General features: G+C 50.8%; 6 protein-coding genes and 2 long non-coding RNA genes across 21 annotated transcripts in view; 5 read left to right on the top strand and 3 right to left on the bottom strand.

Moving 5' to 3' along the window:
• Nucleotides 1–2,149: 2,149 nt before the first annotated feature.
• LOC144379164 (uncharacterized) lies at nt 2,150–2,774 on the top strand. Its single transcript, XR_013441524.1, has 3 exons — nt 2,150–2,244; nt 2,325–2,409; nt 2,645–2,774. It is a non-coding gene; the product is annotated as an uncharacterized LOC144379164 (long non-coding RNA).
• Nucleotides 2,775–2,852: 78 nt separating this feature from the next.
• Nucleotides 2,853–15,024, top strand: LOC144379282 (fer-1-like protein 4). Its single transcript, XM_078057138.1, has 10 exons — nt 2,853–3,116; nt 5,225–5,345; nt 5,800–5,900; nt 11,971–12,123; nt 12,930–13,086; nt 13,227–13,344; nt 13,770–13,904; nt 14,030–14,204; nt 14,655–14,762; nt 14,868–15,024. Exons 7-10 carry the CDS (start codon nt 13,882–13,884, stop codon nt 14,952–14,954), a joined length of 393 nt encoding a protein of 130 aa, XP_077913264.1. The 5' UTR covers nt 2,853–3,116; nt 5,225–5,345; nt 5,800–5,900; nt 11,971–12,123; nt 12,930–13,086; nt 13,227–13,344; nt 13,770–13,881; the 3' UTR covers nt 14,955–15,024.
• Nucleotides 15,025–19,938: 4,914 nt separating this feature from the next.
• On the top strand, nt 19,939–30,850 carry LOC118530755 (fer-1-like protein 4). The gene is made up of 12 exons (XM_078057136.1): nt 19,939–20,069; nt 20,829–20,935; nt 21,012–21,149; nt 21,245–21,360; nt 25,475–25,602; nt 25,801–25,971; nt 26,376–26,529; nt 27,807–27,892; nt 29,034–29,132; nt 29,326–29,449; nt 29,959–30,258; nt 30,538–30,850. Exons 3-12 carry the CDS (start codon nt 21,128–21,130, stop codon nt 30,718–30,720), a joined length of 1,383 nt encoding a protein of 460 aa, XP_077913262.1. The 5' UTR covers nt 19,939–20,069; nt 20,829–20,935; nt 21,012–21,127; the 3' UTR covers nt 30,721–30,850.
• Nucleotides 27,834–30,003, bottom strand: LOC144379283 (uncharacterized). Its single transcript, XR_013442021.1, has 2 exons — nt 29,937–30,003; nt 27,834–28,237 (listed from the first exon to the last, which is right to left on the bottom strand). It is a non-coding gene; the product is annotated as an uncharacterized LOC144379283 (long non-coding RNA).
• Nucleotides 30,851–32,472: 1,622 nt separating the features above from the next.
• Nucleotides 32,473–47,201, bottom strand: ERGIC3 (ERGIC and golgi 3). 4 transcript variants are annotated; one of them, XM_036084399.2, is made up of 14 exons: nt 47,036–47,198; nt 46,827–46,897; nt 46,634–46,721; nt 46,301–46,420; nt 40,458–40,551; nt 39,491–39,656; nt 39,306–39,363; nt 35,872–35,886; nt 35,230–35,261; nt 33,943–34,039; nt 33,801–33,865; nt 33,030–33,166; nt 32,895–32,950; nt 32,473–32,691 (listed from the first exon to the last, which is right to left on the bottom strand). In XM_036084399.2, the coding sequence occupies exons 1-14, from the start codon at nt 47,121–47,123 to the stop codon at nt 32,612–32,614; spliced, it is 1,167 nt and encodes a 388-aa protein (XP_035940292.1). In that variant the 5' UTR covers nt 47,124–47,198; the 3' UTR covers nt 32,473–32,611. The 4 variants fall into 4 exon arrangements, 3 of the variants coding, with proteins under 3 accessions (XP_035940292.1, XP_035940293.1, XP_077913263.1); XM_036084400.2 differs by lacking the exon at nt 35,872–35,886 and having other exon boundaries at nt 47,036–47,197; XM_078057137.1 differs by lacking the exons at nt 32,473–32,691; nt 32,895–32,950 and adding an exon at nt 33,351–33,487 and having other exon boundaries at nt 33,033–33,166; nt 47,036–47,201.
• An 8,427-nt stretch (nt 47,202–55,628) lies between these two features.
• C10H20orf173 (chromosome 10 C20orf173 homolog) lies at nt 55,629–57,701 on the top strand. 2 transcript variants are annotated; one of them, XM_036084403.2, is made up of 4 exons: nt 55,629–55,948; nt 56,159–56,337; nt 56,418–56,583; nt 57,449–57,701. In XM_036084403.2, the coding sequence occupies exons 1-4, from the start codon at nt 55,631–55,633 to the stop codon at nt 57,482–57,484; spliced, it is 699 nt and encodes a 232-aa protein (XP_035940296.2). In that variant the 5' UTR covers nt 55,629–55,630; the 3' UTR covers nt 57,485–57,701. The 2 variants fall into 2 exon arrangements, with proteins under 2 accessions (XP_035940296.2, XP_035940298.2); XM_036084405.2 differs by lacking the exon at nt 57,449–57,701 and adding an exon at nt 56,751–56,802.
• Nucleotides 57,702–58,193: 492 nt separating this feature from the next.
• On the bottom strand, nt 58,194–110,696 carry CEP250 (centrosomal protein 250). Of its 10 annotated transcripts, XR_013442020.1 has the most exons (34): nt 110,323–110,450; nt 101,830–102,119; nt 101,056–101,160; nt 100,057–100,139; nt 99,661–99,826; nt 98,836–98,942; nt 98,349–98,600; nt 96,279–96,375; nt 94,420–94,527; nt 93,731–93,892; nt 92,993–93,171; nt 92,456–92,638; nt 90,392–90,536; nt 89,403–89,549; nt 88,472–88,702; nt 87,394–87,587; nt 87,044–87,171; nt 86,676–86,845; nt 83,185–83,352; nt 82,656–82,790; nt 81,205–81,348; nt 80,018–80,151; nt 78,281–78,419; nt 76,747–77,086; nt 75,993–76,114; nt 74,910–75,030; nt 73,747–73,868; nt 70,688–73,303; nt 68,131–68,223; nt 67,773–67,928; nt 67,205–67,306; nt 66,134–66,196; nt 61,662–64,741; nt 58,194–60,408 (listed from the first exon to the last, which is right to left on the bottom strand). XR_013442020.1 is itself a non-coding variant. In XM_036084429.2 (33 exons), exons 2-33 carry the CDS (start codon nt 102,013–102,015, stop codon nt 64,478–64,480), a joined length of 7,362 nt encoding a protein of 2,453 aa, XP_035940322.2. In that variant the 5' UTR covers nt 102,016–102,119; nt 110,554–110,696; the 3' UTR covers nt 62,549–64,477. The 10 variants fall into 10 exon arrangements, 9 of the variants coding, with proteins under 9 accessions (XP_035940322.2, XP_035940324.2, XP_035940323.2 ...); XM_036084429.2 differs by lacking the exons at nt 58,194–60,408; nt 110,323–110,450 and adding an exon at nt 110,554–110,696 and having other exon boundaries at nt 62,549–64,741; XM_036084431.2 differs by lacking the exon at nt 58,194–60,408 and having other exon boundaries at nt 62,549–64,741; nt 86,700–86,845.
• A 10,998-nt stretch (nt 110,697–121,694) lies between these two features.
• Nucleotides 121,695–123,042, top strand: part of GDF5 (growth differentiation factor 5) — a 4,439-nt gene continuing 3,091 nt past the window's right edge. The window contains exon 1 of the mRNA XM_036084407.2: nt 121,695–122,574. Within this exon, the coding sequence (XP_035940300.1) occupies nt 121,950–122,574 (625 nt within the window). The 5' untranslated portion in view covers nt 121,695–121,949. The remainder of the gene's footprint in view (nt 122,575–123,042) is intronic.

Here is a 123,042-nt window from a genome sequence, read left to right as displayed (position 1 = left end):
CTAACTCCCAGTGCTCTGAGAGAGCATAACTGGGGTGCAGGGCAGGAGCAGACCTCATATGAGACAGGACTGGAAAGGTTGGCAGGGGCCAGACCATGCAGAACAGTGAAGCCCACAGTCATGAATTTCCAAGAGCAACAAGAGAATTCTGTAGTCGTGTTTGGCCCCTTCAAGAGGTAACTAGCACATGCTAAGTTCTTAATAAGTTGTCAATATTATTAATGACCAGAGAGGAACCACAAACTAATCACAGATGCAGGCCAAGAAAAGGCATTGTCTTTGGACTTCTTTTAGCCCCAGGCAGTTTGAGGGGCGCTGGGGCACACTGTGTGTTTGGTTTCAGATACAGGTGGAGCTTGACCTGAAGTATCAGCCCCCAGAGGATGCAACTGGAGCCTGGGCAGAGGAGGATTTTGGAGCATCCATCCGGGACAGGTACCCTCCCCAACCTCCTGCCATCTAAGCAAGACCAGATTGTCCCAGCCCAGGCAGGTCGTGGAAGGGAGAAGTGGGACCTAATTCCTCTCTGGATCTGCTGGATGTGGTGACCCTCGGACTGTGCTGCCCAGGCTGCAGCTCTGTGGTCACGCACAGCCCCTCACTCCTTTCATTTATCCTCCTTCCAGCTCAGAACTGATCATCCCCAATGTGGGCTTCCAGGAGCTGGAATAAGTATGTGGGGATGATCTCGGATCACCAAGTCAGTCTTGGGATTAGGAGTCAGTGGCACAGGGTCAGTCCCAGGGTCTGTGATCAGTATTTAATCAATTTTAGGGTGAGAAGTCAGTCCTAGAATCAGGAGTCAATTCTGGAATTAGGGGTCCCAGGTTAGGGGTCAGTCTAATGGTCAGAAGTCAGTACTAGGGTCAGGGAAGTCAAGGGGTGCCCAGACATGTCCCTTGAAGGCCTTTCCTATCAGGCCCGGGGAGGCCTGGCTGGAGAGGCGGGCAGTGGCATTGGGCCACAGGCTAGCTCGAGGCCTAGCTCAGCAGGATGATGAAGACAATGAGCTGGAGCTGGAGCTGGAGGACGAGCCTGATGTGGAGCTTTCTGGTGTTGTGTTCAGCCACCTCAAGAGGTAACTTGTACCCACTGCACACCTGCTCCCACACCCACCAGTGTGTCAACCTCACACGCTTATACATGTAGGCCCGTGCTCATCCACACTCACAATCACATGATCCCAAGGTGTGGGTGAGGAGTGGATATCCTGGGGCCAAGGGTCACTTACTCCTAGACATACCCCCTGCCCCATTCACACACACAGTTACACTGGCACACGTGGGGCTTCTGGAGCCCACTTAGGGGATGAAAGCTTGATGAGGGTAAGGAATTTTGTCTCTTTTGTTCACTGCAGTGTCCCAGGGCCTAGAATAGGGTTGGCACATAGTAGGTGTTCAACAAATCTCTGTTGAATGAATGAATGGTCTCAGGGCTCCAGGAATGAGTCAAATTCTGGGTATATGGTTGAGATGGATGCCAGACAGACTGAAAGGACTCAGAATCCCGAAGTTCAGAGGGAGAGGAGGTCTTATCCATATCGCTGAGCAAGAGTGTGTAGGAGGTCCGGGAGAGGAAGTGAAGTGAGAGCTGACCTTGTCCTTCCCGCAGGCAGCCGAGCTCGGGCCCTGGCCCAAGGGGATCCTTTCCAGGTGTCCAGAGCTCGGGACTTGCAGGTACCGTTCTCCCTCTGGGCCCGAACCCTTGGGGAATACCACCCACTCTCCACACACTTGGGTTTCCCCCCTACTTTGGCAGGGATGGCTTCCTTTTCTCTTGCTCCTGCCCCCTTCAGGTGGGGGTCACAGTGCTCGAGGCCCAGAAGCTGGTAGGAGTCAACATTAACCCCTATGTGGCAGTGCGTGTTGGGGAGCAGCGCCGAGTGACCGCCACGCAGTGCGGGACTAACTGCCCCTTCTACAACGAGGTGCGTGCGACTAAGGAAGAGTGGGGCCTGAGAGAACCGGTGGGACCCAGGATTTACCCTGTCTGCGGAGGGGGCGTGGCCTAGGTGGAACTGAGCAAGTGCCTGAGGTTAAGAGGGGCTCCGTGAGGGAAAGGGTGCCAAGGGGCGCCGGGACGGGGAGGGGGGCGTTCTCTTTGCAAGAGGCAGGGGCCAGCTGGCGTAAACCCTTCACATATACCTTCTCTCACCTCTCTTGTTACCCCACTTCAACCTAGTACTTCTTGTTCGAATTTCATGAGACCCGGCTTCACCTCCAAGACTTGCTGCTGGAGATCACGGTGAGGCGGGTAGGAATAAGAGGTATCCGCCAGAGAAAGGGGGATGCCGAAGTTCCAGAACTAACCCCACCTTCCCCCAGGCTTTCCATTCGCAGACCATCCCCTTCATGGCCTCCCAGATAGGCACCTTCAGGATGGACTTGGGCATTATCTTCGACCAGCCAGGTACCGAACCCTCCCCTCCTTTAGACTCATCTGCACCGACAGGGGAAATTGACCCTCTGGGCCCTGATCCCTAGATACTAACTTCGGAGACAGAAGCCTCTTCCTAAGGCTGACCTCCAGGCACTCCCGCTCCTCCCTACCGAGTCGGACATGAACCCGGGTCAGCGCAGCCCCACGACTGCCCCGTGCAGCCCGCGGGTCTCCCCTGACCCGTGGCTCGCCCCTCCGCCCCCAGATGACCACTTCTACCAGAAATGGGCTCCGCTGCACGATCCCCGGGACACCCGTGCCGGGACCAAAGGCTTCGTCAAGGTCACTTTGTCCGTGCGGGCGCGCGGGGACCTGCCCACTCCGCTGCCAGCCCCGGGCCCCGGGCACAGTTCGGACATCGAGAAGTGAGCTGGGGTGAGGGCGGGTGGGGAGGGGGAGGGGGGAAAGGAGGACCGGGCGTGGCCTCCGGGAGGCAGAGAGGGGGAGGGGCCGAGACGGCGGCACCGCCCGGCCTCAGCGTCCGGCTCCCCTAGAACCTGCTCCTGCCGCGCCGGGTGCCGGCCCAGAGGCCGTGGGCGCGGCTGCGCGTGCGCGTGGAGCGCGCAGAGGGGCTGCGGGCGCTGCGCCCGGGGCTGCTGCGGAGTCCGGCCCGCGCCCTGCAGGACCAGCGCGTCCTCATGGACCCCTACGTGCGCGTGTCTTTCGTGGGGCAGCAGGTAAGTCCCTCCCGTCGGGCCCTGGTCCCGCGCTGACCCCTCTCCGCCGGCCTTCGCCGCGGCCCTCAGGGCGAGACGTCCGTGCGCGGCGAGGCGGCGGCGCCCGAGTGGAACGAGCAGCTGAGTTTCGTGGAGCTCTTCCCGCCGCCGACGCGCGGACTCCGTCTGCAGCTGAGGGACGACGCGCCCCTGGTCGATGCGGCCGTCGCCACGCGCGTGCTGGACCTGAGGCAGATCTCACACCCGGGCCGCGCGGGTGAGCGCATTTAGCCAGCGCCTGCTGCCTCCGCCTGGCCCGGCCTGCCCTGGGTCCCGCGCCCGACGGCAAACGCCACCCCGGAGACCCCGCTCCGCTTAGAGTTCGGGCCACGCCCGGTAACCTGTGCTCCAAGCCGGCCCCTCCCTTCGGAGCCTCACCTGTTGCCCCCAGACTACAAACCCCGCCCTCGGGTTGCCTCTGGTGACAAAAGCCTTAGGAAAGCTGCCTCTCCAGTCACCACGCCAGCTGTGCTCTCCCTACAGAAGTACACGTACAGGAGCAATCCCAGTCACATACATCATCGGTTTACCCAGACCCTCAAGGGATCACCCGCGGCTCCGGCCCAATCGTGACTCCACCCCCACGGCGCTGGCTCCGGCCCCAGAGCCACAGCTCCTTTGTCCCTAGTGCCTTTGGGAGCTGGACTGGTTTAGAAGTGGCTCTCGGGTCTTGGTCCGAGCTGTCGGTCCGCAGCTGTTCGCAAACTTCCCTCTGGGAGCCGCCAAGGCCCAATGCGACTCCCCGCCCCCTTGGATTTGCAGGAGATAAGGGTGTGCTGCATAGACTGACCTGGTACCCGTCTGCCCCATGCTCCCCTCCAAAACGCTGTTCTTGTCCCCCACAGCGGGGTTTAACCCCACCTTCGGCCCAGCATGGGTGCCTCTCTGTGGATCTCCCCCCAGCGGGGGGCTCCGGGATGGTCTTCAAAGTCTCAATGAAGGCCTTGGCCAAGGCATTTGGTTCCGTGGCCGCCTGCTGGTGGCCGTGTCCATGGAAGTGTCCGAAGGGAGAGCTGAACCTGAGCCTCCCCAGGCCCCACAGGGACCCAGATTGTCCCGGCTCATGAAAAAGAAGAAGAAAGCCATGTGGGGGCCAGACCCCAGCGGGGATCCCACAGCACCTGGATGCCAGCTCCAGTGGAGATGGTCCTGAGATTCCTAGTGCCATGGAGGTGGAGGTGGAGGAGTTGCTGCCTCTGCCAGAGGTGGGGGCTGGGCTTTAGCAAAGCCACAGGGTCACTCTCAGCTCTGGGGTGTGTAACTGGCCCCCAGGCATTTAATGCAGGAAGTGGAGTCTGAATTTTGGGGTCTGGATAAAGTGTGTGTATACATGTGCTCTTGTGAATATACATATGTGGGGAGGGGGCTGACCAGTCAGCGGATACTTGTAGTGACCTATCTAGGCCTTGGTTGCCATATCTTTCGGTGGGCATTGTGGCCAAGCAAAGTCCAGGGCGCAACCTGGGTAGGTGGGGACTGATTGCAGACTGACCCTCCTTCCTCAGAATGCCCTGGCGCCCTTGCAAGATTTCCTGCTCTTCGGTGTGCTTTTCGAGGCCACCATGATTGACCTTGCCTTGGCTTCCCAGCCCATCAGCTTCGAGATCTCCATTGGCGTGTGCCCTAGCTGGACCCCTGAGGGTCACGGGTTTGAGGATGGTGACTCTTGTTCCGGACTTAGGCCCCTGGAAGGGACAGTTGGCCCTCAGTAAGGGGTGGGTTCTGAATTTTTTTGAGGCAGAGGAGGTGTGAAGGAGGGGTCAGCCCCTCAGCCTGGTGCCCTCTGACCCTTGCTGCTCTGGCAGGCCCCGCAGGCCGCTGGGAGGAGCAACTGGGCCGAGGGTCCAGGGCCGGGGAGGGAGCGGAGGGCGTGGAAGCACAGCCTCTGCTGGAGACAGACGTGGGAGTCGGGCCAGTGGAGGAGGAGGAGCTAGGGACCCCTGCCCAGCGGCCTGAGCCCATGGACGGCAACGGGTGAGTGTTCCTGGTGGCTGGAAGGAGGGCGTTGGGAGGTCCCCAGCGGCCCACGACTGCCCCTCGCCCCCTCTGCTCTCCTCTGCCCCGCGCAGGCCCTACTTGTGCGTGCCCCTGCGTCACCGCAAGCCGTGCGTGCGCGTGTGGAGCCGCTGGGAGGATCACACGGGGCGCCCGCAGAGCACTAACTGCGTGCGGAAAGTGGCCGAGAGGCTGGTGAGGGCGAGGCGGGCGCCCACAGGGAGAGGCCAGCACGTAGGGGTGTCGGGAAGACGGCGGCCTTTGAAGGGAGCTCTGGGGCGAGGCTAATAGGTAGAGCACGGGGGAGCCAGCACCTCGCAGGTGCAAGGCTGGAGAGCCAAAGAGGACAGCTCTGGGCGAACTGAGAAGGCCACAAATTGTGGGAAGACAGGGCTTCAGGGCTGCTACACCCAGGAAGGGGCCGGGCGAAGGACGTGGGTAAAGCTACTGGGGGTCCAGCCCCCCAGACGTGGAGCCAGCAGAAGCTAGAAAAAAGGAACCACGAACAGGGTGAGGCTAAAGAAGCAAAGGGCCCAGAGGTGCGGCCGTGAGTGGGCCGGGCTCTGGGGGGGGTGGGGGGTGGGGGTGGGGGGGGTGTTCTAAAAGAGGTCGGACTCGTGACTCTGACCCTCGGCCCTGTTGCGCGCAGGACCAGGGGCTGCAGGAGGTTGAGATTCTGCAGCGCAGGCCGGGGCCTGGCGCCTACGCACGGCTGAAACAGGCGCTGGAAGAGCTGGTAGCGGGGAGCAGGTGAGCTGGGGGCCTCCGCCTCACTGCGGCGGGTCACCGCGCCAAATACCAGGGTCAGGGAGGCTCGCGGTGGCTGTTTGGAGCCAAGGGCGGCTGGAAGCTGCGTTTGCTCAGCACTTTTACAGAAGAATGAGAAGGAGATGATTATCTATATCAAGGGAACTTGATGGAAATTATTGGGGGTTAGGCCACTGCCCTCCAGTAGGCTCCCTTTCTCCCTCTCCTAGAGACCTAAGCTCCCTTACCCGCCCTCCCCTCAGAATCTCCCTTGCTTCTTTTCTCCACACTTGTTCCAGCTACTGACTTCCCCTCCTTCTTCATGGAGAAAATAGGAGCCTCGTCTTCCTCCATCCAGTCTACTGCCTTGCCAGCTCTGCATCCATCTGCTCACTCTCCCTCCTGCTACAGCAGAGGAAGGGTCCCTGCTCCCATAGCCATGGCTGTGATCTTGATTTCATCTCTCACCTACTGGAGGAATTAGCTCTGCAGTTGTCCACTTTCTCTCCTGCAGCATCAACTGGTCCCCAGTTACCAGGTCATTACTGTAACCACATGTACTTGTTCTAGTGACTTCCATCTTTGACCTTCACTGCCTTGAATTCTATAACCTGCTCCAGGTACTTGAGTGTTTTTCTGATCCTCTTCTCAAAAGATTTATTAATCCATTTATTCAATAAATATTTATGGCACTTACCATGCCAGACACTGTTTTAGGTACAGGAATAACAGTGAAAAAGCATTCTTGCCGACAAAAAATCCTGAAATTTATATTCTGGTGGGGGATAGGGTGGGAGTTGGATGCAAACAGATAAGAAACATGTAAACAGCAAGGAAGACATATAAGAATTATGATAAGGATAGTGTTAGGGAGAAAACAAAGCTAGGAAATATTAGAGAGAGGTGTTGCAATTTTAGAAAGGGTGGCGAGGAGAGGCCATTGTGAAGTTGACATGAAGAAACTGAAGGCGCAAGCTGTATCTGTAAGGGTGTTCCAGGCAGAAGGGACAGCATGAGCAAAGGCACTGTGGTGAAACATGCTGGGTGTGTTTGAGGAGAAGGAAGGGAACAGTGTGACTGCAGCAGAGTGAGCAGAGTAGATGAGGCTGCAGGGTGTGTGGGGGGGAAAGGAAGATGATGGTGGGGAGAGGCATGTGGAAGCCTCATTGGCCATTGTAATGACCTTGGCTTCTCTGAGTTAGATCAGGAGCCACTGACGGTTTTGAAAAGAGAAGGGATATGCTCTAACTTATCCTTAAAAAGCGTCGGTGGCAGAGGGATGATATAAGAGAGGAAGCAAAGAGATTACTAAAGAGGGCATTGTGATAATCCAGGTGACCAATAATGATGAATCTAGGGTGGTTGCAGTGGACATAAAGTGACATGAATGGATTCAAGAGCAATTTGAACTTTGGACACCTCAGGACTTGTGAATGGAAAGTATAGGGGATGAGGAAAATGTGCAGAGTCATGAATGACTCTCAAGATCTTGGCTTGCACAACTATATAGATGGTGCTATTTACTGAGTGATGGAAAACAAGAGGGAGAAAGTCTGATGGGAACAAAGGGAATATCAGAAGCTCATTTTGGGGTATGTTAACTTTGAGATGTCTATTAGGCTTAGAAGCAGACATGTCTGCTAGGCAGCGAGCTGTATGAGTTGAGTTCTGGGGAGACTTTCAACACATAGATGGAACTGGATAAGATTACCTAGGGAGCAGAGAAAAAAGAGATCTGAGGACCTGGAGAGCTCCAGCATGCAGAGGTAGGGTGAAAGGAGGACTCAGTCAAGGGCCTGGTTGTAGGTGGGTTGTAGGTGGACACTTTTCTGCTCAGTGTCAGTGGACGCAGTTGACCCCACCCTCCTCTTGAAAGACTCTGCTGTTGGCTTCCATGCCCCTGGTTTTCCTTCTGCTTCCCTTGCCATTCCTTCTCTTTTGCTGGCTCCCTCTCTCTTCTTGTACTGTACATATTGCAAATGTTTGTGTGATTATGTCCCAGGGCTTCACTGTATCTTTTCTCTGTCTACATTCTTTACATCTCCCAAAGAGTAACCACCCTTAATCCAGTTTAATTCCTTGCTTGATTTTCTATACAGTGCGATTACACTGTTTCTATTTTCACTTTACTAAAATTATTTTATTACTGAAATTATTCTTTGGCAAGGAAATTTCAATGAAAGATTTGTCCATATCATATTTCACTATTTATAGCTTTGGCCAGTGTGGTTTTCTTTTGTGGCTATTATTTCTATCAGATCCAATTTCCATGAATCCAATCTTACGGATCTAAATCTTATCAAGAAGATTTGACTCAGGGTGCCTGGGTGGCTCAGTTGGTTAAGCTACTGCCTTCGGCTCAGGTCTTGATCCTGGAGTCCCGGGATCGAGTCCCACATCGGGCTCCCTACTCAGCGGGGGTCAGCTTCTCCCTCTGACCCTCTTCCCTCTCGTGCTCTCTGTCTCTCATTCTCTCTCTCTCAAATAAATAAATAAAATCTTTAAAAAAAAAAGGTAAGATTTGACTCAAGGTTTATTTTGTTGATTATTTCTACCAATGGAAGTCTTGGGAGCAAAGAGCATTAGTAAGCTAAAAGTGTAAGCTCTGGGAGCAGTATTAGGTGAAAAATCCTTGGAGTTATTTATTTTATATATTTTTGAAAATTTCCATAATAAAAACTTAAGAAATCATCATGGGTCATAAAGGGCCCCAAATATTATGTCTCAAAAATCATTTGGGGTGCCTGGGTGGCTCAGTCCATTAAGTGTCTGCCTTTGACTCAGGTCATGATCCCGGGGTCCTGAGATCGAGCCCCATATCGGGTTCCCTGCTCCACAGGGAGTCAGTTTCTCCCTCTCCCTCTGCCCCTCCCCTCTACTTGTGCTCTCTCCCTCTCAAATAAATAAATAAAATCTTTAAAAAAATCATTTTACTGGCCAACAGACACATGAAAAAGTGTTCAATATCGCTCGGCATCAGGGAAATCCAAATCAAAACCTCAATGAGATACCACCTCACACCAGTCAGAATGGCTAAAATTAACAAGTCAGGAAATGACAGATGTTGGCGGGGATGCGGAGAAAGGGGAACCCTCCTACACTGTTGGTGGGAATGCAAGCTGGTGCAGCCACTCTGGAAAACAGTATGGAGGTTCCTCAAAAAGTTGAAAATAGAGCTACCATATGATCCAGCAATTGCACTACTGGGTATTTACCCCAAAGATACAAAAGTAGGGACCCGAAAGGCTACGTGCACCCCGATGTTTATAGCAGCAATGTCCACAATAGCCAAACTGTGGAAAGAGCCAAGATGTCCATCAACAGATGAATGGATAAAGAAGATGTGGTATATATATACAATGGAATATTATGCAGCCATCAAAAGGAATAAGATCTTACCATTTGCAACGACGTGGATGGAACTGGAGGGTATTATGCTGAGCGAAATAAGTCAAACAGAGAAAGACATGTATCATATGACCTCACTGATATGAGGAATTCTTAATCTCAGGAAACAAACTGAGGGTTGCTGGAGTGGGGGGTGGGGTGGGAGGGATGGGGTGACTGGGTGATGGACACTGGGGAGGGTATGTGTTCTGGTAAGCGCTGTGAATTGTGCAAGACTGTTGAATCTCAGATCTGTACCTCTGAAACAAATAATGCAATATATGTTAAGAAAGAAAAAAAGAAGAAGAAGAATGTAGCAGGAGGGGAAGAATGAAGGGGGGGAAATCGGAGGGGGAGAAGAACCATGAGAGACGATGGACTCTGAAAAACAAACTGAGGGTTCTAGAGGGGAGGGGGTTGGGAGGATGGGTTAGCCTGGTGATGGGTATTGAGGAGGGCACGTTCTGCATGGAGCACTGGGTGTTATGCACAAACAATGAATCATGGAACACTAAATCTAAAACTAATGATGTAATGTATGGGGATTAACATAACAATAAAAAAATTAAAAAAAATCATTTTACTTTACCCAGGAAATATTTTTTCAGCATCAATTAGGTGCCAGGGCCTGAGGGTCCAGTGGTAATCAGAATGAAGTCCCTGCCCTAGGGACTTTCTATTACCTTTTATTTGGAGAGACAAATAAAGCAGACTATGAGGATAGAGAAAGTGGCCGGGGCTGTTTATTTATTTATTTATTTTTAAAGATTTTATTTATTTATTTGAGAGAGAGAGAATGAGAGACAGAGAGCATGAGAGGGGTTAGGGTCAGAGGGAGAAGCAGACTCCCCGCCGAGCAGGGAGCCCGATGCGGGACTCGATCCAGGGACTCCAGGATCATGACCTGAGCCGAAGGCAGTCGCTTTACCAACTGAGCCACCCAGGCGCCCCGGCCGGGGCTGTTTAGATGGGATGATCAGGAACGGTCTAAGAGGAGGTAACATTTGAGGAGAGGCCTGAATGGAGACAGGAAGTGAGCCATGCAAAGATCCAGGGGCCAAACATTCTAGCAGAGGGAGCAGCTAATACAAAGGCCTGGAGGTGGTGATGGGCTGGGTGTATTCCTGGAGGAGCAGAACAGCCTGTGTGACGGTTGGGTTGTGTATGAGGGGAGAGTAGTATTTGATGAGGACAGGGAGGTCAAGGGAGCCTGATTATGTAGGGCCTTTTGAAGAATTCTGTTGTTTACTCTGAGATGAGAAACCTCTGCAGAGGAGTGAAATAGTCTGGAAAAGTGTTGACAAGATCACTCTGGATGCTGTATTGAGACTATTCGGGCGTGGGGGCGGGGGGAAGAGTGGCCAGCAGACATGGGAAGAACAGCTAGGAGGCTGTTGCAGTAGTCCTAGGTGGGAAATGATGGTGGCTTGGACTTGGGCGGTGCTAGGAAAGGAGAAAAGTGGTCAGATGCTGAACATATTTTGAAGGTAGAGCCTAAATAATATGCCAGTGGATTGATGTGGAATGTGAGTGAAAGAAAGCAGTGAAGGGTTTCTCTGAAGTTTTGAAGTAAAACAGGGTTTTTGGGGGGGGGTAATTGGAAATCGTGCACTTGGTTTGAGCTACCACTGGTCAATTTGGGGACTGTCAGGCACAGCCCATCTGAGCCTTTAGTGTGCGTTGGAATCCGCCAGGGAGTAAGCATGCAGGTTCTAGCAGCAGGTCTGGGTGGGGCTGGTGCTGTGTTTCTAACCAGGTGGTTGTAATGCTGTTGGTCCTGGGCCAGCCTTGAGTAGCCAGGCAGTAGATAGTTACCTACTAGTGCATTCTGGGGCTCCAAGGGGAGGCTGGCCTCTGAACTGGGGAGTGGTCCACATACAGAAGCCATGGTTGGCTTAGGAATGTGAGAGAGAGGGGCTGTGAGGAAGTCTGTGGGTGGGAGGCCTGCTCTGAGGGAGGTGGCCCCCAAGGGTCCGCGTTCCCTCCTTTGACTCCCACCTGCCATGCCTGCCCCTGCTCGCTGCAAACAGTTCTGCCACAGTGCTGAGCGCAGGACAATGACCTGGCCCAACGCCCTGGAGCGCTGCCGAGGGAAACTGCTGGTGCATAGCCTGGTATGGTCTGGGGAAGGGGGACCTGGGGCACCTAGCTGGGGCCCGCCACTCATGTTTTCTTCATGCCCTTCCAGAACCTGTTGGCAAAGCAAGGACTGAGGCTTCTACGGGGTCTGAGACAGGGCAATGTGTAAGAGAAGGTGGCACTGGCCAAGAAGCTCTTGGCAAAACTGTGCTTCCTGGGCCAGGAGGTAACACCGGGCCACCATTTCCCTACCCTGAATACCCTGGTGGTGATGGTTGCCCAACAGTGATTGATGCACAACAATTACTACTGAACTGTACACTTAAAAATGGTTCCAGTGGTAAATTTTATGCTACCCATATTTTATCACACACACACACACACACACACACAGACACACACACACACACACAAAGAAGTCAGGTTGGACTTTGAGGTTGCCTGTGGGGCATCCAGGGGAGAGATGTCTAGGAGGCAGATGGCCACATGGATCTGGGGTTTACGGGTCTGTGTCAGGGCTATGTTGGGTATTTTGTCCATCTGTCCAGTGGAAGCTATGGGAGCAGGTGGTCTCAGCTCTCTCCATGACCCCGTTCTCTGCCCGCAGCCCCAGCCACCTTTCCCAGATGTGCTGGTCTGGATGCTCAGTGGGCGGCGCCTCGTGGCCTGGGCCCGGATCCCTGCCCAGGATGTGCTGTTCTCTGTGGTTGAGGAGGAACGGGGCCGGGACTGTGGGAAGATCCAGAGTCTACTGCTCACAGTGAGGGGGTGTGGGTTGCTGGAGACTGGAGTGGGGTGAGGCTCTGAGGGTGGAAGTGAGGGGCACAGGGTAGAGGCCTGTGGTTCCCAACAAGGGGTCCCCAAAGTCTTTTTTTAGTGAAAAAACTTTATTTAAAATTTTTTTCAATTAAAAGAACTTTTTTAAAGTTAAAAAATGTTTTATTTTAATTTTTAAAAGTATACCTTTTCAGTTATCCCAAAAGCCAAAAGAGGTTGTGCCTTTACCTAGGTCCACTTTGATGTGAGATAAACACCAAGTTTTGAGAGCTCTGAGCCTACACTGGCCATTTGGCTGCCTGGGCTCCGACAGATGGGCAGGTAGTGAAGATGGGAGAGTGACTAGTCAGTTCCTTATAAGTACAGCTGGTTTGGGGCAAAATGTTTCTAATTGAGGTGTCCCTGGAATAGATGCCAACAGGGGTCCCTAGTGCTGAGGAGCTGTGACGACTGTTGGGGTAGGGGACAGGGAATCTAAATGTATTGGGACGGAGGGGACCGAGGAGGTAAGTGTGGGGTGTGGGAGTGCACAGTTTGGGGGTGTGGGGTTTGGTATAGGAAGTGACGGTGTTGGAGCAGGAAGACTAGGGAATGGGAGTGTTCAGGGTAATGGGGTACTGGATGGAGGGCAGGAAGTGGGATGAAAGAGTAGGGTACAGGGAGTACTCTTTGGATTTGGCATCGGGGAATGATCTATCGATACAGAGAGTATGGGCATGGCCTGGGGGAGCAGGGGCTGGTCTAGCTGGGGTAATAAGAGGCAGACGCTAACATGCCACCTCCCTACAGTAGGCACCTGGGGCAGCTCCTGGTGAGGTCTGTGCCAAGCTGGAGCTCCTTCTGTGGCTGGGGCTGGGTAAGCAAGCCAAGGCTGCACCTCAGAGCTCCCCCGGGGACCTGCTGCCCGAGCCCTCCGAGGGGCTGCCACACCACCTGTACCGGGATGGTGAGTACAGGGCCCAGCTCGATATTTGCCCGAGGTGTGAGGCTAGATGCCCAGCTGGGGGCAGTGGGGAGGGGTCTGGGGTCAGGGACTCCAGTGGTCCCCTGAGCAAACATCTTTGTCTTTTCCCCACCCGACTTCAGCTACTTCCAGCTCCGAGCTCACTTGTACCAGGCCCGAGGGGTGTTGGCAGCAGATGACAGTCGGCTTTCAGACCCCTTTGCTCGAGTCCTCATCTCTACCCAGTGCCAGACCACACGGGTGAGGGCTGAACTGGGATGTGGGTTGGGGGGGCTCCGGGAGACAATGTGGGGTAAAGGCTGAGCATTTCCTCAGGCCCTAAGTCTCTCTTCCTGCCCTGGATTTTCAGGACAGGATACTGGTTTGGACTGCCCTGATTTAGGGGGTCGTATAAAACTGGAGGGCCTTCAGGGTGAGGAATTGTTTTCTGGGGTTGACTGTAGAACTCGCCCCAAGGGCGGCAGATTACAGTTAGGGGGACCAGGCTGGGAGGGCAGGCTCTAACCCCAGTCTGAAGGGCACTCTCATCTTTATCACACTTTCCCTCCTTTTGTGATAAACAGCTGCTTAAAGTATTACTTCAGGGCAAGAATGCTCACCTGGGATGTATGTTGGGAGATTCTTTGGATGCCTGCCTTTGACTCACTCTCTGCATGGCCCCCAAGGTCCTGGAGCAGACGCTGAGCCCCCTGCGGGATGAGCTCTTGGTGTTTGATCAGTTGATCATAGATGGGAGGAGGGAGCATCTGCGGGAGGAGCCTCCGTTAGTGCTCGTCAATGTCTTTGACCACAATAAGTTTGTGAGTGTGGCCTGGGCCCCACCTGTGTTTCCACCCCTGAGTGCCCCCACTCCTCATCTTGATGCCCCCCTCCCCCGGCTCCTGAGTGTCTTCTACTTTTGTCTTCACTGTCCTGCTCTCCACAGGGCCCCCCCTGTGTTCCTGGGCAGGTCACTGGCTGCCCCAAGGGTAAAGCTGATGGAGGACCCTTACCAACGCCCTGAGCTGCAGTTCTTCCCCCTAAGGAAGGGGCCCAGGGCAGCCGGAGAGCTCATCGCCACCTTTGAACTCATTGAACTGGACTACAGCGGCCGGCTCGAGGTCAGAGTACCCTGCCTTAGCCGGCACAGGCTGTGGACTCCTCTTGTTATTCTTTCAGGTGGTCCAGCTCCAGAGACTATGGAACATATCCTGGGGTTACCCCTCCAAGTACTTTGCCCCTAGAGAATGCAGGCTGCAAATCTGTCCTGGGGTCACCTCACTGGACCTCCTGACTTCAGGGAACATTAGAAGCAGACACACTGTAGGTTCACCTTGCCAGGTTTCCAGCCCTAGAGACCCGAGACTGCAGGTGGATCCTTGTGCCTCAGATGCCCACCCTCCCTTCCTGTACCTGGCTGTTTCCTGGGATGCTCCCTTCCTGCCCATCCAGCCTTGCCCAGTTCCTCTGGATTGAGATTTCACTGGCAGCTCTCAATGTCCCCTCCCTGAGCCCAGATCTCCCTCCTTTGGCTGCTTCCTCCTTGATCTCTGATCTCTTGCCCCCTGCAGCCCTCAGTGCTAAGTGATGTAGACCTGACACCACTGGTTGAGCACCTGTCTGGACGCCTGTCCCTGCCACCTGATGTGCGTCCAGTGCTCAGGGAGTTCCGTGTTGAGGTATTGCTGGGCACACTCACTTTTCCCCCCCCACCCCCGCCACACGCACATCTGGGTGCCCTCTGTCAGATGCAGGCTGCTGAATTTCTCGCTTCCTGACCCCAGGTGCTGTTCTGGGGTCTGAGAGGCCTTGGCCGTGTGCATCTGTTTGAGGTGGAGCAGCCCCAGGTTGCGCCGGAGGTGGCTGGGTGACGTGTGGAGTCAGAGGTCCTGGCCAGTTACCACGAGAACCCCAATTTCACTGAACTCGTCAGGCATCTGACCGTGGTGAGGACGTGGGCTGGGAGCAGGAAATGCTGGACTAAGAAGTGAAAGGGCAGTGGGATGGTGAATTCCCAGCCAGTTATCTTAGATTAATCAAGGGATCAACAAACTTTCTATAAAAAGCCAGATAGTAAATATTTTAGGCCATACAGTCGCAGTTGCAATTACTCACCTCTGACTTAGTAGCATGAAAACAGACACAGACAGCAAGTAAATGAATAAGTATGACTGTGTTCCAATAAAACTTTATTTACAAAAACAGGCAGTGGGCCAGATTTGGCTTGCAGGCTATAGTTTGCTAATCTCTGGATTAATCCATGAACTGGTGGTGCTCTCTTGGCTCTGTTGAATGAGTGGGTTAGGTAAGTGTCATGAAGTATAAGTCAAAAGGAATCTATCTAGTCTCTGAGACACCAGGGGCTAAGAAGAAAAATTCATGCTTTGTGTATTTTGTAATTCTTATAGTGTGGACTTTGGACTCAAATTCTGACAATGCCATGTCGGAGCTTGTCAGATCACTTGTCTTAGTTGAGTTTTAGTGTTGTTTGTTTGTTTGTTTAAAGGAGTAACAGGTACAAAAGAAAGAAAGATTGAAGGTGATACACCAAATGCCTCCTTACAGGAGTGCTATGAGGAGCCAGTGAGGGAAAGGATCTCGGTGAAAGGGTTTGTACACTGAAGAATGCTGTGCCTGGGGGACAGGGACAAAGTGTTGTCCAGACTGCAATGGGGTAAAACCCCACAAGAACAAACAAACAAAGAACAAAAACAACAAAAACCTTAACAGTTTCTTGACTCTGTTTCACATGCAGGAGTTTTCAGTTTGAAAACTTGATTGTGCTTGTAAGCGGGTGAAGCTGAAAGCAGTTTGCTCACTGAACTTCTAGGGAGTGTTTCATTTCCCATCTCGTCATGCAAAGGGAGGAATATCCCTCTCTCCGTTTGTGCACTTGAAAAGAATGCCTGAGCATTCTTCCGTTGTTGGGTAGAGTGCTCTACAGATGTCCGGTCAAGCTGGGTTGATAACATTATGTAAGCCTTAAAGAAAGCCTTCCTGGGGATTTTCTGACTAGTTCCGTCCATTGTTGAGAATATGCTATTGAAATCTCCAACTATTATTGTTAACTTGTTTTCCCTCCCTTTAATTTTGTTGCAGTTTACTTCTTATATTTTGAGGTTCTGTTGTTAGGTGCATATATGCTTACAATTGTTATAACTTCCTATGAATTGATGTTTATCATTATAAAATGTCCCTTTTTGCCTCCAGTAAATTTTGTGTCTTAAAAGTCTATTTTGCCTGATAGTATAGCCACTCCAGCTCGCTATGGTTACTGTTTGCATCACATATCTTTCCTCATTCTTTTCCTTTCAACCTATATTATGTGTCTTTCTAAAGAGTGTCTCTTAGACATTAGGTAGTTGCATCTTTTTTTTAAAGATTTATTTATTTGAGAGAGAGAAAGCGTGGCAGGCAGAGGGAGAGAGAGAATCTCAGGCAGACTCAGCACTGAGCATGGAGTCTGATGTTGGGCTTGATCCCACGACCCTGAGATCATGACCTGAGCCGAAATGAAATCAAGAGTCAGATACTTAACAGGCTGAGCTACCCAGGTGTTCCAGTAGTTGCGTCTTTTTTTAAATAAAGATTTTATTTATTTATTTGACAGAGAGACAGCGAGAGAGGGAATACAGGCAGGGGGAGTGGGAGAGGGAGAAGCAGGCCTTCCGCTGAGCAGGGAGCCCGATGTAGGGCTCGATCCCAGGACCCTGGAATCATGACCCAAGCTGAAGGCAGACGCTTAACGACTGAGCCACCTAGGCGCCCCTAGTTGCATCTATTTAAAAAAATAATCTGGGGCACCTGGATGGCTCAGTCGGCTAAGCGTCTGCCTTGGGGTCAGATCATGATCCCAGGGTCCTGGGATTGAGCAGTGTCTGGCTCACTGCTCAGCAGGGAGTCTGTTTCCTCCCTCTCCCTCTGCCCCTCCCCTGAACTCATACTCTCTCTCTTGCTCTCTCTCTCTTGCTCTCTCAAATAAGTAAAATCTTTTTTTAAAAAATCCAGTTGACAATCTCTGCCTTTTAAAAAAAAAAAATTATTTGAGAGAAAGAGAGTGTGCAGGCATGCCCAAGAGGGGTGAGGGGGGAAGGGCAGAGGAGAGGGAGGGAATCTCAGACAAACTTCACACTGAGCGAAGAGCCCCTCGCGGATCTCACAACCCTGAGATGATCTGACCTGAAAACAAGAGTCAGACACCTAACTGACTGAGCGACCCAGGTACCCCAACAATCTCTCCCTTTTGAGTGCAGTGTTTAATAAAGTTGATGTGAAATGTTGGGGTCCTGGAGTGAACAGTCAAGAAAGAATTCTTGAGACGTCATCAGTGTGAAAAGGGTGGTTTTATTAAAGCGTGGGGACAGGACCTGTGGGCAGGAAGAGCTGCAATGGGGCACGAGGAGTGGCCCATTATAGACTTTCCTTTTTTTTAAAGATTTTATCTATCTATTTGACAGAAAGAGATAGTGAGAGTGGGAACACAAGCAGGGGGAGTGGGAGAGGGAGAAGCAGGCTTCCCGCGGAGCAGGGAGCCTGATGCGGGGCTGGATCCCAGGACCCTGGGATCATGACCTGAGCCGAAGGCAGACGCTTAATGACTGAGCCACCCAGCGCCCCCATTATAGACTTTCAAGTTGGGAGGGGGTTAGGGATAGCATAAATCTCGAAGGAATTCGGAAGCAAGGTTTCCAGGATTTGAAGGTCTAGTTGTTGTAGGAAAAGGGCATTTATTACTGTTTAATAACAACCTCAGTCATGGGGCGCCTGGGTGGCTCAGTCGGTTAAGCGTCTGCCTTCGGCTCAGGTCATGGTCCCAGGGTCCTGGGATCAAGCCCCGCATCAGGCTCCCTGCTCCGCGGGAAGCCTGCTTCTCCCTCTCCCACTCTCCCTGCTTTTGTTCCCTCTCTCTCTGTCTCTCTCTGTCAAAAAAAAAAATCTTAAAAAAAACCCAACAACTTCAGTCATGAGATCCTTCAGGTGTGTATCAGTGGGCTATATGCTTGATGATGGCTAACATATATCTTGGGAGGTAGAGATAAAGGACGTTTCCCGAGGGATTTTTATATGTTAAAGAAGATTTACAGGATCCTGGAGGTCAGGCTAATGTCAGTCTAAGGTTGCCTTTTGCCTCTAGCAAAGGATTAGCAACCAGGCAGTTAGTTGAGTGTGGAGGAAGGTCACTCTGCTTGTCTTAAGTAGTTGTTAATGGGCTGCAAAGGAAACTTCATTTATTTCTACATTTCTTTAGCCTTTGTTTTCACATCAAAGTCACGTTTGACGTTATTATTGACATGGTTGGATTTACATCTGCCATTTTGCTGTTTGTTTTCTATGTGTCTCATGTATATTTTTGTTCCTCCTTTACCACCTTCTTTTGTATTAAATAGATATTTATTAGTGTACTGCTTTAATTCCTTTGTTGATTTTCACTTAGTAGTTGCTCTAGGGATTGCAGTATACAGATTGATTTTTCACAATCTACTTCAGATTAATACTAATTTCGTTCCAGTAAAACTTTTCTCCATCATAGCGCCATTCTTTCCTTCCTCCTTTGTGAGATAATTGTCACACATATATAAAATAAATCTAACAATACAGTATTTTAATTATTGTCCCTCCCACTTAGGATCCACTTATAGATATAGAATTCCTGTATTAAAGGACATACACAGGGGCGCCTGGGTGGCTCAGTCGTTAAGCGTCTGCCTTCAGCTAAGGTCATGATCCCAGGGTCCTGGGATCGAGCCCTGTGTGGGGCTCCCTGCTCGGCGGGAAGCCTGCTTCTCCCTCTCCCACTCCCCCTGCTTGTGTTCCCTCTCTCGCTGTGTCTCTCTCTGTCAAATAAATAAATAAAATCTTTAAAAAAAAAAAAAAAAGGACATACACAAGATGCCTGGGTGGCTCACTTGGTTAAGTGACTGCCTTTGGCTCAGGTCATGATCCTGGAGTCCCAGCACTGAGTCCCGCATGGGGCTCCCTGCTCAGCGGGGAGTCTGCTTCTCCCTCTGACCCTCCCCCCTCTCATGCTCTCTCTCTCTCAAATAAATAATAATAATAAATCTTAAAAAAATAAATAAAGGACATACATATTTTTATGGCTCTAAACCTATATTACCAAACTAAACATTGGTCCTTTATATAATAGCAACCGCCACCACCACATGTTTTTGCTAGCGCTTTGTAGGCTCCAAAGTAGTTTTATATCTATTATGTCATTTGATATTTACACCAGTCTTTTGAGTCCAGGATTGTGTCCCTTTTTGCCAGGAAAACAGGCCCCGTCATTGCCAGATATGACACGATGAGGCTATGGCAGAGCTGAGCTGAGAAGGCAGACCCTGCTGCTGCCTCTCCTCCTCTCCAGGCCTTCAGAGACCCAGTTCCTCTCTCCCCACCCCAGGACTTGCCCAAGCAGCCTTACCTGCAGCCCCCGCTCAGCATCCTGGTGATTGAGCGCCGGGCCTTTGGCCGCACCGTGCTTGTCGGTTCCCATATTGTCTCCCACATGGTGCGATTCATACTCCGGGGTCATGAGGATCCCCCTGAGGAGGAAGGAGAAGAGGAGGAGACAGGGGACCTAGTGCTCAAGGGACCACAAGGTAAGGGGCCACCAGACAGAAGCCCCTCTGGTTCCTGGTTGAGATGGCTCCAGGGAGTCTGACTTCTACTCACGTGACCTCCTCCTGGTATCATTTCCCCTCTCCCAGGACAGAAGTCCCTGGATCCCTTCTTGGCTGAAGTGGGGATGTCCAGACGGCTTCTGAAGGTGATGGGGTTTGGGAGATGGGTGGAGAAGGGGCTGGCGGGGCTTAGGGTGGTGCTGGGTTAGGGGCACTGAGTTCTCTCTCCCTTAGGCTCCTCTGAAGAAGCTCCCCTTGGGGAGCCTCCTGAACCAAGGCCCTGAGCTGGAGGAGGACATCCCAGATCCTGAAGAGCTTGACTGGTGGTCCAAGTACTACGCCTCGCTGCAGGAGCTCCAGGGGCAGGTGGGGGCAGGGGCGGGTCCCGGGCTGCAGCTGGAGGTTGAGGAGGATAAATGGCAAGAAGAAGGATCTCGTGAAATGTGGCGTGAGATGCTCCACAGCTTTTCAGAGCTCTTCATTAGATACCTCTTCTCATCTTCGTAACAGTTCTGGAAGCTGAAAATTACTAACTCTATTATCTACAGCTGTGCTGTCAGAACTATGTGAGCCACATATGTCATTTTAACTTCTTAGGTAGACAGATTTTTTAAAAAGTAAAAGGAAAGAGGTAAAATTGATCTTAATATATTTTGTTTAACCTAACATATCTAAAATACCATTTCAACAAGGAACCATTATACAAAATTAATAATGAGATATTTGACATTCTTATTTTATACTAAGTCTTTAAAATCTGGTGTGTATTTTACACTTACGGCACATCTCAATTCAAGTGCTCACTAGACACACGTAGCTGGGGGTTACTGTCTGGGGCAGCGCAGGACTAGACAAACTGAAGCTTTGAAAATGCAAGTGGTTCGCACAGCTGGACCTTGAACTGAAGTTTCCCAACTCCCTGTCCTGGAAAAGGGGTAGATTAAGGAGGTGAGGGGAAGGGAAGAACCTCTGACTTGCCCTTTGATTTCAGACCAACTTTGAGGAGGATGAAATGGATGGTCCCGGGCAGTCAGGTAGGAGATTTGGCTTTCTTGCTCCTGCTCTCTGTCTCCCTCCTTCCTCTGACACCAGTATTTTTAACTGTGGCATTTCTGCTATTCCCAGACGGGGTCAACCTCATTTCTGTGGATGGGGAGGCCCAAGACCAGGGTCAGGGTGAGGCTGAAGTCAAAGGCTCCATATCCCAGAAGAAAGCAGTAGCCACCCTGAAGGTGAGTGGGTATCTGGGAGAGAGAATTGTGCTAGGATTCTGGCCATCGGCCTGTCACTGAGGCCCTTGCCTTTCAGATCTACAATGGCATCCTGGAGGAAGAGTTTAACCACTTTGAAGACTGGCTGAATGTGTTTCCCCTGTACCGAGGGCAAGGGGGCCAGGATGGAGATGGAGAAGAAGAAGGGTCTGGATGTCCTGTAGGCAAGTTCAAGGTATGTTTGGGGAAAGAAGAGAGGCAAGGAGTACAGGTGGGGATGTAGGAGGAAGACTCTCTTCCCAGGGATTTTTCTGTCTCCCCCAAATCCAGGGATCCTTCCTTATTTACCTGAATCAGAGGCAGTGTCATTCTCTGAGCCCCAGATCTCCCGGGGAGTCCCACAGAACCGGCCCATCAAGCTCCTGGTCAGAGTACATGTGGTAAAGGTGAGCATCCCATCACCCCAGCCCACCTCAGACTCCAGCTAAGGTAATATACAGAAAAGCTACAGACTGAAGGATTTGGAAGGAACCTCAGAGTCTACCTCCTTCATTTTTCAGGTGGGGAATCTTAGGCACAAGTGAAGAGACTCCCCAGGGTTACAGAGCTTGCTCATGGCACAATCCGGATTTAGAGCTTAGGTCTTCTGACTCCTTTTTCATAGTTCTAGACCCTTAGTTCGTAGCATGGCGAGTATAACTCCAAGAAGAGTGCAGCTCTGAATCTCAAGTTTCACAATCGCTTGTCGTTCAATACCTTCATACAGGTCCTTGCCTTGCTGTGGTTTGCATACAGCACTCAGCGGGGCCCTGAAGTTTCCTGAAAGGCATCTCAGGGAATTGAGAGGAATGAGTGGGTTGCTCTGTTCCCTTCGATCCCAGCCCCAGAATAGATACTGTGCTTTTATCTGGTTTAAATATAAGGATTCTGAGCAAGACAGAAATTAAAGAAATGTTCTGTGGCATATCCTAGTGCATAATTCGATGGTAGGAGTCGTTTTGATCTTCTGCTTCTAGCAGTATCACAGACTAGATGGTCTGAAATAACTTCCCGATGTAATACATCTAGAACTGCTGGATAAACAACCTTAAATGAATGCTAAGCTTATAAGAATGGGCAATGGAATGGAAAAATAAGAATTCCCAATGGGCATAGGATGAAGAGGCAGCAGGAATCCCAGTCCCTGAAGTGCAGGTTGTCTTGAGAGGTTTGTCCACACCTGGACCCTGAGCCTTGGTTCCTAATAACCTATTGAAGATGGGAGCCACAACCAAGACCCTTGTGTGAAGCAGCGTCCAGGAAGGGCTCTGCTCATAGTGAAAGGTGGGCCAGAGGAAGTCTACCCACTGGGAAAGGAACCTTTTAGGGAAATGGTCTGTTTCAGCTTCTGCTTCAACTGGGGGAAATAGAAAACAATGTCTTCCCCAAGAAATGTATTATCTTATAGTTCCGAAGGGCAGAAATCCGAAATACGTTCTACTGGACTATATCAAGTTGTTGGCAGGGCTGCATTCCTTCTAGAGACTCTTGGGGAGAATCATTCCCTTGCCTTTTCGAGTTCCTGGGGGCTGCCTGTGTATCTTGGCTCACGGCCTCTTCTTCCATCTTCAGAGCCAGCAGGGTAGCAATTTCAAATCTCTCTCGGACTCTCCTGTCTCCCCTCCACTTATAAGGACATTTGTGGTTACGTTGGGTTACCTGGATAAACTAGAATAATCTCATGATTCTTTTTTTTCACATTCAGTATTTCTATTTACTTGTTTAGCAGACAGTTTACATATCTCCCCACCCTTTCCTTTAAGTTAGTGTGACAGTTTTCCATAATAAACTATTTAAAGAGAAGCTTTGGTTGAGAATGGAATGTCAATCTCGTGATTCTTAACCACATCTGCAGAGTTCCCATTGCCGTGTCAGGGGATTCGAAGGTGGACATCCTTGGTGGTGGGGGCGCACTATTCTGCCTGCCACAGAATGTAAATTGCTATAACAGCTTGAGAGAACAATTTGACATATTTAGGAAAATAGAAGATTTTCATTATCAATACCTAATAATTATACTTCTAGATATGATCCCAGGCAAATTCTTACATATGTATACAAGGAAACATAAGAATTGCTCATCCTAGCATTATTTGTAACAAAAAAAAATGTTTTTAAAAAATTTTATTTATTTATTTGAGAGAGAGACACACACACAGCATGAGCAGGGGGAGGGGCAGAGGGAGAAGCTGACTCTCCGCTGAGCAGGGAGCCCGATGCGGGACTCCATCCCAGGACCCGGGGATCATGACCTGAGCCAAAGGTAGCCTAACCGACTGAGCCACCCAGGCGCCCCTCCCAACACAAATTAGGATGAATTCATGGGTGGAGCTAGAGAGTATAATGTTAAGTGAAATACGTCAGTCAGAGAAAGACAAATGCCATGATTTCACTCATATGTGGAATTTAAGAAACAAAACAAATGAGCAAAGGGAAACAAACAGACTCGACTATAGAGAACAAACTGATGGTTACGGGGGGCAAGGGGGTTGGGGAATGGGTGAGACAGGTGAAGGGGATTAAGGAGGGCACTTGTCGTGATGAGCACCGGGTGATGTATGGAAGTGTTGAATCACTATATTGTACACCTGAAACTAACAGAACGTTGTATATTAACTAACTGGAATTAAAATAAAAACTTAAAAAAATTAAATTTGGGTGAAGTAAGCAAATTGGATGATTCCCAGTTTGTGGAAGTTGGCACCAACAGGGCATTTCCCCTTTCTCTTCCTGAAAATCATCCAAAACCAAAGGGAACAACAAAAATCCAGCTTCTGCTTATGGTGAAATCAGGAAAGAATTACAGCTGCAAACCAGCAGGAAGCCTGGAAGAGCTATCAAGAGTCAAGTGGTTGAAGTGTGTGTGTGTGTGTGTGTGTGTAAGGGGGTGAGGACATCACTCAGTGGAGCTCAGTGTCAGCAGCGTCTGTGTCTCAAAGGCGAAGGGCACACCTGAAGGGTTAAAGCCTGCATTGCTCACTGAAAGCTAAAAATACTGGAGAAAATGTAAAAACCTCTTTAAATGTAGTCCTGAGCTTCCCAAGAAAATACGTGGTTTTAGAGGAAAAAAATTAAAAGCAGGAACTGTTTTAAAATCATGTACCCAGGATTTTGTTATTATCCATGTATGGCAAGGCCAACAGATCAGGAGATGATTGCCTTTGAAAGATAGTCTGGGGACACCTGGGTGGCTCAATCGGTTGGGTGTCTGCCTTGGGCTCGGGTCGTGATCCCAGGGTCCTGGGATGGAGTCCCGCATCGGGTTCCCTGCTCAGCGGGGAGTCTGCTTCTCCTCCTCCCTCTGCCTGCCACTCCCCCTGCTTGTGTGCTCACTCACTGTCTCTCTCTGACAAATAAATAAAATATTAAAAAAAAGAAGAAGAAAGATAGTCTGTTGTTTGTTTCAGTCCTCAAGAGGAGGGGGTGGGCTGGGCGGTACAGGGCCACACAGGGAAGTCCAAAGGAGAATGCAAGGGCCAGAGCCTCTGTTGTGGTTTCTGCAGGAAAAGCAAGGCAAGGCAGGGTAAGCAGACTTAGGATTGGTTAGTGTGAATAATTCCAGCAGGCTCTTGGGTACAGGGGCTGTCTCGCTGTCTCTTGTCTGGTACCTGGCTCTGGAGTGATTAGGACAGAGGAACTTACTTCCTGGAGTAGAAGAGCCAGATGGAGGAGATGGTTCAGAGCATGGGCTCTGGATTGGTTGGTTTCCATATGAAAGGTGCCCTGGGCAGTGAGTTATCATACACAAAGTGAATAAGCACATGCAAAGATGCTCAACATGGCTCGTCATCAGAGAAATGCAAATTAAACCACAGTGAGCTACCACTCTGCATACACTAGAATGGTTAAAATAAAAAAGACTGACAATACCAAGTGTTGCTAAAGATTTGGAGCAACTGGAATGCTCATACCACTGCAGATAGGAGTGTAAACACTAAAAATATATTGCTGTATATAAATTATACTTCAGTAATTTGTTATGTATTTATTAAATGATGTAGTTATCAAACCAGAGAAGTAAGTGTAATACATAAAAAACACGCAAAATGGTGCTGTATATTGCTTAGGGATGTGTGTACATGTAGTAAAACTATTTTCACTTTTTTTGTGTGAGTCCTAAACCTCAAGTAAAGGGTTCTGGCTACTTCAGGGATGAAGAGGGAATTAAATCAGGTAAGGGGATTCCATTTGTTGGTAGTGTTTTCTTTATTAAGCCGGGCACACATGTCATTGATTTATTTTTATATTAGTTAAAATATCTTTATCATTGTAAAAAAGAAAAGTGAATAATAAAGTTATGATTTGAATATTAAAGCCCTATACATCTTTCCACATTAAACATTTCATAATTAATTTAAAAGAAAATAAAAGTCATGTCGAACCTCTCAGTTAATTCCTCATGGTGGGAGATCTCTCCTTGGTAACTTGCTGCTTACACTTAACTCTGAGATTTGGTCCAGCAAGGGTAACCTTGGGTTACAACCATGACAATTCTCTCAGCCCCACCTCCTGTCCCCCTAGGTCACCAATCTGGCTCCTGTGGACCTCAACGGCAAGGCAGACCCTTATGTGGTGGTGAGTGCTGGCCGAGAGCTGCGGGACACCAAGGAATGCTACATCCCCAAGCAGCTGAATCCCGTCTTTGGAGAGTGAGGCTGGGCCCTGGGCTTGGGAATGGGAGCGCCTTTACCCTCTGACCCCGGGGGCCCCAGGGCTCCCACTCAGGCAGCTGGCGTGGTGATGGTGCGGGAATGGACAGAGGCTGCTGAGACCCCTGGAGCCCCTGCCCCCACAAGACCACCTCGTAGGGCATGGGGGTGTCCTCAGCCATTCTCCCTCCTGGCCAGGGTCCTGGAGCTCGATGTCTCTTTCCCTGCCGAGCCAGAGCTGACTGTGGCTGTGTTTGATCATGACCTCGTGGGTTTTAATGACCTCATCGGGGAGACCCACATTGACCTGGAAAACCGATTCTATGGCCACCACAGGGTGAACTGTGGGCTGGCCTCCCAGTATGACGTGTGAGTCCTACAGACCCTCAGGAGCCATTCTGAGTCTGACCAACGACATTCAAGTTTACATTCCCATTGGTGTGTCCAGATCCTTTGATTTCATAGAAGGGGAACTCCCCATGACCAAGACCATATAGCATAGTGGGTCAAAACCTGGGCTTAGGATTTGGGGTCTTATAATAAGTCACTTGATCTCTCTGAGCCTCCGTTTCCTCAGCTGCAAAACTGGAGGTAACACCAGTATTTCCTCCATTGGAGTATGTGGCATACATCTTCGGTTTTCATGGTTACCATAAGGGAGGACTAATCTGCTTCCTGGATCCCATGTCTTCAGGGGTCCCCATCCCTGCCCCTGTGCCCACTGTGTCCATATGCTGACCCCAACTGAGGCATTTTTCTCTTTCTGCCCACAGGGATGGGTACAATGCCTGGCGGGATGCATTCCGGCCTCCGCAGATCCTGGCGGGGCTGTGCCAACGCTGTGGCCTCTCCGGCCCCGAGTGCCGAGCCGGGGCTGTCAAGGTGGGCAGCAAAGTCCTTCCGACACCGCCGAGACCCTGCCCCCAGGTACCAGCCCCTCTCTGATGGACAACCCCGAGGGAGCAAGATGGTTAAACAAGGTACAGGGGGCCCCTGGGGCCTACTCTAGTGTGTCCCCAGAAAAGCCTGTCTCCTTTGGCAAGCAGAGGAAGGGAGTTTGGCTGAGTAAGGACGAGGTTCTTGGATGGAGGGGAGAAAATGGTCTTTGTAGGTGAGCATGATCCTCAAAAAGTCAAAGCAGACCTCTCAGAGGCATAGCTAATCAAGCTTCCAGAACATAGGGTGGCCCATAGGGGGTCCCATATGACAAGACATGGCTGCAGACTTGAGCTCATGCCTCATAAATGGCTGGTGGTCTGTCCCTAAACAAGAGTCTTCGCAAAGCCGTGGCCCCTCCAATCCCACTGTCCCTCGACTGCTGGCTTTTCACTGGGAAAAGTTGTTAGAGAAGCATCTCCCCACTTTCTGTGCCTTGTGGACTTGCCCTCCCAGCCCATGGGCTTCGTCCCAACCAGCAGCTCCCTCAGCTATGCACTTCGGTTGAGCGGTGGGGGAGGAAGGCAGGCGAGCTGGGAAGTGTGCAGAAGCCAAGCTTGCGCACCTCTTGTTGCAGGTGGGGGGGCCCCCGGGGGCCAGGGAGGTCCCCGAGGAGGCGCACGCGCTGCTGGTGCTGCAAGAGAGGCCGGAGCTTGGGATCCAGCTGGTGCCTGAGCACGTGGAAACTCGGCCCCTCTACCCTCCCCGCAGCCCAGGGCTGCTGCAGGCGAGGGAGGGCTCAGCACCCAACCCCAGAACCCCAGGACTCCCACCTGCTCCTGGACCCTGGGCCCTCGGGATGCCCTTTCCCCAAGACCTCTACTGACCACTTCCGATTCTGGCTCCTGATCCTGGTCCCCAGCATTCCCACTCCAGTCTTAGACCCCCATCCTGGACTCCATACCTCCACCCCTGACTTTGTCCCTGCAGGATCCCCCACCCCGGGGCCACCAAGGCTCAGACCTGGCACTCCCAATCTGACCTCAACACCAGGTCCCTAGGATCTGGACCTTGGGAACACCAGATCTTACTTTTGACCTCAACCTTCCACTCCAGGGCCTGATCCTTAACCTCAGCACTGGAACCCCCACTTCAGACTCTACCTTCATTTCCCGCCCGCACCCCCCACCTGCCACCCCGGGATCTCCCCGACTGTGCCCTCTTGACCCCAGCTCTTGCCTCCGTCAGGACAACAGCCTCTAGCCACAAGGCTATCAGGGGAGGTGGGGTCCTCAGTGGGACCCTTCAGCCTGGTCCTGTGTTCCCAGGGATCCCTTCACATGTGGATCGATATCTTCCCCCGCCATGTGCCTGCCCCACCCCCAGTTGACATCAAGCCTCGACAGCCAATCAGGTGAGCGCTCTGACCCTTCCTCCCCTGGGACAGGCACAGGCTGGTGACCCAGGCTTTTCAGTTAGGTGAGCCATTAATTTCCCTTCCTTCTCATAAGCCATTGTGAGGAGGGGCTCTGTCACTTGTAACCAAAAGAGCTTAAATACCAATAAACCCCCTTCGGACTTGAGCTCGTCGGAGTGGAGTTGTGCGTAGGGGATTCATACTTCAGATGTTGTCCGCAATCTGTCACTTTCTCCCTCTGGGCTCCGCTTTCCTTGCTGTCACTCTCAGGGCGGCTTCTGCAGTCTGGGGGCAGGGTGGCTGCGCTAACAGTGCCAGGCTTACATCTCACCAGCTAGACTCCTTGAGCAGAAAAATAAACACGTCTTTACTGGCAAGAGCAAAAGTCTCGGGGCTGACTCTCCTCGGATCAGCTTGCATCGAATGCTGATCCCTTAACCAATCCTTGTGCTTGGGGGGCTGGGATACGCTGATTGGCCAGTCCTGGGTGATGGCCTAGGGGGTGTCGCCACCTCTGGAGCCAGGGGGAGGTGGGTCTTCCCCACTAGAATCACACAGACTGCCAGTGTGGGGGTCGGAGGGGGGGGCTCACCAACAGGAAATCACGGTGCTATCAACAAATGAGGGGAAATTGCTGGTGGGCAAGAGAAAACGAGATAGCCCGGAAAACCCATGACAGCCAAGGACAGGGCTATTTGGGGTAGCACAGGAAAGCTGGAGCCCCTCCTTCTGCCCCTCAGGGACTGCTCGCTCTCATCCCCACTTTGTCTCCCTCCCCTCCCACATGTCGCTGCAGACTGGCTTTCTCTCCCCTGTACCCTAGAACTGCAGCTTGCATGTCACCCTGGCTGGTGGCGGCTCCAACTCTGTGTCTGATGTTACTCAACCTTTCAGGCTCCGGATTCCAAATTTATGGGAGAAACTAGTTAGCCCAGCTTTGGTCAACAGACCATTCCTGGTACCATCTGCTGTGGTGGGGGTGATCCCCTTAAGTCCCACAAACATCCTGATCACCCAGCTGGGCACATGGAGGTGCTCAGTGAACATGATGGCCATGGCCTAGGTCCTTCCTGCTTCCTGCAGCCCCTGTCAGGACCCCCTCAAGAGTCTGCAAACTCTTTTCCACTACATCCCCCAGCTATGAGCTCAGAGTCATCATCTGGAACACGGAGGACGTGGTTTTGGATGATGTGAACCCACTCACTGAAGAGCTGTCCAGTGACATCTATGTGACAAGGTGAGCCTGTGGGCCGCCCACGCAGATGGCTGTGGACTAAGGTGAGATCACAGGCGCTGGGGCCTTGGGCTGAGCCAGAGCCCTGTCTCCTAGGCCCAGGATGGGTGCTGGGAGCTGGGGGAGAGCTGGGTTCTGGGTTGGGTCCTTGTGCCCCGGGCCCAGCGCTCCGCCTGCCCCTCTCCCCTGGTTGCAGCCAGGTGAAGGGCCTGGAGCATGACAAGCAGGAGACAGACGTTCACTTCAACTCTCTGACTGGGGAGGGGAATTTCAACTGGCGCTTCGTGTTACACTTCGAGTACCTGCCCACGGAGCGGGAGGTGAGCGTCCGCCGCAGGCCCGGACCCTTCGCCCTGGAGGAGGCCGAGGTCCGGCAGCCCGCGGTGCTGGTCCTGCAGGTCTGGGACTATGACCGCGTCTCCGCCAACGACTTTCTTGGTACGGCTTGGCCTTCCTCCTGCCTCATCCCCGGGCCCCAATTTCTGCCCTCGTTGCCCCTGACCCTCTGGCCCATGGTTCCCTACTCTAACCCAGCCCTGAATCCTGGGTTTCAGACCCTAGGTCGCTAATCTTGGCTTTCTGGCCTCATTACTGAACTTAGCCCAGAGCAGTGACCTCCATTCCCACCCAAAGTCCCCGATCCAAGGTCACTTTGGACTCTGACACCGTGGTCCCTGCTTTGGCATTCTGGCCCCATCCTTGGCCGTTTCGCCAGGCTCTGATAAGCTGCTGACGCGTGGGCTGTGCTTCTGATGCCCCGAGGCACAGTCCTGCTGTGCGGCCTCCTCCCCCGGGGCCCAGACACACCTTAATCTCTCGCCTAACCCAGGGGGCTCTGGACTTGCAGGATCCCTGGAGCTGCAGCTGCCAGACATGGTGCGGGGGGGCCCAGGGCCCCGAGCTCTGCTCCGTGCGGCTGGCCCGCGACGGGGCCGGGCCCAGGTGCAACCTCTTTCGCTGCCGCCGCTTGCGGGGCTGGTGGCCTGTGGTGAAGCTGCGGGAGCCAGAGGCTGAGCCCAGGGAGCAGCGGGAGGCTCCAGCGGGCAAGAAGAGGCGGAGGAAGAGGAGGAAGGACCGGCCGGAGGACTTGGCGTTCACAGACCCCGGAGGCAACGTCCACATCCTCACGGTGGGTGCGGCGGGGGCGGGGGTCGGGCCTGAGCCCACCTCCGAGCGCCGCCTCTGTTCCCCCTTTCTCTAGGGGAAGGTGGAGGCAGAGTTTGAGCTGCTGACCGCGGAGGAGGCGGAGAAGCGGCCGGGGGGGAAGGGGCGGCAGGAGCCCGAGCCCTTGGACAAGCCCAAGTGAGGGGGCGGCACGGGAGGCGGGGCTCGAGCCGGGGCGGCCCAGGGGCTTCCTCGGAGTTCCAACGCCCCCCTCTCCCCCCTCTCCCCCCGCGGCCGCCCGAAGACCTCCTTCAGCTGGTTTGTGAACCCGCTGAAGACCTTCCTCTTCCTCATCTGGCGCCGGTGCTGGTGCATCCTGGGGCCGCTGCTGCTGCTGGCCCTGCTCACCGTCTTCCTCCTCCTGGTCGGCTACACCATGCCCGGCCAGATCAGCCAGGTCATCTCCCGCCCCCTCCACCGGCCCTGACCCTAACCGACCCTGGACCCTCCTCCCGGAACCCCAGCCCCTCAAATCCCGCTCCTGGGGAGTCCGTCTCACCGGCACGAGCTGTTTGAGTTCACTGCTTTCCTTGAATAAACCTGTGCCTCCCCTCTGACGCCTGGACGTAGCTGTACGTGGTAATACAGGGGGCGGAAAACCGAAATGTTCCTGGGTGACAGGTGCTGGGGAGTCACCCGGGGGTGGGAGGCTGCCCCGAGGAAGAACGGGACCTGGCAGGAAGTTCAAGGAAGAGGAGTCCTGGCCACTGAGCTGTCATGCCCTCTGAGCAGCCCACCTGTTGCGCCTGCTCCTGACAATGACTGGGTCCCTTTCACTTAACCTGCTATGGCTTCTGCCATCCATTCCGTGACAGCTAAGCACTTTGCGCACGTCATTAGCTTGTTTATTCTTCAACGCTGAGAGTAAGCACATCAGCACACTTTTGGTTGCAAAGAGAAATCCCAACCCAAGCTGGCTTAAGCAAAAAGGGATTCTGGGGAGCCGGCATAGCTGCAATTCCCGGGGTTTAGCTGGCAGCTTGTCACAGGGTTCAGACGATGTCACTAGGACTGGTTCTCCGCCTCTGGGCTCAGCTCTGCTGCCCTCTGGGGGCTAGCTCATTTGTAGACAGGATCCCCCCTCAGAACTGCAGGATGGCAGCACCAACCTCACGTCTGCCCACATTCACATCCAGGAGAAAGTTTTCCTAGTCCTGAAGGAGCCTGGCCCACACTGGGTCACTGGGGGTGGGAGGGTGGGGTGGGGGGTGGGCTATGCTGATTGGGGCCTCCCTGGAGCTTAGGGTGGGAGATCAAACCTCCTCCCGAACACAGAGGCTGAGAAGGTAGACAGGGAGGTTCCTAGAGGAAATTCAGGACACTCTTGACAAGTAGGAATGGTTTCTGGCTGACCAAAAAAACAAGGCTCACTATAACTGGCAATCTGATCTGCAACTTACAGAGGAGACCTGGCCAAGGTCACACAACTCGTGAGGGATCCCATCAGAGCTCAAGCTCAGGTCTTTCTGCCTCTAGATATTTTGCTCTCATCGTCCTACTTCGCTTCCTGTCCTACTTCCCTCCCTACTACTGTCTTACCCAGACACTCCCTGAGAAACGATCGGATGAACCGACCAGCCGTAACGTCCCTGCTTCTCCGGGCTGCCGCGGTGGGGTCCTGGGCCTAGCTCTGTGCACATATTAAGGGCTGTGATGGGAAGCCCTGATGAGCTCCAGAGCTGGGGGTCTGGCGCCAGCCCTGCTCCAGAATGGCCACTGCTGCCCTCCTTCCATTTTCCAGTTCTGCCTCCACCTAGGAGATTGCACACGACCTGGTTGGACCCCTCTCAGTAGACTGAGCCCAGGGTGGCAGGGAGAAGCCCCAGAAGAGGTGGCAAGCCCCAGCCTGCACCCAGGGCTAGCACCCCTGGGGTCAGACCATCATGAGCCTGAGGGCCATGGTGGCTCCAGGAAGCTCATACGGGAAAGGTCCATCTCAGCCCTGGTGCTGAACCCAAAAGGCCCGAAGACCACCGCAGAAGAGGGACTGAGGACAGGGCTGTGGGATGGACATCTGTCTGGTTTGAATAAAGCCCTATGAGCCAGGGGATGTCCACGTGGGGCTCCCAGAGGGCATCTGGCCCGATCTGTCAGTCCTGACTGCCTTCAGTAAGTAGCTGTGATGAGGGGTTGTTTCTAGGCTCTGGCCAGACGCAAGAAGCACATGGAGACCAGCAAGTACTATCACAATCAACAGATTTATCAACCTGCACTGAGACTGGCGCTGAGTGGGGGTGGGGTGGGGAAGAGGCTGGGAATGACCACAGGGCCAAAGAGAAACAGGAGAAGAAGAGAATAACAGAGGGGGAAGGAGACAACTACGTTGTCTTCCCGAGATCAATTTTCTTCTGGATGGCTCGAGCCGAGTGGTAGATGAGTGAATCGATGAGTCCAGCCACTGGGGAGAGATACAAGGGCTGGCACTGGCCCCGCTGGGCCCTTGGCTGGACCCCAGAGCCTTGTCCCCTAACCGGCTAGGCCAGCATCTGCCCTTGGCCGTTGAGGTGCCCCTCCGTCCCCAACTAAAACTCTGGCAGGGAGCCCGGGCTTCACATGCCCCGCCACGCCCCAGCCCCAGACAGGCGCCCTGGAGCTTCTAACCTGTGAACATGCCCCCGATGATGGCGCACACGCCCGTCAGGAAGTGCGTGAAGGACCTGGCAGAGGGACGGGGCGGGGGTCAGCCGGCACCCCTCCTCCCCGCAATCCCAGGCCCCTCCCTTCCGCCACCCTCACCTGTGCTTCTCTGTCAGCTTCACCATCATGGGCGACAGCTCATACAGCACGAAGACTCCGGGAAGCCCCTGGTCGCCCATCAGCCCATTGGCGACCTTCTCGTGTCTGGTCACAGAGAACTGATTTGTCCTCAGCACCTGGGACAGGAAGGGAGTCTGGGCCGGGGCCGAGGCTGTGACCTGGCTCCCAACCCCCTCAGCCCTACGCCTGCTCCTGCCCTTGTCCGGAGCGCCCGGACTGTGTGGGAGAGAAAACGAGGCCCCAGGTTGCTAATGAACACCGCAAGGCCCGGGGGCCACCCAGACACACTCTCAGCCTCACCGCCCCGGCTTCTGGTCCCGATCCCGGCTACAAGGGGTGGATCCTCTCAGCGCGGGTTCAGGGATGGGAAGCACCTCGCCAAGGCCGCACCATGAGCTCCCGGCAAGGCCAGGCCTGACTTCCTGTCTGCCGAGATGCTGCTCCACGGGCCACAGCAGAAAGGGGAGGAGAGGACCCGGGAAGGGTTAGCCCCCAGCCCAGGGCAGACCGCGGGGACAGTGAGCACCAGACGAACGGATGGAGGCAGTGAGGGCAAGTAGAAAGTGCGAGTGCTTTCAAGTCTGACAGCCTGGGCCCTGCACTCTGGCTGTGAGGGTACATCACCTTCCCCCCGCCCCGGCTTGTCATCCATCATACGGGGATAAGAGCAGCACCCCACTTCCCAGGTCGGCAGGACTCAAGTGCTTGGCACCAAGAGGGACTCTGATACCTGAGCTCCTGCAGACTCACCTCCCCGTCTACCTTCATGTACACTGTGGGTACCACCTTCACGAAGTACTGGAACATCATGGAGGCTGCAGGGAGAGGAGAGCACCAGGCATGGGTGCCGGGCAGGGCTTTGGCAGCTGGGGGCTACCTCCCAGGCTGGTACCTTGGGGTGCGGTGACGTTGGTGCGGTCCAGGGGGTTCACAATGCCAGGGTAGTCCTCCCCGAATGACAGGTGCCGGATGTAATGGGTCATGTTGATCTGCGAGCAACCCCAGCCCCTGAGCCTCAAGCACTCAAGGCCCCACCAGGCCTCACCCTATCAAAGGTCCTCAGGACAGCAGCAGACAGGATGCCCGGGTCTGGGGAGGGCATGTGTGGAGACGGGGGAGGGAGGGAGAGGTCCTGCCTGGGAGAATGTGACCAACCCAGGCCCCCCCATACCCCATCCGGGAACTCCTTTCTCACAGAGTCCACAGCCTCTGGGCCTCTAGTTTGAGGTTCTGGCCGCATCCAAGCACAAAGCAAGTAAAGGCTGGGCACGGACAGGCTGGCAGGTGTCTGCTCTGCCTGGAAGTCTCAAGCAAGGGGCGCCTGGACTGAGGGGGGAGGCGGGCAGATGTCCCAGCTCTGACTCCTGTCCTGTTCCAGTCTTTATTTTTACTTTTTTTTAAAAGATTTTATTTATTTATTTAAGAGAGAGAGAGAGCTCCATCCAGGGCTCCATCCAGGGACCCCAGGATCATGACCTGAGCTGAAGGCAGTCACTTAACCAACTGAGCCACCCAGGTGCCCCGTTCCAGTCTTTATTAACCTCAGCCATTAGAGGGGTTTTTAAAAACATGCAAATCTGATTACATCATGACCCTGGTTAAAGGTCAATAGCCTCCACTGCCCACAGGAGGGAGACCCAACCGCTGCTCAGCCTGAGGCTTGTGAGGTCTGGTCCGGTCCGAGCCAACCTCTCCAGCCTCCTCCTCCACACCGGCCGCTGTGGGTTCTGAGAAGTGCTCCACTCCCTCCTGACGTTGCCGGAGGATCCCTCTGCCCAGGACACTCCTGTCCAGCCCCATCCCCCATCTCCGGCCTGTGCAAACCTCAGGTCTTAACCCTCAGACTGATCCCCTGGCAGAATATGGTATATTTTGGGGGCGCCTGGGTGGCTCAGTCGGTTAAGCATCTGCCTTCGGCTCAGGTCATGATCTCAGGGTTCTGGGATCAAGCCCCGCATCGGGCTCCCTGCTCCCCGGGGAGCCTGCTTCTCCCTCTCCCTCTGCCTGCCGCTCCCCCTGCTTGTGCTCTCCCCCTCTGTCAAATAAAAAAAAAAAAAAAAAAAAAAGAATATGGTATATTTTTATCTGCTCCCTCATCCCAGGACATCCCTACGGAACACGAAGGTAGCAACCATCTCCCACGCCCATCCGCCCTGCATGGCTTCCGGCTGGTACGTACGTTGTCGAGGCCGAAGCTCTGCAAGTCATGGACTAGGAGAGAAGGGAGAAGATGTCACCAGGTGGAGAGGACTGGCCTCCTGGCTCCCTGAGCGTCCTTGCTCAGGCCTCCTCACCCCTCTTGGAGTGTGACTGCCCAGCTCCTCTGACCCTTCATCCCCGGTCAGGCCCGCCTTGGGCCTGTGTGCGAGTCTACGCCCTCCTTGGGCCTTAAGAACACAGACCCCGATTCCCTCCTGACACATACAGGGAGCCCTCCATGGGCGTCTCCCGGGTTTCCACTCCCACCAAGTCCCTGCTTGCACCTCAGGAAACAAACCCCGCTGACTCTGGTCGCTCACTAAATACAGCTGAGGGCCAATCGCTGAGCCCCAAGGTGAGGTGGGCCCTGAGAAGGCGGTCTTCCCCGACCCCTGTGCCCCGCACCCTCAGAGCCCCCAAAGGAAATGCCATGGGTACCCTGTACCGTCTATTCCAGAACCAGTGCTTCCTGCCCTCTGGCCCTGATCTCTCCTGCTTCAAGGAACCCTACCTGAAAAGTAAGACCCCAATCCCAGGACCATCCAAACCTCCCCCCCGTCCTGGGAGGGGTAGACTGCCCCAGAAGCAGAGGCTTGGCCTCCCTGGGGGCAGGGCCACTTACTCTCCACAGCATGGACTGCAGCATGGGGGAGGGCAGGAGAGAGAAGGGAGGAAGAAAAAAAAGATTGAGAGCTTCACAACAAGAACTACGGAGTAAGACACACGGTAGAAAGGAAGGCTGGAATATTCCTGCCTCAGCAGCAGGGTCTGGACCCAGCTAACAAGCCTCCTCCCGGTCCCGCCCCTAGGGGAACTCTTCCCTGGCCAGGGAGGAATGCAAGGGTTCTTGGGGGCAGAAGTATGGTGGCCTAGGAAGAATAAAAGATTTAGAGCCCAATAAGCCACTTCCCTAAGCTGTGTGACCTTGGGCAAGTCACTTGCCCTCTCTGAGCCTCAGTGATTTCTACAAAGGGCTGTCCTGAGGACCAGATAGGATCTAAGATGGAAAAGTACGAGGTAAACTTTATAATCCCCCCCCCCCCAAGCAACAAAGACGTCAGAAACTAGCTCCCAGACCTTCCATTCAGCCAGATCTCTGGCCTCAGGCAACTGTAGCTTTGTGTTCTGAACATCCTCTCGGGATACAGAGCACCTTTGCTCTGCCTGCCCAGGTGGAGGAACAGAGCAGCTGCGGGGGCCACCAGACCTCCTACTGCACCAGGGCCCGTGCCAACAGCTCGGCACTGACCGTCTCCCACCATCCCCGTGAGACCACCCTTCCCCTGGCCCCTCCAGAAGAGGGGGCTCCGGACCCACCTCCTGCCCCGGCCCAGCAATCAGCCTCAGCCCCGCACGCCGTCTTCCAGACCAGCAGGGCTACCTCTAGCCAGCCGCTGCTCCTGCTCACCTCAGTCCCTGGGCAGCTCAGGACCGCCAGCTCATCTCTCACCCCCGGACTCTGGTCACACTGTGGCTCCGTACATCCCCTAATATGATCCTGACTCCTATCCCTCCCAGACCCTCCCAGGGGCCCCTGTTACTCATCAGTGAAACCCCTACATCTTCCGCCGCTACACATGCCACTCACCGTCTCGTTCCAACCGCGGCTGGGCCCTCCCTCGAAGGTACTTTTCCCCGCAGCCCCCTCGGGGTGACAATTTCTCCCCCCCACTTAGCCTCCTCCATGGCCTGAAGTGAGGCCTTGCTCCTTAATGCCACTTCCAGACCACGGCCCCTAGAGCCGCCCTAAAAGTCCCCAGCTTTGCAGCTCGTGGCAGACGACACCAACTCTCCCTACTTGTCTCAGTCACTTCGAGATCCCCACAGAAGCGCAGGTTGGCCCTTCCGCGCCCCTACTGAATGGCTCTAGCCTCTGGCCGCAGCTCTCTCCTCCACAATCCTGTCGCCCTTCCCGATGATCTCCCCATCACCCAGCTGCCATCCTACCTGTCCTGACTTCATCTGCCTTTCGCCAAGTTTGGGCTTTCTACACTTCTAGGGCACTCAGTTCTGTCTTCTTCTTCCTTCTCAGGCCCTCACTCCAGCAACGGTCCCACCCGCCCCGGAGCATGACTGGCCAGCTCTGCAGCAGACTGTCCCCCTCCACATAAAACCAACTGCTACCTCACACATCTTGCAACCCCCCCCCCCTTGAGTCCAAACTTTCCCTCCAGCTCCAGCCCACTCTCCTCCCTTTCGAGCAAACTCCACAGAAGAGCGGTCCTTACTCACTGGCTCCAACTCTTCTCCCTTTCCTTCCTGAGCCCGCAGTGGGTGCTCCCTATCGCTCCACGGAAACGGCTGTCAAGGTCATACACCCGATGGGCAACTCTTACCCCACGCTCAGAAACATCTGGTCTGGGTTTGGAAACGCCTCCCTCCCCGGGCATTCAGGACACCACCTCTCGGCTGGCTTCTCGTCTGACGAGCGCCGCTTTCTCCCGACGCCCGTGTCCTCTGGACGGTGGGGCTCTCCTCCTCCCCGCCCACCCTCACCTCCAGGGCGACCTCATCCCGTTCCACGGTTTTACATATCCGAGGACGCCCACATATGCATCTCGGGGCCGCACCTCTCCCCTGACCTCCAGATCCAACAGCCAGCTGCTTACTTGCATCTAGGCTGTCTAAAAGGACACCCAGAGCCCACCGGTCAGAACATGTCAGATGCCGAATTCCTGCTTTATTCGTCCAGCCATCTAAACCCGTTCATCTGAATCTTCTCCTCTCCCTAAATGGCAACTTCATCCTTCTCACTCCTAAGCCACAAAACGTCTGAGTCGTCCTTGACCTCGCCCATCGGCATTACCCTCAAACATCAGCAATCCCTGCTTGCCCCTCCACCACCACTCTGGCCCGGCCCCCACCATCCTGTGCCCGGATGGATCACGGCCACGGCCTCCCATCGGCTTCTCTGGTTCTGTCCTGCCCCCACGGTCTTGTCCGGAGCAGAGCACTGCCCACTCTGCAAAGTCAAGTCACATCATGTAGCACCTCCTCAGAGCCCTACGATGGCTTTGTGTCTCATGCAGAGTAAGAGTCCTTGTCCCTGTGGTGCCCTCCCAAGCCGGTTACCTGGCTCACCTTATCTCTAACCACACCACCCCGCTCGCTGTGCTCTAGCCCCCCGCTTTCTTACCGCACCTCCAACTCGCCAAGCCCATTCTCGGCTCAGAGATTTGCATTTGCTCTTCTCTCTGCTTCAAACCCTTTGCCCGGACACCCTTATGGCCAGCTCCTTCACCTTCTTCAGGTCTTTACTCAAATGCTGCCCCATCAGGCCTTCCCCACCTGCCCAATACCCAACAGCACACACGTACCATCTCCCTAGAGCCCTTCGCCTCTGTCATCTTTATCCTGCCTTTCTTGGGTTCGTAGTACTTAATAGCATCTGGTAGTCCATATATTTTACATACTTGTTTACGGTCTGCTGCTTTACTAGAACGCTGAGGACAAGGACTCTGTTTTGCTCGGTGCTGTACTGTTAGCACCCAGACTAGAAGGGGGCACGCAGTGACTACTAAATATCTAGCGGATGCGTGAATGAATGCATGAATGAAAATAAATCCCATCTATTCATCCCTGGGAACAACCGTGTGAGGGAGGTCCTAGCATCTGCAGCCCCATTTTACAGGAGAAGAAACTGAGTGGGGCTCCGAAGTCCCCAAATCTGACACAACTCAGGAGGGGCCGAACCTGCGTTCCAAACCAGCTCTGCTGACCCCAGAGCCTCCCACGCGGCTCACCTGTTAGACAGCCGGGCTCTGTGCTGCGGGCTTCACCTGCACAAGCCCCCTAGGACAGAAGGACTAGCCTCTCCATTTTATAAAGGAGGAAACGAGCCCAAAAAGATTAAGAGAGTTCCTCCAAGTTTCACACAGCCAGTAAGGTGTGACACTGAACTCTGAACCCAGGCAGTCTGGCTCCCCAGCCCATGCTCTTAACCGCGGACCGAACTGCTGCCCCGAGATGGGGGGCTCCCCTGGGCAGGTGGAGGGGCGCTCAAACTCGCCAGGGCATCTGGGGTCTAAACTCCCTGGCGGACGTAGGCCCACTCACCGTGCACGTGGGACTGCTGGAAGCTCTTCCCGGGAGCAAAGTGGAAGTTTCCGGCCACCTGTAGGGGATATTCCGTCTCATTCTCCAGCCGTCTCCTCCCTTCCTCTGGTCTCCTGAGGGCCTGAGTGGGCCCTCGGTTCACCGTGGAGCGGGGCTGCTCCTGCTCACCTCAGTCCCTCCCGTACCTTGTTGACTTCTAAGAAGCCGTATACTTGGCAGCCTTCGTTCTTCTGCTCCTGCATCTTCTGGCTGAAGCCTTCTCGCCGGCACTGCTCAATAGTGTCTGGGTTCTTGAAGGCCCAGCCCCGGCGGCGGTAGGCCTCCCGCACATCCTCACAGGTGTTACAGCACCTGCGGGAGAGGGGGTGCGGGGCGAGAGCAACACAGCACGGACCCAGAGCTCGCAGCTTAGGGGACAGAGCAGTTCTGTCCACTAACGACGCCTCTGCCGGCCTCATCCCTGGCCACCAACTGTTCCCAAACTCTGTTCCCTCAGAGGCAGCACGACTTAAAAATACGTATTTCCCTTCTGTTTGGGATGACAGAGAGCAGTGACGGCTGCACAACACTGAATGGTACACGAGAAAATGGTTAAAACGGTAAGTTTTAAAAGTTACATATATTTTACCACAGTGCAAAAAATATTAAATACGTATCCCCAGGCCCTACCCTAGACCCGCCGAATCAGCTTCTCAGGGGCCAGGGCCCGAGGAACATAAGAGCAGTGGCCACATATCACAGGCCTAATTACCTGGGCTGGGCCTTCAATCTCAGTGCTTTTTATACAGGATACATCTAATCCTGATGTGACTGTTTACGGGAAACGTGTTCCCATCACCCCCTTCACCAGACAGGTTATGTGGCTTTGCTCAAGGACACAGGGGTGGAACCCAGGCAGCTGGACTCCAGAGGCCACTTCTGAACCAGAGCGGGCACCACTCCAGCCTCGCCCCCCGCTGTGGCCCCACGCAGGGCCTGGCCACAGAGCCCCAGTCACCTGCAGCAGGAGCAGTGACTGAGGCACGCACCCCATCCCCACTCAACTCTTGGTCCAATTTCACCCACCTGCTGCGGAGTCCGACACAGGCTGAGGATGGCTGACACGGAGTGCCCGGCGGGAGCCCCCCACCCAGCCCCCTGGCTCCGGCTCACCTGATGTCTTCCGTCTCGGCACCGTAACAACTCTCACAGCGATCAGGGTCCAGGGAGTCAGGGTCAAACACCTTTACCTCCACCTTCCCGAGCTCTAAGGGGAGGACAGAGGCCGGGGCATCAGCTGGGAGCAGAGAGAGTGAAATCTGCACCCCTGGCCCCCTCACAGGCCCTTTGGCCTGTGGCCTGGGAATAATAAAAGCTATAATAATAGCTCATACTGGGACGCCTGGGTGGCTCAGTTGGTTAAGCATCTGCCTTTGGCTCAGGTCATGATCCCAGGGTTCTGGGATCGAGCCCCGCGTCAGGATCCTTGCTCAGTGGGGAGTCTGCTTGTCCCTCTCCCTCTGTCCCTCCCCCTCACTCGTTCCCTCTCTCTCCAATAAAATCTTTTTTTTTTTTTTTTTTTTAAAGATTTTATTTATTTATTTGACAGAGAGAGAGATAGCGAGAGCAGGAACACAAGCAGGGGGAGTGGGAGAGGGAGAAGCAGGCTTCCTGCCAAGCAGGGAGCCCGATGTGGGACTCGATCCCAGGACCCTGGGATCATGACCTGAGCCGAAGGCAGACGCTTAACGACTGAGCCACCCAGGCGCCCTCTCCAATAAAATCTTAAAAAAAATAGCCAATATTTATGTGGTGCACACTATGTGTCAGGTGCTAAGCACTTCCACACATCTATTATTTCTTTAAATAAAAGTACTAGTAATGAAACAATAACCACAAATGCTAAATGTTAGCCGACTATAGGTCACCATGCACAGAATGTCTCACCTGCACGTGGACCCTAGGAAGGCGGGGATTATTATTATCCACATCATACTTGCAAAGACTCAGAGACTCAGAGATGAGAAGTGGCTCTGTCCAATGCGACACAGTAAGCGGCAGATTTCAGCCCCAGTTCCAAAGTGTGTGCCTTTAACCCCCTCACCTTGGAGCTACAGCTCAGGCCTCTCTCTCCGCGCCCGATTCCCTGCCTGTAACTACCTCCTCCTAACCGCAGACTTCAATATATATATATATATATATATATATATATATATATATATATATATAATTATATATATATATATATATATATATTTATTTATTTATTTATTTTTAAAGATTTTATTTATTTACTTGACAGGGAGAGACACAGCAAGAGAGGGAACACAAGCAGGGGGAGTGGGAGAGGGAGAAGCAGGCTTCCCGTAGAGCAGAGAGCCCAATGCGGGGCTCGATCCCAGGACCCTGGGATCGTGACCTGAGCCGAAGGCAGACGCTTAACGACTGAGCCACCCAGGCGCCCCCAGACTTCAATATTTAATACCCGACCTCCTGTCTTCCCACAGTTGTATTTTATCATCTCATCTCAGCCTCATCCCACTTCATTTCCACACACACTCCTAGACCTTATTTCCAATGACCGCAAACCTTCCACAGTTTCGAGTATCCCAATCTCAAGTACTTATCCTTATTTTCCCAGCTCATCTGGGAAATATCTCTGGTACCCAGAAACCACCAATTCTTTGACAACACTAACACTATCACTCCCTCATGCCCTCGCTTCCCTCCTTATTTAAGTTCCATGGTCCAAATGGGGAAGGGACTGTCGGTCTTCAATAAATGCTGCTGGGAAAACTGGATATTCATATGCAAAAAATGAAAGTGGACCCCTAGCTTACACAACTCACCAAAATTAACTCAAAATGATTAAAGACTTAAATGTAAGACTTAATCCTGTAAAACTCCTAAAAGAAAATAAGGAAAGAGCTCCCTGACATTGGTCTTGGCAACAGTTTTTTGGTTACGACACCAAAAGTACAGGCAACAAAAGCAAAAATAAACAAGTGGGACTACATCACAATAAAAGGCTTCTGCACAGCAAAAGGAACAATTAACAAAATGACAGGGCAACCTATGGAATACAAGAAAATACTCACAAATAATATGTCTGATAAGGGGTTAACAGCCAAAATATGTAAGTAACTCATACAACTCAATAGCAAAACAAACAAACATGCAAACGATCTAATTAAAAATGGACAAAGGACCTGAATAAACATTTTTCAAAAGAACACATACAAATGACCAACAGGTAAATGGAAGAGAGCTCAACATCATTAATCATCAGGGAAATGCAAATCAAAACCATATCACCTCACACCTGTTAGAATGGCTATTACCATTCAGAAATAAAAAGTACAAACAAGAAATAACTAGTATTGGGGTGCCTGGCTGACTCAGTCAGTAGAGAATGCAACTCTTGATCTCGGGGTTGTGAATTTGATCCCTACATTAGGTGTAGGGCCTACTTAAAAAAAAAATGAACAAGAAATAACTAGTATTGACAAAAATGTCGAGAAAAGAGAACCCTTGTGCACTGCTGGTGGGAATGTAAATTGGTGCCACTATGGAACAGTATGGAAGTTCCTTGAAAAATTAAAAAGAGAACTACCATATGTTCTAGCAATCCCACTTCTGGGTATATATCCCCCCCCCCAAAAAAAAATCGCATCTCGTATAGGTATCTGCAGTCCCATGTTCTTTGCAGCATTACTTACAAGCCAAGACATGGAAACAAATCTAAGTGTCCGTCAACACATGAATGGATAAAGAAAATATGGTGTATATATACATAATGGAGTATCATTCAGCCATAAAAAGAAGGAAATCCTTTATTTGCAACAACATGGATAAACCTTGAGGACATTATGCCAAGTAAAATAAGTCAGAGAAAGACAACTTTATGATCTTATATGTGGAATCTAAAAAAGCCTAATTCATAGAAACAGAGAATAGAATGGTGGTTGCCAAGGGCTGGGAGGTGGGGGAAATGGGGAGATGTTGGTCAAAGCGTACAAACTTCCAGTTATAAGATGAATAAGTTCTGGGATCTAATGTATAGGACGGTGACTATAGTTAACAATACTGTATTGTATACTTGAAAGTTGCTAAGAGAGTAGATCTTAAATGTTCTCACCACACACACACAAGGTAAGTATGTAAAGTGATGGATCTGTTAGCTAACCATGTTGTGGTAATCATTTCCTAACACATATGTAATCAAATCATCACATGATACACCTTAAATTTACACAATGTTCTACTTTCTTTTTTTTTTTAAGTAGGCTCCACATCCAGCATGGAGCCCAACGTGGGACCTGAACCCACAACCCTGAGATAATGGCCTGAGCTGAGACCAAGAGTCGGATACTTAACCAACTGAACCACCCAGGCGCCCCCATAATGTTATATTTCAATTATATCTTGACAAAGCTGGAAAATAAATTCCACGGTCCACTGCTCTAATTATTCTCTTGCACATAACCAGAACCCATCTATTCCTCGCTCTCTTTGTTGTGCAAGCCTAGCAAAACCCAAACCCTGGTGAAATTCAACTCCCTGCACCTACTTCTTGCCTGTGCCTCCCTTAAGACTGGCAATCCTACTTCATTTCACTAATCAGCTCAATTTCCTATTCTCTGAGATGACTTATTAAAAAAAAAATTTTTTTTTTAAGATTTTATTTATTTATTACAGAGAGAGAGAGCATGAGAGGGGGGAGGGTCAGAGGGAGAAGCAGACTCCCCGCCAAGCAGGGAGCCCCATGCAGGACTCGATCCCAGGACCCCGGGATCATGACCTGAGCCGAAGGCAGATGCTTAACCAACTGAGCCACCCAGGTGCCCCCTGAGATGACTAATTTATAGCTTTTCCTCTCATCTTAGGCTCCCAAAATCCCCTTCCCTTTCTTCACTCTTAGCTAATGACCCTGCTTTCAATTTCCACGAAGAACAGAAAAGCAACGGAGCGCACTTAATCTCCCCACCAAATCCACCACACCACCTGCATTCTCCGCCAGCCCTCACCCCCCTTCTCTGCTCTCTCTTATGGCAAAACACCTGAAAGCGTTATTTTCACTCAATGTCTCTTTCTTTTTCTGTTCTTTAATCAGATTTTCATCCTCAACAGTATCGGAACTATTTTGTAAAGTCCCCAGTGGCCTCCATGCTGCCAACTGCAATGGTCTACTCATTTTACAGGACCATCAGTGGCTTTTGACAGTTGCTCACTCTCTCTTCTTGAAACTCTTCCTCCACTTGGCTTTTGCAACATCTCCCGTTTCTCTTCTACCTTAATGGTTCTCAATCTTCCTTCCTGGATCCTCATTTCCTGACTTCTAAATATTGGAGGAGCTCAGGGTATAGTTCCTAGACCTCTCCTCTACTTACAGTTACTCCCTAGGTTTTCCCTTTTAGTCCAATGGCTTTAATGCCATCTGCATGCTGATAACTTCTACATTTATATCTCCAGTCCTTCTCTAATGTCTAGACTGGTACATCTAACTGCCTCCTTAACATCATTAGGGTATAAAATGGGCATCCCAAGTTTAACATGCCTCAAACCTGAGATCTATTTCCGAATCCTCATCCTTCCTTGTGGGACAAGTCCCCAAGTCCCCAGTCATCACCACCTCCTGGTATTCACATCCTATGTAGTCCCCACCTCCCATAATGAATAGGGCTGATCTGTGTAACCACTTGTATAATGCAGAAATGATGGTGTCCAACTTCTGAGGCTAGGTCATAAAAGATGCTGTAGTTTCTACCTTGTGCTCTCCCAGATCACATGCACAGGGAGAAGCCAGATGCCATGCTGTGAGGACACTCAAGCAGCTCTACTGAGAGGCCCATGTGGTGAAGGCACTGAGGCATCCTGCCAACAGCCATACGTGTGAGCTATCTTAGAAGCAGATCCTCCAGCTCCAGTCAAGCCTTCAGATGACTGCAGCCTCAGCCAACAGCTTGACTGCAATCTCATGAGACCCTAAGCCAGAACCACCCAACCACACCACTCTTGAATTCCTAACTCACAGAAACTGAAAAAAATTTTTTGTTCTATTAAGCCACTAATTTGGAGGATAATCTATTACACAGCAGCAAATATATAATATTCCCCTGTCTCTCACACACACAAATCCTCTTTCTCCTCTCTAGTCATGCCTATTGCAAGTCATTTATTTGCTCAGGCCCAAAACCTTGGAATCAACCTTGACTCTGCTCTCTTATACCCTATATCCAATCCTACAGCAAATTCTCTGGTTTTACTGGTGTTCAACATATAGCTGTTGAACAAACAACATATAGCTGATAAAGCTCAGAAAACAGCAATCTCTAAGGTGTGAGAAATCATAGCTTTGAGGAGGGTTTTGCTATGGTGGGAAACAGTTAATGTAAGCACTGGGAGGCCGCCTAGGGACAGGAAACGGAGTTAGGGTGAACAGCCACTCTGTACCAGGCATCACACACATAAGACTTCATTTGATCCTGTAATTCCATGTGGTGGGTACTACTGTTTATCACCACTCTATAGCTGAGGTCGTAGACTGCAAGAGACAGAGTTACATCTGAATTCAGGCAATCTAACTCAAGAATGTAAACTCTTAACCTTAAGCCACCCTGCATTCCAAAGGGGAAGAGCACTAGGGCTGAATTCAGCTAACGGGACAGGGAAGCAAACATCCAGAGAAATGTGGGTCCATCTAGAGGAGTTCTGCCAAGGCAACAGCACATAAGTCCCATCCTCAAACTTCTGTTACTCATCTGTGATAGGCAGGGATTGGAGACCTCTGAGAATGATAGCCAACTAGAGTACTCTACTCAATACATAGGCCAGAAGCCTGGATTTCAGGCCACTCTGATTCTTAATAACTGGGGGACCCTAAGCAAGCTACTTGACTTCTCTGGGTCTTAGCTGCTTCATTTGTCATTTGGCCAGCCACATCCCACTTGCCAGAAGGAAGGGCTTGGGCATGTCCAGCTCTGGGATCTGAGATCTGGCCTCCTCCCCACAGTTACCATGACGCTCCGCCTCTGAGCTCACGGGGATGCCATCCTTATCTAGCCGTTGCTTAAACAGGTTGTGTTCCACATCCAGCTGCTGCTCCCCAGCCACATCCATGGCATCGATGCTCAGATCTGGAAGCAGGAAGTCAGGGTAAGGTACTGGGAACCTACGGGCAAGGGGAGAATCTGGGTTTTGGAGGGTGAGGGGATGCTGGGATTGTCTGGGGGCAGCAGTGGGCTAGGGGAAAGAGGCTGTCCTGGGGTCCCGCCAGAACCTAAGGCTGGAGGTGTGAATCTGGAAGCCCACCTGAGAACCTGCAACTCCCACCCCTAGTGGGTACTCACAGGCACAAGGCATGTGTGGAAAAAATACGTCGATGTTGATCTTCAGTTTATCTCCCCGTGACTTGTCCACGTAGAGTTCAGGATGCACCTGGAGCAGCGCCACCTCAGTAAGACCTGGGCCCTATGCCTCTCATTCCCCACTCCCATCCCTAGAATGCCGAGCCCCGCCCACGTACTAGGCTCCGCCCCTTACCTCAGTGGTGAGGTAATACTGCAGCTCGGACAGGAACAGTAGCAGCATGAGAAGGCCACTGACAATGGTCACTGCGGGGAAGGGAGCGAGGGTCAGAAGGGCCTCTGCTCCACTCTCTCAAGCCCCCCGTAGGCCCGGCAGGGTCCAGGCGCCCCAGCCAAGCTCTCAGACACCCATGTCCCCGCGACCCCGGCCCCGCCGCGGCCTACCCGTGGCGCCCCCGCAGGTCTTGACCCGGAAGTCCTCCAGAGTCTTGGGGTAGGCATCGAACTGCTTGAGCTTCCCCAGCGCCTCCATGGGGACCAGCCGGAAAGGGGACGCCAGCCGCCCCGCCCCTGCAGCCTCCTGCTTCCGGCTCGGCGCTTGAGCCACGCCCCCCCGTCCGCACGCAGGCGCAGCCATGCGCACGCTTGGCCCCTCCCCGCGCTCGCATTCTCACTCCGGCGCCCGCGCCCACGGGTGCTGAGGACTGCAGAGTCTAAACACCGTGGCGGGAACCGCTCTCTCAGCCCGGGCGGTCTTGTCTTGTGGACAGGGCGCCCGGAGACGACTCTGCGGGGCAGAAACAGTAATAGCATTCGCTTGCCTTGACCTAGGAGCTGCGCCAAGAGTTTCACATCAGAGGCCTGGAACAACATGGAACCTCCTAGCACAGTGGCTTTCAAAGTGTCTTCCAACTAGCAAGCTCGTCATCACCTGGGCACTTGGTTAAAAATGCGTATTGGGCCCCACCACAGACCTGCTGAATCAGAAACTCTAGGGTTGGTCCCAGGTGATTCCCTGCAGTTAGTTTGAGAATCACTGCTGTAGAAAGTATGTGGGACTTTTATCTCCATTTTCTGAAAGAGAAACTGCCCTGGAGAAGCTAAGTAACTTGCCCTAGATCACAGCCAGTTAATGGCAGGGCAACCCCACCACACCACTCTTGAATTTCTAACCCACAGAAACTGAAAAAACAAATTTCTGTTCTATTAAGCCATTAATTTTGAGGATAATTTGTTAACACAGCAGCAGATACATAATATTCCTGTCTTTCACACACACAAATCCTCTTTCTCCTCTCTAGTCATGCCTATTGCAAGTCATTCGTTTGCTTAGGCCAAAACCTTGGAATCAACCTTGACTCTGCTCTGTTATACCCTGGGTTGTGGTTGGGTTGATTCCAGCCCATTTCTTCTGGACCTCAAAGTACCCTGGGAGCCTCTCAGTGCTTCTGAGCATGGCTCATGAAGGTGCTTGGCTCAAATCATTTCAGGGATGTAAGACCAGAACTTTGATAAAAGGTGGCACAGAGGACTGTTGTAGTCTGTAGGAGAAATGGATGTGCTGGGTTAGGGAAGCCTTCCAGGAAGAGAAGACACTGGAGCTGGGTGACCTGTGGCGGTGTGACTCTGGAGAAGCTGAGTGATGTCAGAGTCCCCCTTTTGCCCTCAGGCTGCAGTTTGCTAGGGATGTGGGGGAAAGAAAGAACGAGCTCATGTTAACTGGAAACTGACAATATGCCAACTGCTGTAATCCATTCTACCCTGGGAGGTATGTGCTATTTCAAACCCCACTTATAGATGAGGAAGCCAAGAAGTGAATTGACTTTGCCTAAGGTTAATGGGGCAAAGCTGGGGTTCAAGGCCTGGTTTTTCTGGCTCCAGAGCCTGGGTCCTTTCTGCACTTTCGCTACCACCACCAAGTATGAGTAGCATGTATTCTTGGTGTCGCCCAGGAAAGTTAGCTGAAATTGTCCTCTACTCTGGCCTGTGCCCAGTTGGTGCTCTTCCTAACCCTCTCTACTTAGAGGAGCTCCAGGCTTAATGACCCCATTCACTCCTTCAACACATATTTATTGTTTCCCATATCTCCCCTGGGTTATGGGAATACCATGGTGAATAAAACAGACTGGGCTCATGTCTACCCTCAAAAAGCTTTTAGTATGGGGTAGAAAGAGAAAGAGGTAAACAAGAAATGTATATATATTCCACTTAAAAATGGTTAAGATGTTAAATTTTATGTTATGTGTATTTTACCATATACACAATTGGGAAAAAAATAATAATTAAAAAGCAGGGGCGCCTGGGTGGCTCAGTCAGTTAAGCATCTGATTCTTTTTTTTTTTTTTTAAAGATTTTATTTATTTATTTGACGATAGAGACATAGTGAGAGAGGGAACACAAGCAGGGGGAGTGCGAGAGGGAGAAGCAGGCTTCTCCCTCCCGCCAAGCAGGGAGCCCGATGTGGGGCTGGATCCCAGGACCCTGGGACCATGACTTGAGCCAAAGGCAGACGCTTAACAACCGAGCCAGCCAGGCGCCCCAAGCATCTGACTCTTGATGTCAGCTCAGGTCTTGATCTCAGGGTCGTGAGTTCAAGTCCTGCATTGGACTCCACACTGGGCATGGAGCTTACTAAAAAAGAAAGAAAGAAAGAGGAAAGAAAAGAAAGAAAGAGAGAGAGAAAGAAAGAAAGAGAGAAAGAAAGAAAGAAAAGAAAGAAAAGAAAAGGAAAGAAAGAAAGAAGGAAAGGAAAGAAAGAAAAAGAAAGAAAGTAAACAGCAGAATGTGCCTTGTGCTGTGAAGCAAATAATCAGGGAACTGTAACAGTGACAATAGGGGTGGGGGACTTTCTGTTTTAGGAATTCCAGAATTAGATGGTCCTTCCCTTTCCAGAATTCTTTTAGGTGGCCATGACAGGAGACCAAGACGCTTACTAGTTAGAGACTTCATTCTTCATAATGTCAGGCTTTATACCAATGCTTCAACCTTCTCCGTCAGGGTGGGATCCTTCAACCTTTGTGCAGGTGGGGCGTGCACAGGACTGGTTCACTCTGCACATGGGGCTGCCAGCAGAGGGGGTCACTGGTCCCTGTAGCTGCAGCTTACAAGCCCAGCCAGAGAAGAGGGTTTCAGTCCCTTTTGTTGGCTCCTTCTGCCCCGTCACAGTCTTCTTTCGCTTTATTTTCAGACTGATAAATGAACTTTTCCTAATTGTTAAATAAATAAATGCATTTGCAGATGTTATTACATGTTCTCCTTCCCCAGTGCAGATCGACCATTTTTCTCTTGGGAGAAATATGGAGACCTCGGTGTATCTGGTTTGAAAACAATAGTCACAGTGTAGAAATCCCACTGCTTCCCCTGAGAAGGAAGAATCATAACACAACTGTGTCAGTGTGTCTCAGAGTCCAATTAAGAGAGCTTCTTACAGACTTTGATAATACTAGGGTCAGGGAATAGACCCCAAGGTCCATTTAAATGACATTTAAAATGACACTTGAAGAAAAGGAAGGAACCAGAGAGGTGAAGTACTGAGTGGGAGGGAGTAATGTGTTCTAGGAAGAGGAATTACAAGTGCAAAGGTCCTGGGGCAAGATAGAACTTGGAAAGTTCTAGGAACAAGGAAAAGCCAGAATGGCTGGAAAATGTGAGATGAGTGAGGATTTTGGATTTTATTATGCATGCAATGGGATGCCATTTTAAGGATTTAAGCAGGAAATTAATTTAAGATCATGCCAGTTGCTAGGTGAAGAACGGATAAGGGATGGGTAGAACAGAAGTAGATATACCAGTTAGGATGCTATTGCAGGTTGTGGAAGGAAAACATAAGCTTCTCTTTAGAAAGCAAAAATATAATTAGAATATGAGCTTCCATTTTAATCAAGGAATCATTTTTTTTAAAGATTTATTTATTTATTTGACAGAGAGCACAAGCAGGCTGAGCAGCAGGGAGAGGGAGAAGCAGACTCCCTGCTGAGCAGGGAGCCCAAAGTGGGGCTCGATCCCAGGACCCCAGGATCATGACCTGAGCCTAAGGCAGGCGCTTAACTGACTGAGCCACCCAGGCGTCCCCTATGAAGGAATCATTTTTTTTTTTCTGTAAAATCCTTTTCGTGATAGATCTATTAAGCCAAGACAGTGGTTCTTAAAGTGTGGTCCCCTGGACCAACAGCATTGTCATCACCTGAGAACTTGTTAGAAATGCCAATTCTCAGGCATACGCCAGAAAAACAAAGTCAGAAACTCTGGGGATGAGGCTCAGCATTCTTTTATTAAGCTTTCCAGGTGATTCTGAGGCATACTCTTGTTTGGAAAGCACTGGGCTAAGAGTCTCAAGCAAATACTTTTTATATGCACTGTGGTGCAACCCACATAAGGAAGGATCTTCTTTCAATGTTTGTAAAACATTTAAGTAATTACATAGATCAGGGGTGCCTGGGTGGCTCAGTCGGTCAGGTCAGCGCTCAGTCAGTCAGCGGGGAGTCTGCTTCTCCCCCTCCCTGTGCTCCTCCCCCAGCTTGTGCTATCTCTCTCTCTCAAATAAATAAATAAATAAATAATAAATAAAATCTTAAAAAAATAATTACATAAATCATAAAACAATGACCAGTGAGCAAGCTAATTATAAAGATTCTAGTTCCAATAATATGTAGACTTAATCCTGGAAACCTTCCTGCTGAAAAACATCTTGAAATGCTAAATAACAATTATCCTTTGGAACATACAGCTGACTCATGAAAAAGTAAGAGAAATTCCCAGGGGCTAGAAGTGAAAGAGTTGAAAAAAGCAATAAACTTGTGAGCTGACTTTATGAATCTGGGGATGGGACAGGGAGAGGCTAAGGGACCGGGTGTCAGTAATCTACAAGCTTGGGTTTTCTTCTTTTGTTCTTAGCACATAATAATTCATAGTAACATAGACATTTACAGCTCACAAAGCACTTTCATACAAAAGATCTTATACATTGGAGAGTAATGTGTTGGTAGCTATCATGTGGTAAGATGCTACATTAATTTAGGAAGGCTTTGGAAGGAACTGAATATTTTTTATTGGAATCAAATAGATGGGAAGATAACGGTTTCATAAAATATTTTTTAGTCAGTGTGGCCTGAACTTCCCATGACCATATTGTACTTGCTTTACAATCATTGTCAAAAATAGATGGGGAATGTCCTTTTTGGGTATTGGCTATAAATACCCATATAGGGAAAGGAGATGATACCTCCAGGCCCCAATAAAAAATGGCTTCTTAACAGAGCTAGACCCATAGAAAAAGGGTAGGCCAGAAAAAACAAAACAAAGCATCCACTTGTACAGGAAGAGAAAGAGAATGCTTGAGGTTGTTTCAACTTCTGTCCTTGATAGGAAGGCAAAAACATAAAAACAAAGTATTGCTGGGATGTTGTAATCACAGGCCTGTCCTCATATGTAAGTTTGGGGTTTGGATTTATTTTCTCTGCTTAGTCTGGAAGCTTCAAAGTGGAGAAATCAACTTATAGTTGAGGGTGTCTGGCAGAAGCACACATGAAACTGCTTTGAGGAAACACACCTCAACCTAAGCCACATAGCATTCTCAAGGATAAAACTCGGCTAAAGATGAGCAACTGACCTAATCTTCCAAAATATATAAGGACACAATCCCTCATGAGCAAGAGTCAATAGACACCATCATCAGCATGATTAGACTCCTGTGAACTTGAGATAATGGATCTTTCAGATAAAAACTATGTTTAGAGGGACGCCTAGCTGGCTCAGTCAGTTAAGCGTCTGCCTTCAGCTCAGGTCATGATCCCAGGGTCCTGGGCTCAAGTCCTACATCTAGCTCTTTGCTCAGCAGGGGGTGGGGCCTGCTTCTCCCTCTGCCTATTCCCCCTGCTTGTGCTCTCTCTCTCTCTCTCTGACAGAAAAACCCCAAAAAACCCAAACCACAAAAACAAAAAAAAACCCCCACTATGTTTAGAATAATTAACAACATATAAGAAACAATAAAGATGTAAAAATGGTATCACACCAGGAAGACTTGAAAATAAATTAAAATTTGGGGCACCTGGGTGGCTCAGTCGGTTAAGTGTCTGACTCTTGATTTCAGCTCAGGTCATGATTTCAGGGTTGTAAGATTGAGCCCCACATCACGCTCCGTGCTGGCATGGGAGCGTGCTTCAGATTCTCTCCCTCTGCCCCTCTCCCACTTCTCTTAAAAACAAACAAACAAACAAACAAACAAAACAGGAAAAGAAATTAAAATTTAAAAGAATTTCTAGAAATGAAAAATACAGTAATTTAAGTTAGAAAATCAGGGGGAGAGTTAAACAGCCAATTAGATAGTCGAAGAGAGGAATATTAAACTGAAAGAGCTGAATATAGTATAGAGAAATGAAATCATAACTATGAGAGATTCAGACTGAAGAAATACAGCATCTGACTAATAGGAGTTCCAGTAGGAGAAAGTAGTAAGAAGGAAGGAAGGAGAGGCAGTATTTGAAATGTATGGCTAAGAATTAGCCAGAATTAATGATAGGCAATATTGCTACAATATAAACCTCAAAAACATTATGCTAGAAAAAGAAGTCAGATCTAAGAAACTACACACTGTGTGATTCTATTTATATGAGATGATCAAACAAGGCAAATCTATAGAGGAAGTGGGTGAGAGGTTGCTTGGAATGAGGAGCGGGATTGACAGTAAATGTGAATGAGGTGTCTCTGATGGAAATGTTTTAAACCGGGTTGTGATGCTTGCACAACTGTACAAATTTACTAGAAAATCATTGAACTTAAAATGTGTGAATTTTAGGGGTGCCTGGGTGGCTCAGTCGTTAAGCGTCTGCCTTCGGCTCAGGTCATGATCTCAGGGTCCTGGGATCGAGCCCCGCATCGGGCTCCCTGCTCAGCGGGAGGCCTGCTTCTCCCTCTCCCACTCCCCCTGCTTGTGTTCCCTCTCTCGCTGTGTCTCTCTCTGTCAAATAAATAAATAAAATCTTTAAAAAAAAAAAAAAAAAATGTGTGAATTTTATGACACGTAAATTGTGCCTCAACAAAGTTGTTAAAAAGAGAAGCAAAGCTAATGGTTCAAGATGTTTTAACTTTTAAAAAAGTCCTACCTTGCTAGCAGCTGGAGAAGAGGAAAATGGGGATTGATTGCTTAATGGGAATGGAGCTGCCTTTTGTGGGGATGAATACGTTCTAGAACTAGATGGAGGTGGTGGCTGCACAGCACTGGGAATGTACTAAATGTCACGGAATTGTACGCTTTAAAAGGGTTGCAAAGGTAATTTTTTGAATGTTTTAGCAGAATAAAGAAGATATGACTGGTTATAAAGGAAACTGCAATAAAGCTTACTATGCATCTTTTTCTGGAGGGTTTTAAAAAACTTTTCATCTTGAGGGGCGCCTGGGTGGCGCAGTCGGTTGAGTGTCCGACTTGGTTTTGACTCAGGTCATGATCTCAGGGTTGTGAGATCCAGCCCGAGTCTGGCTCTGCACTCAGCGAGGAGTTGGCTTAGGACTTTCTCTCCCTCTGCCCCTCCCCCGCTCTCTGTCTCTGTCTCTAAAATAAATAAATAAATCTTAAAAAAAAAAAACCACAACTTTTTATTTTTACGTAACTATAGGCACATAAGAAATTGCAAAAATAGGAGAGGTCCTATGTACCTGTCACCCAGTTTCCCTTAATGGTAGCATCTTACCATATTGTACCAGCAGTACATTGTCCAAACCAGGAAACTGGCATTGGTACAATACAATTAATTAAACTACAGGCCTTACTCAAAATTTTTTGATGAATTGTTTTAAAAGTTATAAAATACCCAGTGCAGATTTCCATTAGTTGAGATTGAACTGTTTTGTTGTTCTCATCCCATGGAAGAAAACATTTTGATTAAAAAAAAAAAATGGTTTCTGAACTTTTTTTTCTAAAACCTTAAAAACAACTGAAAATTTGCCTTTTTTTTTTTTTTTGAGAGAGAGAGAGGAGGGAGGGGCAGAAGGAGAGGGAGAGAGAGAATCTTAAGCTGGGCATGGAGCCCGACGTGGAGCTTGATCTCATGGCCCTGAGATCATGCCCTGAGCTGAAATCAAGAGTCGGATGCTCAACCAACTGAGCCACCCAGGATCCCTGTCATTTTGTTTTTTAGTATCTTCCGCCGGTGAAGACTAAATTAAGCGGGTGGCAGTGGAGATGAAGAAGGTGGTAAGAAGAAGGTGGAGACAGAAACAACTGGATGGAAAATGGTTTTGGAAATCCTAGGAGAAGGAGAACTCCAGGAGAGCATGTGGGTTTCTGGCTTCAGCAACTTGGTGACTGGCGGGACGTTTATTGAGATGGAGGAGTCTTGGGAAGGGATTGGTTTAAAGGGAAAATCATGAGTTTAGCCTCAGGCTTGTTCCGCAGGAGAGGTCTCTGAGACATCTAAGCGGAAGACCACTGGGTTGTTGGGTATGAGGTCTGGAGAACAGAAGAGAGGTCTGAGCCGAAGTCACACCATTGGAGAGGGGGCATCACACTTACACTAACTAGTATTTAAGTTCCCTCTCAACTCTGCTCGTGTATCCCATACATACTTACTAAATGATTCTAAGTCTTAGGGATGCAGACCTAAAAAAGACAGACGGGTTCGTGCCTGTCCTCGTGGGTCTTAAATTCAGTGTAGACACTGGTGTATCGCAGACCGGATAGGGTGGCGGCTATGCCCAGGCAGGCTACAGGATGGAGGTCACAATGTGTACTTTGTGATGAGGTCTATGGTATAACTGGTGGAGGAGCACCCTGAGGGCTAAGCCGTCCTCCTGTGGGGAGGATACGGGACCCACCATATGTTATCTCTCTGCCCTAGCACCTTCCATCGCAGGGCCAGCCACAGTCCTCTTTGGAGGTGAGCAAGTGGATAGGGAGGCAGGAGATGATGGGCTGGGAGGTGGTGTGGTGTGGAGGGTTGGGGAGCCCTGGGGGCCGATGGGACAGAGAGATGCTGGGGCCTCAGTTCCTCCTCCTTCCCAGTCCCAGGTAGAGAAGTCGGTGTGCTGCCTGCCACGGGACCCATCATGTGGCCGAACGTGAAGCACTTGTGGCAGATTTTTGTCCTGTGGGTCTTCTGGGTGCTCCTCTTGTGGCTGATGGCCCCGTGTCTGGATCCTAGACCTGAATCGGCCCCCCAGGAGAAACTGATGGTCTTGGTACCACTGCATTGCAACCGCCCTTGGCTCAAACTCAGGACAAGTGGCTGCCCATCTGAGATGCTAAACTCCTCCCTCCGGCACCACAGAGTTGGAGAGGGGAACGGGTTTGCTGCATGCTATGGGAAGACCGTGGAGTACCTGACTGGGGCAACAGAGTCCCTGACCCCTGTGCTCTGGTGGTTGGTCAGTGGTGAACCCCGAGCCCAGTCCCACCCCTTGTCCTTCCAAGGCCTAGCCCATGTCCCACTTTCCCACCCAAGCCCCTGCCCTTGGCCCTGGCTTAGCGCACCTCTCATCTTCATGGCCTTGACCCCTGACCGCCAGCACGGGGCCTCGCCCGCTACCAGGTGATACCCAGGTCCCAGCCCCCAATCTCCCTTCTGCTGTTTCCAGGGCATGAACTCAGCAAGCGGGCTTGGCCAAATGTGGGAGAAGCTGTTCAAGGTGATTCCCAGGCCCTCAGTGAGCCATTTCCATCTCTACTGTGGGACTTGTGCTTTGGTGGGGTACCCCACGACCCTGCGGGCCTCTGGCCTCAGCCACAACGTCAACCAGTGCACCGCAGCCTTCAGGTGGGTGCTGGGGAGAGGGCAGGGCATGGGAAGGTCAGGGCTGCCCTCAGAGTGCTGGCAGTTCCTGCTCTCCCTCCCAGGATGAGCCAGGGCCGTGCCCAGGGCTTTGAGACGGCGGGGAACCAAACCACAGGACGCTTCGTCTATTCCTGGAACACCAGCATCCGGGGCTCCTGGAGACAGCTGGTGCTGCTGCTGCTGAAGCTTTCTGGTCTGGCGTGGACTTCAGATGCCCCGAGTGAGGAGGTGATGGTCTGGGAACCCAGACGTTCTTGGTGCGGGGGTCAGGGGAGGGCACAGCAGGGGAGGAGAGAGGGGCTCCAGGGAGACCCTCTGCTGGCTTATTAGGGGCACCTGCAGAACCTTCGCAGGTCTCAGACTGCTGAAACTCCCCCACCTCCCAATTCTCTTAGATTCTGGAAGGTGGTCCTGTTCCCTAGTGGAATGGAAGGCAGAAAAGACCAGGTAAGGGGACAGGAGGGAGTAAGACGGAGCTGTGGGCTGCGGGGCCCAGGTTGGCCCCCTCTCCCTTCTTCCCCACCTCCTGGTGATCAGCCCCACCTTCCTCAGGTATAACCAGGGCAACTGGCTGGCTGATCAGGGTCAGTACGCATTCCTGGGGCTCATGGCTCTGTTCTGTGCCTTGCACACCCGTGACCAGGTTAGGAAAGATTCTGGTCTATTTCTCATAGAGGTATAGAGTCTAAAAATTTCAAGACCCTGCATCATCTGACCCCCTCCCCTGCCCTCCTCTCTCCCAGGCTCACACACTGGGCTTCTTGGTGTTCCCCAAACACCAGCTGCCTCCTGCTTCTCACACACTGCTGCCTCAGCCTGGAATGCCCTTCTCTTGTCTCCCTGGGGAGTCCTCTCTTCCTCCAATATGAGGAGGAGCAGCTAGTTGATGCTCTCTTTGCTGGGCTCCGGGGTCACACTGTGTGTTCAGAGTGTGTCTTCCCTGGAGAAGGTGAGCTCTGCTCTCCCAGCTCTAAGAGGAAGCCTATCACACTAGATGTTAAATGAGTGCTGAAGGGTGACTGGCGGACATGGGGGCAGGACAGGATCCAGCCTGTGACCCTGTGGCTCTCTCCTGTCTTATCCTCTTTCCCAGGTGCCTTATTTGGTTTGGGGACAGACCAGCTCATGAGGTGGTCCCATTACTGGTATGATAAATATTGGTTCGAGAATAACATGCACAGTTTCAAAGAAGAACAGAAGGTCATCCTCAAGCCGCAGTGTGAGGGGAAGGTTGTTATCTACTGCTGGCATGTTTTCCAACCTGTTCAGCCCCCTGGAGCTGACAGGTAGTCAAGGGGACCATGGAGCGTCAGAAAGGGGACCCCAGATACAGATCTGCTGCTAAATAAAACTATAGCTTATTTCTCTCATTGGATTCCTGGTGGTATTAGAGGGCTACATTCTATTCCAGATTCTTAAGAGCACTATATATATATATATATATATCTCACCAATAAATATATATATAACCAATAAATATAATCAAATGAAAAGGGGAAACAAGCAAACCCTAAAGTTGAGAACAAATCAAATGGATCTAACCGTATATCAAATTAATAACACAAGCACCAGAGAAAAGAATTATTTCAAGTTCCTTTGGAACTCAGTACACTGTGTATCCTTTGCAGGATATATTCTGTGTACAAAAAGGCCTACAAAGAAATTTTAAACGTCATTCAGTAGATTTATTATAATATTGGTATTATTTTTGAAACTGTATGATGACTATCGTGGAATAAAGTAAATAAGTAATTATATTAATATTATTAGGAACCAAATACAAAGTCAGACAGGTAGAGTAAAAACCCTGTGACATTAAATTCAAACTGGAAATATCATTATAAACTCAATTTTTAAGTTATTTTTTATTGTGGCAAAATATACATAACATTTGCCATTTTAACCATTTTAAAGCGTGCAGTTCCAGGGCATTAAGTACACACTGTTGTGAAACCAACACCACCGTGAACTCACGATTTTCCAAATACATTTTCTGCTCTGGCATCTGAACGGTCTAAAAGCCTGAACATACCAGTAGCAATGATCAATCCCGGAACTCAGATTTTGTTTTCTAAACACTTCTTTCCCATGGAAAGATTCCAAGTCTGGACAGGAAAAGTAGAAGGAAAACCCAGACCTCAAAGTTGGGAAGATCTGAACATCAAAAATAGCACTTGTCGTGATGGACTCACAGGGAATACATAAAAAATCCCGAGTCCATAATGAGACTCAGAAATAAAAACAATTTGTTGGCAGAGACTATTACATCAACTGGGGAGGGGGAAGCATTTGTCCTGCTTTCTTTGTAGAAACGGTGGTTCAAGGCAACTAAATAGCCTCAGTCAATGAGGGTGTGCGGTTGCTGGGTGTGTAAAATAAATATCCACTACATTCGACCTCCCTGTCTGCCCAATAAGCACACACACACGAACAAAATGCATATACCCTCATATGACCAGGCGCACACGTACCCGCCTCCCCAAGGTCGCTGCAGCATACCGGCTGGTCTAGCGTGGAGCCAGAGTCCAAAAATCCCCAAAGCTGTGAGCAGTGCCCCAGCCCATCGTCATGTTATTCTAGGTACTGGACCCATCATGACATCATATAAACATATTATTTAGAGGAATAACATTATCCACTACAAAAATAGAGTCTTCAAGCATTGGCTGTCCCCGGAGAGAGGTTGGAAAATAATTGGATGGGAAACTGCTACCTTCTTTTCTACTTAATTTTGTAACCAGGTGCATGCACTGGTTTCATTTTAAATAAATGAAACCAAAATCTGTGGAGAAAAAAAAAGTTTGAGTGGACAGAAATGTACTTTTAACCACATCACGAAGTTTTCCTGTAGATTCTTTTCTCATGAGGGGCCAGGAGGCTCTTCCTTTCCCCTGTCTGCCTCCTGCCCAGCAACGCTGCACCGGCAAGAGAGGCCCCCATCTCAGAGGGGTGCCCCACACCGGCCTTGGCACACAGTCTTGCCTGTTTTATTCCCGTCCCCATTACACTTGATTTCCAAGCCCTCCCTTGTCTGCTGGGCCCTGGGCTGAATGCCAAGGGGAAGGCGGTTATCCACAAGGCCTCCATGCAGGAATTCACAATGTGACTTGTGTGGTGGGGTCCCTGATACCGGGCTGGCATGAAGAACCCCATGGGGCATCAGCCCCTTCTCCTCCAGGGAGGCCACAGGATACACCAAATGTTGCCTCTCCCCTCCCTCCCCTCAGCCTCCAGGGGCGAATCCTGTAGAGCTTAGCAGGTGACCGTGAAGGAGGTGGCCAGCGCAGTGGGGTGCTGGTGAAATTGGTGACCACAGCTTCCTACCCTTCCCAGTGTTTGGTGTCTGAGTCAGCCGGCCACTTGGCCATGAGCGTGGGACAGTAATGAAGCCTTCATGGTGGATTTTAGGCTCATGGGCTGCCTTGATGTTCACCTGTGGCTGATGCTTCTGCTCTGGTCAGGAAGGTCTGACTTGAGCGGTTTAGCTGGTTAGAGCTCCAAGAGCCTGCCATTGTTCTTGGGACCCACAGGCACACCCCTGGACCCCATAAACCCAGGGTATCCATCCAATCAGCTTGGAAACACTTTGAAAGGGCTCTCCAGCCCTCTCGTCCACCAAGATGTTCTGTGACACTTTCTCTGGCTTCAACGAGCGGCCAGTGAGTCTCTTCTGGACCTCCAGGTCATTCTGCGAGTGTTTGTATATGTCCAGGCGTGCCTTCCCTGGAGAAGAGCTCCTCTTTTCAGTGCTCATTGTGCAGCTTTGTGATGCGCAGGTTTAACGAGTATTTGCCAAGTGAATGAAGAGCTGGATTAGGGGCAGGGGCAGCAAGCAGCCCATTTTCTCCACAAGGTTTCTATATTTGGAGTTGGGCAGACAAGAGGTGGGCCCTTACACAGAGAAGGGAGTTACATCCACTCCAGTACAACTTGTTAAGCCACAGTGCGACACCAGAAGGCCAGGGAATCAGCCAGCTAGAATGTGAGGCTAGTCTTGGCCTGCCACGAGCCTTAGACTCTTGGAGCTGCCGGGTAGGGCTGGAATACTCAGATCTAGGAGAGATTATGACAGGAAACCAAGATAGGAGGTATAAGAGTGATGTATGGATTATCAGGCACCGGATAAAAGCCTTCCCTGATCCCCTCACCTCAACAGCTAGCGGTAATTAAGAAGAACCAAATTTGAATACAAGTTCTCATCTCCCTCCCCACCTCCACACACAAGGCCATGTGCTGAGATCAGAGAGCAGCCACTCTCCGTGGGACACGATGCACCGCGCTAGCGGGGAAACGCACTCTCCTCGGACCCCTGACTCATTCACCTTTTTACCTCCAAGCCTTCCCACCTGTGTCAAGCTTCGGGTCTCACGAAGGCATATGAGAAGCTGCTAACATCGGTTAACAAAGGACTAAGAAGGAAGGTCACCATGTCCACACCGTGACAGATTACCCATATAAACGAACTGGGTGAGACCCATGGGACCCGGGAGCACAGCTCTACCTTCTCTGGAGGAGCCTCCCTTCTGAGCCTCACCTCCATCGGGGTCTATAGGCAAACCCGGGTTCCAGCAGGGTAGACGGGAGGAAATTCCAGGGCCCTAAATGAGACCCTATGTTCTTCATGTTTCCTTGTCTACTTTCTAAGTGTGGTGAGCAGAGCTGAGCTTGCACTCCTTCCCCACTGTGCTGGAGGATCACACAGGGGACGTCGCTGCTTGCGGCACACTGACAGCCCCTGCTCTTCCAGCCCCCCGCCTCCGTGCGCCACTACCCCTGCTCTTCCCACCCCCTGCCTGTTCTTCCGATTCCCCGCCTCCACGCGCCACTGCCCCTGCTCTTCCGACCCCTCGCCCCCGCCCGCCACTGCCCCTGCTCTTCCGACCCCCCGCCTCCACGCGCCACTGCCCCTGCTCTCCCGACCCTCGCCTCCGTGCGCCACTGTCCCTGCTCTTCCGGGCCCCTGCCTCCTTGTGCCACAGACCCCCGCTCTTCAGGGCTAGCGTTTGCACGGAGCTCAGCTGCTCCCTTCCCCGGGCCTGGGGAGTGAACAGGTGGTCAGTGGGTCACGGGGTAGGAGGTGAGGTATTGCGGGCTGGGGGTGGGGGGACACAACGCATGAAGGTGTCCCCTGTCCAAAGGCCAATTCAACAACCAGCTGGCTGAAAAGGGACCTGTTCATGGGCTGAGAGGAGGCCTGCATGCAAAGTCAGCCTGGGAGTTGCCCTGATGCTTTTGTGGGTGAAGTATCCCCACGCCCACAGGTACTTCTCACGGCCCCAGAGCGGAGAGGCTCTGAGGTTGCTCACCACGGCGCTGCATCTGCACAGCCCGCTTTCACCGGCAGGCTGTCTGCCTCGTTTGACCAGTGCTTCCAGATGGGCCCCGAAGCTCCTCATGAAGCTGGAGACCACCATCCCCAGAGCTCCTGGGCTCTATCTCCTCCCTGACTCCTTTCTCTACTCCGATGAAGTCCAGCCTCCTCTGTGTGAGAACATGGAGGTCAAGCGGCTAGTGGTCTGTGCTCTCCTCCGTAGGCACCGATGCTGGGAGACCCCACCCAGGCCAGCAGGCCAAGGAGGAACTATTTCAGCTGATCCCCAGGCCGCAGCAAAACTCCAAGACCTGCCCACGCCAGTCCTGCACTGAACAGCGCGGGACTCGGGGAGTCTGCAGTCTTCGAGCCATGGGACCTCCACCGATGAGCACCACACTGTGTCCCGGGGTGGGGGGGTGAGGGTGGTGAGCAGGGCTGGCCTGTGAGCCCCAGTGCCCTCCTGACTTCCTATCTCTGCAGAATGAACCAGGCCCCGTTTTTAGGTTCAGGGAACACGGGCAACAAACAGAGCCTACGGGCACATAAAGGACCCGAGAACGTCCGTGAGCTGGCAAGAATATCCAGGCGCTGCTGAAGCCTCCAGATGTAGTGTGGACTGCAGGGGTCTTGAGCCAAGGCGGACAAGGGCAACTTTCATCAGGTGGTGTGATTGGCGGAGGCCCCAGGCTTGGAGCGGACAGCCCTTGGCTTTTTGGTGTAAATGTTGATCTTGCCGTCACTCTACCGCCTGTGATTGTGCGCTCCCCACCCCCCTTGCTAACATACAACCAGTTTTTCCTTCCCTACCTCATGCTAGGCAGCTTTTCTACCTTTAAGCTGCTGTTAGTCCCAAGTAGGGAAGCAGAGGAGGCAAGGTAATTAGGTTGTGCTCTGGTGATCCTTGTTTTAACACGCCAAGTTCGGAGACTTGTTGAGAGAATGGGGTGCTGCACCCACCAGACCCAGGCACTCCCCAGGCACAAGAACGTGGCCCAGACTCTGGCTCAGCTCTTGTCCCCTCCTACTCTCAGGACTTTCTGGCCTGTACCAGCCTCTAGCAAAACAGATGAGGAGAAGGTGGGAGGAGAAAATTTTGTGAAAGGAGACCTCTGCGCTCAGCTCTGACCTTTTCCCTCAGGGTTCTAGTGACCAACTTCACCGTCCTCAAGTACATCCACAAGACCTAGTTGGTCAGGGACATTTCCCAACCACCGACTCGCTGTGGCATGTGATGAGGAGAAGGAGAGGAAGCTTTGGCCCGATGCCCTTAGGCAAGGTTGGGTCCTGTCTGGAAGGTCCACACTCTTCTCTAAGCTAAAGAACTGGAAGCGAAGGACCAAAAAGTAAGGAACCAAGAGAAGTCCTGTTTGTCCTTGAGAACTCCGAGCACAGAAAAGGCCAGGTGAGGATTCTCAGTCACAGGGAAACTGACTAGAGGTGGCGCCCAGAGCCCAGCATCTCTGGGGCCCCAGATCTAGTTCTGGGGGAGGGGGTTCTAAACTGCAACTTTTTACTAAGCATCTGTTGCGGAGTCCCATACCATGAGTTTTTGGAACAAAGCTTCGGCTGTGGTGAACAGCCCCCCCATCCGCTCTGTGTGATGCAGTGGAATACGAGGGGCCTGAACCCTGAGTAAGTAGGTTTGGGGGAGTGGAGTGCTGCTCTCAAGCCCCCACATTCTGAACTGGGCCTTAGCTCCATCCTCAGGCTTAGGAGATTCCAGATTACAGTTGAAGGGCCAGAGGAAGGCCAAGCCCAGCTTCTTTAAAGAAAACTGTTCTCTTAGGCTTCGAAGAAGTCGCCAACCGTGTCTTAAGCCAGTGAACGAGGTTCAGTCCAGGGTACCTCCACCAGGGTCAGTCCATAAGTGACGAATTCTGCCATTGTCTATCCTCTTTATTGGCTTGACACGTGGCTGGATTACAGGGGACCAGAGTTGGTCCCCGTTGGTATGCCCAGGAAGGGACGCCAAGGGCATTCACCCAGAGCAGAAGGGGGATGAGGCCAGATGGGAGTGTCTGAACTCCAGAGACCGACTAGCCAAAGGTCAACTCAGTGTTTTTGAAGCCCTAGAACTTGTTTTAAGTCAAGAACATATGATGGTTCTCATTATCCATGAGTTCAAATCTAGATTCCAAGGCCCTCTATAATCTCCCTGCCTCCCCATCCAACCTCAGCCCCAGCACGCTCTGCCACAGGCCGACCCATCTCACCAGCAAGGTTAGCAACCCCGCCGGACTCCTCCATCCTTCAAGGGTCAGCTCATGCCTTCCTTCCTCGGTCCCCGGAATTTCTATGCACTTCTTGTCAGCACAGAGAATGGTCTGTGACTCATCGATGAGTGTTCTTGCCAACTGGACTCAAGCTCCCTGTGGACGGGGGCTTTGTCTTGTTGCCTTCTGTCAGAATGCAGGCAGACAGCAAATTCATGCCACCTGACAGGAATCTTTAGCAAATCCTTCCTTCGCAGATGCCCTGCTGTGCTGCGGCGGCCCAGTGACGAAGTGGAGACAGCAGCAGGGAACAAAGGCAGAGACGCGGGGTTTATTGTTGGCGGGGAGGAGAAAGATTCGGTGAGGTGCTGGGATAATATATTCGAGACAAGAGGCAGCAGACGCCCCTTGGCCAGAGCGAAACTCCTCTAGGTGACTCTGTGGGCCACAGGCAGCTGTGACTTGCCTCATTCCCATGTGAGCCGGGGCCTTTCCCCAGCCTTGCAGGTTTCCTTCCCTCCTCCTTGGGCCACGACAACCATTTGTCCGTCCGTGTAGTCCCAGGCTGGCCCGGATCCTGCCCTCACTGTGGCTGCTATCTGGAGATGGCTTGGGTAGTGCCGGGGCTGGGGCACAGCGGGACTGGCCCTGGGGATGTCAGACTTTGAGTCAGGGACTCGTCCAACTTGCGGGTCTCGGCTTCCAGGACGGTGGCCTCAGGGGCCTGGGCCACGGCCAGCAGTGAGTGGGAGAGGCTGTGGTGTAGGCCCGCTAGCTCACGGCTGGTCTGCACCGAGCGAGCAATGTAGTCCTGCCTCTGCTTCCGCTCCAAGGCCAGCTGGGCTCGCAGCAGGGCCACCTGGGGCGGGGGGAGGGGGGGGGAACCAAGAGGGAAAGAGTAATTAAGGGCCTTGAAGCTGCCCCAAGTCCCCCCCTGCTCCGCTCTTGGGGCTCTTGGGAGAGAGCATTTGAATCAACTACCACACACAAATCTCAGGATCAGGCTCTAGGGTGTTTGGGGCGAGGGCCCTTGGGAGTCACTGGAAATCCAGTGATTCTCCACCCTGGCTGCATAGGAGACTCAAGTAGGGACCTTAAAAACAACAGCAACAACAGAACTACTCATCCACTTTATTGAGGGATCATTTATATGTAATAAAATGCCGGGATTTCAAGTGCACATTGTGATGAGTTTGATCATGTACATACACACTTATAACCGCTATTCCGATCAAGATACAGAATATTTTAATCACTGCAGGAAGCTCTACTGTGCCCCTTTGGGAGCTTTTGATAAATACTCTGACTTAATTAGACTGCGGTGAGGCCTGGGCATCAGTATTTTTTCAAAGCTCCCCAGGTGGTTCTCATGTGCAGCCAGGGTTGAGAATCAGTGACGAGCCCTTGTTTCTTGGATGAGTACACTGAGACTACCAGGAGGTGGTTACTGGGCGCTCAGGGCAGGGCCAGGACTAAGGTGAGGCAGAGAGGAACCTGGGGTGTAAAATTGAAGGAGGGACTCCAGGTCGACAGCGAGCATCTCCTTAAATTCTCACCCTGTGTGCCTCCCTTGCCTCACCCTAGTCCGGGCCCTGTCTCAGGGCTGCTTCGTATGAATCCAAATTAATAGCCGGGTCTAGCTGCATAGTCAGGCTCTGCCAGTAATGACTGTCAGTTTCTGAAACGGGCTCAGAAATAGAAATTCCACAGTTCTTATGACTCCCGGGCCTTGAGAGACAGGGTGAGCCTTCAGGTGCGGCCTATGAGGCAAGAAGGCCCTTGATCCTGGCTTTCTCGGGGGGGGCGGCTGGAGCCGAGCTCTGAGGTACGGATCTTGGTGCTGGTGCCCGGCTACCCTGCCTGGTGTGCTGGCAACAGTCCTGCGTGCAGGGTGCATGTGAGGGCAGAGGAGGCCGGATGCTTGTGTCTGCTTTCCTCTGGCCTCCCAGAATCTTCCGTCTGCCCCTCAACCCTCTTCCTTCTCCTTTTCCTTCCTAGGTAGGAACCTGGCAGTCTGGGGGTCTAAAGCATGCTTTCTTCCCCGCTCCCACCCTAAGCAGATGGGAGGTTGAGTTGGGACTGGGCTCTTCTTGCCTCCCACACAGACTGAAGTTCTCTGAGGGAGGAACTATTTCCCATCTCCCTGCTGGAAGGGCACAAAGGGTCAAGCACACAGCAGATACTCACGCCTTGTTGCCTGACTGCAAGGGAGGGAAAAGGGGCTTAGAAAGCTGATCCTTCTAGAACATACCTCTTTCTGCAGTTCAGCGATGTGCTTGGCATCTGAGGAGCCCTTCTGTCCTCCCCTTCCATCCTATGGAAGACAAATGCCATTCCTATTGGAATAGGCCTTCCCGCCCTGGGGGTTCTATAGGCATCTTCAGCCAGCTCATCCCAATCCTGGGGGCCAAGGTAAGGGCTATGGGCCAGAAATGCCCAAAACCAGACTGGACTCCATAGGGTACCTTGACCCTTGGGCAAGGAAGCCCAGGAGGGCCCAAGCCAGCCTAGTGGATGACGCCCATGGAGACCTGATGCTGAACATCCAAAAGGCTTAGCTTTTGGCATTGGCTTCTTTGAGTCACCTTTTCATTTACAGAAGTATGCCACGCATCTGCCTGTGCCAGCCCTGGGCTGTGAGCTAGGGATGCAGAAAGGAAGTAAGACAAGGTGCCTGCCCTTGGGAAGCTTTCATAAAGGAAGGGGAACGGAGAGCTGGGAGATGCTCAGCCACCAGAAGCAGTCTCTCCCAGACAGGCTGCAGCACTGTTTATTGATGGGCATAACCCAGCTAAAAGAGTGCTGGTTTGGGGAGTCTTCCCCCAATTCCTTACCCCAAAAAGGGAGTCTAGTCCCAGGAAATACCATGGACTCTAATCTTGTAAATTCAGTACTACAAGGGAGGAGATCTGAGAGGCCCACAAAGCTGCTATCAGGATCGTAGGCACATTAGGTTCTGGCAAGCACCACCCGACACCCATTCGCCTGGGATTCTGACCAGAAGCCCGATGAGCCCCGCTCCTGGATGAGCCTGAGGCCCTGGTCTGGAATCAGGGAGGTTACACATCAGGGAAGGCCTTCTGAGCTCCTGAGAAGGTAGGGCTGCAAGCCGTGACTCCATCCCCACCCACTGAGGATGGGCCTCCTTCCTGGGTCAGGGACAGACTGAGCTTTGCAGAAGCCAGCCAGGAGGGGGCTCCCCGGATCGGCTCACATGGCCGTCTCCCCCTGTGGGGTAGCCTGGGACAGGCACTGCAGGGGGCTGTTTCTGGTGGCCGGATGTGGGCTCTCTGGAGGCTACAGTCAAGCAAAAGAGGCAAACCTGCTGTGTGGGGAGTGAAGCTGTGGCTTCCCCGACCTCCGGGACGCTGGGCCTCGATGCGCGCATGGAGTCCCTCTTCAGCTTCCTGCGCTCGCGCTCCACCTGCCGGGATGCAGGTGAGAAGTCAGGGTTTGGCTTGGCTCTGGGGCTGGAGCAGAACTGCCTTTTGCGAGAGAAGGCCGGTGTGTGCTCGGCTGTGGGTGTAGGTGTGAGCAGGGGACAGCAACACGAGAAGCTAAACTGGGAGGAGGAGGGCGCAGGCCAGAGCAGCCCTGAGAGCAGAGACGCTGCTGGGGCGAAGAGGTAGGGCCCACCTCTCAGGCCTTCCGAGCAGGCGTAGCAAATGCTTTCTGTAGTATTTTGGGCTTTGCAGGCCACCAGATCTCTGGCACAACTACTCAACTGCACTGTTGCAGTCTCTCACGAACACTGCTTTTCAGCAAAAGGCAGTGCTGGATGTGGCCCCCGGGCTACAGGTTGGCACTCTGCCCTGGGGGCTACACGAGAAGTGGAGGTGCCGCGCACCGGACCCCAGACGTGGGAGCTGGGGACAGGAGAGAGGACTCACCTGCTCCAAGGTGACCCGCAGCTGGACGTTGTGGCGCTGGAGCCTGCTCCGGTCAATCTCCAGCTGCGCCACGGCTTCCTGCAGGTGTTCCAGCCTTTGTCCCCAGAGCTGCCTCTCCTCCGTGCCGAGACCAGGCTCAGCCTCTACTCCTGACACCTGCAGGACAGACCTGGGACTCTCACCTGGCCAGCCCCTTAGACGGATGGGGAACCGATAGAGGACAAAGGGACCAATCTGGCAGGTCTGAGCTTCAGGGACCCAATTCCCAAAGGAGGGGAACAAGCCCCTGGAAAGAAGCTTCCTTCTGGCCACGGTTCCCACCAGGCCCCCAGGTCACCTCTTCCAGCTGTGCACCTACCTCTTCTCTGGGCCCCCGTTCCGCTCTGCTGGTTGAGCTAGGGCTGAGGAGCCGCTCCTTCTCTAGAGCCTGCTTGGTGAGCTCCAACTCATCCTGGGATATCAAGGTGTGGAGCAAATCACACCATGGCAACCTCATATCCAGACCCACACTACCTTCCATCCTCATAAAAATCAGTTAATTTTCTCATCAGGTTATAGTCATTGTTCCTGGATACTCTGAGCTATTCTAGTGCAGAATCTTTATTTTACAGATGGACAAAGCAAAGAAGCAGAGAGGGGTCTATTCAAAAATACATGGTGGGCTAGGACTAAAACCTGGCTCGTTTGAGATCTTCCATAAGCTAAGCATCAACCTGGAGCACTGAGGTGCTGTAGAAAGAGCATGGACTCTGGGATCACACAGAGCTGGGCATTCTGTCACTACTTACCAGCTATATGACCTGGGTCAAGATATGAGCTCGCTCCAAAACCTAATTTCCTCATTTGTAAAATGACCACATGCTCCATGAAGCACAGATCAAGCCTCTGGGGTTAAATCCCTCCTGATGATTGGGGACCCCAGCGCTAGATATTTTCTAGGCACCGTATGTCTCATAAATGATAATAGTCAAGAAAAGAGACAGATAAGAGGAAGGGAGTGTACATGGGTTTAGGTCGTCTGGGAGACAGGGAGCGCCCAGCAGTCAACAGGCTGTGTTCTGGAGTCAGACTCCCTAGATCTAGTTCTGCCACTGACTGGCCGTATGACCTTGGACAAATTACTTGGCCTCTCTGAACTATAAACTGGAGATAATAATTCCTACTTCTCAGGGTTGTTGTGGAAGGAAGCAAGAGTAACCGTGCATGGCAGGGAAAATGCTTAAAATAAGAAATGATAGCACTGCGATGAAGGGCTGCATCTGAAAGATGTTCTTGAGTGTTTGAGGGGGAGTGCAGGGGGACCTTGACCCGAGCTACGATACTGCTCGGTAACCCTCCTGCCCAGCAACAGACCTTACTTGTTCTGTGCCTATAAGAATGAGCCTAGAAATAGGAAAGGAATTCTACTTATCGAATGCTTCCTTCCTATGCACTTTATATGTATTATCTCATTTCATACTCAAATGGCCCTATGGGGCTGGTACTGTCATTCCCTATTTTATGGAAGAGGAAACCAAGAGTCAGAGAAGTGAAGGCACTTATCTAGGGTCACACAGCCCATAGACTGTAGGATGGTATTGTAAACCCAGGAACTTGACTCCAAAGTTCACTCATGGATCCCCTTCTCTGCATATTGCTCCCAGAAGGTAAGTCCCTGCAGCACTGTGTGTCTCAGATGACGGAGGGGGTTCTCTGGGGCTCAACCCTGGTCAAGGCCCCATGATGTGGAGTCAGTTTCCTGGGAAAAATGGGCTGGGTTCCTCTCGGCAAAAGAGATAATGCCTCTCTATGGCCAAAAGTCAACCTTGCTTTCTTGACTGCCTACTCTGTGCAGGCCTTGTGCCCAGTGCTGGAGAAGCAAAGGGGACTAACACATGGCCCCTGACCTTAAGGTTGAACGCTGCACCCTAAGGTCCACTTCTCTTCTCACTCGATATTCCGCCTAGAGGAGTGCACCTGTCCTTAACTGCTGAGGACCCCAAGTCTCTATCCCTAGCATCATCCTTCTCCTTTAGATTACTTTACAGACCTGCCCCCTGGACGTCACCCCCTGCAGGTCCCGTAAGCCCCTCACTCCACTGCCATTCCATAGTATTCCTGAAACCTGCCATTGAGCAGAAACCTGGGGGTTTGGTTTCCTTCTGCCCTTTCTTCACTCCCCTGTCTCTTAGCCAGTCAACTGCCAGGAGTCCTGTGAGCTTCTAGGCCTACCCCCACGTCACCGTCCACCCTTGCTGTCTTAGGTCACCATCTGTCCCGGGACTTCGATGACTGCGTCCTTGTTGGTCTCCCCAGATTTACTGTTGCATCGGATGTGTCACCCTCCCCCACTGCCCCAAACACTTCATCCAGGTCCCACTGGTCACCCAGGTCCTTGACATGACTCAGAAGCCCTGAACGATGGGGCCCCTGCTGCCTTGTCTGTTGCCAATTGCCCCTCTGTGTCCCATTCAGCCCGAAGTCCTTGTACAGATGCCCCGTGCTCTCCTCCCTCTTTCCTCTTCCCCAGAAAGCTCCTCCCAGACTTGGGCTTGGCTAATTCCTTACTGGTCGAATCAGATCTAATCTTAAACCCTGCTTTTACTGGGAAGGCTTCCAGGATTTACTACTAGGAAAGGCCGGCTGGGTGCCCTCTCTGTGCTCAGAGCACACTAAACTTCCCTAATGAGGCTCTAATTAGAACCAGACACTGCACTCTAATTGCTTATCTGCTAGACTATAAGCTTTATGAGGGCAGGAACTGTAGCTGTCTTATTCTCTCCATATCTCCTCAGATCAGCACAATACCCTGGATTCCACCTATCTCCGCCCTCTGGCACCCTGAGGCGTCACAAGCCCAGGGTGGCACGAGGCCCCTGAGCTCAGCCAGACAGGCTCTGCCCCCCTTGGCCGGTACTACCCGTGGAGTGACTCACCTGCAGCTTCTGCTGTTCTGAGTCCCGCTCCAGAACAGAGGCCTGTAAGAACATGGCTACCTCCTGCAGGCTGCTGACGCTAGCCTTGCTCTGGGCCAGGGACAGCGCCAAGTCCTGGGCCTTCTCCCTCCACTCGATCTCCCTGGCCTCTGTCTGCCTCAGTGCTGCCTGGAGTCGCTCCAGCTCGTGCTGCAGCCGGGGTCCTAAAGTGTCAAAGTTTGTAGAGGGCTCCTCCGCTGGGGAGGCTGTGTGGTTGTGGGGTGAGTCCTCCAGATTCTTCCTTTGCTGGGCCTCCCTCAGCCCCACAATCTCCTCTTCCTTTTGGGCTAGAGTCAGCTGCAACTCCCTCAGGCTTTCGCGAAGGCCCCGCATCTCTTCCTCTTCTCTCTCCTGGCCCAGAGCCTGTTTCTCTTGGATGGCATCTTCTCGGGCCCTCTGGGCCAGAGACTGCTCTAGCAACTGCCCCTGCCTCTTCTGATGGCTCAGCTCTTCGTCCCTCTGGGCCAGTGCCCACTGGAGCTGCTGCACGGCCTCCTGGTGCTGGAGATCCCGGTCCTGGATCTCGCCTTCCCGCCTCCGCAGGGCCTCCTCCAGCTGCCGGGCCTGCGCCTGGCAGGAGTCCAGGGCAGCCTGCAAAGTGGCCGTGCTGGCCTCCAGGCTGCGGCTCAATTCCGCCTGCCCCAGCAGCCGCTGCTCCTTCTCCTGCAGGGCGGCCTGAGCCTTGCTCAGGGCCTCCTGCAGAGCCTCGGCCTGGTCCCGGGCAGTCTCCTCCCGCCGCTGGGAGGAGCGGCCGGCTGCCTGCAGGGCCTCCAGCTCCTGGTCCCGTTCCTTGAGCGTGGCCTCCGCCCGCAGCAGGCGGTCCCGCAGGCCCCTGACCTCCGCCTCGTGCTCCTGGGCCCGCTCGGCACACTGCTGCTGGAGGGCCAGCAGATCCTCCCCCTGCTCCCGAGACTCAGCCCTGAGGGCACCCAACACCTCCTCCAGGGCCTGCCCACGCTGTCCCTCCACGGCCAGCTGGTCCTGGAGCCTTCGCACATGCTCCCTGTGGCCCTCGAGCTCTCCCTGGCGCTCCCGCAGGTCGGCGTGGGCCTGCTCCAGGGCGCTCCGCAGCGCGCTTGCCTGCTCCTTCGTCGTCTCCTCTTGCTCCCGAGCCTGCTGCTGCTGGTGCCGCAGGGCCTCGAGCTCCTGGTCCCTCTGAGCCAGGGCCCTCTGCGCCTCTTCCAGGTGACCCTGAAGCGACTGCTCTTTCAGCTCCGCCCGTTCCCTGGCGTCCTGCAGATGCCGCTGCACGACCACCAGCTCCCGCTCTCGCTGGCTCAGGAGGACGCTGGTCTCACCCGCCTTCCTGTGTAGGTCCTGGAGCTCCTGCTCCAGCTGGTCCTTGCGCTCCCTCAGCTCTCCGAGGCGCTCCTGCTGGCACTCCACTTCCTTCTCCTTATCCCGCAGGATCAGCTTCATGTGCTCGAGGCTTCCGCGCTGTGCTTTACCCGGGCCCTTCCCCTCCTCTGCCCGCTCCGGCGTTGGCGGCCTCTGGGAGGCCAGCTCCCGGCCTCGCTCCCTCAACGACAGCTTGATCTGTCCCAGGTCCTCCTCCAGGATCTTGGTCTGCAGCGTCCTCTGGTCTTCCAGGGCCCGAATCCTCTCCGTCTGGAGCAGCATGTCCTGGTCCCTCCTCTCCAGGTCCTGAGCCAGACGCTCCTTCTGCCTCTGCAGCTCCTCGATCTGTTGTCGCTGGCACTTCAGCTCCTGGTCCTTGTCCTGCAGCTCTCGTGCCAGCAGGGTGCTGTGGCTCTCCAGCTCGTCGATCTGGCTGCTCTGGGCCTGCAGCTCCTGGCTCCTCTCCTCCAGGTCCAGCGTCAGGTGGGTCAGAGCCACCCTCTGCATTTCCCTCTGGCCCTCCAGCTCCTCGATGGCCTTTTGTTGGCACTCCATTTGGTGATGGTTTTCCTCCAGTTCCAGGGCCAGGCATTCCAGAGTAACCAGCTGCTTCTTCAGATCCTGAATCTGTCCTTTCTGGGACTCTATCACTTGGGCCTTCTTCTCAAGTTCGAGAAGCTGATGCTCCAAGATGCTCCTCTGGGTCTCTCGATCCTTCTCGAGCTCTTTGATTTGCTCCCTCTGCACGACCAGCTTCTGTTCCCGCTCTTGGACGGCCAGGGGCAGGTGCTCTAAGACGGACCTGCACTTCTCCAGCTCCTGGATCTGTTCTTGTTGCACGCCCACCTCCTGGTTCCTCTTCTTCAGGTCCAGAGATAGCACTTCCAAAGCAGCCTTCTGCATCTCCCGTTGCTTCTCCAGTTCCTGGATATTTCCCCGCAGAGCTTCCATCTCCCCTTCCCTTTCGGATAGGGTCTGGGCCAGGATAGCTAAATTCTCCTGCAGAGCCTTCCCATGGGCCACCTTCAGCTCGCCCTGTTCCTGCAGAGCCTGGGCTCGCTCACGCTCAGTCTCCGCTTCCTCGCTCTTGAGTTTCAGGGCTGAGCGAGCGGTTCTCAGGTCCTCCTCCAGAGCCCCGGCGGCATTGGCCTGAGCCCTGGCTTCCGCCACAGATGCCTGCAGACGTTCCACCTGTGCTGTCAGGTTCTCCTTGGCTGCCTGCAGGAGCCCTCGCTCCTTCTGGAAAAGAAGACGAAAAACCACCTTAGGCTACACTTCCCGGATACTATCACCCCAGTGCAGGCCCTTCAGTAGCCCCAGCCCCGTCAAGGAGGGACAAAGAGAACTGGTTCCTTCCACTTAAGCTGATCCAGTAAAACATCGTCCCTACCGCGTTCCACGGCTCCACTAGGGCCCAGAGGAGAAAGCCTGAGACAAATGAGAAATCCCAGACTCCGGTACTTCAGGGCAAGGGACAAACTTTTCTGCCTCCCTTCAGGAAAACTCGCTGGGGCCTTCCTAATGGCCCTCAAGGACAGCGAGACAGCCAGGGAAACAGCCCCTTGCTGAAGGATGTTGGGCACTACCTGTGGATGGTGTATGACCACAGGCCCACGTGGCTTTGGAGTTACAGCCTGGGCCCTGAGGCCTCCTCCTCCTGCCCCGGAGCAGGGCCACCTCACCTGGGCCTCCAGTCCCTGCAGCTCTGCTTGCCGCAGACGACCCTGCAATGATGCCACAGCTTCGTGCAGCTCCGTCAGCTCGGATTCCAGTGAGTTCTGCTTTCCTTCCCACTTGCATTTCTCTTTGGGAAGAGGGGAGGTGGCAGAGTGAGGCCCCGGGTGGAGGGCGGAGGAAAAGAGGGACATGGAGGCAGATGGAGGGTGAGGAACAGAATCAAAGGGGAAGAAGGCCAGGAAGGAGAGAATTACATCCAGTCTCACAGCCACGCCACCCATCTGCCAACTATTCCTGGTTGTCGGGGCTCCTGCGACTCCCACACTCCCGTCCGGAGCCGCCGCCCGGTGCTAGCACTTGCCTGACTGTCCTCCCAACACTGCCCCATCCTGACCACGTGGAGATCTCCAACCCCGGATTCCCGACCGGGGGGAGCCAGATGACGCTGGAGGGCCTTTCTAGTCTCTAATTCTATGGCTTGCAGAGGTTCCCAGAGACCACTGTTGCTCTGCTGGCTGCCCCCCATTTCTGCAAAATGCACCAGAACCCAGCTCTGTGCGTGTGGCTCTCAGGGAGCCCTCTGGGATACTTTCAAGACCCAGATCCCCCTCCCCAAGTTGTCCTCTTCTCTTCTACCACAGAGCCTTGGCCCCCAAGACCCGTCCTCTCCTTTCTTTTCCAAGTAGTCACCACCCATGCCCTTGGCTGTGGCGGGGTGGGCATTTTCCCCAGGTCCCCCCACTTTGCTGTCTCCCAAACAAGCCCATGATCCTTCTGCTGTTGAAGGTGAATAATTTTGACAACATAGCTGGAGATGACAAAAATAAGTAACGTGGATAAATGACAAAAGACACAGAATTTTATAACATTCTCACAGTCCTGGCCCTAGATTGCCAGTTTTTTAATACACAGACAGAGAAGGGGGAAGCCTAGGCAGGAACTTCTCTCGGTTCACCCACTCTGTCCCCCTGAATTCCTTCTTCTAGGATGGCCCTCAAAGGCCAAGCAAAGCAGAAAAACAGTTCACAGAGGTCATCACCCCTTTGGAGAGGTCTCTAGGTAGCTACCTATAGTTGGGAGTGAGCAGTGAAGAGTGGCTGCCCCTTCTGGGCTTCCGGCCTCTCCTCTCTCTTCCCTCCAATCTCCCTACCTGCCTTGCGCTTCTCACCTTCCTGGTTCTGGGAGAGCTGTCTCTGCAAATCCTGCAATTCTGTGCAGACCTGACTTTTTTCGGCCTCTGCATCAGCGAGACGCTGTTCCAGCTTCAGAGCCTGCTCGCTCAGGTCGTCCTGGGAAAGCAAGGGTGAGGCTAAACTCCAACCTCCTCATCTTCCACAAAGCTATCCCGGCCCCAGACCCAAGCGCCACCCCTCCCACTTCCTCTCAGCCTCTGTGGGGTCTGTCCCTGCGGATCTACTCCCCGATCGCTCCCCAGAACCATGACACGCTCTGCTCCCACTGACTGGAGCCTAGAATCCCTGTCTGACCCCTGTATGCCTTTTGAAACACGACTTGCTGGAATCTTAGCCCGGGGTCACCTCTCCTCTGCCCAAACTCCTCCTTCAAAGATCAACTCAAAGGTCCCTTCTTCCTTCCCTGTGACCCTCCCCAAGGAGGAATGAATTGTCCCTTCCTCCTATTATCATCAGTTGCATCTGTTCCTGATCCAATTAATTCTATCAGTTCTGCTTATTTTAGAATGCAGTTTCTTTCCTCAGCCTTCTCGAGGGTGGAGATCTGGTCTTTCTCCCTTCTCTACCATCCGCTCACAGTGGCTGGCATAGAGGTGGTGTTCAATTTTTATTGAATGATAGGTACACCGAGAGGTGCAATTTATGGGATATTTAGCTCAGTCTTAGGCCTGGAATGTTCCCATAAATGGCAACCTCACATCTCAGTGGTCCCTGTTCGTCGGGTTGTTCTTGGCGGTATGGGCACCAAGGGTAAGTAGTTCGCAGCTGAGAGGAAAACGGTACAAAACAATATCCCCCATCTGTGCAGGCTTCTCTAGTTCAGAGCCCACTCGAATCCCTCGCCCACTCAATCCTCACAGCCCCAAGGCAGGCATGGTTTGCCTCAGTTGACTAGTGAAACCCAGGCCTAAGAAACCAAATGCTGTGTTCATGCTTGCCCAGGTAGGAAAGGATGGGGATGGAACTCATCCCAACTTGGGAATAAAACAGCTCAAACTGCTTCATGAGTCCTCTTCCGGGGAGTGAAGAGTTCAAGGAAGGAGAGCAGAGCATCGTACCCGGGCCTGCTGAGTCTTCCACAGGTCTTGGTGAAGCTTCTGGAGGGCAGATGCCACCGTCTCAGCTGACAGGGCTGTCAGGAGGGGCCCTTTCTTAAGGAGGAGCCTAGCTCCATTCTGGTCTGAAAAAATGAGGAAACACCTCCTCACTTGGCTGCACTATGAAAGGAAATAGCCAAACCTCCCCAGATATGGCCTTGGCCTTCCCACGGATCCCTCCTCTCCCCAAAGAACCCCTTCTGAGCAGTTCATTCGTCATGAACTTTCTGCATTCCTATGTGCCAGGAGCTATGGCGGGCATTAGGTAATACTAGCTGTCATTTGTTAGGCATTTAGTAAATGCCAGGAACTGTGTGACCTATTTTACTTATGTAATCTCATTAATTCCTTAGAAAAATCCTGAGAGATGAGGCACCTGGGTGGCTCAGTTGGTTAAGCGTCTCACTCTTGATTTCAGCTCAGGGCGTGATCTCAGGGTCATGAGATCGAGCCCCATGTCAGGCTCCGCGCTCAGTGGGGAGTCTGCTTAAGATTCCCTCTCCCTTTCTCTCTGCCCTTCCCCTGCTTGTGCATGCACGCTCTTTCTTTCTAAGAACAAAAAATCAAGCTCAGAGAGGACTGAATTAATTCCAGGGTCTGTGGCGTTAGCCTTGAGGCAATAATCCCTAGTCCCCGCGGGCCCCCACTTTCTCCCCCCGAGGGAGCCAGGCCTGGCTTCGGCCCAAAGGCCCGAGTCCATGGGTGGCCGCCGTACCTGGCTCCGGGCCCCAGAGGGAAGCAGAGTCTCCCCCGCCGCGCAGCTCAGGCTGGCTGTACCAAGCGAACCCCAAGGCCTGCTGCAGGACAGAACAGAGGCTGGCCAGCTGGGCCTGGGCCTGGTGCCCGGACCGCCGCTCTGCCACCAGCGCCTCTAGCTGCTTCTCTGTGCTGTGCAGTCGGAGCTGGACTTGGGCTGCCCTGGCTTCCAGGGCCCGCAGGGAAGCTCGCAGCTCCTGCTCTGTTACTCGAGACGCCTCCAGCTCCTCCAGCAGCTGTGCTTCCTGAGCCAGAAAGTCAGCCTCCTTCTCCTTCACCTCCTGCTTCAGGACCTCCACCTGCCGGGAAGGGGGTGTTGTCATTCCGAGCCGGGAGTGGACACCTTCTCATCGGACCCTCCCCGGCCTCACCCCAATCAAGCCCTGGGCCCATCTTGATCAGGGCCGGGAGGCTCAGCTCTCTAGCGGGTAAGGAGGGCTCTGGAAGGGGGCACCTAGGTGGCTTAGTCGTTGGTCGTCTGCCTTCGGCTCAGGTCATGGTCCCAGAGTCCTGGGATCGAGCCCCGCATTGGGCTCCCTGCTCGGCGGGAGGCCTGCTTCTCCCTCTCCCACCCCCCCTGCTTGTGTTCCCTCTCTCGCTGTGTCTCTCTCTGTCAAATAAATAAAATCTTTAAAAAAGAAAGGAGGGCTCTGGAAGGAGTGTTACCCTCAATCTGACCTGCATGCCCACCAACTGACTCCTGTCACGTGGGCCTAGGAGATGCAAATGGGCTGTAGCCCTAGTCCCCCTGGCAGCAATGCCAGCCCCCTGCTTCCATCAGAACTCGAACTCAGAAATCGAAACCCTGACACTGAGCCTGTGTAAGACCCGTCACGATAACGGCTACCATATAGAGAATACCTGCTGTGTTCTGACACTTTATATGTTCCTATAATGGCTAAGAACTGTCATCCTTGTCTTATGGATGAAGAAACTGATGCTCATGCAACCTGGAAGCGGGACTGCTGGGAGCCAAATCCAGCACTGTCTAATGACCGCACCTGGTCCTTCTCCACACCAGTCTCCCTTCCAGCTCTGACCGGCTCTCTCTGCCCCTCCCGATTCCGGCTTTCCTGTGCCCAAGGTCTGGGGTCCTGCTGTGAGCAGACGGGGTCCTGAAGTTTTCTTGCTGCTGCCTACCTGATCTGTGTAATGACCTGTCCCGCTGCTGTGTCTTGCCAGGCTGACCAAGCACACTTAGACGTGGCCATGCTTGACCCAGACCCGTGTGAGCTCCGCCCCTCTAGGCACCATGTTCTGGGCTGTCAGGCCCCTCACAGGGGCTGTTCTCAACTCTGGGTCAGGTTCCCAAGCCCCCACCCCACCCAGTTCTGACTTGCGCCTCCTGCCAGGGCTGCTGAAGCCCCAGCACACCCTTTAATACGCAATAAGAGAACGGTCCTCTTTACGGGAGGATCCTGAGCAACCGGCTTCTCCACTCCAGGAGCAGGCTTCCACCGAGGAACAGGGCCCATGAGCGGCGCGGGGAGTACCTGGGCACTGAGCTCTTTCTGCCCTCCCTGGGCCTCCTGCATGTCCTGGCGCAGGGAGCTCAGCTCTTGTTGTCGAACAGAGTCAGCTTCTTGTAAAACAAGGAGCCTCTGTTCCTTTTCCATCAGCGACTGAGTCAGGCTAAAGAGAGGCCAGAGGGCTAAGGTCATTCTCTCAGGGAATGAAGAACTACTTTCTCATCTGACTGTGCTAAACACTGCATTAATACTTAAGAGAGAAATAGTAAAATAACATGACAGCATAACAATAAAAGTGCTCCCAGGTACTTCATGCACGTGATACCTCCTTTCAGCTTCAGTTTCTTCTTCTCTGGCAGAGTCCAGAATACCTATGCAATACCTCAAATTCAACGTGTCCAATGCTTCCCATCCCTTCTGCTCCTCCCTCCCCCTAGCCATCACTACTATGCTCCCTAGCTCAGCGAACGGCACCCTTATCCACCCAGTGCTCCAACTTGGCAGCCTTGACCACATCACAGAGTTCTCCCTTTATCCCACCTATGTCCAATCAGTGATGACATATATAATAGACTCCAACTCCTTCAACGTCCCTTGAGCTCCTTCCCTTGAGCTCCTTCCCTCCTCCCCCTACCCTGGTGCAGCCTTAGTATTTCTCAGGCAGACAACTGCACCCACCTCCTAACATGTCTTGTTGCCTATGGTTGCATCAACAAGAGGATCTGTCCCTCTTTAAGCTCTTACATCACTGAGAAGACACGCCATGCTTCACCTGGATGGCCGTATCTCACTCCTGAGGTTTCTTGCCCATGACTACCTCTTCTGATACATCATAAACTGGATCGTGTCAATTTCCCTGCTTAAAACCCTCCAGTGGTTTCCTACTAAACCTAAACTAAACTACGTACTCCTGGCCATGCCCCACAAATCCTGAATGACACAGACTTGGCCATGTCACGCACCCGTCCTCATTCACCAGGCTCCGGTCACACAGTGCTTCCAGTGTCCCCAAATACCCTGAGTTCTGATCCGCCTCTGGCCCACTGAGATTCCTGCTCCTGCCACAGAGCTCTCCCTCACCCCTTTGCCTGGCTGGTTCCAGTTCATCTTCAGTGATCAGTTTAAATGCAACCTCCTTGAGGAAGGCCTTCCCCAAAATCTTATCTAAAGTACAACCCCATGGGATGCCTGGGTGGCTCAGTCAGTTAAGTGTCTGCCTTTGGCTCAGGTTATGATCCCAGAGTCCTGGGATCGAGTCCTGCATCGGGCTCCTTGCTCAGCGGGGAGCCTGCTTCTCCCTCTGCCCCTCCCCCTGCTTGTGCTCTCTCTCTTCCTCTCTCTCTCTGACAAATGAATAAAATCTTTAAAAAAAACAAATAAAAATAAAGTACAACCCCACCCTGCATTTTGACTTCAGCATCCTGTTTCTTCCCTCCACACCATGTAACATAACCTGCAATGATTTCTCTGGGGGATTACTTAATTAATGTCTTTCCCACAAAACCATAAGTTCTGCCAAGGCGGGGGGACCATCCCCAACCCCTGGCATACTGCCTGGTGCCTAACATGTGTTCTCTAAGTATTTATATACTACATGGATGAAGTGTAAGCTACGGGACCACATCCTCTCCACACAGCCACCTGTACTGTCCAGGGCTGGAGACATGAGAGGCTTGGTTACCTAAGCAAAGAACTGTCCACCTCACAGTGACCACAGTAGCTAGACAGGCAAAAGCCTACTCCACGGCCTGTCCAGCCTACCTGGCTTTCTCTCTCTCCAGCTCCTTCTGCATTCGGCTATACTCCTGAGCCTCCCTCAGCTTCTCCTGAACCTCCTGCTCCACCAGCCTCCTGGATTCATCCCTGGAAACCAGCTGAGACTTCAAGTCCTCCACCTGGAAAGATAACACACGAGGGTCAAGGACAGGGGGCCCACGGCGGGGAGGCTTCTCACCCAGGGCTCCAGGGTCCTTTGAGGTCCCAGTCACTGGCCCATTTCCAATGCTCCGGGGGTTTCCGCCAACGCTTACACACTATTCTTAGCACCCCGTCCCCAGTACCATTCAGCCTCACCCTTGTCTCCCAGCCTCACGCCTGCTGTGTAAAGGCAGGCACAAATCAATATCTTGGCTGAATATAACCACCCAAAGGCAAAGTGATAAGTGACGGGCAAGTGGATAGTAATTGTATTTTTTTTTTTTTTTTTTTTAAAGATTTTATTTATTTATTTGACAGAGAGAGACACAGTGAGAGAGGGAACACAAGCAAGGGGGAGTGGGAGAGGGAGAAGCAGGCTTCCCGCGGAGCAGAGAGCCCGATGCGGGGCTCGATCCCAGGACCCTGGGATCATGACCTGAGCCGAAGGCAGTTGCTCAACAACTGAGCCACCCAGGCGCCCTAGTAATTGTATTTTTTAAAATAAACAATCAGAGGGGCGCCTGGGGGGCTCAGTCGGTCGAACGTCTGTGTTCAGCTCAGGTCATGATCCTAGGGTCCTGGGATCGAGCCCCGCATTGGGTTCCCTGCTCAGCGGGGAGCCTGCTTTTCCCTTTGCCTGCTGCTCCCCCTGCTTGTGCTCTCTCTTTCTGTCAAATAAATAAATAAAATCTTAAAAAAAAAAACAATCAGAACACCAGCTGATATGGGATTCTGAGAAGGAAAAGCAATGAGAGTAGGAAAAGCAACCTGGTATATTAAAATACTGGATCTCTGGGGAGGATGGGAAGAATGATGGGCACTGGGGCTGCCTAAGAAAAATCTAAGTTCTGTGGTCACACAGGGAGAGATAACTATCCTGGGGCTCCAAGGGCATGTGCTCTACTCTAACCACCCTTCCATTTTCCTCTCCTTCCCAAGCAGGGCCAGGGCTCCCCTTTCCTACAGAAGGAGCGGGAGAGCCTGGCTATGCTGCGGGGAGGGCTGCAGGGCTGGGAGAGAGAAGGAGGCACCTGCTCCTGCAGGTCCATCTTAGCCTGCTGCAGGGCCCTGCACTCTTCTTGGAGGGCAGCAAGGGCGTCTCTGTTCCGCTGGCCTGCCTGCTCCAGCTCCCGCCGAGCCTCCTGGAGCTGGGTCTGCAGCATATCGGTGGTCTCCTGCAAAGGAAGAAGACCACAGTGAGCAGAAGAATGCTCCCACTAGGGCCTGCATCTTAAAGTCTCTGGCATGTAAATACTGGCTTTTCAACTGGGTTGGTGGCAAAAGCTGAGGCAGGACCCAGCAATCCACCCCGTTTCCACGATGCCACCTCAACCCTCACCTCCTATTCCATCTCCTCCCTCACAAAGTGTGCTGGCTCACCCCAGCTCTCTCCATCAGGGCCCCTGAGTAGCAGTCCCTCACCCAGACCACTGCAGCAGGCTCCCATTGCGTATCCCTAGTCCCACTCCATGCCACCAGCCCCTGCACGCATGCCCCCCCAACACACACACTTCTCCACTCAGCAGCTAAAGTATTTTTTAAAATACATGTAGTAAATCATGTCCCACTCTGCTTTTTAAATACCATCCAACAGTTTCCCAATGCCCTTAGAACAAATTCCAAGCTCCTCCCATGGCTGACCAAGGGCTCCTGGGCTCCTGCATCCCTCTCCACTCGCCCCTGAGCCTATCACGCTGGAGCCATGTAGCCTCCTTTCTGTCCTGGCACTCCCCGAGCCCCTTCTGTCTGTCCCACTGCCCTTATGATGGCTATTTCCCCTGCTGAAACTGTTCTTCAAATAGCTGGTTTCTTTTTTTTTTTTTTTAAAGGGCTTTCCTAAGGGGCACCTGGGAGGCTCAGTTGGTTAAACATCTGCCTTTCGCTCAGGTCATGATCCCAGGGTCCTAGGATCCAGCCCCACATCGGGCTCCCCGCTCAGTGAGGAGTCTGCTTCTCTTTCTCCCTCTGCCCCCTATCCCCCGCTCATGCTCTCTCTCTCTCTCTCAAATAAATCTTAAAAAAATAAAAATAAAAGGGCTTTACTGAGATACAGTTCAAGTATCACACAACTCACCCGTTGAAGCATAATGCTGGCAGAGCTCATCTCTACTGCTGCCTGCAGCTGGCTCGTCAACCTTCATGTCTCGGCCCAAATGTCACTTTCTCAGTGAGCCCCACCCCCGACCACCTTGTTCAAAGTGGCCTCCTGTGACTCACTCTCGATTACTTCACCCTACCCATCTCCCTCACAGCACCTCTTACCACCTGCGATTAGCTCATGTATTCTCTATCTGCGCGTTTTCGTCTGCTCTGCCACTAGAACGTGGGCTCTCTGGGGACAGGGACCACGGGTGTCACGTTCACTGCTGTGCGCACCTTGATGTTTGTCCTGGCGTGGCACCTCGCCCAGAACCTGGTGCACAGAAGCACCAGAGGGCTGGTCACGCCGCCCTTCCTCCCTGCCCAGGACCGCCCTCCATACCTGCTCCTTTAACTTCTGAACCTTCATGTCCTGCCTCAGCCGCTCCAGCTGTTGGCTGGCATCTGCCAGCTCCTTCTGGGTCTGCAGCAGCGTCTCCAGGAGGGACACCCTCTCCTTCTCTGTTTCGAGCTGCATCTGTGGAGGGGCAGGGAGGCAAGGGCTTGCTGCCTCCGGGGTCACCATGCTCACCCACTAGGCCGCAAGCACATTCTAGCTGCTCTGGGCTCCTCCAGCAAATGGGGAGGGTGGTGAGGGCCAAAGAAGGTCTGGACCTGCTTGTTAAGAACCAGGAAGTGCCAAGATTGTCCCTGGTTTGTGAGCTGACAGGATGTGGCGAGCACCGGCCCTCCCTCAGGAAGTGTGACATGCTGTCTGCCCTGCAGCTAACGCGGGGGCCACCCTGTTCACTAGCAGCAAAGGGAGCAGGCACTTCTCTTCTGGAAGCCCCCTGCAGCAGCACCCCTGGGAGTGGAAAAGGAAGTGGTCAGAGGTACAGGGAGTCGCAGCTCCAATCTCCCCAGCTTCCCACCTGGCAGAGGGCACTCTCCGCCTCCGCCCGTTCTTCCTCCCTCTGCGTCCGGATGGCCTCGGCTTCTGCCCGCTGTTCCCGCAGCCTCATTTCCAGCTCTGTTTTCTCCCTCTTTAGGCTCTCCAGGGCCTTATCCAGTTCCTGCTGGTGCCAGGAGCGCTCCTTCTCCTGGTCACGTGAAGGAAGCACTGTTAGAACCCGGTGGGTGAGGAGAAGAGGCAGGAGGGGGGCTGGAGCAGAGAAGGTCCACACTCCCCAGCTGAGTCTTTGGTACCTCTCTTGGCCTGTCTCCCCATCGATAAAGTGAGGCTGCTAACTCCTGCCTTACCTATCCCATCAAATGTCATGAGAATCAAATGAGATTTATAAAAAAAATCAAATGATACATTAAAAAGTCTTTTCTAAAGTGCAATTCTCCCTAATATAAGTTACAAATATCTGTTATTTTAAATCAACCACACCACAGTTGATGTTCTAACTATGAACTGAGGAAGCAGATTGGTTCTCTGCTGCCAATTCTCCCCTACTTTAGGCACATAATTCCCAAACAAGCAAACTTCCAGCTGCCATCTTTCCAGCAAGTCTGCCTTGTAATAAGAGTCAAATCACAAATACACACAAGGCACAAGTCAACTTCCATTTCCAGAAACTTGACAAACAAGATCTCTGAACCCTCTGGCTGCAAAATGGCAAAAAATACTGGATAAAATATTAAATATATGTTTTAATGTATAAGTGAGCCAGCAGGAATTTCACAGGAGTTAAAAATCAAAGCAAGACTTGTGACCCAAAGAGGTAAATGAGCACAGAACTGGGTTTCTCCTGGAGGCATCTGCTATACCTAATAACCTTGAAAATTCACCTTAATGCTACGTGGGGAAAAGAAAACAGAAGACAAGGGTGGGGAGTCCAGTAGAAGATTCCCACATAAAGCTGGACCCCCGAAGGGCTAACCCAGGTCAACAAACTATGGCATGTGGGCCAAATCTGGCCAGCCTCCTGTTGCTGCATGGCCTGTGAGCTAATAGTGGTTTTTACATTTTTAATGGTTAAAAAGAAGTGGAAAAAAAAAAAAAAAAAGACTTTGTGACATGTGAAAATTATATGGAATTCAAGTTTCAGTGTCCACACTTAAAGTTTTATTTGAACACAAACATGCTCATTTGCTTACATATTGTCTACGGCTGCTTTTGTACAACAGCAGAGACCATAAGGTCCACAAAGCCTAGTACGTGGTCCTTTACAAAAAACTTGCCTATCTCTGGGCTATAGTGCTCTCAGTAGAAGGATAAACTTGAGAGAGAGAGAGATGAAAGAGGAGAGAAATGGGGAAGAAAAAGGGAGAGAAAGTAGGAGAGAAAACAAAACAATAAACCCCACAGAAGGAAACAGCAAGAACATTTGTTTGTTTCAACCTTGGCACAGGGTAAAAAAAAAAAAAATCTCCCTCAAGAAGTCAACCACAACCTGGTCTTCATGTGGGTGCAGGGCCTAAATGTGACCCCAAACACTTTCAACAGAAATTTTACTTCATTTTATTTTAAAATTTTATTTTAAGGTAGTTCTGGGATGCTAGAACCTTTAATCCAACACTACTAGTATAAGTGACCTGAGTTAATTTCTATCATATTTCTATGCCTCAGTTTCCTCATCTATAAAAATGGGGATAACAACAGTGTCCTCCTCTTATTCTAGGAAATTCCTAACAGAAGTGCAAGCAAATCTTCTGAAGAAAAACTCCTTCACCTTAGGCCTAAAAGGATTCTGAGGCCTTAGAAAATGAAAAGTTCTTAGGCCTTAGAAAAATTTCTAAGGAACACGAGCTCAGAGTCAAGAATCACAAAACACATGAGTGAGAACCAATGGAAACAACATATAACAGAGTCAGGCCCAAAAAGATTTTAGTTATTGGTATTATTAGACAGCATAAAAATGTTTCATGTGTTGAAAGAATAAAAGAGAGGATGAAGATATAAAATAGGGAAAAGAGATTAAAACATGACCAAGAAGATTTGAAAAAATAACCAAATAGAATGTCTAGAAATAAAAAAAAAATTTAGTAAGTGAAATTTAAAACTTGGCAAAAAGACTACATAGCAGATTAGACATAGCTGAAAGGGGAGTTAGTGAGAAGAGATCTGAAAAAATCATCTACAACACAATATAGAAAAAGAAAAATGAACATGAAAAATGTAAGAGTTAAGATACACGGAGGTTACCGTAAGAAGGTCTGACACACAACTAATCAGGGTCTTCTTGATACCAACAAATGAATAATCAATATGTTAAGAGAAAATAACAATAATCCTAGAATTTTATACCCAGTGAAACTATCCTTCAAGAATAAAAGTAAAATGGAATGTTTTCAGACAATGAACTACCAACAGACCCTCACCAAAGAAATTCTATTTCAAGGAGGAAAATAAATCTAAATAGAAAGTCTGATATGCAAGGAGGAATGATGAGTGTAAAAAAATGTCATTTTTTCAGTGTATCTAAACAAATATTGACTGTATAAAACAAAAAGTCAAAATAATTTATGGTGTTAACAAACTAGTTAAAACACATTGCATAAAAGAGTATATGGGTCAGGAGGAGTGAATGCAGGTAAAATGTTCTGAGGTCCCTGTGTCATTCAGGAAAATGGTAAACATACCGATTAACTTGAGATTTTATTAAGTACGTATTTTTTGGTAAAGATTTTATTTATTTGACAGAGAAAGAGAGAGCACACAAGCAGGGGGAGTGGCAGGCAGAGAGAGAGGGAGAAGCAGGCTTCCCACAGAGCAAGGAGCCCGACACGGAGCTCGATCCCAGGACCCTGGGAACTGAGCTGTCCATGCGCCCCTTAAGTACATATTTTTAAATATTAAAAGAAACAACTAAAAAAAATTTAAAATTGGAGAATATACCATCCAAAGTAATAGAAAAAAAGAACTGAGAAAAGACTACAACTTAATCATCCAATTGAACTCTCTAAAAGAAGTTAAGAAAGGTGACTTCCCCATCCCAAAAAGATATAAAAAGGCAGGAAAAATAGCAAAGGATGGTGGAAATAAATCCAAATATACCTATAGTGACAATCAAAGCAAATGGACTAAATTATATAATTAAAAGACAAAAGAAATACAGTTCTGAATTGGGCAAGAAGGGGTCCGAGGCATTCCTCTGCTCCCTTTACATCCTGGGGCCAGTTTAACAATCCTAAATCCCAGAATCCATGCTTAATTCTCTGTACATAGCAAAACAACAACAATAACAGCTAACACAAATATAGAGCTTGCTCTATGTCAGAAATTGTTCTCAGGGTTCTCCATATATTACTCATTTACAGCTAGAAACTGGATTTTTGCATCTTGGTGACTAGGTTAGTCCTATTCAGATTTCACTCTTAAAAGCAGCAATATCTGGCCCAAGAGTCAGGACGTGGAGTACTCACGGGAGGGAGGCCATGTCTGCCTCTCCTGTCCCCAGCCACATCCATGACCCACCCATTTCTCCTGGAGCCGGTTCACCTCCTCCTCATGGGCGGACTTCTGCTGCTGCAGGGCAGTTTGCCCCTCTTGCTCAGCCTGGGCCAGCCGACTGGATGCTGTCTCCCGCTCCTGCTCTGCCCGGCTCCGCTCGGTGTCCAGTTCCAGCTTCAGGCACCTCACTTCCCCTGAGATGCCAGACACAGGTGATCTCCCACTAGGCCTCTGCCCTCCTCCTTTCACCCCTCTCCCCAGATCTCGGGAACAACTCCCATTGCGGAGGCCCTGGGCCTGGCTAGAGAAGGACCTCGGATAACTTCCCACTGCCTTCCTGGCTTTCCACATCCCCATGGAATGAAGTGTCCCCATCCCAGTTGGGGTCTCACCTTGAATGACTTCCTTGGCGCGAGTGACCGTTTGAATCTGGACCTCCAGCTGCCCCTTGGTGACCTCTATCAGAGAATTTTGTTGTTGGGCCTCAAACAGACTGCTCTCTAGTTGCTCCTTGGCTGAGCTGTCAGGTTCAGGAATCAGGAAGAGTTCTTACCCATCAAGCCCCTTAACTTTCCTTAAGAGGAGTTGGGTTCTAAGTACTGACGACTCAGAGAAATTAGGGGGCAATTATAAACTCATAACTCATTTAGGACCCATATACTTTGGGCAGGGAACTTAGTTTGGCTACCCCTTGCCTCACAATGCTCCCTCTGCCCTTGGCCGAACTGGGTCTGGGCCCTACCTGAGCCCCAGCAGTTGTTCAGAGAGGTCCTGCCGGTCTCGCTCCACAGCCTGCAGCCGCACCTCGAGGGCTGCTCTCTCCCGTACTAGGGCCTCCTTCTCCTGGACTTCCCGGGCAAGCACTTCTTCCTGTCGCTTTGTCTCCTGATGCAGCTGCTCCAGCTGAGCTAAGGCTGCCTCCTGCTGATGACGTGCCTGAGAGGAAGAAATCGGCAAGATACAGAGCGGAGGCAGGATCTCCCCCGGGCTGCTATCACCAGGTTAGGGCCACTGGCCCTTCAGAGGTTCTGGACCCAGCTCTGTGAGTCCTGATGATTGCTTGCTCATACAAATACTACTTCCTGCATCAACCTATAGAACTTCCAGCCCAGGAAGCATGCTCTCCTTTGTGCAAGGCCCTGTGTGTTAGGGCTGCAAGAGAACTACCTCTAAGGAGCTTTTAGTCCTAAGTAGTAAGACACACAAAACATCAGGAAGAAACTGATCAGTCTCTGAGAAAGGGACTCTGGGAAGGAAGATTATCATTTTTAGGGCAGGGAGAAGTTTGGTAGAGGAGAAAGATGACCTTTGAGCTGAGTCACTGGTTCAGAAAAAAATTTACTGAGTTATTGCTATGTGTTAGACATTTTGGTAAAAGATGGAGGAATAGGGGCGCCTGGGTGGCTCAGTCGGTTAAGTGTCTAACTCTTGGTTTCGCCTCAGGTCATGATCTCAGGGTTGTGAGACTGAGCCCCACATTGGCTCCGGGCTCAGTGCGGAGTCTGCTTAAGTGTCTCTCTCCCTCTCTCTCTGACCCTTCTTTTTTTTTAATTATTTTTTAAAAGATTTTATTTATTTATTTGACAGAGAAAGACACAGTGAGAGCAGGAACACAAGCAGGGGAAGTGGGAGAGGGAGAAGCAGGCTTCCCGCAGAGCAGGGAGCCCAATGCGGGGCTCGATCCCAGGACCATGGGACCATGACCTGAGCCGAAGGCAGACGCTTAATGACTGAGTCACGCAGGCGCCCCTAGAGTTCTCATTTTTTATGATGAGTACGTTCGATACCTTAGTGTGATGGAATCAGTTTTGTCTTCTCACCTCACTTAGTTTCTCTTGAATTTCTTCCTTCTCTTCTTGGATGCCCCTGAGATCGGCCTGCAGCTCAGCCCCGCTCTCCTCCGCCTTCTGCAGCTGAGCCTCCAGGTGAGTGTTCCTTTCCTGAAGGTCTTCCCTGCTCCTCTCGGCCTCTGCCAGGCCCAGCTGCAAAGCGTTTCTCGCTTGCTCTGCTGCTTCCATTCTGCTGCACACACACTGGTTCTCCTGTTCCAACTACTGGTCAAAATGGGAAGGGTGTCAAGGACAAACGGTTACAGTTTATGGATCAAGTGCTAAGACAGAAATCCAAGTGAGATGAGACTCTATTCTCCAAAGAGGAACACAGGAGGGCCTTATACGAGAGGGGGACCATGCGTTCATTTGCTCTGGTGCCTGTCGTATTCTAGGTACTGGATGGGCTGATGCTGGGCATGGTGATTAAAAAGGCAAAAACCCTACTCTCATAGAATTCAGAATAAAGGGAATCTGGAACATTTCTGGGGCTCAAGGTAACAGGAGTAGTGAAGAGACATGTTAAATTTGCAACCTCTAGAGAAGATTCTTTGAGATGTAGGCTCTTCAGCAGATCCTTTTCTGGTGATTGCTGTTATCTCATGCAATGGGATTAAACACCTAGTCTTCCTTCCAGAGGACATGGGCCCTGGTGATTTTACTCTATAGCCCAAAGGTGGTTCTGCCGGAGGTGTGAAAGGGGACTATTTTTAATGGCTAAGCTCAGGCCTTATAGTCTTGGCTGTCCTCTGCACCACCAATGTTCCTTTTGCTCATTTCAGGACCATATGTGGGAGCTGATCTGTCTTGGGCTAATCTATTACAGACTCTCCCCTGTCATAGGCATCAGCTTTATCAGTCACTGGCTTGCCTTCTGTCAGGGCGCAGACCTACCCTGTGGATCAGAGAAGTCTTTGCTCACCTGGAGAAGCTGCTCGTTCAGTCCAACTTTATCTAAGGCCAAAGCCTCATTTAAGGCACTGAGCTTGACAGCGGCAGCCCGAAGATCGGCGACCTCAGCCTTCAGGCTGTTCTCAGAACTCGACAGCTCTGCAACGGACTGTTCTGCCTGAAAACAAAGAGAGTTAAAGGACTGTCTTGTGCCAATTCCCTCGCCACGGTGAGCAGCTCACGTCCCCAACACCTGCTGCTGTCCTGGTACAGAGATCAGACCATTCCTTCCCTTACATTCGAAACAAGTTTTCCCTCATTCATTCACTCATTCAAGCATCGAGAAGTAGGAGCGGAGCTCACAGTACAGAGGCACAGACACCAGGATGTACAAACAACTAGAACTGCAATGACTTCGTAGACAATGTAAGCACCCAGTGCTCTGGAAACTCAAAGAAAGCGTTTATTCAGTTTGGGGGAATCAAAAGTGCTTGGTAGAAGAGCTGGCAATGAAGGTGGGTATTGAGAGAGGCGGAAGAATTTGTGCTTAGAGGGAGAGGAAAGACGCAGTCCAGGCAAAGGGAGGAGGACTCCAGAAGCAGCGGAGTCATGAAAGAGCAGGGCGAAGCTGAGGATGTAATCAGTGCTGGGTGGCAGGAGCTGAGGTGGAATAGGGAGTTAGCACAGGATATGGAGAGAGGAGGAGGCTGGAAGCAGTTTGGGGCAGATGCAAAGGGCTTTGAACGTGTCCCCAAGCAGCTTGGAAGCCACTGAATGGTTACAGGAAGGAGACCAATGTCACTGGATTTACACTTTCGAAAACCATTCTAACCCCAACGTAGAGAGTACATTAGGAGGGACAGAAGCCAAAAGCAGAGGCGAGTAAGTGATGCAGGGAATACGAAGGGTCGTGGCTGGGAAGGTGAAGAATGAAGCAGGCTGCATGCCCTTTGCCTAGAAACACAACTTTCTAAGCCCCCCTCCCCACCCCCAGCAAGCGAGGGGTGGAGGCCCGCGCACCCTGGCCAGCGCCGCAGTCACTTCTGTTTGCTCCTGCCTCAGCAGCTCTCCTTCCAGGCGACTTGCCTCCAGGGCCTCCCGAAGAGTGATCAGCTCACTGAGCGATTCTGACTGTTTGGCTTCCAGGCCCGCCAGCGACTCCTGACTAGGATAGGAAGGAGAGGAGGCTGGGGGCAATCTCGGAGTGGCCACACTCCAAAAGGTAACAGGAGTGTGATTACCTTTGCCATGCAAAAGAATGAAGAAGGTCTCTAAAAACCAACCAGCCCTCCATGACATACTAAGTGAAAAAAGCCAGACATTGGGAGAAGTAAGAATATGCACAGGGGTGCCTGGCTGGCTCTGTCGGTAGAGCATGAAACTCTTAATCTCAGGGTCATGAGTTCAAGCCCCATGTTGAGGTGGAGCCCACTTAAAATAAAAAAAATAAAATTTAGTTATAAAAAAGAATATATGCATGTATTTGCATGAAGCAGCTGGAAAGATAAACAAGAAAGCAACTTAAGGGGCGGCTGGGTGGCTCAGTCGGTTAAGCGGCTGCCTTCGGCTCAGGTCGTGGTCCCAGGGTCCTGGGACTGAGCCCCGCGTCGGGCTCCCTGCTCAGCGGAGAGCCTGCTTCTCCTTCTCCCTCTGCCTGCCTCTCTGCCTACTTGTACTCTCTCTCTATCTCTCAGTCAAATAAATAAATAAAATCTTAAAAAAAAAAAGCAATTTAAGTGGTTGCCTACAGAAGGAAGGGAAATGGGATGGATGAAACAGAGAGGAGGATCTCTGTGTTTGTCTATTATTTATTTATTTAGTTTTTAGAGAAAGGAAGGGGAGGAGCAGAAGGAGAGGGACAGAGAGACTCTTAAGCAGGCTCCAACGCCCAGTGCGGAGCCTGACGCAAGGCCCGATCTCATGACCCTGAAATCACGACCTGAGCCGAAATCAAGAGTTGGGTGCTTTAACCGACTAAGCCACCCAGGCACCCCTGTGTTCGTCTTTTTAAATAGTTTTGACTTTCAGATCATAATAAATATTGATAAATGTGTGATCAATTCACACTAATTAAATTTAAAAACATGTAATTATCTTTGTGGGTTGTCTATTCTTCTCCTTGGTACAGGGGAGACCATTCCTTGCATGAGTCATGATCCTTATAGCAGTCCTCCAAGATTCCATTATTCGTGCCTACTGGCTGCAAGGAGCAAGAGTGCAGGAGAGGATGGGGATCTACCAGAGGTGAAGAACACAGTCCCTGCTACCAGTTACTGAAGACCTACCACATGCCAGGCTCTATGCCAGCATTTTGCAAAACAGCGCTCTAACCTTCCCAGTGATCCTTCATGGTAAATACTAACATCTCCATTTCACAACTAAAATAATCTGCCCAAGTGGTGGAGCCATAATTTTAACCCAGCTTTCGCCAGCTCGAAAGTCCTTGCTTTTTCTATGACGTTATATAGAGGAATTCATAGATTCGCTAGGTCTCTTGATTCTGAAATTCCCTTTCTTGACCAACTCATTTCCCATTACCACCTGGGATAAATCCTACCCTTCAGCCAGCCTAGCCTACTCTGAACATGCCGTGGGTAACCTCCTTTTCTTTGCTAATCTGCCCCTTTCGCCCCTCTTCCACTCTCTACCAATCAAAATATGTCAAGGCCCAGCTCAAAGGCCACCCTCTCTCCTCCATGAGACTTCCAATTATTAACTGTCACTCCCATGCTCCCAAAGGCCGTAGCTGGAAGCTCTGTTTCACTCATACTTCACTTGGCCTCATGCCACAGTTTGCTGTTTGTCTGTTTTCCCCATTAGACTGCAAACTGCTTGAGATCAGGGCCTGTGTCTTATTTGTTTCTGTACCCCCGCGGTGTCTCAGCCCTTAGCAGTGCTCAGAAAAGCCAGGCTGAACCTCCTGTGTTCATCTTTCTGCGAAAGAAGGGGCAGGAAGCTAATGCGAACCCACTGCATGCCAGGCTTCAATTTACTCCACTTTCTTCGAGTTGGGAATGGGTGGAGGAGGGTATGGGATTGAAGGGAAAACCAAGCCCCAGGGAGGAGGGGGCTGGGCCCACTTACAGGCGCTTCCTTTCACGGATGGCCAGGTGTAGCTCTTCCTGCCGCTCCTCCTTCTCACCCTGAGCAGAGTCCCCCTGCAGCTGAAGCTCCACGTTTGTCCTCCGCAGCCGCCACGCCTCCTGCTCCAGCACCTCCAGCTGCTGCCGCAGCTCCTCCCGGGCCTTCTGCAGGAGCTCTCGCTCCCTGCAACAAGGAGACCACAGATGAGCAGAGACCTTGGAGCCTCAAATCCTTCCTGGAAGCAGACATCACAGGACCAAAGGAGAGAGGTGTCTGTTTCCTTTAAAAATCTCATCTTCCCTTTTGAGCAGGAAACTGCTTTGTTGTTGTTGTTGTTGTTGCTGTTGTTGTTGTTTTTTAATCATCAAAAAGACCCCAAAGTGAGTGAGCAGGAATAAGCAGAACACAAAGCAAGATAGCCCTGGGTGTCAGGGACAGCAGGGTTAGGCAACCAGAAACGTGCAGGGAGTGGGTAAATGGCTGGATGAGGACTGAGCCGGGGAGGAGGCGGGGGGGGATGAACAGCCCCCTGCTCACTTGCTGAGAGACTCCACCTCTCCCTGGAGGTCCACGGTCTGCCCTGCCAGAGTGTCACGCTCCCCGGTGAGCTTCTGCAGCCGCTGTCTCAAGGCCTCGCCCTCCTCCTCCCACTGATTATGCTGCTGCCGCAAGGAGCTCACAGCTTCCTGACAGCCCAAAAGCTGCTGCCTCAGGTCCTGTGGAGGGAGAGTGACAGAAGTGAGATGGTGAGCAAGAGGGCAGAGTGAAGGAGGGGTGTCAGAAGCCTGAGAGTGGGGCTGGGCGAGGGGGCTGAGGGCTGGTACAAGGGTGAGCTAAGAATAGAGATGTGGCCAGTCGAGAAGACAGAGGATCAGAGATTACTGGACTTCTGTGGTGCCCGGAGTCTCAGGGTCCATCATCTTCAGATGTGCGGTAAGGGGCCGTCACGGAGATGGTTAAGTGTGGCTGGGACCCTCAGAGTCGGGGACACTTACCTATGGTCTCCCAGGGCTCTGGTTGCCTATCTTTGTGTAGTGCTATACGAAGATGGCATGCAAAGTGAAGCGTACCGCTGGGCACACAGAGTGTGCCCCTTAGCCACAAGCACAACTGGGCAGACATGGAGATTCTAATGAGCACTTCGGGAGTGTTGACCAAACACCTCATAACTGGCCAACATAGTGAAAGGGGCAGTCCAGGCGAGGAGGGTACCTGGGGCACAGATCAGTTCAGACGCCCACACCCGTGGCTGAGGAGGAATGGTGGGGTCCTCACCTGCACAGCTTGGCGTCTTTGAGTCACCACTGAACGCACCAGAGTAAGGGCCTTGTCTGGGTCCTGGGAATCAAACTGCAAGGAGAGGCCACGAGCGTCCAACTCCAAGGAGCAATCTTGACCACAGCCTTGGGCCATATTGTCCCGTTCTTCCACCATGACCTGAAACCCAATACAGCAGAGTCACTACCCTACTGACCAAGGCCTAGAGTCCACACGGAAGACTAACACTGCATCCTGGACAAACCTGACGTTTTCCTTCTCACATCCTCCCCCTTGCGGGTGGGAGGAGGGCATCTGAGAGCAAAAAGGATTGCGTCCTCCAACTCCTCACCTTTGGTCACCCGAACCTAGGACTAGCAACAAGGCTAGAGCACTCTCTGAGGTAATAATAAATGAAGAAATGAAGAAAGGAGAGGATACTGACGTAACAGAGACCAGAATCCAGCCACTGGCCTGACACTTGCAGGTGGCAATAAGGAAGAGGGCCTGTTCCAGCAGGCGGGGCCAGCATGTGAATGCTTAGCTATCCCTTAGGGTGCCAGTCTTCAGACACACTCAGAGAACTCATTCCTCAAAGACCCTAAGCCCAAACGTCTCAGAGTGTGGAAATCTAGGCACAACTAAGAGGACATTGAGGCCTGCGGAGGCGTAAGCCATGACCCGGTTTCCACAAACAGAAGGCTTACCCGTACCTGGGTTATATCCACGATCACCTGCTGTAAAGACAGCTTCTCCTCTTGGGCATTCCTGCTGAGAGATGACTCGCGTTCCATTAACTCTGCATGATTTGCCTCCTGAACAGGGAACGAGATAGAGCTGTGAGCCAAACTCGCGGAAGTATCTACCGTTCCAGGCCCCAAATCAACCGGAATCTCATTCTGTCTCTTCGGTCAACCCTACTTTTTCCCTGACCACACGTGAATGCTACTGTTGTCCCAGGACTCTGAGGACAGTGTGATGTGGTGAGTAAGAGCTCAGAGTAAGTGAATCAGAGCTCCATACTGGATTGCCTAGATTAGAGTTCTTACTCTATCACGTCCTAGCTTAGCAACCTTAGGCAACTGCTTCTTTGAGCTTCTTTTCTCTTTAAAAAGGGAGTAATTAACAGCAACTACCTCACAGGTTTGTGTTGAGGCTTAAATGAAAAAGATGCTTGTAAATTACTGAACACAGTGCCTGGCACAAAGAAAATAATCAATGTCAGCTATCATAGGAGGGAGGATGGCAGTTGTCTCCGAACAGCAAATTAATGCTGGAGACCTAAGGCTAGACCAGAGAAACCCCTAGCCCCAGAGCCGGCAATGAACCTGAAGAGTCAAGATGTCCTCAGTTCCTTCTGATCACATTGTTAGTGAAGGCCTGAAGACACAGACCTGCAGCAATGTTTTCTTTGGCCTGCACAAAACTTGAACCGACGTTTATAAATTGAGAGATTTCAAGAGATCTTATGAATTGAGAAATGCTGACTTTCTGGCTTTCCTCAAAAAGTTAACAGATGGGCCACACCAGCCCCCATTCCTACATGGCAATAATTTCCTGAGGTTGAACAGTGGGTGCCTCCTTCAGAGGAGACATGTATTTTTTGGGGTCCCGTGGTCCCTACGACGCCTCATCGTTTCCTTAATATTGAGATCAAGTGTCCTCTACTGTACTCAAACTAACTATGATAGTGCTGGACAACCAGAATCCTTACAGCTGAACCCGCTGCACTCTTTGGCATTATCTGGGCACCGCGGACATTTGAATTTGCAAATTTCTGACCAAAAGGAACCAAAAAGGTATCAACAACTCTGAGCCCCCGCTGATCCCGGCTTGGATAAGAAGACTAGAGGTTTGCATGTAGATGGTCATTCAGGATCTGCCTAAAGAGAGAGATCTGAAAATTCTTAGAAACGAAAGGAAATGTGGAATCAAGTCAGAAGTTTTAACTAGTCCAACCTTACAGAGTCCCTTTGGTAACATCTCCGGCAGATGAAAAGCCAGGGACACAAAACTCACTCTTCCACAGGACAGACTGCTCAGCTGCTGAGCCGCTCTCGCTGCTAGACAAACTCTACCAGCCCGCAGCTTCTGGTCACCAACACTGTGCTGGCTGGACAACGTTAACTAAGCCAACTCTTTCCCCTGATGTCAGTCCTGCAGATCTGTGACGGCAGCCATTATGTCCTCCTCAAGCCCTTTTCTCTCCAGGCTGACCATCGCCATACTCCTCAGTTGTTTCCCATATGACTAGGTTTTGAATCTCTCACACATCCCCATCCTTTGCCAGTGTGCCTCATAACGCGTGGCCCACTCTCTCTGATGAGGACACACTGCACGCGCACGTCATGGTAGTTTCCCCAGGAATACAGTAGGGACGGTACACAGTATTTACTGATGAATGAATAAATGAATGAGTTAATTAATTTTTAGATTCAGCCAACATTTATTTTTTTTTGCTTTTATTCAAGGAATATTTAACTGGTATCCTGCATCATCTGTCCATAAAGGACAAGGAACCCATAGGCCCACTCCCAACTCCTTTCCAGAACAAAGGGTCATGTACCAGGATCTCCACTGTCTCTCTCAGAGCCTCTAACATCTTCTCATAATCTTTATTTTGCTTCTGAGCCTGGGTCAGCAGAGCAGAGAGCTCGGTCACCCTGAAGAGAAGAGCACAACACTGTCATGTGGGCGGCCCACTGAGATGGACAGAGCTACTACGCAGCACACCCCAGCCCCAACAGACACTCCCACTGCAGCCCCCCAGAGACCCCTGGGCACCCCCAGCCCCTGCACTCCCTGAATACCACATGATGCTATAGCCTTGAACTGGGGGCAAGGGGAGGAGTCAAAAGCCACTCAGACACATGCAGGGATTTACCACATCTCAAGGCTGGAACTCGTGTTTGGGGGCCCGAGAGCTGAAGGAAAGCCCTGGACCAGGCCCTTCCAGGCCCCGCTTGATCTTGAAGTCAAGCACCCTGAAGCCAATAAGAATACCAGAGTTGCCAAATGGGACAGTCCCAACGTCCCTCCAGCCCAAGGGTCTCTGATAAGGAAAATGGAGGGGCAATTTGGGGGAGATTATGGTCAACCTCTGTGATATTGACTTCAAAGTTCAGGGAAATCGGGGCGCCTGGGTGGCTCAGTCGTTAAGCGTCTGCCTTCGGCTCAGGTCATGATCCCAGGGTCCTGGGATCGAGCCCCGCATCGGGCTCCCTGCTCAGCAGGAAGCCTCCTTCTCCCTCTCCCCCTGCTTGTGTTCCCTCTCTCGCTGTGTCTCTCTGTCAAATAAATAAATAAAAATCTTTAAAAAAAAAAAAGTTCAGGGAAATCATCATACAACTGTCACCTAATGCTATATCCTGGAGCTCAGTGCCTGGTATTATATGGGTAGCTAAATAAATATTTCTTTTTTAAGATTTTTTTTTTTAAAGATTTTATTTATTTATTTGACAGAGAGACACACAGCGAGAGAGGGAACACAAGTGGGGAAGAGGGAGAAGCAGGCTTTCCGTGGAGCAGGGAGCCCGATGCGGGGCTCGATCCCAGGACCCTGGGATCATGACCTGAGCCGAAGGCAGACACTTAACGACTGAGCCACCCAGGCGCCCCTAAGATTTTTTTTTTAAGTAATCTCTACACCCAGCGTGGGGCTCAAACACATGACCCCAAGATCCAGAGGTGCATGCTCTCCCGAGCCAGCCAGCGCCCCTAAACAAATATTTCTTGAACGAATGTTATTCAGCAGTTAAAATTCTTTTTTTTTTTTTCAAAATCTTAATAATTTTATTCTGTACCATCTCTAAGAGCCTTCATCACTGTATGGCCATTCATTTAATCATTGTATCTTTCAACAAACATTCATTGAATGTTACTATACGGCAGATGAAGCGCAAAGCACTTACTAAGTGCTTACTAAGCCATGGTCTCTGACCTTATGTTCCCAGTGCCTTCCCAACCCAAACCAAAACAAACTGCTATTTACATACACCACCAATAGGTGGTGACACAACCCTAGCCCAAACCCGTCCAGAAATTCAAGTGGGGCTTTTTGCTTAGGTCCCTGCCCTTCTTACTATTATTATTAAAAAATCTATTTTGTCATAATCCAAAAAAAAAAAAAGAACCTAATCAAAAATAAAAAGCTAAATAATCAGAGAGAAACAGTGAGATTAATGCTGTAGCAAGCAGGTCAAAGACTACACCAGGGCACAGAAATTTAACAGGCTACTGAGGTCAGAGAAGGCTTCTCAGAACCATGCCTTAAAGGATAAGGTGGAGGCAGAAGGGAGGGAAGCGTTCCAGCCTAAGGTCAGCATGTACCAGGGCAGGGAAGCATGGAAGAGCTTGGCTGTTCTGGGAATGGGAGTAGTTTGGTGTTGACAGACGAAAGTCACAGCTAGCTGTATAAATGAACAGGAGAGAAACTGAGCTGCAAGATAGTCTGAGGGCAGAGGGCAGTGACATGGCCCCATGTGGCACTGGGTTCCAAGCCAGACTCCGTCTGGCACCTCTCCTTCCCCTCTGCTGGGAGGAACGCTCTTCACAACCCCCAACCCGCACCAGCTCTATCTCCCTATGAGAGTCAATACCCTCAGCAACCCCTTCCCAGGACCCCAGTCCATCTCACCGATCCTGCAGCTCAGCCTTCTCCAGATCGCCCTGACTCTTCAGCTGTATTAACTCCTGGCTCCTTTCATGGGCTTCCTTCTCCAGCTCCTGGGTCTTGGTTAGTAGAAGCAGCAGCTGGGTTGGCTCACTCCCATCCAGTCTCCCAGATCCATCAGATTCACGAGACTGGGCGCCCACAGTCAAGCGCAGACAACAGGTCAACAGGGACCCTGAAAGCCTCACATGCTCAGCCTTGAGCTCCGTCAGGTCTCTGAGTACAAGCAAGGAAAGAGCAGACTCCAGTGGGGATGGGGGAAGGGAGCATGGAGATCAGGCCCAGTGAAGCCTGAGAAGCAGGTCTGTGGAAAATCATCTGAATCCAACAACATCATCCCTCCCCACCCACTCCTCCACCCCCCCACCCCTGTCCCCTGCTTCCACAGCAGCCCCCTGTCCTAAGTCTAGAATCGGTGGGGGCAAACCTCCCTTCTTATCCCCACACTAACCTGTCAGTAGCTGACTTCATTTCCAGGAAGTGACGTCGGAAGGTCACCACCTCCCGCCACAGACCAAGAAGGCGACCGTGCTCCCCTTTCAGGTAGCCCTTGAAGAACTGTGTATTCAGAAACCCAGGTCATATCAAAGGGCAGAGGGCTGTCTTTTGCCAGCACAGGAGTCTTGGATTCCTCCTGACTACTCGGGGGAGGGCAGGAGGGACTTACGGGAGATAGCTTATGAACAGGTGTCTGTATTCAGGTCACACTGAAGCATTTAATAAAGGTAGCAGCGGTAGTCAAAAGGTCAAAGGGTTTGAGATGGCATATGACCTTCCTCTGAGCTGAATAGAAAAAGATAAACAGCAGCTGCTACCGCCATTATTACCACAGACTTACAATGAGGACTAGCATAGTACCTGGCACCCAGCAAAGGCTCAGGAAACATTCGTTTCCTTGCACTGGGATCTGAAAACTCCCCAGGGTCTGTATCCGGTCTTTCTTCCCCATTTGGTTTCAACAGCTACCTCCTTAGCATCTAGATATGTAGACCTCCAGAAGTGGGGAGTCAGCAAGCTTTCAGATCCTTCTAGAACTGAAGCTAGTCCCTCAGGCAGGAAGAGAGCTGCTCTGAGTGTCATGCCACCTGCCAGCAAAACCTCGACGAGGCAGGTAAGGACAGAAGTCAGCCGAGAGCCGAAGCAGGGCAAAGCCACCAGCCGGAGCGGGGAGGAGGGCCGGGGACCCTAGCAACAGATCAGCTTCCATCCAGGTCCTGAAGGTACCCTTTTCCAGCACGGACAGGCCCCAGAGTGCAAGCCCTCCTGTTCCTCCTACCTCCTGCTCCATCTGCCACTGGCTCTCCTTCCTCATTAGCTCATCCCGGGCTCGGCTCCAGTCCACTGTCAGTTTTTCCACATCTTCCCGAAGTGCTTTATTCACGATGTCAGCTTTTTCCATGTGCAGTCGAAGCTGGGTGTTCACCTCTGCTAGACTCTCACACCTGCAGTGGGGAGGGGCAGGAGCAAGTGCAAAATAAAGGCTTAATCCAACCCTTGGACCTCTCGGAGTAAGATGACAAACACTGGAATTTTCCATTGCCAGGAACTGGAGGGCTAAGGCTGAGGTCTGTGGTTTGAGCCCTGTTAGTGCTCAGGGCGTAGGTGCTCCCTCCGCCTTCTCGACCCACAGGCCACCAGAATCGCCCCCACCAGAGAACTTGGGGTTGATCACCTCTGTTGCTCCTCCTCCAATCGGACCAGCAGCTGCTCCAGGTTCGGCTCCTCCACACTTTCCCACCTCTGAGGGGTTGGTCCCTTAGCCAGACAGAAACAAGCCTTATTTACCTCCGAGAATACCATTCAGACCAATTCCCTGATGCCCCCTTCTGCAGCCACTCGCTATCTTTTTATTCCTCCTCTGCTGTGTTAGCAATATGCCTCTTTTCTCAATCACTCCATCCTGAAGGTAAATCCACTGCATCCCCTTCTCCAAAAGTGGACCAGTGACGTCTCCTGAAAGATGGCGTTGGGTAGTGAAAAGAGCTTTCAACCCAAGAAGCATAGTGAAAAGAGCTTTCAACCCAAGAAGCATAAGATAGAGCTTTCACTAACGGCCTTGAGTTCTACTACCCCACATTTTGGACCTCGGGAAGTTATTCAACTTCTCTGAGCCACACAGTCTTCACTACAAAATGAAGGCGACACCGTTCCTTTCAGAAAGTTGCCTCATAGATTGAGTGATGTCATTATATACGACAATGCCTAACGGTGCCTGGCCTACACAGAATGGTGCTCAGTAAGTTTTGGTTCTTCCCTTCCTCTGAGAGAACTTTTCTGAGGGTAACGTGAGAAGGTGCCGAGAGGGAGCTGGAACAAAGGCAATGGGCTTTTCAAAGCCAGTTCTACCCAGCACAAATGAATCCTCTGCCACAGACATGTTTAGGCCTGCTAAGGCCCGCATCGAAGACAGATAAACAGTGACACCTTCTGGAGGAAAAATGCATTTCTTCCCTCTGATTCCACATCCTTTCCAATCTGGTTAAATCTCCTGAAGCTGCATTTTGTCCTGAGAGAGCCAAGGGTTGGCACCTTGACAGGCCTGGAATAGCCAATCCAATGAAAGTATCTGTGTGATAAAGCTCCCAGGGGCTGAAGAGAGAGACAGGCTTCCACCAAACACGGCCTTATCATACCCCAACCTCCCTCAGTCAGCAAACAAGGCCTTCCTTACAGGTATAGTCCCTGAGGACTCCGGGGAACACAAAACAGCCTCCCTCACCCCGGTGGCTTCCAGCTGCTTCTCCAGCTCTTGGCACCAGGTCCGGTACTGCAACACCTGAAGCCAACAGAGCAGGGTGTGGGTGACGGTCATGGCTGGTACACACAGCCCAAACCAAACGCCCGGGAGGATCTGGGGCGGACCTGCTGTGAACAGAGTCTGGGTGATAACAGTGGGGTAAGGCCATAACATCTTGTCGTTTCAATTTGGTCGGTTAATAATACTCTCTCTAGGGGCGCCTGGGTGGCTCAGTCGGTTAAGCGTCTGCCTTCGGCTCAGGTCATGATCCCAGGGTCCTGGGATCGAGCCCCGCATCAGGCTCCCTGCTCAGCAGGAAGCCTGCTTCTCCCTCTCCTACTCCCCCTGCTTGTGTTCCCTCTCTCGCTATCTCTATCAAATAAATAAAATCTTTAAAAAAAAAAAAAATACTCTCTCTATGCCTGTGGTATTGGAGAGGTAAGATTAGAGGCTTTGGAACCAGAAAACACAGGGCCAGGTCCTAGCTGTAGCCGAGGAGAGCAAACACAGACAGCTCATTTAGCCCTCGTGACCGCCATCTCTAAAAGCGACAGGACAGATCTCTCATGGAGTAGTTGTGAGCATCACAGGAGGGACTCTTTAGGGGCATTCCCACCACAGGGCTCTGTCTCCTGGAACCCTTATCCCCCTCAGCACCTAGCGCTCGGCCGTGTTCTCTTCGCCTCCCTGCAAAGGCCGCTGCCTCACCTTGGCCTGCAGCTTCCTCACGAGGCTTGCTTGCCTCTGCTGGGCCTCCTGGGAGCTCTTGAGCTTCCGCCAGGAGGCTGCTTGGTTCTCCGCCATCTGTTGCTGCAGCGCCAGTACTTGCTCCTCTAGCACCAGCTGCAGCGCGTGGGGCTTCATATTGTTCACCCCGGGGCCTCCCGTCTCCATGGGAGCACCAGACGGGTAAGCCCACGCGCCCCTATCCAGCCAGAGGCTGCTCACTCCCAGTAAGGTCTCTAATCATTGCTGTGCCACTTGGACCTCCTCTTGAGCTGGGGACCAAAGCACACAGAAGAGTTGAAAGGAATGTGTAAGTGATTCAAATTTACTCATCAAATACTCACGAGGTCTCACAAAGCTGGGTTGGGCAAAGTAAGTGGGTTCCTCTACTACAGGACCCATCAGAGCCTTTAAAATACTAACATGGACCCTAATCTCTAAGGGGGGGGTGCTAAGGGACCAGTGTTTTCTGGCACGCCTTCTGGAACTCTGCACTAGACCAAGAGCGCCTGGTTTACCACCCATCCCTGGTGCCTGGCACAGCGCCTAATAACCATCTGTGGAAGGAATCACTGAAGGCGTTCTAGTCTAGTAGAGGAGAAAGACACAATCACAACACAATGAAGTCTGTGTAATCATAACAGAGACGTTACAGGACGGTAAGGGAAAACAGTGGAAGGGCATTTAACCCAATCCGGTGGTCTGTGAACTGTGTGAATCATCATCACCACAGTTACCTTGTCAAGTATGTCTACGGGTCAGTCAGTTAAGTGCTTTACCCGTACGAGGTCATTTTGTCATCACAAGAATCTTGGAACCTTCCAATGCCTTCCTATCCCATTTCAGTGTAGGTAATATTGTAACTCTTTGTACCTGGATGAAGAAACTGAAGCTTACAAAGGTTAAGCCTCAGTTAAGAAATTAAAAAGGTTAAACAAGTTGTCCAAGTTCGTATAGTTGGCATTCGGTTGATTAGGGATTTGAATACAAACAAGTCTGACTCTTATAAAGGAACAGAGTAGCAGGCATTTCAGGCCGGGGATCCATTAAGAGAGTGGGGGTGTGGGGGGGGCACGGGGGAAGGAATCAGTAGGATAGCAAACTCCTCACGCAGCATGAGCTGGGCCAAAACAGGGCAACGGACCACCCACAGGGGCAGAGGGGAGATGGGGAGGGAGGGACACCAGCCTAAGCAGAGAGCTTGGGAGAGGCATAGTAGAGGGGGAGGCATGGTGGTCAGGAAGAGTTTGGGGTGCCAATTCAAGCTCTGCCTCTAATGGGCTCTGGGATCTCAGACATACCATTTCCCTTTCAGGCCCTCATCCAAAGATGAGGGCTCCCAGCCACGTGACCTCTGAGTTTCTGAGGCCTCTAAAATACATGATAACCTGGGAGGAGGTGGGTAGGTTAGAGTTCTTATTTTATTAACCCTGAAACATGAGACACCCACCAGAAGGGTTAAGGAATATTTGTTTTCCCAATTACCTATCAAGAAAATAGAATATTAGAGCTGCCCTCTTGGTCCAGCCAGCATTCCATCAGTGTGAACATCTGAAGAAAGTAGTATATACAGCAAATGCAAATCTAACATTTGCATATACAGTGGGAGTTTCAGGGGCCCCAAATTCCTTTCATCCACCAAACTGTTGATTTCCTACATCCTGGCTCAAATGCCACCTCCTATCATGTCATCCCAGATGTACCCAGGAAGAGTTGATCACTTTTATAGCTACATGTATGACACTAAATATATATATATATATATAAAACATTTATATGCATAACTATATATATAATAGAGAGTCTAATGACTATACTACATTTTATCATTATTGTCTATCTTTTCTACTAATCTGTGAATTCCTCAAAAGCAAAAGCTGTCTAATTCATTTCCGTCATTAGTATGTTGAAGAAATGCATGTGGGCCTCACTCCAGGCAGAATCTAAACCCTTAGCAGAGGTTACAAATGTGGCCTGCTGGTTCTTTTCAACCATTATGTGGCCTATGTCAAGCTTTTAAGAATTCAAATTAGGGGGGCGCCTGGGTGGCTCAGTTAGAGTTAGGGTTAGGTTAAGCGTCTGCCTTCGGCTCGGGTCATGGTCCCAGGGTCCTGGGATAGAGCCTCACATCAGGTTCCCTGCTCAGCGGGAAGCCTGCTTCTCCCTCTCTCACTCCCCCTGCTTGTGTTCCCTCTCTTGCTGTCTTCTCTCTCTGTCAAATAAATAAATAAATAAAATCTTAAAAAAAAAAAAAGAATTCAAATTAGGTACAAATATTTACCACTGGGAGAATGCATACAAAATTCTTATTTCTGGGGGTGCCTGGGTGGCACAGACGGTTGAGGGGCTGACTCTTGGTTTCAGCTCAGGTCAAGATCTCAGGGTCGTGGCATTGAGCCCCGAGTCCGGCTCTGTGCGCAGCACGGAGTCCACTTTGGATTCTCTCTCCCTTTCCCTGCCCCTCCCACTTGTGCACGTGCACTCTCTCTCTCTCTCAAATAAATAAATAAATCTTTAAAAAAAAATTCTCATTTCTGACTCCTTTGGAAAATCAGAATACCTAGTGACTTGTGACCCGCATTCCTACAAGGCAACAACCAGCTGCAGTTAAGAGTGTTTGCCCCCTTAGAGAGGGCATATGCTCTCTGGTTCACTGGTCTCCACCCCCCCACCTCCCCACCCGCCCCAGCCTATTCTCTCCCTCACACTGATAGCAGATTTTAGTTGTCATTTATCATTGCACTTGTGCTGTTGCTTTTCTTGTAAGAGTTATGGAGGAAAACTCTGTTTACTAATCTACATTACCTCCCGGACAACAGAAGAGCCTGGAGTAGCCCATAAGGAAAGTGCAGAAAGCAACAAGAGTAGAGTGGCACCAATACCCCGGGCTGCCTCTTCCTAGCCTCTGACCCGGGTGAATGCAGTCTTCCCCCACACTCCGAAGATCCTCTTTTTCTGCCCTTCCTTTCCGCCATGGCTGTGTCAACCAGCTCACCGTGGCTCTGAGAAATGCTGGCTCAGTCTCTCCCTGTGTAGGGAGAGACTGAGCATTTGCTGAGCACAACCCTGCTGGGAAACCACTCTTGCGGCCAACACTGCAGGCAGCGAAAGTAGCTCTGAGCTGCTTCAGGGGCCCTGATGGGCCCGTTCTCTCCGGATACTGTGAGGGCTGGCGCTGGGCTTTTGCACGCACTGGGAGTCTCAGAGGTCCCAAGGGCTCCCTCTCCCTCCTTGGAGTTCCTACCCCCCAATGTTTGATTGAACCATACAAAATTGCCAATATTTGCCCATTTTTTAACCTACAAAAATGGTAATGTCATATAGTTCAACCTACTATCTCCACAGGCAGCTCTGCCACAGTCCCCAGAATTCTCATACTAAACCATCTCTTAGGATGAGGCTAGGGCCGCTGTTAACATGGAGGGGCGACTGCGTGGCTCAGTCAGTTAAGTGTCCAACTCTTGGTTTCAGCTCAGGTCATGATCTCATGGGTTGTGAGATCGAGCCCCGCGTTGGGCTCTGCACTCAGCACAGAGTTGGCTTCCTCTCTCCCTCTCCCTCTGCTCTTGCCCCTGCTTGTACATGTGTGCTCTCTCTCTCTCTCTCAAATAAATAATCTTTTTTTAAAAAAGGCTGGTATTAACATGTATACATTATTTGGGAAGGTGATAGTAATACTCCAGTAAAGAAGTGGAATTATATTAGAATTATATGATTATTTTACTTCAGATAACTTAAAAATTTTAGAGCTATTTAAAAATTTAGTCCAATCCTCCCATTTTACAGATAAGGAAACTGAGGCCTCCAGAAATGCAGTAACTTCATTTTGTTCATGTTTTATTTATATGCTCCATTTACCTCAAAAAATGATTTGGAATTGTAGCAAATGTACCATACGTATGTAAGATATTACTAATAGGGGAAATGGGGTGTAGGGCATATGGGAACTCTCTGTATTATGCAATTTTTCTATAAATCTAAAATTGTCCTAAACATAGTTTATCTTAAAAATGATTTGAAGTGTTTTACGATCAAAACAAAACAAAACAAAATCCCCATAAAACTTAAGTTCATTAAAACTAGAATAAAAAGAGAGAACGCACAGAGAAAAATTACATCAAAATCTTTCTGAAATTGAGATTTAGTTTTGAGTTTCCTCAAGATGCACTTCAGCACTGTTTTATTAACACTCTGTCAGATCTCCCAGAGAACAAACTAGCAGAGCGCCAAAAGAAAGGTCGGTTTCAGTGTCCCCCCAGCAAAGGAAAAGGTCAGTAGTTGGCAAATGGTAACAGCCTGGATCGCATTCACGTGAGATCATGGATGTCAGCATGTTCTGTAAACTGTAAAGCACTGAATAGACAGGAAAAGGAAAAAGATTCACTTCTTTTATGTATTAACTTATCCCATAAATGCTTATGAATTGGAGCTCAGTTCCTGGCAGTCTGCCACCATGATACAGACAGGAGCAAGATTGACCTCCTTTTGCTAAGAACCAGACGGGAAGGAGCAGTAACCTCTGAACCTAGGGTGGAACGTAACAGAAGAATGATATACATTATGTTTAGTTCCCCTCACTAAATTAGTTTAGTATTTGGAAATACTCCAAAAGGGGTATTTAAATAAAGTTTAAAATAGAAGCAACACCACCTAGACTTGGAGGTGTATATACTGCAAGGACTAGGATGGGACTAGTATCATTAAATACAGCAAAAAAGGAAAAATGCTTGAGGGCACAACACTTTTTACTTCCTGAGCAAAGAAACTATATGTTTGTCCGCAGAGACAATTTCTGTTTCTCATTCCACACACAAAAAATTAGCATGTTTTCTGCCCCTACTACGCCATGGCACCCGTGAAAAAGCTCGTGGTGAAGGGGGGGGAGGGTGCAAAAAAAAAAAAAAAAAAAAGCGAGTTCTGAGGTTTACCCTCGACCGGACTCAACTTGTAGAAGATGAAATCATGGATGCTGCCAATTTTGAGCAATTTCTTCAAGAGAGAATCAAAGTGAATGGAAAAGCTGGGAATCTCAGTGGAGGGTAACCAAGAGCAAGATTACTGTAACTTCTGAGGTGCCTTTTTCCAAAAGGTATTTGAAATGTCCCACCACAAAATATTTGAAGGGGAATAATCTATGTGATTGATTGTATTACTTCCAGATTAACCAGGATGAGGGAGAGGAGGAAGATGAGGATTAAAACTGATTTATCTGGAATATTTTATATGAATTCTTGAATAACACTTGGGAACCAGAAAAAAAAAAATAGCTTGCGGCCCCTTCCATAAATCTCCCATGTGGGGCCTCTCCCTTTTCTCCTCCCACCTCTCTGGCCTCTCTCCCTTTAGTCTCCTTTGCTGGTTTCTCATCTCCCCAACAAGGTTAGAGTCCCCGGGGCTCAGGCTTCTGGCCTCTCCTCCATCTACATTCATTTCCGGGGCAACCTCATCCAGTTTCATGACTTAAAATAGCACCTAAACACCCATGACTCCCCATGTTAGGTCTCCAGGCCACACTTCCCTCTGGAACTTCACACTCCTAGACTAAGTCCAGACACCTATTTAACTTCTTCACGTGGGTGTCTAACAAGCACCTCAAAGTTAACCTGTCCAAAAATGAACTTCTGCTCCTCCAATCTTCCCCATTTCAGTATATGGCAATTCCATCCTTCTGGCTGCTCAAGCCCAAAGCCTATGGTCATATTTACTCCATTCTCCCACAACCTGTAACCAATCTATCAGCAAATCCTGTTGGCTCTACCAGATCCTATTATTTTTTCAAACCCCCACCACCACCATCCTGAGCCAAGCCACTCTCTCTTGCCTGGTGTGGTGGCTTTAAGGAATGCCCACAGATTCTTTGATATTCCTTCCTTCAAGAGGCACAGCCTATTCTCTCTCCTTGAGTAGGAACTGGAATAAAGTTAATGAAGCTGAATAAAGTAGAAATGACTTCCAAGAAAAGTTCATAAAAGGCACTATGGCCTCTCTCTCTCTTCACTCTCTCCACCATGTCCTGAGGACACTCAGACAGCTCCATGAAAAGGCCCAGCAGTAAGGAAACATCCTGGGAGTAGAACAGCCATCAACCTGACTACCATCTCCTGACAGATCCTAAGCCATAAAGACCCAGCTAAATTGCTCCTAGATTCCTTTTTTTTTTTTTTAAAGATTTATTTATTTTGAGAGAGAGAGAGAGCACGAGCGGGAGGGGCAGGGGGAGTGGGAGAGAGAATCCCAAGTAAGGAGCCCGATGCAGGGCTGGATCCCACAACCCCGAGATCACAACCTGAGCCAAAACCAAGAGTCGGAGCCTTAACCCGACTGTGCCCCATTCCTAGATTTCTAATCCACAACTGTATGAGATAACAATTGCTATTTCAAGCTGCTAAATTTGTGGGTGATTTCTTGCCCGGCGATAGAGAATTAATACATCTGCACTACTGCAAAAGCTTCCTAGACTGCTGGAATGCTTCTACTCTTGATTCTAGAATTTGTTCCTTCTCAACAGAGTAATCAGGGAGTGATCCTTTTAAAACAGTGACAGATTATGCAACTCAGAACCCTCCAATGGCTACTCAGAGGAAAAACCAAACCCATCCTCATGGCCTACTGGCTCCTAATTATTTGATCCCAGCCTCCAATCGTTTTAATTCCATTTCCTACTCCTCTCCCGCCACACAGCCCTCCTTGCTGCGTGTGCTTGGAACACACCAAGCCACCCACTCATCTCTGAGCCTCTTCCTCCAGTTATCTTCTTGATTCGCTCGCTCCCTTACCATGTTCAGATCTCTGTTCAAGTGTCACCTTCTCCAAAGTTGTTCCCTAACCACCAAATATAAAATACCACCACCCCTCCACACACACTGGTATTTCTATTTACCTTACCATGTGTTATCTATCCCTATCTGATTATCATGTGTAATATACTTATAAGAATGTAAATTTCCCAAGTACAAGAATAGTTTTATTGACTGCTATATTCCCAGCTCCTAAAACAGTGCCTGGAATATAGCAGGTAACAGTCATTAAATATTTGACTGACTGAATGAAAGAATATAAAGGCGTTAGGTAACATGATCCACATCACCAATGGTCCTACAAAACGCTCACAGCTCTATAACCCTCTAAAACGTAAAAAACAGATCATGTACCTTACATAGCACTTTACTCTCTCAAAACAATTATTTGCAATTTTCACAAAAAAACCTCTGAGATAAGGTCATTGTCTTCATTTTGCAGACAAGAAAAATGAGGCTCAAAAAATGGAAGGGATATAAATGATTGGTAGCCGAGCAAACATGAAACCCCAATCTGCTTCCAAACTCTAGACTTAATCCATTACATTAAGCTGCCTCCTAAATCGTGAAATATGAAATCACAGCTCTGTGAGGGGTACTTTCTAAAGTCTGCGAAATGATGAGGTCTAGGTCTAGCAGCTCTCTGATGGAAAAGGAGCAAAGAAAGGTAGATGTGCCTGAAGGAACGGAGTGCTGGCAGTAAGTTCTAGCCCGGATTTTGTCACAAACTCACTCTAAATATTTGGGAGCACTAATTCTCCTTTCCAAGCTCTCTCAGTCAAATGCACATCATAACCGCGGCCACCATAACACATGGGGTTAAAATAAAAACCAGTTCAATAGACATTTATCGAACCCAAAGGCAATCCAGTGAAATTATCACAAGCTCTGGGGACACACAGCCTAGAATGCATTTCCCAGCTCCACTCACTAATTAGTTGTGGAACTCTAGGCAAAATGATCCACGAATGCCTCAGTTTCTTCGTGCATAAAATGTGAAGACATAGAACCCACTTTATGAAATTGCTGTGAGGACTATATGGGCCTTCACATGTAATGCATTTAGTAGCACTTGACGCTTCGTGACTATTTAGGAAATATTATTAATATCATCATGTGCCAGACTCTGTAATATAGAGATGAAAAAGGCAAGGCATAACGCCCCAAGTGCCCGGGTGTACAAGAGGGGCAGGAAAAATAACTCGGTGCAACGAGTTCAAAAAAACCAAGCAGCGGGATTAACAGCGCCTGCAGAAAGCGGTTGGAACTGTTTCCAAGGACGCGATATGGGCGGCGGATGCGACTGGGCTTTAGGACAGATCACGTGCAAAGCCCCAAGGGCAGAGGGAGCCGCAAAATTCTGGGAGGCGGGAGCGAGACGCGCGCAGCAGAGCACAGCGCCCTTTCCTGACACCCCCGGACTCGCAGCTGTTGGATACGAGGGTTGGGAAGATCCCTTTCTGCTGGAATTGGAGCCCAGAGTGGTGGCCGCAGCTGGACGCGGAGGCAAGGGGCCGGAATCCCTAGGACGGGTCCTAGACCCTCTCTGGGCCTCGATCCCTCCCGGGGAACGGGAAGCCGCTGCTCGACCGGGATTCCACAAGGCGCCCTTCGCGGGCGCGTCTCTGGGCCTGGGACCGTTAACCCGGGCACCTCCCGCCTGCCCTTGAGGCCCCACCTCACCACGCTCGGCTCCCGCGATTTCCAGCGTGATCCTCACCGCCGGAGCGGGAGATGCAGCCACTAAGGTCCGGCCGGGGGCGGGAGCCCAGCACCCGGCCGCGGCCCAGAACCCGCCCCCCAGGCTCCCGCCCCGGCGGAGAGCCCCGCCCTCCGAGTAGCAGGCCCGTAGGCGGATTGCGCCCCTTCGGGGGCCTGCCGCCATGTTGAGTACTGGCAGCCGACTTACTGGAGTGGCCCAGAAGAAACGGTGAGATTACATTAAGAGATGTAAGATTCCCTGGCCAGAAATGAAGACAGCCAGGGTTGCTGGATTTGAGTAAGGGAAGTCTTGGTAACAGAAAAATCTTGCCATCAATCATCCCCGTTTTGGCTTCGAGGTTACACACTGCGCATGTGTCTGGGTCCCGGTTCTACGTGCGCCAGCTCACTGCTCCACCCACAAATCCGAGTGCGATTAACAACTGCGTGAGGAATGAGGGAACCCGCTTCTGGGTTGGGATAAAACCTGCCAGGCAACCAGTTCTAGGGTTTTCTCGCATTCAGACCTCCAAGCTCCAAGCAGCCTCGGGCAACACGACACTTAGAGCATACTTAGTGTCGTTTCGACACACGGCACTGTTTTTCGCGCACGTCTTACACAGGGTGGCCTCTGCCTGAATGTCTTAGGCCGGAGAACCGTAGTTTGTTTAATTTTCTGTGTACGCCTGACTTCCTCTAGAGGACTCTTTCTTACCTGTATGACCCAAGTGTTATTTTATAGCGTTTTGTGCTTAAGTTATCAATGCATTATCAATCAAAACATTTTCTTGGAGTTGTAAATTTCATTTACCTGCCTCTTTTCCACTAAGTGGTTCTAAATTTTTAGTTGGGATTAAAAAACAAAAACAAAAAATGGGGGAGCTTCTTAAAATGCAGAGTCTTGGATTCCACCCCTAGAGAGTGAGTAAACCGAGGATGAAGCCCCAGAATCTGCATTTTGGCAGATACCTTAGGCGATACATCGGGAACACATTTGAGAAGCACTGCATAGGGCTGTGTATCTCTAGCGCTCAGCACAATCCCTGGTACAAAATAGGTGCTCAGTAAGAGCTGAGTGAGTAGATGAATGGATGAATGGACAGTAGGAGTGGAACACAATCTGCAGACAAAAGAACCTGAGAAGGGAACACTTTGAAAGAGCTATACTGTATCTTTTCTCCTATAAGAACAAAAAAAGTTCTTAACAGTTACTTTGAGAAAAAGAGAATGTAAGTGGGGGGAAAGGGAAGGAGGGGGAGGACCCGGATTCTGAAAGGCAAACTATCTAGGGAGAAAAGAAGAAACATCACAGACACTGGACAGAGAAAAAGGTGCAAAGAATCAGTGGTGTGGGAATCCACCCCAGGCAAATACTCCTGCAACAGGAACTGTGCAAGAGTGTTCACTACAATATTTGCAATGGAAAGAAAAGAAACAACCTCTTTGCCTCAGGGCCTTTGCATATACTATGCCTTCTACCTAGACCACTTTTCCCCCAGCTCTAGGTTTAACTGATACCTTTCCCTCCCTCAGGCCTCAGCTTAAATGATACTTCCTCAGCTAGGTCTTCCCTGACCATGCTATTTAAAATAATATCATTTTCTATCACAGTACTCTGTTTCTTTCATAGCATTTTCCACTTACTATCATTTTTTTGTTTACTTATTATCTTTCTCCCCCTCAAAAGTTTAAGCTTCATGAGGAGAGGAGACTATATCTGACTTATTCCCAGCATTTATCAGAGAGCCTGATACGTGATGGGTGTTAAATAAGCATCCATTGAATGAATGAATCAAGTCAGCCCCAGTGTTACAAAGGGTGAAGCCCCAGAATTTGCATTTTGGCCGATACCTTAGGCCATACATCGGGAACACATTTGAGAAGCACTGCATAGGGCTGTGTATCTCTAGTACTCAGCACAATCCCTGGTACAAAATAGGTGCTCAGTAATAAAATCCATCAGCAAACTACACAATATGTTTTAAGACCAGGAGGAGTGAACATAGGTTTCAGACTACCAATAAAGGGTAAATGGAGTAGAAGGGGATTAAAACCAAACTAATCTTTGATCTTTGCAAAGGGGGGATTTGTTTATTCATTCCCTTATTTGTTTACTCATTCACCCAGCAAACATTTACTGAGCACCTATTATGTACTAGTATTAGATAATAATACAATGTATTAACAGAAAGTTGGAAATCGTATTAAAACATAAAGTAGTACAACTGGGTATTTTGTCTGGGCCAGAACAGAAAGTGGAGTTCAGTGATGTGTGAGGGTGGGTAATATTCCCCCCCCCCAAATGTTCTCCAGACTTTGAGAATACATCAGCCTTCAAATGTTCTTCAAAGTGCCAGGAACTTTTGGGACAAGCAAACGAGTAATCATACACATCACTTGAACTGCTTGAGGCCCTAGTGCCTTCTGAGAAAAGACTTAATCCACCTGGCCATGTTGAATCTATCTGATGAACCAGAGTGGGGAGAGGTCCTCAAAGGAGGCTGTATCGGAGGGAGAGATGATGGATCCGTGGAAAGAAAATCAACATTGGCCCCCTCCAGGTGAACTGGGCTTCCTTCTTTATGCTCCAAATTCCATCTCTGGAACATGCTTTATATCCTAAGCCTCTTCCAGGGCTAAAATATGGATTCTGCTCCCCAGCCTTGCTCATTATTTATAGACATTCTCCCTACCCCATGCCAAGAGGCTGCCTGGACTGACCGAATTTCTTTCTTTTTAAAATTATATATGTGAAATTTCAAAGTGAGGTGCTAAAAAACATATGTATTTTTTTCTAACGGCCTAAAATGTATTTTAAAGTTCTTAAATCCCTTATCTATGGGGTCAAGGGAGTGGAGGATAGAGAATTTGTGTGGAGCTATTTCTGGCTGTGAGTCCCCACCCTTCTTGGAGAAGATTTAACTGCTCAAGCCAGGTGATTGGAAGAGGGAACTTCCAGAAGGGTTTGAGGTGCCAAATCAGTCCCCATTGCAGTTGGAGAACACAGGGACTGGATCTACCACCTGCCTGGGAAATCTAGCAACAAGAGACAAGCCTGATAACTGCTTTGGTGGCAGACCCAGGAGAGTGCTGCTATGTTGGAGTTGGCCTGGTCTCCCAGAATTTGTCAGGGAATGTTTTGTTTTTTGGGTGTGGGGGCAGAAAGAGAGAAAGAGAGAATCTTAAAGCAGGCTCCACTCCCGGCATGGAGCCAACTTGGGGCTCAATCTTACAACCCTGAGACCAACTTGGGGCTCAATCTTACAACCCTGAGATCATGACCTGAGCCAAAATAAAGAGTTGGCTGCTTAACCGACTGAGCCACCCAGGCACCCCAGGAAATGTTTTCTGTAGGCCAGATGGGGGCTAAGTGAGAGAAAGCTTGCATAGGCCCATCCTGGGTCCTGTTCAGTAAGGCCTCCTAGAGGGGAAAAGAGATCCCAGAAGTAAGAAGACAAATGACCACTGGCAACAGAGATGCACCTACTATGTGCCAAATCCTGAGCCAGACACTGGAAGAGACCCAAAGATCAGTAACACATGGACCCTGCCTAGAGCTTCAGTTCACAGACTCACATGGGAGGCAGGAAAATACACACATGTTTCATATACACAGTGTGATAAATTTTATAAAGAGGGAGTCGCTGGCTTCAGAGAGGTAGGGATGCTGTAACCTGATTGTGAAGGGTAAATCTGCTGAGCAGAGAAAGGCAGGAAGGGCGTTCCAAGCAATGTGCACGGCACAGCGGCGTACAGAAGACTAGGATGTTTGCCGAATGCCGGGGATTTCCTCCTGGCACTCCTCTTGCTGATTCTGCCACTCAGTTGGATTGTATGAATTTTCTTGGATTGGGGAATTGGATAATAATACAGACCCTTTCATCTGCTGGCTATTTTCCCCCTGGTCCTGTCCCTGCCTCAGGGGGCAGGTCTCATTCTAGTCCCGGCCCCTTCTTACAAAGTCAAACTCTAAGTAATTAACTCATCCACGCTTGACATCTCTTGAAGTGGGTGGCATCTTTTCATCACTGTTCCGGACTTGGGCAGTAAAGGATGCTTGGTGACAGCTCCCACAGGACCAGGTCCTCTCCTTCTTCAAAAGAAATGAGCCCTTAATTGTATTTTAACCTGAGATTTTACCTGCTACCTCATGTGGTACAGCAGCTAAGCTCTAAGATTCCAGACAGGAATCAGGGGGAGGAACAGGGTGGAAAGAGCACTGGGCTTGGAGGCAGACACACTCACCTGGGGCTGAACGAGTGGCTCTGCCTTGTGTCCTTGAGCAACCAACCCCTGAGACCCCTCTCCGAGCCTCAGATCCCTCAGCTGCAAAATGGGGATAATAATACTTACCTATTAGAATTTTATGTGCAGGGCGCCTGGGTGGCTCAGATGGTTAAGCGTCTGCCTTCGGCTCAGGTTGTGATCCCAGGATCCTGGGATTGAGTCCCACATCGGGCTCCCTGCTCAGCAGGGAGCCTGCTTCTCCCTCTGCCTCTCTCTCTGTCTCTTACGAATGAATAAATAAAATCTTAAAAAAAAAAAAGAATTTTATGTGCAATGTGGGAGGTAAAATGAGATGAAGTAGAAGAAGTCTAGCAAGAATCTGAGCTTTCTGAGTTCAAGAATGACAATAAGGTTTCCAGGTTCCAAATATTAACAGTGGTTACCTCTAGGGAAGGAGACTGGGGAGCAGTGCAAGGGGACTGTCTCTTTTAATTAAAAAGCTTTGGTATTGTTTGAACTTTTTTTTTTTTTTTTTTTTTTTTTTTTTACAATGAGCATGAGTTAATTTGTAATTAGAATATACTCAGTATGGGTATCATACTTCAGTAAAAAGTTTTTAAGGGGTGTCTGGGCGGCTCAGTCAGTTAAGCGTCTGCCTTCAGCTCAGGTCATGATCCCAGGGTCCTGGGATGGAATCCCGCTTTGGGCTCCCTGCTCCGTGGGGAGCGTGCTTCTCCCTCTGCCTGCCGCTCCCCCTGCTTGTGCTCTCTCTCTCTGTGCCAAATAAATAAATAAAAAATATATTTTTAAAGTGTTTAAAAATACCTCATATTGCATAGAAAGATATCCAGGAGACTGATAAGAGCGGTTGCTTCCACAAAAGACTGGAAGAACTGGGTCTTTCTGTGTATTCTTTTGTACTGTTTAAATTTTTTGTCATCACAGGGGCGCCTGGGTGGCTCAGTTGGTTAAGCGACTGCCTTCGGCTCAGGTCATGATCCTGGAGTCCCGGGATCGAGTCCCGCATCGGGCTCCCTGCTCGGCAGGGAGTCTGCTTCTCCCTCTGACCCTCCCCCCTCTCATGTGTTCTCTCTCATTCTCTCTCTCTCTCAAATAAATAAATAAAATCTTTAAAAAAAAAAAAAATAAATAAATTTTTTGTCATCACAAATTTGTATTATTTCTTTGATACGTGCAATTTTTTTTTAAAGATTTTATTTATTTATTTGACAGAGAGAGTGAGAGAGCACAAGCAGGGGGAGCAGTAGAAGGAGAGGGAGAAACAGGCTCCCGGTGGAGCAGGGAGACCGATGCGGGGCTCGAAACCAGGACCCTGGGATTATGACCTGAGCTGAAGGCAGACGCTTAATCATCTGAGCCACCCAGGAGCCCCTGATATGTGTAATTTTTAAAAGGGTTTTAAAATTACTTTTAAAACAAAAATATTTGAAATAAAGAATAAGTGAAAAATGTATGGTTACTTTGTTCCTGCGCTACACCTGCAACAGACAGAAACACACATACACCCACACACAGTTTCCAGATTATATGGTGTGGGATGGATGGACCTAGGACAGAAGGCCCTGGCTCTGACAAGCTCCCGGGCAGTTCCCGAGGAGCTCAGCTGGGGGAGCCATTGAGAGCTCACTAGGGGAGAGTCCCGAGGAGTGGCAGCTCCTGGGAAGTTTAAACAACACAAACCAGAAAGATGTTTGGGGGAAGGATTATGTGGCTCTGCTCTTGCGGGGCTCTCTGGGCTCCCTTGATGGGAACGGGCCAGGCTCCACAGATCAGAAGAAACACAGAGGGAGCGTCATGGACTCTGGGCCCTCTTCCCAGCCAAACCCTAACATGTAGGGTGATACCAGGAAAGATCAACCTTCTTTTTTGTGGGAAGAGCACTTGATTCAGAGTCCTGTGTCTGTGTTGAGTCCTGCCTCTATCATTTCTAACTTTGTGATCTTGTGGCAGTCACTTCGCTTCTCTGAGACTCAATTTCCTCATTTGTGAACAAGGATAGCATATTAACAACTGAATCCTTTTTTTTTTAAAACTATAATTTATGGAGCACCTTACTGTATGCTGGTCACTGAAAGAAAGGTGCTTTACATATGTAAATACAATTTAGTTCTTAGAAGAAGATATTTTGGGGGCATCTGGGTGGCTCTGTTGGTTAAGCGGCTGCCTTCGGCTCAGCTCATGATCCCAGGGTCCTGAGATCGAGCCCCACATCGGCCTTCCTGCTCATCGGAGTCTGCTTCTCCCTCTCCCTCTGCTCCTCCCTACTCTGTGCTCTCTCTCACTATCTCTTTCTCTCTCAAATATATAAATAAAATCTTTAAAAATAAATAAATAAATGAAGATATTTTTATCCTAATTTTATAGGTAAAGAAACAGGTTCAGAGAAGTGACTTTTTTTTTAAGTAATCTCTATGGCCAATGTGGGACTCAAACTCACAACCCCAAGATCAAGAGTTGTATGCTCTACTGACTGAGCCAGCCAGGTGCCCTTGGAAGTGAATTTTTAAAAAATATAGATAAGGGGCGCCTGGGTGGCTCAGTCAGTTAAGTGTCTGCCTTTGGCTTGGGTGATGATCCCGGGGTCCTGGGATTGAGCCCCTACATCAGGGTCTCTGCTCAGCGGGGAGTCTGCTTCTCCTTCTCTCTCATCTCCTCGCCCTTGCTTGTGCTCTCTCTCTCTCTCTCAAATAAATAAATAAATAAATAATCTTTTAAAAAATTTTAAAAAATATAGATGATAGGTAACATTTATGTACTGCTTACTACGCATGAGACACTGTTCTAAGAATTTACAACAACAATTGATAACAATTCCATGAGGTAGATATATTATTATTATTCTCATTTTATATAGGAGGAAACTGAGGCCCAGAGAGATTAAATTAACCTAAGGTTACACAGGTGGTGAATTGGGGAGCCAGGAATTAAAAGTAGGTAGCCTGGCTCTTAATCATGTTACAAATCAGACTTTCCTTCTCAAAACTCTCCACTGGGTTTCCCACCACACTAAAGATAAAACCCAACGTCCTTTCTCTGGCTTGCAAGGCCATACTTGAAGTGGTCCTGGCATGATCTGACCTCATCTCCTATCACTCTCCCCCTTGCTCACTCTGCTTCAGCCATACCAACTTCTCTTGGTTCGTAGATATGCGGAGCACATTCCTGCCTCAGGACGTTTGCATTTGCCATTCCTTCCACCTGGAATGATCATCCTCCAGACCTTTGCATGGCTCATTCCTTCACTACATCCAGATCTCTGTTCAAACTTCACTCCCTCAAAAAGACATTCCTATCTAAAACAGACATTCCTTTGACCCTACTTAACTTTTCTTCACAGCATCTAGAATTCTCTGAAATTGTGCATTTGTCTGCTGGTTTGTCTGTCTCTTCCACCAGGATGCGAGGACAGACTTGGTTGTCTGCTAGATACCCAGTGCTTAGGTGTGCGACCCATCACAATGGTAGGCACCCAATATATAGTTGCTGAATAATGAAGTACATAAATGAATGAATATCCACGGGCACCCAATTGGTTAGAGGCCCAGGCAGGACGTAAGCTGAGGCTGGAGGCTCTGCTGTTAGCCACTGTGCTGGGCCGGACCGGCTCTGAGAGATCCCAGGAGGTTCCGATAGCATCATGGATGTGAAACCACTGTGAGAACTGCTAAGTGCCTGAAAAAAGCAAAGGATCATTATGATGATTACTCAATTCACGGTTTGCCCATCTGCGAAATGGGGATAATAATACTCTGGCCCACCAACTTTAAGAGGATGTTTTGTGGCCTGCCAATGAGAGAGTGGATGGGGAAACATATAGAAGTTAAAGGCTCTGCATGGCAGAAGGGACTGGAAGATTATTTCCGTGCCGGTGGCTTCCCAAGGCTCCCATCCTCTACCTCGAGTTTGACATTAATATTGCTGACAGGAGTGGGGGAGGTAGGGGGACATGGGGGACCAAGGGACTCTGCGTCCCAGTAATTAAACATGTTGGGACTGAAGCATTGCCAGCGGCAGCATCTGGTTGCAATTACCAGAGGGGACTGAAGTGATTAGTCACCTTTATAGTGAGAGCCAGGTCGGTCCCCTGGGCTCCTCCCTGGAGAGGACCTTCTCAGCAAGCTCAGAGACCCCTTTCCCTGCTCTCATCCCATTTCTGGAGTTCCCTGATCCCCAAACAATAGTCCTTGCTCTGAGACTCCTTCCTGTCCCCCTGAAGTCCCAGGACATTGGGTGAGAACTTGACTGAAAGCCAAGAATACCAGAATCACCCCCACCACCCTTTTACTTCTTCTTGTGTTTCTACAGGCCAGGTTAGGATTCTTTGGCACAAAATGTGTCAAAGCAGGAATTCAGCTTAAAAAGTAATTTAACCTTTCTGAACTTCTATTTCTTCATCTGCAAAGTGCAGATATCAGGAGCACCGTCATCACGGGATTATTGTGAAGATAAATAAGGTAAAAAGTACAGTGGACTACAAGGGCTAGAGTCTAGTTTATTTGACTACCTGCAGAATAAATAGTATCTATTATGAATATTTGTCAGGTGCTAGGCTAACACCTTTTATGATTCATTTAATTGAATCCCCACAAACACCCTATGAGGTAAGTACTGTCATGATCCTTGTTCAGAGTCCCAGAGAGGGTTGGAGGCTTCTAAAAATCACGCAATGCACTAAAGCATCTAGCAGAACCAGGATGCCAAACCAATTTGCCTCCAGGGGCCCTTACTCCTTATCAAACCATGTGGTGGGACATCTTCATTGTTTGACTCATTCATCCCTTCATTTATTCACCCAATCAAGCTTACAAAGTGCCTGAAAAGTGGCAAGACAGAATCCCTTCTTTTAAGGAACTCAAGAGTCCAGCAGGGAAGTCATGATAGGTCCATAAGTAATTACACCTTGAAGTAGAAAATTATGGCTTTTGTATATAAGGGCCAGTTAGAGATTTATTCATCCACATCACACACACTGAGAATCTGCTATGTGCTGGACCCCGTGCCCCGCACTGGGAATAAGTGAGAGGTAAATATGGTACAGTCTAGTCATCATCTAATGGGGGAGACGGAAATTTAAATAAATTATTGCAGTTAGGGATTAAGTTATGATTTTAAAAACATGAAAAAAAGTACATACACAGAGTAGAAGAGATGAACTGTGTTCAAAACAGGGGGCAGAGGCAGAACTGGGTAAGCTCTGAGCTGCCAAAGCGGGAAGGAGCACAGAAGATGTGTGATGGCAATTCAGGAGTGCATATTTTCTGGTGAATGGGGGAAGGCTTCATGGAAGAGAGGGCACATGAGCTGGCACTTTTCAATAGGTAGGTTTTAGAGAGGGGAGCATTGGAATAGAGAGATCCTGGACGCCTAGAAGCCAGTTACCAGGTAATTATAGTAGGACAGGTGGTGAGGACCTAGATAGTGAGGCAGTGGGGGACGGAGAAGAGGGAGGAATGTCAGAGATGACTGCTTCAGTGTGGACAAGTCAAAGGGAAGCCAAGTATTGTGAATTTGGGCAACTGGGGGGGATAGTAATGAATTCAGCTCTTTCTTAAAGGTCCCCCAAAGAGTGCCTGATGGTGCCTTGGTCATTTGAGATGGGGAGGTGGGGCCCTACGGGGTATCCTGGCCCAGGAGCACCACAGGAAGCTTGAAATGGCCAAGTTATGCTGCTGTACTCTGAAGATCAGCGAGATCTGGGAGCATCACCATGAAAAGACTGGTCAGGCACCTGGACACCCCAGCCCAGTTTCATCTTTCATTCATCACACATTCGCTGAGCTTCTACTCTGTGCCCGGTCATGCTGGGAAACCAATCTGGTGACCTTAGAGTGAGAACAGATCTCCATTAAGCAGGCTCAAAGGATCTCAGGTTAAGAGGGAAGCTTTCTTGATTACTCCTTCTACGCTGCTTCTTACGGTGTGACAAGTGTTAAGGGCAACAGGTACAAGAAAGGGTAGTTGGTTCTGTCTGGGGATGAGGGCAGGCTTCCCAGAGGAGGTGAATTTTCAGCTGAAGCTCTCAGGATGGGCAGGCTTCTTCCGGTTGTGGGAGTTGATGTTTCAGGTGAAGGGAACAGCTTTCCCTCTGAGTTCTGCTGAAATTCAGACTTCTTCCAGAGCTACCAGAAAAACATCCAGTGGGAAATCATTTCTCCAGCCTCCTGCAGGGGCCGCTGCTGCCCCAGGCTGAGGCTGCCACCTCCGGACTCAGCCGGTCCTTCCCAACAAAACTCGGGAGTCTGTCTTTGCTGGGGTAGTAGTGAGGTAGACCCTGGACCTGCCTCCATTGAAGGCGTGGGCTCGGGGGTGGCAGTGCCCCCTGAAGCCTGAAGAAATCATCTGAGCTCCGTCAGTGGCACTTGGGGGGAGGGGTGTAGTGGGTACAGATATTTTTCTGCCTCTGGGTCACCACAAGTTTATTAAAATAAAAGCAACTGTGGGTAAATGCTGCCATCTGTTCTGCCACCCCCCCAACAACAAATCAGGCCCCAGACTAGACGCAGGAGTTGAAACTGCTTTAAAACACCCCAAGGACTTAACTGAAAACCCACACTCCCCATGCTTCTGGGGCTTAAGATCTTGAGCTCATTCCTCAGTATCTCTCCTCAGGAAGGTGGGGTGGGCTGCCCCTGGAGGTGGAGGTGAAGACCCCTAGTCTGCTCCACGGACTGAGAGGCCCCCTAAGCCCAGAGCCCTGCCGCGGGGCTCTGTGCCAAGAGCCCCCGTGAGCCATGGCCTCGAAAGGGCAGTGGCGATTTTTTTCACATAAATATATCGCACTTAAATGAGTTTAGACAGCATGACATCAGAGAGTAATTAAGTTAGTTTGGGTTGGAATTCCGTTTCCAATTCCTGAGTTCAGGTTTGTAAAAGATTTTTCTGAGCACCTGCAGGCGTGTGTGTGTGTGTGTGTGTGTGTGTGTGTGAAGTATTTTCACTGGAAAGGATTCAAAACTTAAAAAAAAAAAAAACTGGAGCATACAGGCAGCATTACGCCATTCTTCCTTCTTGGAAAAATCCCTCAGCCTTATACAAGCCTCCTTCAAGCCCTCAGTCAGTTGTGCAGGAGAAAGGGGGCGGTCGGCTTTCTCCTTTCAAGAACGAGTTATTTTCAGCTGCTGACTAGAGACGGTGCACGTCTGGATACGAGAACATTTCCACTATGGGACTGGATACAAACACACACCCGGCAGACTTAAAGAGTCTCAGACTGAGGAGAAAGCCTTTCCTTCTGCTGCTCCCGCTGCTGCCGCTGCTTTTGAGGGTCCACTCGGTTCATGGTTTTTCCTGCCAAACCAGAGGCACCTTCGCTGCTGCCGCCCTTCTCTCTGGTGTCATTCAGCGGCTGGCCAGAGGATGAGACTCCCCAAACTCCTCACTTTCTTGCTTTGGCACCTGGCTTGGCTGGACCTGGAATTCATCTGCACTGTGTTGGGTGCCCCTGACTTGGGCCAGAGACCCCAGGGGGCCAGGCCAGGCTTGGCCAAAGCAGAAGCCAAGGAGAGGCCCCCTCTGGCCCGGAGCATCTTTAGGCCGGGGGGTCACAGCTATGGTGGGGGGGCCGCCAGTGCCAGGGCAAAGGGGGGCACCGGGCAGACAGGAGGCCTGACACAGCCCAAGAAGGATGAACCCAAAAAGCTGCCCCCCAGATCGGGTGGCCCTGAACCCAAGCCAGGACACCCTTCCCAGACAAGGCAGGCGGCAACGCGGACGGTGACCCCAAAAGGACAGCTTCCCGGGGGTAAGGCACCTCCAAAGGCAGGATCTGTCCCCAGCCCCTTCCTGCTGAAGAAGGCCAGGGAGACTGGACCCCCTCAAGAGCCCAAGGAGCCGTTCCGCCCGCCCCCCATCACGCCCCACGAGTACATGCTCTCGCTGTACAGGACGCTGTCCGATGCTGACAGAAAGGGAGGCAACAGCAGCGTGAAGTTGGAGGCTGGCCTGGCCAACACCATCACCAGCTTTATTGACAAAGGGCAAGGTGAGGGGGTGGGGTGGCAGGGGCACGGCTGAGAGGGAGGGGCGTCTGCATGTGCGGAGGGGCCTTTCAGAGCCCCGACACTGCACCGGTGGGAGGTAGTGTGTGCATCGGCCTGGGGTGGTATCTGGGACTTACCTCCCACGTTCCCGGTCCCGGGCTGCTGGTGCGCCAGAGCCAATTCTTGCAAGGTGCAGAGGGGGTTACTGAGCCCGGAGAGGAGACAAGACCTGCCAGTTGGTGGCAGAGTTGGGGACCATACTTTAAGACTCTTACCAGGCCATGCTCTGTTCTGAGGTGGGTTGGCCAGACTTTCCAGGCTCCAGAGGTTTGTAGGTTTTCTCAGATGGCAGAGAGAGAAATTAATCGCTAGATTCCCGTGGTTCTGCAAATTTGCCTTCAGGCTAGGGCCAGAGGAGGCAGGATGGGTGAAGACAGTAAATGGGGCGTCTTGGAGTCGCGGGATGACAT

The sequence above is a fragment of the Halichoerus grypus genome, chromosome 10, assembly GCF_964656455.1.
Source record: "Halichoerus grypus chromosome 10, mHalGry1.hap1.1, whole genome shotgun sequence".
Lineage (NCBI taxonomy): Eukaryota > Metazoa > Chordata > Mammalia > Carnivora > Phocidae > Halichoerus > Halichoerus grypus.
This window is presented reverse-complemented; position numbering and strand designations above follow the sequence as displayed.

Bases quoted from the DNA above. Each gene is read 5' to 3' on its own strand.
- LOC144379282 (XM_078057138.1), top strand. From the start codon at position 13,882: ATGTCTTTGACCACAATAAGTTT. The intron at 13,905-14,029 runs GTGAGTGTGGCC...TGCTCTCCACAG, and splicing joins TCTTTGACCACAATAAGTTT to GGCCCCCCCTGTGTTCCTGG. The intron at 14,763-14,867 runs GTATTGCTGGGC...TCCTGACCCCAG, and splicing joins TCAGGGAGTTCCGTGTTGAG to GTGCTGTTCTGGGGTCTGAG.
- LOC118530755 (XM_078057136.1), top strand. From the start codon at position 21,128: ATGTCCTGTAGGCAAGTTCAAG. The intron at 25,603-25,800 runs GTGAGGCTGGGC...CCTCCTGGCCAG, and splicing joins CTGAATCCCGTCTTTGGAGA to GGTCCTGGAGCTCGATGTCT. The intron at 29,450-29,958 runs GTGAGCGTCCGC...CGCCTAACCCAG, and splicing joins ACCTGCCCACGGAGCGGGAG to GGGGCTCTGGACTTGCAGGA.
- ERGIC3 (XM_036084399.2), bottom strand. From the start codon at position 47,123: ATGGAGGCGCTGGGGAAGCTCAAGCAGTTCGATGCCTACCCCAAGACT. The intron at 46,722-46,826 runs GTAAGGGGCGGA...GCGCTGCTCCAG, and splicing joins AGTATTACCTCACCACTGAG to GTGCATCCTGAACTCTACGT. The intron at 33,167-33,800 runs GTGAGTCTGCAG...TTCCTGTCCCAG, and splicing joins ACATGAAGGTAGACGGGGAG to GTGCTGAGGACAAATCAGTT.
- C10H20orf173 (XM_036084403.2), top strand. From the start codon at position 55,631: ATGTGGCCGAACGTGAAGCACTTGTGGCAGATTTTTGTCCTGTGGGTC. The intron at 56,338-56,417 runs GTGGGTGCTGGG...TCTCCCTCCCAG, and splicing joins CAGTGCACCGCAGCCTTCAG to GATGAGCCAGGGCCGTGCCC. The intron at 56,584-57,448 runs GTGATGGTCTGG...CCTCTTTCCCAG, and splicing joins CAGATGCCCCGAGTGAGGAG to GTGCCTTATTTGGTTTGGGG.
- CEP250 (XM_036084429.2), bottom strand. From the start codon at position 102,015: ATGGAGACGGGAGGCCCCGGGGTGAACAATATGAAGCCCCACGCGCTG. The intron at 82,791-83,184 runs GTGGGAAGCTGG...GCCCCTCCACAG, and splicing joins CGGAGAGTGCCCTCTGCCAG to ATGCAGCTCGAAACAGAGAA. The intron at 66,197-67,204 runs GTTTGCCTCTTT...TGTCTTCCATAG, and splicing joins CTTCACTCCCCACACAGCAG to GATGGAAGGGGAGGACAGAA.